At 42.0% G+C, this 129311-nt stretch overlaps 3 protein-coding genes across 7 annotated transcripts in view; 2 read left to right on the top strand and 1 right to left on the bottom strand.

Moving 5' to 3' along the window:
• The first annotated feature begins 9057 nt into the window (after positions 1 to 9057).
• LOC106584765 (CD81 antigen) lies at positions 9058 to 26529 on the top strand. 3 transcript variants are annotated; one of them, XR_006761552.1, is made up of 9 exons: positions 9058 to 9252; positions 11675 to 11789; positions 17161 to 17258; positions 20049 to 20123; positions 22038 to 22151; positions 22490 to 22591; positions 24473 to 24556; positions 24630 to 25116; positions 25216 to 26529. XR_006761552.1 is itself a non-coding variant. In XM_014170313.2 (8 exons), the coding sequence occupies exons 1-8, from the start codon at positions 9187 to 9189 to the stop codon at positions 24693 to 24695; spliced, it is 720 nt and encodes a 239-aa protein (XP_014025788.1). In that variant the 5' UTR covers positions 9058 to 9186; the 3' UTR covers positions 24696 to 26529. The 3 variants fall into 3 exon arrangements, 1 of the variants encoding a protein (XP_014025788.1); XR_006761551.1 differs by having other exon boundaries at positions 25150 to 26529; XM_014170313.2 differs by having other exon boundaries at positions 24630 to 26529.
• A 16538-nt stretch (positions 26530 to 43067) lies between these two features.
• On the top strand, positions 43068 to 105653 carry LOC106584766 (plakophilin-3). 3 transcript variants are annotated; one of them, XM_045706500.1, is made up of 17 exons: positions 43068 to 43088; positions 61594 to 61685; positions 65286 to 65456; positions 65615 to 65740; positions 67855 to 68046; positions 68292 to 68549; positions 69144 to 69304; positions 86472 to 86595; positions 88596 to 88800; positions 89086 to 89260; positions 89929 to 90046; positions 90876 to 91040; positions 91351 to 91533; positions 93366 to 93519; positions 93796 to 93991; positions 99772 to 99859; positions 104947 to 105653. In XM_045706500.1, exons 2-17 carry the CDS (start codon positions 61614 to 61616, stop codon positions 104986 to 104988), a joined length of 2430 nt encoding a protein of 809 aa, XP_045562456.1. In that variant the 5' UTR covers positions 43068 to 43088; positions 61594 to 61613; the 3' UTR covers positions 104989 to 105653. The 3 variants fall into 3 exon arrangements, with proteins under 3 accessions (XP_045562456.1, XP_014025789.1, XP_045562457.1); XM_014170314.2 differs by lacking the exon at positions 43068 to 43088 and adding an exon at positions 43596 to 44253; XM_045706501.1 differs by lacking the exons at positions 43068 to 43088; positions 61594 to 61685 and adding an exon at positions 62128 to 62169.
• Positions 105654 to 125868: 20215 nt separating this feature from the next.
• LOC106584768 (anoctamin-9) overlaps positions 125869 to 129311 on the bottom strand; it is a 36498-nt gene continuing 33055 nt past the window's right edge. The window contains exons 21-24 of the mRNA XM_014170315.2: positions 128538 to 128660; positions 128135 to 128228; positions 127823 to 127935; positions 125869 to 126797 (exon numbers count right to left, since the gene is read on the bottom strand). Coding sequence (XP_014025790.1) covers positions 126782 to 126797; positions 127823 to 127935; positions 128135 to 128228; positions 128538 to 128660 — 346 coding nt within the window. The 3' untranslated portion in view covers positions 125869 to 126781. The remainder of the gene's footprint in view (positions 126798 to 127822; positions 127936 to 128134; positions 128229 to 128537; positions 128661 to 129311) is intronic.

The raw sequence follows: 129311 nt of genomic DNA, 5'->3' as shown, positions 1-129311 counted from the left end.
GCCCTGTACATCACTGGGGCCGAGCTCCATGCCATCCAGGATCTCTATACCAGGCGGTGTCAGAGGAAGGCCTTAAGAAATTGTCAAAGACTCCAGCCACCCATGTCATAGACCAGGGGTGGGCATTTACAGTCCTCGAGGGCTTGATTGGTGTCACAGTTTTGCCCCAGCCCCAGCTAACACACCTGACTCCAATAATCACCTTATCATGATTTTCAGTTTAGAATGCAATTTGATTAATCATCTGTGTTTTGCTAGGGATGTAGAAAAAGCGTGTCACCAATCAGGCCCTCGAGGATTGCCCACCCCTGTCGTAGACTGTTCTCTGCTACTGCACAGCAAGTGGTACCGATGCACCAAGTCTGGAAACAGGCTCCTTAACAGCTTTTACTCCCAAGCCATAAGACTGCAGAACAGTTAATAAAATGGCTATTTGGACAATTTACATTGACACCCTTTATTATTATTACAATTGTTTTACATTCTTGCACTGGCTCTATGCACACTCACGCTCTGCTACGTCTGTTTATTAATGTCTCCTGATTGCCTAGTCACTTTTACCCCTACCGACATGTACATACTGTATTACCTCAATTACCCCGTACCCCTGCACATTGACTCAGTACTGGTACTCCTTGTATGTAGCCTTGTTATTTTATTGTGAGGAAATAGCAAGCATTTTTGAAACGGTCTGTTTGAGATCCAAGTTTGATTTTTTTTAATTATTTTTTTTAAGTGTTTTCATCAAGTTAGCTTTGGCCACAAATACGAATATAGGATAAGTCAACATTATTTGGGTATGAGTTAACAGAATATGAACTTTTAAATGTGAGATTTCCCCTGAACAGTTTAAAACTGCAACATTTTCTCAGCCTCATGACAAAATGTGTAGAGTAGCAGGACATGCATTTTAAAACTGCAAAACGTTGTCTTATCCTCATAGTAACATTTGAAAAATAGCATGAATAGTACTTCAGCTGCGTGCCTGAACCACTCATCCACCGCAGGAGCTTCGGTCTGGCCCGGTGTCAGAGCCGGCTGTTAGGGGGTAACACACTGGAAATGAGTCAGCCCAGTGGAGGAGTAATGTAACAAATTCTGAGCGTACTCCACCCAGGGAAGGAATCGGGCCCACTCTCACTGCCAGTCCTGGCAGTGGCTACTCAGGAACCTCCCCAGCTCCTGGTTCATCCTCTCCACCTACCCGTTAGACTGAGGCCTATACCCGGAAGTGAGGCTGACCGTGACCCTGAGCTTCTCCATGAAGGCTTTCCATAACCGTGATGTGAATTGGGGGCCACGGTCGGGCACGATGTCCACCGGAAGGCCATAATGCCGGAAGACCTGCTGGAACACTGCCTCAGCGACCTGGAGAGCAGTAGGGAAACCAGAGAGAGTGATAAAAACGACAGGATTTGGAGAATCTATCCACAACCACCAAACCGTCAGAGGGGAGATCAGTGACAAAATCAATGGATAGATGAGACCAGGGACACGGAGGCACAGGAAGGGATAGGAGTTTCCCTGCTGGAGCGTGCATGGGGAAATTTAGTTTGGGCACAAAGAGAACAGGAGTTGACATAGCGAATAACGTCCTGTGTCAAGGTGGGCCTCCAATACTTTTCAGCGAGAGATTGAATAGTACGGGTGATCCCTGGATGTCCAGCGACAACAGCTTTGTGTGCCCAGTTCAGCAGCCGATCCTTTATCCCTGTGGGGACGTAGATACGCTCAAGATGACAGGTAGTGGATGCGGGTTCCCTCTCCAGAGCCTGGCGAATGCCCACATCTACGTACCAGACCACAGGGGCAACAACTCAAGAGGGGACGGGAAAGCAGGTCTTCCGGCATTCGAGTGACCAGTCCGTGATTCTCATCCTCGACCATGAGATGGTGGAGTTATGGTGTTGAAGCCATGGGAGGCTGAGGATGATCTTGTGAACTGGTGAACTAATGACGAAGAAGGGAATGTTTTCCTGATGAATGGACTCTACGGTGAGGGTGAGTGGTGTGGTGATGTGTGCGATGGTTCCGGATCCTAGTGGCTGATTTTATCAAGGGCTTGGACCAGAAACGGAGAGGAGAGCAGGAAAGAGGTGATGTTCAGAGAGGAGACAAGGTTCTGGTCAATAAAGTTCCTTGCGACACCGGAATCCACTAGCGCTGTAGAAACTGTACATGAGGGACATTCACTGTTTCTCTACCGCCATGGATTCAGGCTCTGATACAGAGTGGTCACTGAGGGAAGGAGAGAAGCGACGAGGGTACCGACGCTCCCAAAGTAGGCCATCGCGATGAGTGCGTCCAAGGAGAGGTTGTTATCGTCTCGACATGCCAGTTCCGTCTGGATCTCCTTGCGCAGTCCACTTTTCAAAAGCGTACAGAGCACCGGCTCATTCCATCCGCTGGATGCTGCTACTGTCTGGAAGGTGAGGGCGTACTCGACAGTGGTCTGATCATCCTGCCGTAGTTGAAATAGGCGCTCACCTCCCTCTCTGCCCTCCAGTGGATGATCGAAGATACCACTGAACAGAGCCTTGAACCCCTCATACGATGCCAGCTCCTCCGCTCCTCTCAGATGGCCAAAGCCCACTCCAACGCCCACCCAGTCAGGAGAGAAATAACCATGGCAACCTTGGACCTATCGGTAGTGGGATCTCCCATCTGGTGCACAAAATAGAGGGAGCACTGGAGTAGGAAGCCATGGCATTTAGATGGGGTTGTTATATTTGTCCGGTAGAGACAAACGGCCATCACTGACCTGGGGTGGACGGACTGAATGGACTGGTGTGCTGGCTCGCTGGGTCGACGGGTGGTAGAGCATCCTCCACTAGTTGAAGGCAACACCTCTCGGGTATGTTCGAGACGTTGAAGAACGCGAAGGACCTCCTCCATAGCCGTCCCCAGTTGCGCCAGCTGGTCTTGGTGCTGACGAAATAGGTATCCCTGTTCGTCAACCGTTTGGGAGATGTCCTGATTCCCTGATGCTTCCATTTGTTGAGGCAGTATTCTGTAACAGAGATGCTGGGAGTCGGAAAGCAAGTGCAGGGGCTGCGTTTAATAATACAATAAACATGGACCGATAAAAACCAAGAGAAGCATCTGGACATGAAACACATAATCCAATACTGCCTAAGGAATAGAACTAAGGGAGTGACAGATATAGTGGAGGTAATCAGTGAAGTGATAGAGTCCAGGTGTGTCTCATGATGAGGCGCAGGTGCACGTAACGATGGTGCCAGCTGTGCGTAATGATGGTAGTCAGAGCCTGTGTTTAGTCGAGCGCCGGAGAGGGAGAGCGGGAGTAGATGTGATAAAATCTTAGAAATAGTTTTCACATACAAACTTGCAGGGATTTGTAGTTTTGCATGATGTCTACTTTGATGCTATTTAGCATTTTCAAATCTGAGAGTAAATAGAGCTGAATATATTGATAAAAGTCACCTTGTCCGAGAGAGATTTACAAGGTTACCAAAACGTCACACCAGTGTAAGCCTACATGAAACAAAGCCCTTATTTTAAGTGTTTCTAAAATCCCCTATTGGAAAAATGAATGGTGGAAAAACGATTGGAACCATTTCCCTGTTTGACCGCTAGGTTTTATGGGTATTGTGACACATCCACTGTGGGGCTCTATTTCTGACACTGCCAGAACGTTGTCGGGAGCCTACAACATTTCACATTTCTTACTGTCAAACGTGATTCATGAATGATAATTCTTCAAGTTTTAGTGGAGAAACATCCATGCAACATTTGCATACCAATCATTTGAACTCAATCCGTTTAGTTGGGAATATATATTTTGATCTTGTTGAGTTAAACCTCACGAAGTAGCTTACAGAGTTGTTTTGAATGATGTACAGTGAGCGGAATTTTAGAGCAAATGGTGATCACAAAGTGTCAATCACCATTCAATCACCATTTGTTTTAGTGTCAATCGAAGCACATATGTTGCCTAGTGGTGCGCTGTACAGTACTTTCCCATTATATTCGGTTCTGTTATGTAGTATACTGTCTTATTAATGAGATCTTGCAGACATTGATTCAGCTTTGATATGGCTCCAATTGGTGGAAAATAAATGCATATTTGTTTACTTGTTGAATACTTGTTTGTAATGGGATAACTAACAACCAACTTTACCAAAAAAGTTTCCAAAAATTGGGCAACTTAGCAGTTTTAACAAAAGTCAACAAAAAATTCCAACCACTATACCCTACCAACCACTATACCCTACCAACCAGCAATACCATGCCAACCACTATACCAAACCAACCACTATACCCTACCAACAACAATACCCTACCAACCACAATACCATACCCTACCAACCACAATACCATACCCTACCAACCACAATAAGATACCCTATCAACCACAATACCATACCCTATCAACCACTATACCCTACCAACCACTATACCCTACCAACCACTCTACCCGTACCAACCACTATACCCTATCAACCACTATACCCTACCAACCACTATACCCTACCTACCACTATACCCTACCAACCACTATACCCTACCAACCACTATGCCCTACCAACCACCATACCCTACCAACAACCATAGCCTACCAACCACTATACCCTACCAACCACTATACCCTACCAACCACTGTACCCTACCAACCACAATACCCTACCAACCACAATACCATACCTTACCAACCACAATACCATACCTTACCAACCACAATACAATACCCTACCAACCACTATACCCTACCAATCACCATACCCTTCCAACCACTATACCAAACCAACCACCATACCCTACCAACCACTATGCCCTACCAACCACTATACTCTACCAACCACCATACCCTACCAACCACTATACCAAACCACCCACCATACCCTACCAACCACTATACCCTACCAACCACAATACTACACCTTACCAACCACAAACCCTACCAACCACAATACCCTACCAACCACTATACCCTACCAACCACCATACCCTACCAACCACCATACCCTACCAACCACTATACCAAACCAACCACCATACCCTGCCAACCACTATACCAAACCAACCACTATACCCTACCAACCACTATACCCTACCAACCACTATACCCTACCAACCACAATACCCTACCAACCACTATACCCTACCAACCACTATACCCTACCTACCACTATACCCTACCAACCACTATACCCTACCTACCAATATACCCTACCAACCACTATACCCTACCAACCACTATACCCTATCTACCAATATACCCAACCTACCACTATACCCTACCTACCACTATACCCTATCTACCACTATACCCTACCAACCACTATACCCTATCTACCAACATACCCTACCAACCACTATACCAAACCAACCACAATACCATACTCTACCAACCACAATACCCTGCCAACCACTATACCCTACCAACCACTATAACCTACCTCCCACTATACCCTACCAACCACCATACCCTACCAACTACCATACCCTACCAACCACCATACCCTACCAACCACTATAACAAACCAACCACTATACCCTACCAACCACTATACCCCACCTACCACTATACCCTACCAACCACTATACCCTACCTACCACTATACCCTACCAACCACTATACCCTACCAACCACTATACCCTACCAACACCTATACCCTACCAACCACTATACCCTACCAACCACAATACAATACCCTACCAACCACAATACCATACCTTACCAACCACAATACCCTACCAACCACTATACCCTACCTACCACTATACCCTACCAACCACCATACCTTACCAACCACAATACCATACCTTACCAACCACTATACCCTACCAACCACTATACCCTACCTACCACTATACCCTACCAACGACTATACCCTACCTACCAATATACCCTACCAACCACTATACCCTACCAACCACTGTACCCTATCTACCAATATACCCTACCTACCACTATACCCTACCTACCACTGTACCCTACCAACCACTATACCCTATCTACCAATATACCCTACCAACCACTATACCAAACCAACCACAATACCATACCCTACCAACCACAATACCCTACCAACCACTATACCCTACCAACCACTATAACCTACCTAACACTATACCCTACCAACCACCATACCCTACCAACCACTATACCAAACCAACCACTATACCCTACCAACCACTATACCATACCTACCACTATACCCTACCAACCACTATACCCTACCTACCACTATACCCTACCAACCACCATACCCTACCAACCACTACACCAAACCAACCACTATACCCTACCAACCACAATACCATACCTTACCAACCACAATACCCTACCAACCACAATACCCTACCAACCACTATACCCTACCAACCACCATACCCTACCAACCACCATGCCCTACCAACCACTATACCAAACCAACCACCATACCCTACCAACCACTATACCAAACCAACCACTATACCCTACCAACCACTATACCCTACCAACCACAATACCCTACCAACCACTCCACCCTACCTACCACTATACCCTACCTACCAATATACCCTACCAACCACTATACCCTACCAACCACAATACCCTACCAACCACTATACCCTACCAACCACCATACCCTACCAACCACCATACCCTACCAACCACTATACCAAACCAACCACCATACCCTACCAACCACTATACCCTACCAACCACTATACCAAACCAACCACTATACCCTACCAACCACAATACCCTACCAACCACTATACCCTACCAACCACTATACCCTACCTACCAATATACCCTACCAACCACTATACCCTACCAACCACTATACCCTATCTACCAATATACCCTACCTACCACTATACCCTACCTACCACTATACCCTACCTACCACTATACCCTACCAACCACTATACCCTATCTACCAATATACCCTACTAACCACTATACCAAACCAACCACAATACCATACCCTACCAACCACAATACTCTACCAACCACTATACCCTACCAACCACTATAACCTACCACCCACCATACCCTACCAACCACCATACCCTACCAACCACTATACCAAACCAACCACTATACCCTACCAACCACTATACCCTACCTACCACTATACCCTACCAACCACTATACCCTACCAACCACTATACCCTACCAACCACAATACAATACCCTACCAACCACAATACCATACCTTACCAACCACAATACCATACTCTACCAACCACTATACCCTACCAACCACTATACCCTACCAACCACCATACCCTACCACCCACTATACCAAACCAAACACCATACCCTACCAACCACTATACCCTACCAACCACTATACCCTACCAACCACAATACCATACCTTACCAACCACAATACCCTACCAACCACTATACCCTACCTACCACTATACCCTACCAACCACCATACCTTACCAACCACTATACCCTACCAACGACTATACCCTACCTACCAATATACTCTACCAACCACTATACCCTACCAACCACTGTACCCTATCTACCAATATACCCTACCTACCACTATACCCTACCTACCACTATACCCTACCTACCACTATACCCTATCTACCACTATACCTTACCAACCACTATACCCTACCAACCACTATACCCTACCTACCACTATACCCTACCAACGACTATACCCTACCTACCAATATACTCTGCCAACCACTGTACCCTGCCAACCACTGTACCCTATCTACCAATATACCCTACCTACCACTATACCCTACCTACCACTATACCCTACCTACCACTATACCCTACCAACCACTATACCCTATCTACCAATATACCCTACCAACCACTATACCAAACCAACCACCATACCATACCCTACCAACCACAATACCCTACCAACCACTATAACCTACCTACCACTATACCCTACCAACCACCATACCCTACCAACCACGATACCAAACCAACCACTATACCCTACCAACCACCATACCCTACCTACCACTATACCCTACCAACCACTATACCCTACCTACCACTATACCCTACCAACCACAATACCCTACCAACCACTATACCCTACCAAGAACTATACCCTACCAACCACTATACCCTACCAACCACAATGCCATACCCTACCAACCACATCACCCTGCTCTACCACCCTCACCACTTGGTGGGCATCACCCTGCTCTACCACCCTCACCACTTGGTGGGCATCACCCTGCTCTACCACCCTCACCACTTGGTGGGCATCATCCTACTCTACCACCCTCACCACTTGGTGGGCATCACCCTTTTCTACCACCCTCACCACTTGGTGGGCATCACCCTGCTCTACCACCGTCACCACTTGGAGGGCATCGTCCTGCTCTACCACCCTCACCACTTGGAGGGCATCACCCTGTTCTACCACGCTCGCCACTTGGAGGGCATCATCCTGCTCTACCACCCTCACCACTTGGAGGGCATCGTCCTGCTCTACCACCCTCACCACTTGGTGGGCATCACCCTGCTCTACCACCCTCACCACTTGGTGGGCATCACCCTTTTCTACCACCCTCACCACTTGGTGGGCATCACCCTACACCACCACCCTCACCACTTGGTGGGCATCACCCTACGCCACCACCCTCACCACTTGGTGGGCATCACCCTGCTCTACCACCCTCACCACTTGGTGGGCATCACCCTGCTCTACCACCCTCACCACTTGGTGGGCATCACCCTGCTCTACCACCCTCACCACTTGGTGGGCATCACCCTGCTCTACCACCCTCACCACTTGGTGGGCATCACCCTGCTCTACCACCCTCACCACTTTGTGGGCATCACCCTGCTCTACCACCCTCACCACTTGGTGGGCATCATCCTACGCTACCACCCTCACCACTTGGTGGGCATCACCCTGCTCTACCACCCTCACCACTTGGTGGGCATCACCCTGCTCTACCACCCTCACCACTTGTTGGGTAGCAACCTGCTCTCCATGTCTCTACCACCTCAGTCTCCAGTCTGGCTTACACACTCATTAGTAGAAGGAGGAGTTTCTCCAGTAGAAGGAGGACAGACCTCGAGTTCTCTGTCACAGATGTTGAGTTGCTATAAAAGAGGAGAATCTCTTAACGGTCCTTCTTCTTAGAATCTTGGACATAATCTTGGTATCACGCGCGTACCTTAATAATTGATTTATCTTTTTAAGAACGGACCTGAACACTCGGAGCATCATGACAGTAGTGGGCTGCACAAAGTGCATTAAATTCATGCTATTTTTCTTTAACTTTGTTTTCTGGGTGAGTTGACACTTTTTTTCTTTAAATCTCGTATTTTAAATGATGTTACTTTATATTGATTATTATCGGCACACTTCTTCAATCAGGTGGTTGATTTAAAAAATGCATCTCGAATGTTACTTTTAGCTCCTAATAGAACTTAAGTAATACTCCAACTGTTGTGATACCAACCTGTCTATTTCAGATCAGCCACAGAGTATCACTGAGGTACTGATGAGCTCCTATTCAATAGTGCTTTCATATAGGTATATCCTATGAGACTATATGACAAACTGTTATATTGTGTGAGGTTCTCTCGTAGGCTAGGCCTATATTTTTCAATGATCCAACTGAAGATTTAACCGTGTGAAAACTGTAGTGGCTCAAAATAGTAAGCCTGTCCTAAAGGAGATACCATACACTTTTCAATAATTCACTTTTCAATTATTCACTTTTCAAATTATTCACTTTTCAATAATTCACTTTTCAAAGAATTCACTTTTCAATAATTCACTTTTCAAATTATTCACTTTTCAATAATTCCCTACACATAACACATACAATCCAACAACAATTGAATTGTAGAATTTATAGATTGATACATAAAAGCCTAGTATTTTACTGTTGCTCACAACAGAAACACGGAGATAGTTTGTGCGTGCGTGCGTGTGTGTTGTGGTAGGGAGCATGCGAGTGTGGCTCTATCCAGTTTTTACCAGATGTGCCAGGCAAGGCAGCACAGAGAAATGGGGAGCAGACCTGCGTGGGTTCAAATAGTACTTGGAATCGTTCCGATACTTTCAGCACTTGCTTCAGTCTGCCTGATGAGCCAGGAGGACTGGGTATGCTTTTTTGTTGTTGTTGAGCTATTCTATTGGTTCCATTGCACCAAATATTCTCAATCAAACATAGTAAGAGTATTTGAAATGTTTTCAATTACCATTTGAACCCAGGTCTGATTTGGAAGATTGGGGGAGGGAACTTTTTTTTAATTGACATTTCCTTTGTTCCTACATGCTTCCTTTTTCAAATGAACTGCAGTAGCTAAGATGCTGTGACTCTGATGGTTTGCTCATGTTTAGCATCAAATTAAGAGTCTCATTCCAAAACTCTATATATCCATTTTCAGAAATGGTATTATTTTGAAGAATTTAGGAAGTAGATTTGGTATGTTTTTTCACTATATAATCATCGCATGGGGTTGTTCAATGAACATGAATTGATTTGAAATATTATCACTTGATGGTTTAATTTCAGAGAGACAAATAATCATGTTTGCAAAAAAGCTATATATCTGCCTCACTCTCAGAGAAATAAGTATACTGCTAGGTTTTACACAGTCAAATGGAACAATTAACTACATTTTCAATAAAGAACTGTACAAATGATATAAATGTATATATATATGTATATATATATATATATATATATATATATATATTTTAAATGAATCAATACATTAATATGAGATCTGTATGTAAAACATTTACATTTGACATTTCTAATTTAGCGGATGCTCTTACCCAGAGTGCCTTACAGTTAGTGCATTGATCTTAAAATAGCTAGGTGAGACAACCCCATATCACAGTCAAATATACAGGATACAAACATTCCATTCCAGCTCAATAATCGATATACAGTATAGTGTTTCGCAAAACATTATTATTTTAATTTTAATACACATCTAAAATCTATGAATAAAACATCTGAGAACAGTAATATTTTTCCACACACATAAACAACCATAAGCAATAATTTCTGACGAAAAAACGACAATGTGAAAAATTGGTGGATACAGCGTCTTGGATATAACTTCCTCAAATGTAGAATTACTTGGTAGTATGTAGTCTACGGTCAAAGTAGGTTTACTTGGTAGTGTTGAGGCTAGAGTGGCTTGTTGGTACCCAGTGTGATTCTGCAAGCATTTTTTTCCCCCACTTGCTTTTTCTTCAACCCTGTTTTAGGGGGAAAAAACTCCTTATCATTAAAAGTCACAAAGCATATCCTGGAACCTAGCTTCTCTGTGATTTACTGTTGTTTTTACTGGTGAGCTGCTAGAATGGCAGTCTCTCTATAACTCTCTTTTCACACTGAGGATTCGTTTTCCTGCTTATTTGGAGAGGACAACAGAGTCTAGAGACACAAGCTAGGTTTTCACCAACACTGACAGATTGGAGAGGATGACTGTTGTCACAAAGTGCTTTACAATAACCCCCCGGCATAGACCCCAAAGAGCATGCAGGAGTACAGCGGAGAAGACAAACTAACAGGAAGACTGTGTAAACTGTCTCTCACTCTCTCTCTGTCTGTCTCTCTCTCTGTCTCTCTCTGTCTCTCTCTGTCTCTCTCTGTCTGTCTCTCTCTCTCTGTCTCTCTGTCTCTCTCTGTCTCTCTCTGTCTGTCTCTGTCTGTCTCTCTGTCTCTGTCTGTCTCTCTCTGACAGTTGGCTGGAGGTGTGATCTTGGGAGTGGCTCTATGGCTTCGTCATGACAACCAGACCAGCAGTCTTCTCATGCAGCAGTTTGAAGATCAGCAGGCTCCCAGCACCTTCTATATCAGTAAGTATCTACAAACCATTTCAATATTGTTGTTGTTTCCAATATCTGTGTGTGAACCCTGGAGTGTGTTGGGTTGTGTGTGTGTGTGTCGTCCCCCCCAGGTCCTGCAGAGTTAAGGTCTACTGAATTATTTCACCCATCACTTACTTCTCTCTCAGCCTCTTCTACCTCGGACCCATAATGTGCACTTAAAAATACACATGGTAATATACAGTACATGGTAAATATACATGGTAAATATACATGGTAAATATACATGGTAAAAACAGTACATGGTAAATATACATGGTAAAAACAGTACATGGTAAATATACATGGTAAAAACAGTACATGGTAAATATATATGGTAACATACAGTACATGATAAATATACATGATAAATATACATGGTAAAAACAGTAAATGGTAAATATACATGGTAAATACAGTACATGGTAAATATACATGGTAAATATACATGGTAATATATAGTACATGGTAAATACATGGTAAATAAACATGGTAATATACAGTACATGGTGAATATACATGGTAATATATAGTACATGGTAAATGTACATGGTAATATACAGTACATGGTGAATATACATGGTAATATATAGTACATGGTAAATGTACATGGTAATATACAGTACATGGTAAATGTACATGGTCTGAACGTTTTCAAAGGTCTGTGTTGGCTTCTTCTATTTTGTTAGTTGTGGTAGTAAAATGTACACTGTACGCCCATTAATTCAAACTTGGGCTTCTCCACTCCCGTACTTACCGCAGCTAAGTGTACAGAGAGGATAAAACTATTTTTATATCAGAGTACAAACCAACCAATCCAGCAGGGCTCACAGATGATTGGAGGGGTACGACGGCAGGGTAGGCCCACCCAAAAGAAACATCAAGAGAGGCTTTCTTCTCTCCTACCCCTCAAACACACGCCCTTGCATAATTCAAATAACCTTGTACATCTGGGCTTGTTATAAATTAGAGTTGAGAGTGGATGTTTTTAGCTTGCCTGGGACACCAAACTGGTGTTTATCTAGGAGAATATATAAATATACACCGACTCCTAGACTCCCTTCCTACCAGACCGGCTGAACTAGTTAGTTATTGCTGCAGGGCAGTGTGTCCGAGCTTTCTCAGACTGTATGTCTTGGGGAAGTCATCTGTAATTGTCCTCTGTCTTTTTTGAAGGTGGACTCTGTAGTTGATTCTGTCAGACTAGTGGGTGGAGAGAGGTTTGAAGAAGTGCCACTGATGATTAAAGCCTTGATGTTGACCTGCTATATGTAGTTAAATATATATATATATATATATATTTGATTGGCAGAATAATTTGAATGTGAGGTTATAGCTATCAACTAGTAATCAAATCATTTACACAACATGCATGGTCACCCGCTCCCTCTCTCAGCAGGGTGTGTGTGTGTGTGTGTGTGTGTGTGTGTGTGTGTGTGTGTGTGTGTGTGTGTGTGTGTGTGTGTGTGTGTGTGTGAGAGAGAGAGAGAGAGACAGACTCCGTGAGCATAGCCTTGTTACTGAGAAAGTCCGCCATAAGCAGAAGACCGGCTATGTGCCCAATGCCCTCAAAATGAGGTGGAACCTGACCTACACTTCCAAACCTCCTGCCAAATGTATGACCACATGAGAGACACACATTTCCCACAGACCCACAAAGAATTTGAAAATAAATCAAACAGTGATAAACTCCCACATCTGTTAGGTGAAATACCACAGTGTGCAGTCATAGCAGAAAAATATGTGGCCCATTGCCATGAGAGAAGGGAAACCAGCGGAGCACAAACAACATTGTAAATATAACCTATATTTATGTGTCTATAGAATAAATGTCTATATATTTTTACAACTTTGGTGAGTGCAATGTTATATCTCTAAACATATGTTTCCCATGACAATAAAGTCCTTTGAATGTAATTGAAAATGAGAGAGAGAGAGAGAGAGAGAGACAGAGAGAGTGAGAGACAGAGAAAAGAGAGAGAGAGACAGAGAGAAAGAGAGGGGAGAGAGAGAGGGAAAGAGAGAGAGAGCGATAGACAGAGAGAGAAAGAGAGCGAGGGAGAAACTGAGAGAGAATGAGAGACAGGGAGACAGAGAGCAAGAGAGAGAGAGACACACACACACAGAGAGAGATACAGGTGAAGTCAGAGGTTTACATACACCTTAGCCAAATACATTTAAACCCAGTTTTTCACAATTCCTGACATTTAATCCTAGTAAAAAAATCCCTGTTTTAGGTCAGTTAGGATCACCACTTTATTTTAAGAATGTGAAATGTCAGAATAATAGTAGAGAGAATGATTTGTTTCAGCTTTTATTTCTTTCATCATATTCCCAGTGGGTCAGAAGTTTACATACACTCAATTAGTATTTGGTAGCATTGCCTTTAAATTGTTTAACTTGGGTCAAACGTTTCGGGTAGCCTTCCACAAGCTTCCCACAATAAGTTGGGTGAATTTTGGCCCATTCCTCCTGTGATTTGACTTATGGCATGGCCAAACAGTTCTATTTTTGTTTCATCAGACCAGAGGACATTTCTCCAAAAGTACGATCTTTGTCACCATGTGCAGTTGCAAACCGTAGTCTGGCTTTTTTATGGTGGTTTTGGAGCAGTGGCTTCTTCCTTGCTGAGCGGCCTTTCAGGTTATGTCGATATAGGACACGTTTTACTGTGGATATAGATACTTTTGTACTTGTTTCCTCCAGCATCTTCACAAGGTCCTTTGCTGTTGTTCTGGGATTGATTTGCACTTTTCGCACCAAAGTACGTTCATCTATAGGAGACAGAACGAGTCTCCTTCCTCAGCGGTATGACGGCTGCGTGGTCCCATGGTGTTTATACTTGCGTACTATTGTTTGTACAGATGAACGTGGCACCTTCAGGCATTTGGAAATTGCTCCCAAGGATGAACCAGACTTGTGGAGGTCTACAATATTTTTTTCTGAAGTCTTGGCTGATTTCTTTTGATTTTCCCATGATGTCAAGCGAAGAGGCACTGAGTTTGAAGGTAGGCCTTGAAATACATCCACAGGTACACCTCCAATTGACTCAAATTATGTCAATTAGCCAACCAGAAGCTTCTAAAGCCATGACATAATTTTCTGGAATTTCCCAAGCTGTTTAAAGGCACAGTCAACTTAGTGAATGTAAACTTCTGACCTACTGGAATTGTGATACAGTGAGTTATAAGTGAAATAATCTGTCTGTAAACAATTGTTGGAAAAATTACCTCTGTCATGCACAAAGTAGATGTCCTAACCGACTTGCCAAAACTATAGTTTGTTAACAAGAAATTTGTGGAGTGGTTGAAAAACGAGTTTTAATGACTCCAACCTAAGTGTATGTAACCTTCCGACTTCAACTGTATATATATATATATATATATATATATATATATATATATATATATAAGAGAGAGAGAGAGAGAGAGAGAGAGAGAGAGAGAGAGAGAGAGAGAGAGAGAGAGAGAGAGAGAGAGAGAGGCAAATAGAATGTAATGTAATGAGGAAGAACCTCATCAGACAAAAATGCAGGAATGTGTCACCATACAAGGCTGTCATTTTCCTTCCTGTCAATAACATAGCTTTCACCTGGTCAGTCTATTTTCATGGAAACAACAGGCGTTCCTATTGTTTTGTACACTCAGTGTAGGGCCTGTCCCCACGCCCTGTCAGAGGTTAAAGGGTGTTGTCATTGTGATGCTCCTTGTCTGGCTCTCAAATGGCACCCTAGTCCCTATGTAGTGCACTACTTTTAACCAGAGCCCTATGGGGGGATAGGGTGCACTACCTTTGACCAGAGCCCTATGGGGGATAGGGTGCACTACTTTTGACCAGAGCCAGGGTGCCATTTGCGACGTACACCTTTATTGCATAGCTGAGTCACTGGTCCCTGGTAGCACACTGCTCTCCACTACAAAAACATTACTGCCTGGAAGAGAAAGAGGGTCTTAGGGTCACTGGGAGGGTGGTGAGAGAGAGATGGAGAGATGGGGGAGAGAGAGAGACACACAGAAAGAGAGAGCGACACAGAGAGAGAGACACAGAGAGAGAGAGAGAGAGAGAGAGAGGGAGAGAGAGAGTCTACCTCTTTAGACTGCTCTGTCAGGGTGGATTCGAAGTTGCCTCAGTTTGTGTGTGTGTGTGTGTGTGTGTGTGTGTGTGTGTGTGTGTGTGTGTGTGTGTGTGTGTGTGTGTGTGTGTGTCCAGGGAAAAGAGACTCAACACTCCAGTGTCTCAGGAAGGCGGTACAATGAAGCTACACACCCTGACTGGTGTGTGTGTAAGTTACCCTGCGGTGAAGGAAGTCAGGTGCTCCTGTTTCCTGGAGTTAGACGGTGCTGGAGGTCAGAGGTTAAAGTTCACTGAGGAAAGTTGTGTTTGTAGGGTTTAATACCGGTAACCAGTGTCGACAGAAGAAACCGTTAGATCCATCTGTATTTTTCTACAGAATTATGTCCGATTGTTTTCGCTGGTATTATGTGCTTTAAATAGCATGTCCAGTTTGAAAGGAAATACCAGGATTACTGGGAAGGCCTTGCAAATTGGTAGATTTTCTTGGAAATATTTAACTCTATCGTTTCTGGGGAGAGGGGAGGGAGGCATGTCCTGCCTGGGTCTGCGTGCATGTGAGTGTGCGCATGCGTGCGTGCGTGCGTGTGTGCGTGCGTGTGTGCGTGCGTACTAACTCCTCCCTTTCAGTCAGAATGGATGTGGGAAGTTGATGTCTTCCTGTTACAGTTACAAGATGTTACAGGATGTTACAGGATGATACAGGATGTTACAGGATGATACAGGATGTTACAGGATGATACAGGATGTTACAGGATGATACAGGATGTTACAGGATGATACAGGATGTTACAGGATGATACAGGATGTTACAGGATGTTACAGGATGATACAGGATGTTACAGGATGTTACAGGATGTTACAGGATGATACAGGATGTTACAGGATGTTACAGGATGATACAGGATGATACAGGATGTTACAGGATGATACAGGATGTTACAGAATGCCCGCTCTGTCTCAGATGGCGTGTCACTGGACAGGGAGCACATCAGGAAAAGACCATGAACTCCATTACAATAGTTGGGTTTTGTGGAGGTTGACTACCATCTGGTGGTGTACACTCACATACAGTTTCCATATCTCACAAACTTGTCCAAACTCTCCTCTCCTCTCCTCTCCTCTCCTCTCCTCTCCTCTCCTCTCCTCTCCTCTCCTCTCCTCTCCTCTCCTCTCCTCTCCTCTCCTCTCCTCTCCTCTCCTCTCCTCTCCTCTCCTCTCCTCTCCTCTCCTCTCCTCTCCTCTCCTCTCCCTCTCCTCTCCCTCTACCTCTCCCTCTCCTCTTCTCTAGGTGTGTACATCCTGATAGCTGTGGGAGCTGTGATGATGTTTGTAGGGTTCCTTGGTTGCTACGGTGCCATCCAGGAATCTCAGTGTCTCCTTGGAACGGTGAGTGAGTGACCACTAGAGGGCAGCAGGACACTGCAAATATGTCAGGGCATCCCTCTAAAGCCCTATTCACATGGGACTAGTATTACTACAGAGCGTTGGTTATGTAATTATTACCCCTTTCTATCAGTCTGTCCTGCAAGCTTGGCAAGTGTTCTCAGCATTTCGGAAGGCCAGCACACCATAAGGGATGAGAACCCCTGTTCCATAATCCTGTTTTACAGTCACAAACATTGTCTTCAGCCAGCCTGTGTTCAATCCTGCTGGGTGCATGATGTACAAAGTTGGGGCACATGATGCATAGCATGTGTAGTGGTGAAGCTGGAAGACAGATCGGGGATCCGGTCATCCGGCCTGCTGAAGCAGGTGGTAACAGAGGTCCCGTCATCCGGCCTGCTGAAGCAGCTATAAACAGAGGTCCGGTCATCCGGCCTGCTGAAGCAGGTGGTAACAGAGGTCCGGTCATCCGGTCTGCTGAAGCAGCTGGTAACAGAGGTCCGGTCATCCGGCCTGCTGAAGCAGCTGGTAACAGAGGTCCGGTCATCCGGCCTGCTGAATCAGGTGGTAACAGAGGTCCGGTCATCCGGCCTGCTGAAGCAGGTGGTAACAGAGGTCCCTTCATCCGGCCTGCTGAAGCAGCTGGTAACAGAGGTCCGGTCATCCGGCCTGCTGAAGCAGCTGGTAACAGAGGTCCCGGTCATCCGGCCTGCTGAAGCAGCTGGTAACAGAGGTCCGGTCATCCGGCCTGCTGAAGCAGCTGGTAACAGAGGTCTCTGAATCCTTTCCAGCAACTTATCAGGCAATTGTGTCCAACAACACACACACTGACCAGTGGAAGGAGGGCCAAGATTGCGTTATCCCTACTCTGAATGTCACCACTGCTGCTGAGGGGGCGGTGCAGGTGGGTGAGGGTATGATGCTGTCTTACAAGACCCCAGAACTGGAGGAATCCACGGCAGTAGGAAGAAAGGCGAGATGTACACTATGTGAAAAGGTGTCGCATGTGTCCTCCCTGGCAGGGGTGAGATCAACGAGGTGGGCTGATTTTGTTTGGACCAATCGCTTTACCAAAAGGCTGCTGGTGGTCTCTATACACACTGCCAATTGATAAAAGGACAGCTGACCTCCAATGGAGGATAATACATGGGGCGATAGCCACCAACAGGCATCTGGTCCACCTGGTTCCTAGTCTTGGGGAGGGTTGTCCTGAGTCTGAGTTTGTAGCTCGTCTTTTTATCCAATGTCCCAGACTGGTGTGGCTGTTTACGCTATTAACCAGCTGGTTCTCTGCCTTGGGGGAGGTCTGGGGGCTGTTTACACTGTTTACCAGCTGGTACTATGCCTTCGGGAGGTCTTGGGGCTGTTTACACCGTTAACCAGCTGGTACTCTGCCTTGGGGGAGGTCTTGGGGCTGTTTACACTGTTAACCATCTGGTACTATGCCTTCTGGGAGGTCTTGGGGCTGTTTACACTGTTAACCATCTGGTACTATGCCTTCTGGGAGGTCTTGGGGCTGTTTACACTGTTAACCAGCTAGTTGTCTGCCTTGGGAGGTCTTGGGGCTGTTTACACTGTTAACCAGCTAGTTGTCTGCCTTGGGAGGTCTTGGGGCTGTTTACACTGTTAACCATCTGGTACTATGCCTTCTGGGAGGTCTTGGGGCTGTTTACACTGTTAACCAGCTAGTTGTCTGCCTTGGGAGGTCTGGGGGCTGTTTACATTGTTAACCAGCTGGTTCTCGCCCTTGGGGGAGGTCTTGGGGCTGTTTATATTGTTAACCAGCTGGTTCTCTGCCCATCTGTTTGTTAATGAAGTATAGTTTGATGATTGAGTTGCCCATCGCAGACTCTTCACCACTCATGTAGCTCAGTTGGTATTGCAGGGCGCTTGAAATGACAGGGTTGTGGAATTGTTGCCAGTGGACCAGTTATGATATTTATGTTTTTTACAAGCATTTCGCTACACCCGCAATAACATCTGTGTCACGACTCCCACCGAAGTCGGCTCCTCTCCTTGTTCGGTTGGCGCTCGGCGGTCGATATCACCGGTCTTCTAGCCATCGCCGCTCCACCTTTCATTTTCCATTTGTTTTGTCTTGTTTTTCCGCACACCTGGTTTACATCCCCTCATTACTCTACGTGTATATAATCCTCTGTTCCCCCCATGTCTGTGTGTATAATTGTTCGTTACGTGTCATGTGTGACGCTTCATGCTGGTTTTTCGCCGGGTCTTGTTTGGAACCCGTGGTATTGTATGCTGTACATTATTTGTGTGACGAGTGCGCTATTCGCTTTTGCCTTTGGCGGGAGTGTCGTTACGCAGTTGCGTCTGACTGTTTTCCTTCTGCCAAATAAAGTGTGCCTGTTCACTCATCTCTGCTCTCCTGCACCTGACTTCAGTTAACCAGTTGCGCACACTCTTGACAATCTGCTAAACATGTGTATGTGACAAATAAAATGTGATTTGATTGGTACATGGGGCCTTCACAGGGGGGTATTGTGCTCTGTCTTGGAGGAGGGAGATCTGGAGTTGTGTTTTTATATCCAGCTGGTACTCTTTAAGCATGACATCTGAGGGCTGAATGGTGATGTGAGGTTCTCTCTCTCTCTCTGCCCATCTCTCAGTAACAAGCCCTCCAGCTCACTCTCTCATGGTCCAATCATTTTTATGTAAAATCAAGTTACATTTTGGCCCTCAGTAAAGTAGAATAATGTAAAGCCCTGAGATTACATTTATACCTAATTATAAAATGTTGGCAAATTAACCTTATTATGTTTCTTTCTCTTTCAGTTCTTTTTCATGTTGGTGTGCCTGTTCGCCTGTGAGGTGGCTGCTGGGATTTGGGGATTCAGTAACCGAGACACAGTAAGACACCAGATCACACCCTAACTCACACAGTAAGACACCAGATCACACCCTAACTCACACAGTAAGACACCAGATCACACCCTAACTCACACAGTAAGACACCAGATCACACCCTAACTCACACAGTAAGACACCAGATCACACCCTAACTCACACAGTAAGACACCAGATCACACCCTAACTCACACAGTCAGACACTAGATCACACCCTAACTCACACAGTAAGACACCAAATCACACCCTAACTAACACAGTCAGACACTAGATCACACCCTAACTCACAGTCAGACACTAGATCACACCCTAACTCACACAGTAAGACACCAGATCACACCCTAACTCACACAGTAAGACACTAGATCACACCCTAACTAACACAGTCAGACACACACCCTAACTCACACAGTAAGACACACACCCTAACTCACACAGTAAGACACTAGATCACACCCTAACTCACACAGTAAGACACCAGATCACACCCTAACTCACACAGTAAGACACCAGATCACACCCTAACTCACACAGTAAGACACCAGATCACACCCTAACTCACACAGTCAGACACTAGATCACACCCTAACTCACACAGTAAGACACCAGATCACACCCTAACTCACACAGTAAGACACCAGATCACACCCTAACTCACACAGTAAGACACCAGATCACACCCTAACTCACACAGTCAGACACTAGATCACACCCTAACTCACACAGTAAGACACACACCCTAACTCACACAGTAAGACACTAGATCACACCCTAACTCACACAGTAAGACACCAGATCACACCCTAACTCACACAGTAAGACACCAGATCACACCCTAACTCACACAGTAAGACACCAGATCACACCCTAACTCACACAGTAAGACACCAGATCACACCCTAACTCACACAGTAAGACACCAGATCACACCCTAACTCACACAGTAAGACACTAGATCACACCCTAACTCATACAGTAAGACACTAGATCACACCCTAACTCACACAGTAAGACACTAGATCACACCCTAACTCACACAGTCAGACACTAGATCACACCCTAACTCACACAGTAAGACACCAGATCACACCCTAACTCACACAGTAAGACACCAGATCACACCCTAACTCACACAGTAAGACACTAGATCACACCCTAACTCACACAGTAAGACACACACCCTAACTCACACAGTAAGACACCAGATCACACCCTAACTCATACAGTAAGACACTAGATCACACCCTAACTCATACAGTAAGACACTAGATCACACCCTAACTCACACAGTAAGACACTAGATCACACCCTAACTCACAGTCAGACACTAGATCACACCCTAACTCACACAGTAAGACACCAGATCACACCCTAACTCACACAGTAAGACACCAGATCACACCCTAACTCACACAGTCAGACACTAGATCACACCCTAACTCACACAGTAAGACACCAGATCACACCCTAACTCACACAGTAAGACACCAGATCACACCCTAACTCACACAGTAAGACACACACCCTAACTCACACAGTAAGACACCAGATCACACCCTAACTCACATAGCTACCAACCCACACCCCCACCCACACACACCCCCATCCACACACACAGACCCCCATCCACACACACAGACCCCATCCACACACACACAGACCCCCATCCACACACACAGACCCCCATCCACACACGCCGACCCCCATCCACACACACCAAACCCCATCCACACACACAGACCCCCATCCACACACACACACAGAGACGCCCATCCACACACACACAGACCCCCATCCACACACACACACAGAGACCCCCATCCACACACACAGACCCCCATCCACACACACAGAGAGAACCCCATCCACACACACACAGACATTGTACAAACTCCTAACTACAGTCTTCTGTTCCAGATCGCCAAGGAGATGATAAACTTTTACGATGCGGCGTACATCAAGTCAGTGGACGTCGTAGACTCTCCCAGCAAAACAGCTGCTATCAAAGTCCTGGAGGTGTTCCACGAGACGGTACGTCATCACGCTCACCATCATCCAGGAAGTCTGTTCACTTGTTATAGTAGTAATCTAGTCATGTGATCATATAGCGGTAGTTTGTTGTTGAAATATATATATCTGTTATTGACGAGGGAAATAGATGCACAGCTGATTTACAGAGTTAATTCAGTGGTTTTTAATGTTTGTTACAATACCTCTATGAAATGTGTTCTCCTCAATGCGATAGTTGTTGTGTGATGGTTCGGTAGCACATGACGGGAGGGCTGGGGGGAGAAAAATGTCCAATCAATTAATCAATCAATCAAGAAATGGCATGACTGATGGGTTGTCTCTACCTGTGTTTTCATTAGCTGGACTGCTGTGGCAAAGGAGATGACTCCCCCTTATTCGTACAAGTAACCGGAGCCCTGTGTCCCAAGAAGAGCCTGGAAGATGCCCTGTTGAAACCTTCGGTACAGTACACCAGTGGTGGTCGGTGCCGTTTAAGATGGAGGACCATAACGTATTTAATGAGCATGGTCTTATTTCTATTACAGCATATTGGTTGACTGTCATTCACACCCCCCTCCAAAAAAAACCCTTTCCAAGCCAAACCTTCATTACATAAACACTAACCACTACAGACAGCCTACTGTACATTGTTGTCACCATATTAGCTAACGCCATAGTCGACATAGCTACTAGAACTAACACGTTAGTAAACCCGATGGCATTTATACATTTATAAAACTAAAAGTTTACCTTTACTTGAAAGAGTTCCAGTGTTGGATAGCCAGCTAGCTAACATAGCATCCTTCTCTGTTTGAGCCGGGGATTTGAGTAGGCTAAACTAGCCAGTTGCAGTCACTTAGCGAAGTAAGTAAAAGTGAAAGAAATACGACAAAATCTCTCTCTCTCTCGCTTCTCCTTCATTTTTAAAGAAATGAATTTGTTCAAAACTGTTCAACTATCTCTCTTTGAGTCAACTATCACCACATTTGGTTTTGCACTGCAGTGCTAGCTAGCTGTAGCTTATGTTTTCAGTAATAGATGAATTCTCTGATCCTTTGATTGGGTGGACAACATGTCAGTTCATGCTGCAAGAGCTCTGATAGGTTGGAGGACATCCTCCAGAAGTTGTCATAATTACTGTGTAAGTCTATGGAAGGGGGTGAGAACCATGAGCCTCCTAGGTTTTGTATTAAGGTTAATGTACCTTAAATCTTTATTTTTTATGTCATTCACTGAGGAGGATCTGTAGTGGTCTGGGTGTAGCTGGTGCAGAGGAGTCAGGCGCAGGACAGCAGAGATGAGTAATAAAAGTAACTTTAATCAAAATTACCAAGTACATGTAGTAATACCAAGCCCACACAAAAGGACCGAAATACATAAAACAAACACGCACAAAAACCATGGGGAAAACAGAGGGTTAAATAATGAACATGTAATTGGGGGATTGAAACCAGGTGTGTAAAACAAAGAAACAAATGGAAAATGAAAAGTGGATCGGCGATGGCTAGAAACCCGGTGACGTCGACCGCCGAACGCCGCCCGAACAAGGAGAGGGACCGACTTCGGCAGAAGTTGTGACAGGATCTTCTCCTTCCTCCCTTGAGGAGCCTCCACTGCAGTACACACACACACATCCATGTAAAATCACATGACAAAATCACATGTGAAAAAACATGTTTTTACCTGTGATTTTTATCATGTGTGGGGTTTTTTCTCGCCAATACTATTAAATGTTCACATGAGGCAGACAGGTGGTTTTCTGCTTTGTAATGGGCTGGATTAGAACCTGGGACTCCAACGGCCCCCCACGGGAGAATCCAACGTCTTCACCATTAGACCAAGAGGGCCAACACTCATTTTGAAGTCGCAAGCAGGGCTACCTCATCACATGACCATGAGCAACCACGATCGACTCATTCATCACGTGACCATGAGCAACAATCACTGACTCATGTCCGCTACACTTTCACATGTGTATTTTCACATTTTAATGTCAACTCAGGCTGTCAAACGATGACTTTTTTTTTTTTAATCAAATTTATCGCAGGATTTTCTGTGATTAATCACACATTCATAATTTGCTCAAATTGAGCTGTAATTTAAGATTTTTTTTATACAGCTAAATTACCTTTTTAGGGAATGGCAGTACAGAATTTGCAATTCCATATGTGTAAACATTGCTACTGCAATATTGTCAACACCACCTTTTCACGTGAGGAGAATAACACAATGTATTATATGAATGAATGCTTCACACAGCACAGTAGTATGCAGGAGGAACAAAACAGCAGTTTAAATGAAGGTCCTGATACCCCCTGGCTCTGTGTTCCCCTCCCACCTAGAACTGTCATCTGAAACTGAAAGATCTGTTCTCTGAGAAGCTCTACCTGATTGGTCTAGTTGCCCTGGCGGTCGCTGTCATCATGGTGAGTAGCGTTACCGTGGAGACGAGCCTGGACAGCTGTTGGATTTCTTTGTTGATGTTGATTTTCATTCTAGATCTTTGAGATGATCTTCACCATGGTTCTCTGCTGTGGGATCCGCAACGCCACCCCAGTGTACTAGAACCACGGAACCCTACTAGAACCACGGAACCATAGAACTAGAGAACCACAGTGGAGGGGCTCAAACGTACAGAAATCCTCTACAGATCGAAGTCAACGAAGGGGATTGAAAATGTTACGTGTTGTAGTTCCTGGTTACTTCTTTTTATATTGCAGAAGTATGTACATTTCTATCAGTATTATAAATAGAGACTAGATTTTATTACAGTATTTTCTATGTTTTAACAATACTCCTAATAAGCATTTCACTACACCCGCAATAACATCTGCTAAATATTGGTATGCGACCAATAAAATTTGATTTGACTGTTTGAGTCTGTCGATGACCAACAGATATTCAGCATCTCTCTAATGCTAAACCTTTTACTACTTTCTTGTTTTCTTTGAGCCTTTTGTATGTTTTCGTGAAGTACTTCTCCAAGGTTTTGTATGTTTTCGTGAAGTACTCCTCCAAGGTTTTGTATGTTTTCGTGAAGTACTTCTCCAAGGTTTTGTATGTTTTCGTGAAGTACTTCTCCAAGGTTTTGTATGTTTTCGTGAAGTACTTCTCCAAGGTTTTGTATGTTTTCGTGAAGTACTTCTCCAAGGTTTTGTATGTTTTCGTGAAGTACTTCTCCAAGGTTTTGTATGTTTTCGTGAAGTACTTCTCCAAGGTTTTGTATGTTTTCGTGAAGTACTTCAAGGTTGAAGAGTTCAGTGGTCTTTTTGTATGGTGTATAAACTGTACACAATCATTGTGTGAGTCCAAAATGGCACCCTGTTCCCTTTATAGTGCACTACTTTTCACCTCAAGGTCCATAGGGCTTCAGTAAAAAGTAGTGCACTACTTTTCCCTCAAGGTCCATAGGGCTTCAGTAAAAAGTTGTGCACTACATTGGGAATTGCCATTTGGGACTAACCCACAGATAGCGTGACAAACAGTGCTTTAGTTGGGACAGTGCTGACTGGTACAGAGTGCCAACATCTCACATTTCCTACAGCTTGAGTACAGTACTGGCACGTCTTATAGAATGTTAACTCTAATATACAGTACACACCTACTCATTCAAGGGTTTTTATTTATTTTTACTGTTTTCTACATTCGAATCCCCGAGCTGACAAGGTATAAATCTGTCGTTCTGCCCCTGAACAAGGAAGTTAACCCACTGTTCCTAGGCCGTCATTGAAAATAAGAATTTGTTCTTAACTGACTTGCCTAGTTAAATAAAGGTAAAATAAATAAAACTGAAGACATTAAAAACTATGAAATAACACATAACAACACAGCTGGTAGAGAGAATGCCAAGAGTGTGCAAAGCTGTTATAAAGGCAAAGGGTGGCAACTTTGAAGAATCTCAAATATAAAATATATTTTGATTTGTTTAACACTTTTTTGGTTACTACACGATTCCATATGTGTTATTTCATAGTTTTGATGTCTTCACTATTATTATATAATGTAGAAAAATAGTTAAAATGATGAAAAACTTTGGAATGAGTTGGTGTGTCCAAACTTTTGATGGGTACAGTATATATATAGGGCCCCATATATATATATATACCGCACAGAACCTTTTCTTATTCAACTTCAAGCACTGCCTGCCTATGAACCACTAATAAAATAGCACCCTATTCCCTATATAGTGCACTACTTTTGACCATAGTTATATGGGGCCCTGGTCAAAAGTAGTGCACTATATACGGAATATGGTGCCAGCCTGTCCTTCCCTCCTCCAAGATAATGGCGCTAACAGGAATGGCCATGTATAGTAAAGCTATATGGATCTAATTCATAATGAAACACAACTAAATTGTGCAAATTTACACTTCTTATAAAAAACTTGTCTTCTTCTCTATGTATTTGTTGTGGTTTGAAGTTTGTTATTTCACTCTTGACCACCAGAGGGCAGAATCATATTGATGGCAGTGCTGGTGCTTCTTGCATGTTCTCTGCCCCTACGATGACCACGAATTTAATTAACTTTCGATCTTTCTACCATTCAGATCAGAGTAATGAGTAAAGATCATTTAAAGTATGTAATAAGTGTCTTATTAAGCAATAAGGGCCGATGGGGTATGGCATATGGCCAATATACCACGGCTAAAGGCTGTTCTTACGCACGATGCAATGCTGGGTGCCTGGATACAGCCCTTAGCCGTGGTATATTAGCCATATATCACAACTCCCCCGAGGTGCCTTATTGCTGTTATAAACTGGTTACCAATGTAATTAGAGCAGTGAATAGTAATTTGTTGTCATTCAGGGCTCAAACCACCCAGTTTATAATATTCAACATACCACGTATTTTAGAACAATTTCCAAGGCCAACCAACATAACTACAAAGTGTGTCACTGCCCTACCAAGCAAAAAGGGTCACTGCCCTACCATGCAAAAAGGGTCACTGCCCTACCAAGCAAAAAGGCAGTCACTGCCCTACCAAGCAAAAAAGGCAGTAACTGCCCTACCAAGCAAAAAGGGTCACTGCCCTACCAAGCAAAAAAGGCAGTAACTGCCTTACCAAGCAAAAAGGGTCACTGCCCAACCAAGCAAAACGTGTCACTGCCCTACCAAGCAAAAAGGCAGTAACTGCCCTACCAAGCAAAACGGAAGTAACTGCCCTACCAAGCAAAACGTGTCACTGCCCTACCAAGCAAGAAGGCAGTAACTGCTCATTTGGTAAAAAATGTAGTTAATGTCATTTCTTTTGCTACATTAATCATGTGGACAAATATCCTGCCTCTATTGTATTGTGTTCAGGAGAAAATGGGGGTCATGTTAGCAGTAACTGCATAAAGTTACTGTGAAACCAAGGTAAATAAAAGCTATTTTTCTCAGTTCCACACTATGAGCAGTTACTGCCGTTTTTCTTGGTAGAGCAGCATAGTTTGTCATTTAATAATCACATGTTTGATTCATCTCTCAGATTTGTTGGTACCCACCTCTATTCTCAATCCTCAATAGGAGTGTCTGCTCAACATCACAAAGTACTGCTAGTCCCAAACCTTGGGAAGGTGTAACAACACCACAAAGTACTGCTAGTCCCAAACCTTGGGGAGGTGTAGCAACACCACAACACCACAAAGTACTGCTAGTCCCAAACCTTGGGGAGGTGTAGCAACACCACAAAGTACTGCTAGTCCCAAACCTTGGGGAGGTGTAGCAACACCACAAAGTACTGCTAGTCCCAAACCTTGGGGAGGTGTAGCAACACCACAAAGTACTGCTAGTCCCAAACCTTAGGAAGGTGTAACAACACCACAACGACACAAAGTACTGCTAGTCCCAAACCTTGGGAAGGTGTAGCAACACCACAAAGTACTGCTAGTCCCAAACCTTGGGAAGGTGTAGCAACGCCACAACATCACAAAGTACTGCTAGTCCCAAACCTTGGGGAGGTGTAGCAACACCACAACACCACAAAGTACTGCTAGTCCCAAACCTTGGGAAGGTGTAGTAACACCACAAAGTACTGCTAGTCCCAAACCTTGGGAAGGTGTAGCAACGCCACAACACCACAAAGTACTGCTAGTCCCAAACCTTGGGGAGGTGTAGCAACACCACAACACCACAAAGTACTGCTAGTCCCAAACCTTGGGGAGGTGTAGTAACACCACAAAGTACTGCTAGTCCCAAACCTTGGGAAGGTGTAGCAACACCACAACACCACAAAGTACTGCTAGTCCCAAACCTTGGGGAGGTGTAGCAACACCCATTAGGTACCAACAGACACAGCTACTCCAGACCCTCTCTGCTCTGCTCCAAACTGTTTAGTATACATGCCCGCATACACACACACACACACACACACACACACACACACACACACACACACACACACACACACACACACACACACACACTCTACCACACACACACACCTCTACCACACACACACAAACACACCTCTACCACACCTCTACCACACACACACACACCTCTACCACACACACACACCTCTAGCACACACACACCTCCACCACACACACACACTTCTACCACACACGCACACACACACACCTCTACCACACACATGCACACACACACACACACACTTCTACCACACAGACACACACACACACACACACACCTCTACCACACACACACACACACACACTTTTACCACACACACACACCTCTACCACACACACACATGCACACACACACACTTCTACCACACAGACACACACACACACACACACACACACACCTTCTACCACACACACACACACCTCTACCACACACACACTTCTACCACACACACCTCTACCACACACACACTTCTACCACACACACACACACACACCTCTACCACACACACACACCTCTACCACACACACACACACATACACTTCTACCACACACACACACACACACACACACACACACACACACACACACACACACACACACACACACACACACACACACACCCTCTCTGTGTCAGTTATTCACTCTCATCAGCCATCAGTTCTACAACCCCAGTTAAATGTCAGGAGCCAACTAATCTCTCATGGACAGATATAGCCATAACATAGCTGGGATTTTTTTGTTCTGGGTTGCAGAGATGACAAGCCAATTTACCACAGGAACTCTAACCATGATTACCCTGAGCATAGAGTAAAAAAACAAACTTGTTTTGGGCTCCCGAGTGTCGCAGCGGCACTGCATCTCAGTGCAAGAGGCGTCACTATAGTACCTGGTTTGAATCCAGGCTGTATCACATCCGGCCGTGATTGGGGAGTCCCATAGGGGAGTAGGCCGTCATTGTAAATACGAATTTGTTCTTAACTGACTTGCCTTAGTTAAATAAAATGTTAAATAAATAAAATAAATACAAATGTGTGTCCTGTAAGCATTCCAGTGGTCGTGGTTAAGTTATGTAGCAGTTATTACCATGTCAACTGGGTGTCTCTCTATGTATTAACACAACTTCAGGCTGTATGGAGGAGAAGCAGTGTAAATATTGACAACACATCTACTGCTGACAACCATCTCAGTAATAATTCAGAACCTTTGATTATTGTTATTATTTGCTCTGCGACTTAATAATTCTGTAACATCAACATATTATGGCGATCAAAAAAACATTATGGCTTGATCTCCTTATATACACGTTATAGCTTTACCTTTTAATATATATGTTATGGCTTTATCTCTTAATATATATGTTATGGCTTTATCTCTTAATATATATGTTATGGCTTTATCTCTTACTATATATGTTATGGCTTTATCTCTTAATATATATGTTATGGCTTTATCTCTTAATATGTTATGGCTTTATCTCTTACTATATATGTTATGGCTTTATCTCTTAATATATATGTTATGGCTTTATCTCTTAATATATATGTTATGGCTTTATCTCTTAATATATATGTTATGGCTTTATCTCTTAATATATATGTTATGGCTTTATCTCTTAATATATATGTTATGGCTTTACCTTTTAATATATATGTTATAGATGTGATAGAGATGATTAAACATACCATCAACAAGTACACAATCTAGTACAAAATTAGTACAAAAACTAGCAACCTTATCTAGAGGTTTAGACCTCGTGGAGTAACAGTTATTGGGCTGACACTCTCAGGGACCCAGGTTCAAGTCCCGATAAGGGCTACCTCCTGAATTCACCACAATACTGTAGGTGGAAAAAGGCACCAGACCCAGAAACTCCCCCTCCCATAATCTCCCTCTGTCACAGATGCTTCCACCCTCCTCTCCTCACCCTCCACCACTCACCTTCCTTGACTCAGTGGGACCATCCACTACAGGGTGACTGAGTCAACACCCCATAGTGGACGGTCTCTCTGAGTCAACACCCCATAGTGGACGGTCTCTCTGAGTCAGAACCCTGTAGTGGACGGTCTCTCTGAGTCAACACCCCATAGTGGACGGTCTCTCTGAGTCAGAACCCTGTAGTGGATGGTCTCTCTGAGTCAGAACCCTGTAGTGGATGGTCTCTCTGAGTCAGAACCCCATAGTGGACGGTCTCTCTGAGTCAGAACCCTGTAGTGGATGGTCTCTCTGAGTCAGAACCCTGTAGTGGATGGTCTCTCTGAGTCAGAACCCCATAGTGGACGGTCTCTCTGAGTCAGAACCCTGTAGTGGATGGTCTCTCTGAGTCAGAACCCCATAGTGGATGGTCTCTCTGAGTCAGAACCCTGTAGTGGACGGTCTCTCTGAGTCAGAACCCTGTAGTGGATGGTCTCTCTGAGTCAGAACCCTGTAGTGGACGGTCTCTCTGAGTCAGAACCCTGTAGTGGATGGTCTCTCTGAGTCAGAACCCTGTAGTGGACGGTCTCTCTGAGTCAGAACCCTGTAGTGGATGGTCTCTCTGAGTCAGAACCCTGTAGTGGACGGTCTCTCTGAGTCAGAACCCTGTAGTGGATGGTCTCTCTGAGTCAGAACCCTGTAGTGGACGGTCTCTCTGAGTCAGAACCCCGTAGTGGATGGTCTCTCTGAGTCAGAACCCTGTAGTGGACGGTCTCTCTGAGTCAGGACCCTGTAGTGGATGGTCTCTCTGAGTCAGAACCCCATAGTGGATGGTCTCTCTGAGTCAGAACCCCATAGTGGACGGTCTCTCTGAGTCAGAACCCCGTAGTGGATGGTCTCTCTGAGTCAGAACCCCATAGTGGATGGTCTCTCTGAGTCAGAACCCTGTAGTGGATGGTCTCTCTGAGTCAGAACCCCGTAGTGGATGGTCTCTCTGAGTCAGAACCCTGTAGTGGATGGTCTCTCTGAGTCAGAACCCTGTAGTGGATGGTCTCTCTGAGTCAGAACCCTGTAGTGGACGGTCTCTCTGAGTCAGAACCCTGTAGTGGATGGTCTCTCTGAGTCAGAACCCCGTAGTGGACGGTCTCTCTGAGTCAGAACCCCATAGTGGATGGTCTCTCTGAGTCAGAACCCTGTAGTGGATGGTCTCTCTGAGTCAGAACCCTGTAGTGGATGGTCTCTCTGAGTCAGGACCCTGTAGTGGATGGTCTCTCTGAGTCAGAACCCTGTAGTGGACGGTCTCTCTGAGTCAGAACCCTGTAGTGGACGGTCTCTCTGAGTCAAAACCCCGTAGTGGATGGTCTCTCTGAGTCAGAACCCGTAGTGGATGGTCTCTCTGAGTCAGAACCCCATAGTGGATGGTCTCTCTGAGTCAGAACCCCATAGTGGATGGTCTCTCTGAGTCAGAACCCTGTAGTGGATGGTCTCTCTGAGTCAGAACCCTGTAGTGGACGGTCTCTCTGAGTCAGAACCCTGTAGTGGACGGTCTCTCTGAGTCAGAACCCTGTAGTGGACGGTCTCTCTGAGTCAGAACCCTGTAGTGGATGGTCTCTCTGAGTCAGAACCCCATAGTGGATGGTCTCTCTGAGTCAGAACCCTGTAGTGGATGGTCTCTCTGAGTCAGAACCCCATAGTGGACGGTCTCTCTGAGTCAGAACCCTGTAGTGGACGGTCTCTCTGAGTCAGAACCCTGTAGTGGATGGTCTCTCTGAGTCAACACCCCATAGTGGATGGTCTCTCTGAGTCAGAACCCTGTAGTGGATGGTCTCTCTGAGTCAGAACCCTGTACTGGATGGTCTCTCTGAGTCAGAACCCTGTAGTGGACGGTCTCTCTGAGTCAGAACCCTGTAGTGGATGGTCTCTCTGAGTCAGAACCCCGTAGTGGATGGTCTCTCTGAGTCAGAACCCTGTAGTGGATGGTCTCTCTGAGTCAGAACCCTGTAGTGGATGGTCTCTCTGAGTCAGAACCCTGTAGTGGACGGTCTCTCTGAGTCAGAACCCTGTAGTGGATGGTCTCTCTGAGTCAGAACCCCGTAGTGGACGGTCTCTCTGAGTCAGAACCCCATAGTGGATGGTCTCTCTGAGTCAGAACCCTGTAGTGGATGGTCTCTCTGAGTCAGAACCCTGTAGTGGATGGTCTCTCTGAGTCAGGACCCTGTAGTGGATGGTCTCTCTGAGTCAGAACCCTGTAGTGGACGGTCTCTCTGAGTCAGAACCCTGTAGTGGACGGTCTCTCTGAGTCAAAACCCCGTAGTGGATGGTCTCTCTGAGTCAGAACCCGTAGTGGATGGTCTCTCTGAGTCAGAACCCCATAGTGGATGGTCTCTCTGAGTCAGAACCCCATAGTGGATGGTCTCTCTGAGTCAGAACCCTGTAGTGGATGGTCTCTCTGAGTCAGAACCCTGTAGTGGACGGTCTCTCTGAGTCAGAACCCTGTAGTGGACGGTCTCTCTGAGTCAGAACCCTGTAGTGGACGGTCTCTCTGAGTCAGAACCCTGTAGTGGATGGTCTCTCTGAGTCAGAACCCCATAGTGGATGGTCTCTCTGAGTCAGAACCCTGTAGTGGATGGTCTCTCTGAGTCAGAACCCCATAGTGGACGGTCTCTCTGAGTCAGAACCCTGTAGTGGACGGTCTCTCTGAGTCAGAACCCTGTAGTGGATGGTCTCTCTGAGTCAACACCCCATAGTGGATGGTCTCTCTGAGTCAGAACCCTGTAGTGGATGGTCTCTCTGAGTCAGAACCCTGTACTGGATGGTCTCTCTGAGTCAGAACCCTGTAGTGGACGGTCTCTCTGAGTCAGAACCCTGTAGTGGATGGTCTCTCTGAGTCAGAACCCTGTAGTGAATGGTCTCTCTGAGTCAGAACCCTGTAGTGGACGGTCTCTCTGAGTCAGAACCCTGTAGTGGACGGTCTCTCTGAGTCAGAACCCTGTAGTGGACGGTCTCTCTGAGTCAAAACCCTGTAGTGGACGGTCTCTCTACTACTGTTCCTCTGAAGTCTGTTCTGGTCTCTAATCATCTGCTAGGAAGAAAACAATTGGCTATACACCTGTTGTAGCCAAATGAATCATAGTTTCTAGACTGATCAATATAATAATGCTTATCAATATGTTATACATGGCTAATGAATGTGTTATAATGTTCTAGGGTTTTAAGGGTTTACCTTGTATTTTTAATATATGAATACTTAGGGTCTCTATTCAATCAGATCCACTTTAGCCGACATCTGCATAGCGATTGTTTTGTCTGAGGTAGAACTGTGTTAGAACTGTCAAATCCACAAGTGGCTCCTGGCCTTATACTTAAATGTATTCCCTCAAATAACATCTGCTAAACACATGTATGTGACCAATAACGTTTGATTTGATAACGATTTTCCTATCATTTCTCTGTAGCCTACACTTTGTCATTCTAAAACGCCGGTGGGATGGGTGTGGCTTCGTGACAATGATCAAGAGCAGCTGCTCACTGATTTGACAGCTCCAACGAAGTTTAACACCTCCGACACGCCAAAACACATCAGCAGAAAGCGGGTGTGTCGGCTAATGCCGGGTTAACGGCTTGATCTGATTGATTCCAGGTCTTTTGTCTATCTGTGATAGATAACTCATTTAAAGCGAAAGAAAACCCGGGGCAAATAAGTCCTCTTAAGACTCCCCAGTCTACGCTACGGCTCCTCAAAGGGAAACCCAGTGGAACTTCGTTGGCGTAGCTCTCCATGGATGGAGGTGCTCTTTTCTCTCTTTCTGGATCTTTCTGTCTGTCTTCATTGTCTTTGTCTGTTCAGTGTGATGAGGATATGGTATAGATTACAAAAAAAACCCATTAAACATGACATGAAACTCTATCCTGGTGTTCAACCTTCCCAAGTTCTCTCACGTCACCCCGCTCCTCCGCTCTCTCCACTGGCTTCCAGTTGAAGCTCGCATCCGCTACAAGACCATGGTGATTGCCTACGGAGCTGTGAAGGGAACGGCACCTCCATACCTTCAGGCTCTGATCAGGCCCTACACCCAAACAAGGGCACTGCGTTCATCCACCACTGGCCAGCTGGCCCCCCTACCTCTGAGGAAGCACAGTTCCCGCTCAGCCCAGTCAAAACTGTTCGCTGCTCTGGCACCCCAATGGTGGAACAAGCTCCCTCACGACGCCAGGACAGCGGAGTCAATCACCACCTTCCGGAGACACCTGAAACCCCACCTCTTCAAGGAATACCTAGGATAGGATAAAGTAATCCTTCTAACCCCCCCCCCCTTAAAAGATTTAGATGCACTATTGTAAAGTGGTTGTTCCACTGGATATCATAAGGTGAATGCACCATTTTGTAAGTCGCTCTGGATAAGAGCGTCTGCTAAATGACTTAAATGTAATAAATGTAAATATATCAGATGTTCCTAATCAGATTTATCTCTTCTTACAGCATCCTTGTGTTCAATGTCAGACGCGCGCACACACACACACACACACACACACACACACACACACACACACACACACACACACACACACACACACACACAGTGCTGGAAAAAGTACCCAATTGTTCTACTTGAGTAAAAGTAAAGCTACCTTAATAGAAAATGACTCAAGTAAAAGTGAAAGTCACCCAGTAAAAAGTAAAAGTATAAATAATTTCAAATTCCTTATATTAAGAAAACCAGATAGCATTATTTTCTTGTTTTTATAAATTTACGGATAGCCAGGGGCAAGATCCAACACTCAAGACATAATTTACAAATGAAGCATGTGTGTTTCGTGAGTCCACCAGATCAGAGGCAGTAGGGATGACCAGGGATGTTCTCTCGATAAGTGTGTGAATTGGACCATTTTCCTGTCCTGCTAAACATTCAAAATGTAAAAAGTATTTTGTTTTCCATTAGGAATGTTGTGAAGTAAAATTTGTCAAAGATATATAAATAGTAAAGTACAGATACCCCCCAAAAACTACTTAGTACCTTCAAGTATGTTTACCTACGTAAGTACTTTATACCACTGTACAAACACACACATACTCTCTTTATCTGTCTGTCTGTAACACACATACACACACTCTCTCTTTATCGGTATATCTGTCACACACATACACACTCTCTTTATCTGTCACACACACACACACACACTCTTTATCTGTATATCTGTCACACACACTCACAAACGCACCCTAATCTCTTTCTCGCTCTCTCTCCCTCTCTCTCTCCTCTCCTTCTCACCGCCTCCACCTTCCTCTCTCTCCATTTTCTCCCTCTCTCACTCAGATGTTATTCTGGTGAATACGGTAGAAACAGGGTCTGAGGAGTTAACGCTTGCTCCATACCAAAGCCAAGCTTGTTGTGAGGGCGGTGACTATGAGGAATCCTCTATAAACATATCATCACTTGTTTTGTGTGTGTGTGTGTGTGTGGGGGGGGCACCAGATAAGATCACTCTCTCACTACAGAGAACCTTACCTGAGACCTACCTGTCCTGATCACCATCCACTAAGACTTAATGGCGATGGTGAGTAAAGAGATCTGACTGCTATTAGCTAGCTAGTGGATGCTATTCGATGGTGAGTAAAGAGATCTGACTGCTATTAGCTAGCTAGTGGATGCTATTCGATGGTGAGTAAAGAGATCTGACTGCTATTAGCTAGCTAGTGGATGCTATTCGATGGTGAGTAAAGAGATCTGACTGCTATTAGCTAGCTAGTGGATGCTATTCGATGGTGAGTAAAGAGATCTGACTGCTATTAGCTAGCTAGTGGATGCTATTCGATGGTGAGTAAAGAGATCTGACTGCTATTAGCTAGCTAGTGGATGCTATTCGATGGTGAGTAAAGAGATCTGACTGCTATTAGCTAGCTAGTGGATGCTATTCGATGGTGAGTAAAGAGATCTGACTGCTATTAGCTAGCTAGTGGATGCTATTCGATGGTGAGTAAAGAGATCTGACTGCTATTAGCTAGCTAGTGGATGCTATTCGATGGTGAGTAAAGAGATCTGACTGCTATTAGCTAGCTAGTGGATGCTATTCGGGGACAAGTGCTGATAACGGGGTTTGTTACTATGAATTTATTTACAGATATTTCCCAAATATTTTAATGTAGAAAAATTTCAGCAGCATCATTGGACTGTTTCTATTCCTAGTGGGGTTGACGAATGCTATTATTGCTGATTGACACACAATGATTGGACTCTGTAGAAGGACATGGACAGTTTCCATGGCGAGATTAAGTTTGTTATTAGGGATAAAATGGATTCAGTGTAGGGTTGCTATGTCAGGGCATTTGGGAGACAGGGGTATTACACTAGGTTACATCCTGCTCCCTAGACCTGCTCTGTTACACTAGGTTACATCCTGCTCTGTTTACTAGGTTACATCCTGCTCCCTAGACCTGCTCTGTTACACTAGGTTACGTCCTGCTCCCTAGACCTGCTCTGTTATACTAGGTTACATCCTGCTCTGTCTACTAGGTAACATCCTGCTTTGTTACACTAGGTTACATCCTGCTCCCTAGTCCTGCTCTGTTACACTAGGTCACATCCTGCTCTGTTATACTAGCTTACATCCTGCTCTGTTACACTAGGTTTCATCCTGCTCTGTTATACTGGGTTTCATCCTGCTCTGTTATACTAGGTTACATCCTGCTCTGTTACACTAGGTTACATCCTGCTCTGTTACACTAGGTTACATCCTGCTCTGTTACACTAGGTTACATCCTGCTCTGTTACACTAGGTTACATCCTGCTCTGTTACACTAGGTTACATCCTGCTCCCTAGACCTGCTCTGTTACACTAGGTTACATCCTGCTCTGTTACACTAGGTTACATCCTGCTCCCTAGACCTGCTCTGTTACACTAGGTTACATCCTGCTCTGTTACACTAGGTTACATCCTGCTCTGTTACACTAGGTTACATCCTGCTCTGTTACACTAGGTTACATCCTGCTCCCTATACCTGCTCTAAACAAAGGAGATCTAATAGGGACCTTGACTTCCTCTGATTCTTAGGGAATGGTTGATCACTACCCTGCTTTGACACACACTGGACCTTAATACATGTTGATCCACTTGAACACATTGAGACGAGAAGATACTGGACCTAACAATGAGCTATGAGTAGTGATAGAGATCATTTCTGTCTTCTAAAAGCAACGTAATTTCTCTACAGGAAATGATCACACACCTGCACCACTGTTGCACATTGATCAGACAGCCTGACAGCCTGTTGCTATGCTAAGATAAATACGCCAGGCACAACAGAGGTGTGTGAGTCAGAGCTTTAATCACAGGGTAGGCCTATACTGCACCACACCTTGTTATGCCACACATGCTCTGATGTCAGACTGCCCACGCTGTGTGATAGGCTCAAATCAATTCAAACTTGGTTTAAAAGTGTATTTGGATCAATATCAGAATATATTACTACATGAAAAAAAAAGTGTTTGAAATTGTAGAAACAAAAGTGTAATCACATATGAATAACCTATTATTAGGCAATTTTTTGTTATTATTGTTCATATTATTGTTATTATTCATAGCAGTATACTGTAAATATGAATAATGTTATTATAATTATTTCTATTCAATCTTAAGTTCTATTGGTCCATCCATCTGGAAATACACATTAGGGGAGAAGACCGGGGCATGTTGTCACATGTGATTGAACTAACATGAAATCTCTCTCTCTCTCTCTCTCTCTCTCTCTCTCTCTCTCTCTCTCTCTCTCTCTCTCTCTCTCTCTGGGAAGAAGAAGAAGGGGGTGTTTGTTTCATAATTAACGGCTCACGGTGTAATTGTAACAACATACAAGAACTCAAGTCCTTTTGTTCACCTGACCTAGAATTCCTCACAATCAAATGCCGACCATATTATCTCCCAAGTGAATTCTCCTTGGTTATTGTCACAGCCGTGTATAACTCCCCTCAAGCCGATACAACGATGGCCCTCAAGAAACTTCACTGGACTCTATGCAAACTGGAAACCATATATCTTGAGGTTGTATTTATTGTAGCTGGGGATTTTCTAAAATAAAATTTGAGAACAAGGCAACCTAAATTCTATCAGCATATTGACTGTAGCAATCGCGCTGGAAAAACACTCGATCACTGCTACTCTAACTTCCGCGATGCATACAAGGCCCTCCCAGCCCTCCTTTTGGCAAATCCGACCACGACTCCATTTTGCTCCTCCCTTCCTATAGGCAGAAACTCAAACAGGATGTACCCGAGATAAGGACTATTCAACGCTGGTCTGACCAATCGGAATCCACGCTTCAAGATTGTTTTGATCACCCGGACTGGGATATGTTCCAGGTAGCCTCAGAGAATAATATTGACGTATATGCTGATTCAGTGAGTGAGTTGATAAGGAAGTGTAGTGGCATACTGTGACTATTAAAACCTACCCTAACCAGAAACCGTGGATAGATGGCGGCATTTGTGCAAAACTGAAAGCGCGAACCACCGCATTTAACCATGTAAAGGTAACTGGGAATATGGCAGAATACAAACAGTGTAGTTATTCCCTCCGCAAGGCAATCAAACAAGAAAAATGTTAGTATAGAGACAAAGTGGAGTCGCAATTCAACGGCTCAGACACGAGACGTATGTGGCAGGGTCTACAGGAAATCACAGACAACAAAAAGAAAACCAGCCACGTCACTGACACCGACGTCTTGCTTCCAGACAAACTAAACACCTTCTTTGCCCGCTTTGAGGATAACACAGTGCCACCGACGCAGCCCGCTACAAAGGACTGTGGGCTCTCCTTCTACATGGCCGACGTGAGTATGACTTTTAAACGTGTTAACCCTTGTAAGGCTGCTGGCCCAGACGGGATCCATAGCCACATCCTCAGAGCACGCGCAGACCAGCTGGCTGGTGTGTTTATGGACATATTCAAGCTCTCCCTATCATAGTCTGCTGTCCCCACATACTTCAAGATGGCCACCATTGTTCCTGTTCCCAAGAAGGCAAAGGTAACTGAACTAAATGACTACCGCCCCGTAGCACTCACCTCCGTCATCATGAAGTGCTTTGAGAGGCTAGTCAAGAATCATATCACCTCCACCTTACCTGCCACCCTAGACCCACTCCAATTTGCTTACCGCCCCAATAGGTCCACAAATGATGCAATCGCCATCACACTGCACACTGCTCTATCCCATAATACCTATGTAAGAATGCTGTTCATTGACTATAGCTCAGCATTCAACACCATAGTACCCCACAAGCTCATCATTAAGCTTGAGGCCCTGGGTCTCGACCCCACCCTGTGCAATTGGGTCCTGGACTTCCTGACGGGCCGCCCCCCAGGTGGTGAAGGTAGGAAACAACACCTCCACTACGCTGGTCCTCAACACAGGGGCCCCACAAGGGTGCATACTCAGCCCCCTCCTGTACTCCCTGTTCACCCATGATTGCGTGGCCACGCACGCCTCCAACTCAATCATCAAGTTTGCGGACGACACAACGACGAGACAGCCTACAGGGAGGAGGTGAGGGCACTCAGAGTGTGGTGTCAGGAAAACAACCTCTCACTCAATGTCAACAAAACAAAGGAGATGATCGTGGACTTCAGGAAACAGCAGAGGGAGCAGCCCCCTATCTACATTGATGGGACAGCAGTGGAGAAGGTGGAACGTTTTAAGTTCCTTGGCGTACACATCACATACAAACTGAAATGGTCCACCCACACAGACAGTGTGGTGAAACCCTCACCAACTTTTACAGATGCACAATTGAGAGAATCCTGTCGGGCTGTATCACCGCATGGTACGGCAACTGCACTGCCCTCAACGGCAAGGCTGTCCAGAGTGTAGTGCGGTCTGCACAACACATCACCGGGGGCAAATTACTTCCCCTCCAGGACACCTACACCACCCGATGTCACAGGAAGGCCAAAAATATCATCAAGGACAACAACCACCAGAGCCACTGCCTGTTCACCCCGCTATCATCCAGAAGGCGAGGTCAGTACAGGTGCATCAAAGCTGGAACCGAGAGACTGAAAAACAGCTTCTATCTCAAGGCCATCAGACTGTTAAAGAGCCATCACTAACACAGAGAGGCTGCTACCAACATACAGACTTGAAATCTGCCCACTTTAATAAATGAATCAGTAGTCACTTAATTAATGCCACTTTAATAATGTTTACATATCTTGCATTACTCATCTCATATATATATATATGTATATATATATATATATATATATATATATATATATATATATATATATATATATATATATATATATGTATATATATATTGGATTTTATACCATCTATTGCATCTTGCCTATGCCGTTCTGTCATTGCTCACCCATATATTTATATGTATATATTCTTATTCCATTCCTTTACTTAAAATTGTGTGTATTAAGAAGTTATTGTGGAATTGTTAGATATTGCTGCAATGTTGGGAACTAGAAGCACAAGCATATGTGACCAATAAAATGTGATTTGATTTGACACACACACAGACAGCTTTTTAAATGATAAATGTTTTGTCAAACAAAAGATTCAGGTTCAGTTCATTTATAAGGACTAACCCTTATAAAGTGTATTTATCTCCAATAAGCAGAGAAATTAGATAACTAGATTATTGCAAGTATATCTAATTTTTTGTTGTTGTTGTTGTTGAGAATATTCTTATTTCAAATAGTATCAGGTGATAAGCATAATGCTTTCGACACTAACAACACATGTTACATTGTTACATGTGGCCCCATACTGTGTGATAACTTGCCCAGCTATGGGGCAAGATGTCACAACTGATCAGAGTGTTTTCTACCAATAATAACTTAAAAGTGGCAATGTGTAACTTTTTGGGCAACCTTGACCAAATTCACATAGAAATGTGTGTTATAGATCTGTCATTCTACTTGAAAGCAAGTCTAAGAAGCGGTAGATCAGTTCTATGTGTGCTATTTCTATGCTTCCTGTTCTTGTTCACTATGGTCTATTTATTGCCTTACCTCCTTACTCCATTTGCACACACTGTACATAGACTTTCTTATTTTTCTACTGTGCTATTGACTGTACGCTTGTTTATTCCATGTGTAGCTCTGTGTTGTTGTTTGTGTCGCACTGCTTTGCTTTATCTTGGCCAGGTCGCAGCTGTAAATGAGAACTTGTTCTCAACTGGCATACCTGGTTAAATAAAGGTGAAATAAAATATAATAACGTTTTGTTTTTGTGTCTTTTACTTATGGTTTTGTACACCAGCTTCAAACAGCTGAAACAACAATATTTTTTGTCTATGGAAAATATATTTCACAGCTGTTTAGATGGTACAATGATTATCTACACTATACTAGCTTATTGTGTCACATAAACTGAAATTAGGCACATGCACCGAATACAACAATACTAGACCTTACAGTGAAATGATCTTTTCATCAATATTTAAATGGTTCTTAATAGATATACCAATGCTGAGAAATCTACACTTAAGTGGTCAAGTGTGACAACATGCCCCCGTCTACATTCAGATTACCTTTACATGCACAGTAATAATTCGATATTAAACTGATTATGGTAGTAGGTAGATTATGCAATAGTCATGTAAACACTTTACTCTTCTTATCTTAATTGGTATAAAGTCTAAATCGAAGTAAGCATTACACGGATTAAAAACACCTGGCTTTCCGAGCAATCTTTCGAATTATTAGGATATGTAAATGCGGACTCTGGGCCAATCGTGCTCCACCTTATCGGACTCCCGATCATGATCGGTTGTGATACACTCCGAGATCGAACCAGGGTCTATAGTGACTCTAACACTGAGATGCAGTGCCTTAGACTGCTGCGCGAGTGAAGTTCGTAACAAATGATTACAGCTTTGTTTATGTCCGAAATCAGAATCAAATATGCTTCCCAAAAATAACATGGTCGCTGCAGTACTTAATGTGAGCCTGCCGGAACAGGATTCGAGTTGCCTCTTCGTTAATTGTCCTGCCCCACGGCTTGATATTCTAAGAGTTGATTCGGGTTGGGTTGGCCGGTGTTTGCGTAACATTGTAACCTTTGTTTGAGACCAATGCATGGCCATGGCTATGTTAGTAGCGCGCCTGTATCTCTCACAGACCTAGAATGAGAGATTCATTTTGTATGATCTGCCTCCCTCTCTCTGCTCTGATAGACATGAGCCTACAACTCTCTTATTTTCAGCGTTGCACTTCCTCATTTATTTGTTTCTAGAATCATAGACGCGCGTAGGGTTCTGGAGGAGCTGCAGCACCCCTGATGAATTGAAATACATTTGCCAAAGTTAACTATAGAATAACTGCTGTTTAGAAATAAATTAAATAATTCAGAATGTCCTACTACACCATGAAAATGCCCATAACTTTGCCACAGAGGATCAACAGCTTCTTTAATTGCTGTGGATTGTGTGTAACCTAATCAAAAGGCATGGCCTACAGTCGGGAACGCGCGGCAAATCTGTCAGTGAACAGCATGCAGGCAAAACAAGCCTTTCGCAATATGTCAAATACAATCGCGAGAAAACACAGGTTTGAAACCAAATGGCTACTGCTGGGGAAAAAATGGTGCTAATCTGTCTGCTACCAAAAATATTTCATCAACTTCCAAATATTGTTTTACATCGCATCGGCCATCCCCGGCGAGTGAGATGCTCATCATTGGGGTGAGTCAGTGAAACTAGAATGCATGTTTAGGACTAGAATTTCCTCTTCATATTGTAGCCTACAATATGTGTCTCCACACACCTAGGCCTAGGTTATTAATGGATTCAGGGTCGTTTTTATTGATCTCAGATTCTCAGTTTGTCAGTGTCAAAGTAGCCTGTCATTTCGATCATTTGTGCGCCATTTAAAAAACGAACTCCAGTCATGTAAAATGATGTAGAATTTCATGAAATGCGTTTAAAAAAAAAAATCCCTTACCAATTTTTTTCCTGGCCCTAGGCTACTAAAATGTTCCCCATGTATAAATGCCTCTACTCTATTGCTCTATGCCACTACCCAAATGCGATGACATGCATGCAATGCTTTATTAAAAATGCTGTTGTGTTGTTTTTCTCATGATTTCCCAGCCCCCCCCCCTCTCCCGCTCACTGTTAGTTCCGGCACCTCCCGATTTACAAATGAAGCGCAGGATCACTGTGCTAGAAACTTTCTTTTGATTGGCGATTTTCTGCATTTATCAGAGTGCCACCAGGTAGCCTTTTTTCAGATGTGTCCATGTAAACAGGATGATTAGGGGAATCGTTCTTCAAGCAAAGCAATAACTACTATATGGATCTAACTATCCACAATAATCGCATTATTGTGTGCATGTAACCGTACTCAATGAGAGTTTATTTTCCTGTGCCAGGTAGCCTATTCTCCCTCACAGACTCCACCCCGTTGTTATTTCAGCATATACTGTATAGTTCTTTACCGACGGAGCAGTCGTTAGAAAACTATCTAACATATGAGCGAGCAACTCAACACCGAATACCGACTATACTGATGACCAAATTAATTATTTCCAGATCAGAATTTGTTTAGACGAGAAACACGCACATTGCGCTCTCGGTTGGAAACCTTGGAACTTTTATATTGCCTTCCGAGTTTCGACAATGAGTTTCGGGGCTCAAGATAAAGTCTTTCTGTCTGCTTTGCAGCCCAATACCGCGGTCAGTACTTACGCGATCCCGTCCGAGATCCAACTCGAGGGGAAAGGGGGCAACCTGTCGGATGAGATGACCCGGGCCAAGCGGGTCCAGCAGCAGGTTGCTATGCGTCTCGCCGAGAAAACCTCGACGCTTTCACGACAGAACGGCTCAGCCACACACTATACCTCCTCAGGTAGGACCTAGCCTCCTATGGCGACATGGTACTCAAATGTACGGTAGGCTACCTACTACATTACCGCGCTCAGAGAGAATTTACTGATCTGATTAGATTTGATACATAAGCAAACTATTGACAGCTCAATCCACCAATCCACCTGTAGCATCTGTCGGTAGAACTGCATTGCAATGTGATGCATTTGCCTCATGGCACAACAAATTGCTTAATACTGTTATATAAATATAACTTTCTTTCTTCAAACATGTATACAACAATGTGTAAAATTATCATAAAGTCTACAAATGTTAAATTTCCCACAATCCTCTAAAAACAGTCATTCTGCAAGTTATTGCAAGAACTTAAAATATTATTTAAAATTAAAATGACTATTTAAAATACTTTTAAATAGAGCAACATACAGGAGTTGGATTTATTCTTAACTTTTTTAGTTAAATTAAATGAACAAATCATGTAAACAACTTGCATGAATTCTTACTAATTATATATATATATTTTTTATTCAATACATTTTTGTCATTTAGCAGATGTTGTTATCCAGAGCAACTTAGAGTAGTGAATGCATACATTTTCTTACTTATTTCCCCCATACTGGTCCCCCGTGGGAATCAAACCCACAACTCTAGTGTTGCAAGCACAATGCTCTACCAACTGAGCCACACAGGACCACCCTAGAATAATTGTTTAGTGTTGTATACAGTGTATAAAAACTACCTGATCCAGTTCTGCCACTCATCTCTCTCCCCTCTCTCTCTTCACCTCCCTTTCTCTCTCCCCCTCTCTCTCTCTCCCCCTCTCTCCCCCTCTCCCTCTCTTCTCTCCCCTCCCCTCTCTCTCCACCTCCCTTTCTCTCTCCCCCTCTCTCTCTCTCCCCCTCTCTCCCCCTCTCCCTCTCTTTCCCCTCCCCTCCCCTCTCTCTCCCCACCACCCTTTCTCTCTCCCCCTCTCTCTCTCCCCCTCTCTCCCCCTCTCCCTCTCTTCTCTCACCCTCTCTCTCCACCTCCCTTTCTCTCTCCCCCTCCCCTCTCTCTCTCTCTCCCCCTCCCCTCTCTCTCTCCCCCCTCTCCCTCCCCTCTCTCCCCCTCTCCCTCTCTTCTCTCCCCCTCCCCCTCTCTCTCTCCCCCCTCTCTCCCTTTCTCTCTTTGCCTCCCCCCTCTCTCCCCCTCCCCTCTCTCTCTCTCCCCCTCCCTTTCTCTCTCTCTCTCCCCCTCCCCTCTCTCTCTCTCTCCCTTTCTCCAACTCCCTTTCTCACTCCCCCTCTCTCTCTCCCCCTCTCTCTCCCCTTCCCCTCTCTTTCTCCCCCTCCCTTTCTCTCTCTCTCTCCATCTCTCTCCCCTCCTTTCTCTCTCTCTCTCTCTCTCTCTCTCTCTCTCTCTCTCTCTCCCCTCTCTCCACCAGCTACCTCAGTCTTTGTATAAGCCTGTATGGAATAGAATCAACTTTATTTTTCCCTTTGTGTTTTGGGTTATAGCAGTGCTTTACCATGAAGTTTTGACACAATGTCATCTTTAGCTGACAGGCTCAAACAAGCATGGCTTTCATAGATCGGTTAGTTAACAATGTCATTATCAGCTATACGCGCACTTAAACAGGGCAGACGCACGGTGTGTTGTTGTTGTTGTGATGCTAAATGGCCAGATAGCTAGCAACAATGACAAGAACCTGCCATGTGGAGAATCGTTAGTGGCTGGTTTCATCTAGTTTTATCTTGGTCTTGTTTTGACTGTTCTCACGTCTTTGCTAATATGACAACAATAAAATAGCTAGCTAACCATCAACTGTTGCAATGTATTTGGGAGACAACAAGTGCTCATTGTCCAAATGTATTTATGTTTTCAATAAACATTGGAGACTAAATATAGTTGACATGTTGTCAACAATCTAAGCCAACCCCGTCGTTTTTTCCCACACTTGCGCACAATTCGGTTTTGTTGTTAAACAAACAACCCGTCTATAAAATTAACTCACTGCCAGCAGAGAGAGAAAGAGAAAGAGAGAGTGAGGAACTGTCGCCAAGGACTAGGGTGAAAGAAATAGCTTCAGTCTAACAAGGCCTAGGACTAGGGTGAAAGAAATAGCTTCAGTCTAACAAGGCCTAGGACTAGGGTGAAAGAAATAGCTTCAGTCTAACAAGGCCTAGGACTAGGGTGAAAGAAATAGCTTCAGTCTAACAAGGCCTAGGACTAGGGTGAAATAAATAGCTTCAGTCTAACAAGGCCTTGAGTGAGAATGAGATAGCTTCAGTCTAACAAGGCCTTGAGTGAGAATGAGATAGCTTCAGTCTAACGAGGCCTAGGACTAGGGTGAAAATAAAGAGCTTCAGTCAGACTTGGTTCAGTCAGACTAGGTTCAATCAGACTTCGTTCAGTGAGACTTGGTTCAGTGAGATTGAGTTACAGGTCTGTCTTAGTCCGCTTTAGAGAGGAGAGGGTTTAATGTATATGTGGTTAATGAGAAGCGGAGAGAACAGGTTTCTATGATTCTTGTCAGGGAAATTACATATCAATGGTCTTTCTTTCTGTCAACACAAAGCAGGCTGGGTGTCTAACTGGTCTTGTTATGTAAGCTCTCTGGGACTGTCAAGGATTAGCTAAGCTGTGGTACTCCCTGGATGTTAAGTTAAAGGTTTCCCTAAAGTCTTCAGAGTTATCCCAGGTGTTAAATTAGCTAAGCTGTGGTACTCCCTGGATGTTAAGTTAAAGGTTTCCTAAAGTCTTCAGAGTTAGCCCAGGTGTTAAATTAGCTAAGCTGTGGTACTCCCTGGATGTTAAGTTAAAGGTTTCCTAAAGTCTTCAGAGTTATCCCAGGTGTTAAATTAGCTAAGCTGTGGTACTCCCTGGATGTTAAGTTAAAGGTTTCTTAAAGTCTTCAGAGTTAGCCCAGGTGTTAAATTAGCTAAGCTGTGGTACTCCCTGGATGTTAAGTTAAAAGTTTCCCTAAAGTCTTCAGAGTTAGCCCAGGTGTTAAATTAGCTAAGCTGTGGTACTCCCTGGATGTTAAGTTAAAAGTTTCCTAAAGTCTTCAGAGTTAGCCCAGGTGTTAAATGACGGTGTTCAGTAGTCAGTGACAGTGTTAGCACCAGGTTGCTACCAGGAGAGACTGAACATTATTTTGATGATGACAAAGAGCATATTTTCATCAGAATCATTAAGCATATGCTCTTGAGTGGCGCAGCGGTCTAAGGCACTGCATCTCAGTGCAAGAGGTATCACTACAGTCCCATAGGGCGGCGCACAATTGGCCCAGCGTCGCCCGGGGTAGGCCGTCATTGTAAATAAGAATTTGCCTAGTTAAATAAAGGTTAAATACATTTGTTTAAAAAAAATGTGGACTTGTTCATCCATTTAGAAAAAGAACAAGCAGAATAAAGTCAGTAATTTGCAAGCCACTGCTGAGGTCACAGCCCTTTTGAGGATTGTGTTCCACGATATAATGTAACCAGTTGATATTACGGTTTCAATAAATTGCACTTGCTTTTTTATTGACTTTAATATATATGTGGCAATTTAGCAACTATGATTTGTTATCTATAATGGTTATGAGAAATTATACATTATTGTGCACTTTTGACATAGGCCTATAGATAGATGTGCATGTATATATATTTCCAATGCCTTATGTTATAAAAAAAAATTTTTCCATTTGAGTACTCGATTATTCAACCCCCAAAAATAGGTGAGTACTCAAACAGTTTAAAAATGTCAAATGCCCATACCTAATGTTGACTCACTGATCCAAACCTCTCACTTCATGAGGTTTACAGTACATTGCCTTCAGAAAGTATTCACCCCAACACACACACATTTTGTTGTGTTACAACCTGAATTTAAAATTGATTAAATTGGGATGATGTGTCTCTGATCTACACACAATTCCCCATAATGTCAAAGTGGAATTATGTTTTTAGAAATGTTTACAAATTTATTAAAAATGAAAAGCTGAAAAATCTTGCGTCAATAAGTATTCAACCCTTTTGTTATGGCAAGCCTAAATACATTCAGGAGTACAATGTGCTTAACAAGTCACATAATAAGTTGCATGGACTCACTCTGTGTGAAATAATAATAGTGTTTAACATGATTTTTAAATGACTACCCCATCTCTGTACCCCAACGCCTCGCAAAGAAGGACAGTTATTGATAGATGGGTAAAGATTTTTTTAAAAGCAGACATTGAATGTCCGTTTGAGCATGCTGAAGTTATTAATTACACTTTGGATGGTGTATCAATACACTCAGTCACTACAAAGATACAGGTGTCCTTCCTAACTTAGCTGCTGGAAAGGAAGGAAATCGCTCAGGGATTTCACCATGAGGCCAGTGGTGATTTTAAAGCATTTACAGTTTAATGGCTGTGATCGTAGAAAACTGAGGATGGATCAACAATGTTGTACTTTCTCTACAATACTAACATGAATGACAGAGTGAAAAGGAGGAAGCCTTTACAGAATAAAACTATTCCAAAACATGCATCCTGTTTGCAATAAGGCACAATAGTAATAGTGCAATTTGTTTTTGTCTAAGTTAACTTTTGTTCTGAATACAAGGCGTTATGTTTGGGGCAAATCCAACACAACACATCACTGAGTACCACTCTTCATATTTTCAAGCAGAGTGGTGGCTGCATCATGTTATGGGTATGCTTGTCATCGACAAGGACTAGGGAGTTTTTTTAGGATAAGAAGAAATGGAATAGAGCTAAGCACAGGCAAAAATCCTAGAAGAAAACCTGGTTTAGTCTGCTTTCCAACAGACACTGGGAGACAAATTCACCTTTCAGCAAGACAATAACCTAAAGCACAAGACCAAAATATACACTGGAGTTACTTACCAAGACGTCATTGAATGTTCATGATTGGCCTAGTTACAGTTTTGACTTAAATTGGCTTGAAAATCTATGGCAAGACTTGAAGAATTTAATAAAGAATAATGTGCAAATATTGTACAATCCAGGTGTGCAAAGCTCTTAGATACTTACCCAGAAAAACTCACATATGAAATCGCTGACAAAGGTGATTCTAACATGTTTTGAGGGGTGTGAATACTTATGTAAATGAGATATTTCTGTGTTTCATTTTCAATACATTTGCAAAAACATTTCTAAAAACATGTTTTCATTTGGTCATTATGGTGTATTGTGTGTGTAGATGGGTGAGGAAAAAAATATATTTAATAAATGTTGAATTCAGGCTGTAACACAACAAATGTTGAATAAGTCAAGGGGTGTATCCTCTAGGCAGCCAGAGACACATACCTGAGAGGAACAGTACAACATGTCTTCTTCTATCTAGGTCAACTGAGTGCAAACTGAACATACAAACACAGTAGCTCTCCCAATTCATGTTTAAAGCAGGACTACGTTGAAATAGATAAAGGGTTGCACTTAGACAAATTGCTAACTACACTAACTACAGTGGCGGCCGGTGCCGTTTTAGGATGAGGGAGAGCGATAAAGTTGTTTATGAGCGTGGCCTTATTTCTATTACAGCATAGATTGAATCCCCGAGCTGACAAGGTACAAAATCTGTCGTTCTGCCCCTGAACAAGGCAGTTAACCCACTGTTCCTAGGCCATCATTGAAAATAAGACTTTGTTCTTAACTGACTTGCCAAGTTAAATAAAGGTAAAAACAAAAAACAAAGCCCTAAGCTTAACCATTCGGAATTAATGCCTAAATTGTTAATCTTGCATTTTTCAGTGTTATTTGCCTCGAAGCGAGCATAGAAGTAGTTTAGCTCGTCTGGTAGGCTCGTGTCACTGGGCAGCTCTCGGCTGTGCTTCCCTTTTGTAGTCTGTAATAGTTTGCAAGCCCTGCCACATCCGACGAGCGTCGGAGCTGGTGTAGTACGATTCGATCTTAGTTCTTTACAAATCTTTTCCGAGATGTGAGATAATTAACTTAATATCTGTAGTATCATATAGCTTTGGAATCGTTACATTACATACTGTAGCAGGCTCAAGGGTGTGGGGTTTCCATGTCACGAAGTTCAATAACAAAACAGGCACCAGTAGCACAATTAGAATGCAGATGGGGAGTTAATTAGGGGTTTTTAGACACGGGGAAAGAAGGGGGAATTCACAGATAAATCTTCCTGAGGGGATTGCACCTTTATTGAAATTCCGCTTTACATGAATGACTAACTATTACTCTGCAGGGAGAAATGTAATGGCTGCAAATAGAGGATACAAATAAACATACCATAATACATACTTATTTGTAACATATTCATAACATTTGATCAATAATACGAAATATTGTGATGTATTGATGACATTATTAACAGAGAATTAACATATCATTGATTTGGAAAAGGACACAATGAAAATTGATACTTCAATTCACGTTTGTAAGCCTGTAGGCCTAGACAGCAGCCTGATCTCTGGAAATAGACTCCCAATTTCGGATGTTTGAAAAGGTCCTTAGGACGTGGATATATATCTTCATTGAATGAATCAAATGAATTCAATGAATCAAATGTATTAAATGTTTGGCCAGCACTGGGTGTGAATTCATGATGCTCGGAGTGGGAGCACATTGCTTAGATTACTGCACCACCAAAGTTTATAATGCTGTAGCAAGCCATGAGAATACTCAATGATATTTGATGGTAAGAGTGCATTGTATTTAATTATTTTAATTATTTTGTTGGTTTTAAGCCTTACCCTAGTGGTTAGAGCGTTGGACTAGTAACCGTAAAGGTTGCAAGATCAAATCCCTCGACCTGACAAGGTACAAAATCTGTCGTTCTGCCCCTGAACAAGGCTGTTAAGCCACTGTTCCTAGGCCGTCATTGTAAATAAGAATTTGTTCTTAACTGACTTGCCTAGTTAAATAAAGGTATAAAAAAACAAAGCACTAAGCTTAACCATTCGGAATTAATGCCAAAACTGTTAATCTTTAAGTTTACCTTGTAACCACGCGGAATTAATGCGGCAAAAAAATTGACTTTCGGCCATAATATGTCGAATTTCGAAGGGAAACTTTGAGATCTTGTTGTAGACAGACCAGGTATGAGGTGCCTGTTGAGTGACAATTAGTGTTTGCATGTTGTCAGCAGGGTTAGGCCCGAGACCTTGGGGTGCTGTCTCTCTGTCTTTCTCTCTCAATTTCACGCCTCTCACGCTTTCCCTCTCGCTTTCTGGCCTCATTCTCCACCAACCAGTTTGTTGCCTGTTCCCTGAGGCTCTGACTTAGCCAAGTATGAAGCTCACACACCCCTCCCTCCAGCCTACCTGCCTGGGAACACACAAACGCGTGCACACACACACACCCACAAGTGCAGTCTTGTAGTCTTTAACTTTGTACTGTCAAATCAAATTGTATTAGTCACATGCGCCGAATACAAGAGGTGAAATGCTTACAGTGAAATGCTTACTTACAAGCCCCTAACCAACAATGCAGTTTAAATACGAATAAGAATAAGAAATAAAAGGAACAAGTAATTAAAGAGCAGCAGTAAAATAACAATAGCAGGGCTACATACAGGGGGTACCGGTACAGAGTCAATGTGTCGGGGAACCGGTTAGTCGAGGTAATTGCGGTAATATGTACATGTAGGTAGAGTTATTAAAGTGACTATGCATAGATAATAACAAAGAGTAGCAGCGGTGTAAAAGAGGGGTGGGGGGCAATGCAAAGTAGCCATTTAATTAGATGTCCAGGAGTCTTATGGCTTGTGGGTAAAAGCTGTTTAGAGTCCTCTTGGACCTAGACTTGGCACTCTGATATCGCTTGCCGTGCGGTAGGAGAGATTACAGTCTATGACTAGGGTGGCTGGAGTCTTTCACAATTTTTAGGGCTTTCTCTGACACCGCCTTGTATAGAGGTCCTGGATGGCAGGAAGCTTGGCCCCAGTGATGTACTGGGCCGTACGCAGGCAGTAATGCAACCAGTCAGGATGCTCTTGATGGTGCAGCTGTAGAACCTTTTGAGGATCTGAGGACCCATGCCAAATCTTTTCAGTCTCCTGAGGGGGAATAGGTTTTGTTGCGCCCTCTTCACGACTGTCTTGGTGTGCTTGGACTGTGTTAGTTTGTTGTTGATGTGGATACCAAGGAACTTGAAGTACTCAACTTGCTCCACTGCAGCCCCGTCGATGAGAATGGGGGCGTGCTCGGTCATCCTTTTCCTGTAGTCCACAACATCTCCTTGATCTTGATCATGTTGAGAGAGAGGTTGTTGTCCTGGTAAAACACGGCCAGGTCTCTAACCTCCTTCCTATAGGCTGTCTCGTTGTTTTCGGTGATCAGGCCTACCACTGTTGTGTCATCTGCAAACTTAATGACGGTGTTGAAGTCATGCCTGGCCATGCAGTCATGAGTGAACAGGGAGTACAGGAGGGGACTGAACACGCACCCCTGAGGGGCCCCTGTGTTGAGGATCAGCATGGCGGATGTGTTGTTACCTACCCTTACCACCTGGGGGTGGCCCGTCAGGAAGTCCAGGATCCAGTTGCAGAGGGAGGTGTTTAGTCCAAGGGTCCTTAGCTTATTGATGAGCTTTGAGGGCATTATGGTGTTGATCACTGAGCTGTAGTCAATGAATAGCATTCACACATAGGTGTTCCTTTTGTGCAGGTGGGAAAGGGCAGTGTGGAGAGCAATAGAGATTGCATCATCTGTGGATCTGTTGGGGGCGGTATGCAAATTGGAGTGGGTCTAGGGTTTCTGGGATAATGGTGTTGATGTGAGCCATTACCAGCCTTTCAAAGCTCTTCATGGCTACAGACGTGAGTGCTACGGGTCGGTAGTCATTTAGGCAGGTTACCTTAGTGTTCTTCGGGCACAGGGACTATGGTGATCTGCTTAAAACATTTTGGTATTACAGACTCGGACAGGGAGAGGCTGACAATGTCAGTGAAGACGAACAGTAACAGTTTACGTCCTGGTAATCCGTCTGGCCCTGCGGCCTTGTGAATGTTGACCTGTTTTAAGGTCTTACTCACATCGGCTGCGGAGAGTGTGATCACACAGTCGTCCGGAACAGCTAGTACTCTCATGCATTTTTCAGTGTTATTTGCCTCGAAGCGAGCATAGAAGTAGTTTAGCTTAGGCTCGTGTCACTGGGCAGCTCTCGGCTGTGCTTCCCTTTGTAGTCTGTAATGGTTTGCAAGCCCTGCCACATCCGACGAGCGTCGGAGCTGGTGTAGTACGATTCGATCTTAGTTCTTTACAAATCTTTTCCGAAATGTGAGATAATTAACTAATATCTGTAGTATCATATAGCTCTGGAATCGTTACATTACATACTGTAGCAGGTTCAAGGGTGTGGGGTTTCCATGTCACCAAGTTCAATAACAAAACAGGCACCAGTAGCACAATTAGAATGCAGATGGGGAGTTTATTAGGGGGTTTTATACTTGGGGAAACAAGGGGGAATTCATCAATCACCTCACAGTCCACAAGCCATTCACTTTGTCCATTCCGTTTTCCAGGTGTAATCCTCACACTCGGGTTCTCGTCCAATCTGGTCTGGTACACAAGGGAGGTAGTCTGACAGTCCAGGTCGCAACGGGTAATCACACCGATATTGTTCTCGCTTTCTCACTCTTCATACCACTCTTGGTTCTCTCCCACTCTGCCCCTTTGTGCAGGCTGCTTCCTCCTTTATCCGCAAGCACTCCCTGGCGTAACCAACCACAGCCTTTCCTCGTTGGGGCAGGAAGTCCATATAAGGCCCGGGGTTGGAGCCAGATACCTCCCCTCAATAACCACTCGCCTCACCGTCTACCATAGTACTTTTGAGAAAAATAGCCAAGTTTCTCGACTCATTCCCTGACTTTGAGAAGGGATTGCGTGACAATTAGTTAATCAACTGCGTGACGCAGCATGATAACGTGAACGCGATTGGTCGGCAGTCTGCTAAGTGGGGCGTTATACGTTCCTCCATTCACTGTCTAATAAGATCCCTATCTCCTTTCTCTAACATCTCTGGCAACGGCATCATGCAATGCACCCTGGACTGAAGAGGCAGACAAATAAGAGAATTGTGGTGGGCCCTCTGTTAAACTACACATTTCTTCGAAGTAGGAATATCGCATAAAATATATGATCAATGTCTCATTGGATAGAAGACATCTTCCAGAGTTATGACATCAGCCAGTATTGAAATCTGACATGTATGATCGACGTTTTAACGATCTAAACGTCGTATTCCTATTAACTTCCAGTGTAGAGAGAGACTTTATCACTGTGGTACGTTAATACAGGATGGATTTCTGCCTGCTTGAACGCCAATAACTCAGATACACATGAAATGACCCAAGGAATCGATAGAACATCAACTCAGAGATGCACACAAACAATAACATCGAAAATGGGTGAATATTTACTTCAATTAATACCTAAACTTTACCGTCGAAAACCTGTGGACAGGGATGGTGGATGGGCGTTAACTCTGCGATCTGGCTCTGAGCCTCGCGGGTTCAATCCCAGTTTTAGGCACTAGTTTGGAATCAGAAGTCAATTTCACCATTTTCTGTGAGATCTTGTTGAATATTTGTTCACACCAGGTAAATGAAGGATCTGTTACGACCAGTCGATGGCCATGACTCCCCTTTAATCTAAGCAGTCATGTCACAGCATGTGAAAAATGTACATGTAATCACATAGTTCTTTTCTGCTGAGCTCCCTCCCTGGTTCTCACAAACATATTCCATATTTCCTCAGGACAGGATGTAATACCAGTCTATATATGAAGCGTTTATGTCCTAAACTCTATATCCACCATTTTTTTTTCATATTTTTTTTTCCCATTAGAAACGATTGCTTATTTTTATTTATTTATTTTCTTTAACCTTTATTTAACTAGGCAAGTCAGTATGGGGGCCTTCAAGTGTGTGTGTAACATTTTACTGTTCTCAGATAGATTAATTCATAGATTTTATGTGTATGAAAATGTTTTTTGTTGTTGCAAAAATGCTATATATCGATTATTGAGCTGGAATGGAATGTTTGTATCCTGTATATTTGACTGTGATATGGGGTTGTCTCACCTAGCTATTTTAAGATCAATGCACTAACTGTAAGGCACTCTGGGTAAGAGCATCCGCTAAATTAGAAATGTCAAATGGAAATGTTTTACATACAGATCTCATATTAATGTATTTAATTATTATTCTTAGATGTTTTTATAAATAATTTTGATGTCATAAATGTATCATTTGTATAGTTGTTTATTAAAAATGTATTTATTTTGTTCCATTTAACTGTAAAACCTAGCAGTACTACTTATTTCTCTGACAGTGAGGCGGATATACATCATTTTACAAAATAAAACGGATTATTTGTCTCTCTGAAATGAAACCATCAAGTGACAGATTTAAAAAAAACATGAACAATAACAATTGGATGTTATAGAACAATAACAATATGTATGTTATAGAACAATAACAATAACAATATGTATGTTATAGAACAATAACAATAACAATATGTATGTTATAGAACAATAACAATAACAATATGTATGTTATAGAACAATAACAATATGTATGTTATAGAACAATAACAATATGTATGTTATAGAACAATAACAATATGTATGTTATAGAACAATAACAATATGTATGTTATAGAACAATAACAATATGTATGTTATAGAACAATAACAATATGTATGTTATAGAACAATAACAATATGTATGTTATAGAACAATAACAATATGTATGTTATAGAACAATAACAATATGTATGTTATAGAACAATAACAATAAACTGTATTTATTGAACATTAACAATAGTAATATTCTGTATTTATTGAACATTTCTATTGAGCGGTGTAGTTTTACATACAGTATTTGTAGTATGCATATTGCACAACCTGTTGAGACAGAAACTTTCATTTGGCCTTGTTAACTAGTTTCAGTGAAGCCAGATAACTGTGTCAACCACCTGTTGCGTGTCTCTCTCTGTGTGTGTGTGTGTGTGTGTGTGTGTGTGTGTGTGTGTGTGTGTGTGTGTGTGTGTGTCTGTGTGGTTGTGTGTGTGTGTGTGTCCAGCCTCGTCCAGCTAGTAAAGCCAGATAACTGTGTCAGTGTGTGTGTGTCTGTGTGTGTGTGTCTGTGTGTGTGTGTGTGTGTCCAGCCTCGTCCAGCTAGTAAAGCCAGATAACTGTGTCAGTGTGTGTGTGTGTGTGTGTGTGTGTGTGTGTGTGTGTGTGTGTGTGTGTGTGTGTGTGTGTGTGTGTGTGTCTGTGTGTGTGTCTGTGTGTGTGTGTGTGTGTGTCCAGTCTCGTACAGCTAGTAAAGCCAGATGTGTGTGTCTGTGTGTGTGTCTGTGTGTGTGTGTGTGTCCAGTCTCGTACAGCTAGTAAAGCCAGATAACTGTGTCAGTGTGTGTGTGTCAGTGTGTGTGTGTCTGTGTGTGTGTGTGTGTGTGTCTGTGTGTGTCTGTGTGTGTGTCCAGTCTCGTCCAGCTAGTAAAGCCAGATAACTGTGTCAGTGAACTGCAGAGGTCAGTCAGTCTGTTCTGCAACTTCTTCTGACTTAGCCTGTCACTAACACATGACTCTGTAATTACACACACACACACACACACACACACACACACACACACACACACACACACACACACACACACACACACACACACACACACACACACACACACACACACACACACACACACACCACCCTAAGATCACTGCTCTTTATGCCTCTCAGTGCTTTACTTATGCAGAAACGTTTAATTAGTCACTGTTTCTCTTCCCCGAGGATGCTGGGTTGGTTCCAAATAGTATTTATTTAGTTTTAAGTATTTTATCTGTGCTTTATTTGATGTTATCTGGAGTAATACGACCAGTGGAGTAGCCCCGTTGCAGATCTTGACCCTCCGGCGCTACAAGCTTGCTCAATCAAACGCTCAAGGTGTTAGAAAGAAAACAAATACTAATTGCTCCCAGGTCAGGTGGGTGCCTGTAAACTACTACGTCATACAGCAATAACACAGATACACATGAAAACAGGAAATGACCCAGAGGATTGATAGAACATCAACTCAGAGATGCACAAAAAAAAACTATATAACATTCAAAAATGGGTGAATATTTATTTTAACCATTCGGAATGAATGCTTAAACTTAAGTGTCAAAAAGACGTGGATAGGGATGGTGGATGGGCATTAACTCTGCGATCCGGCTCTGAGGCTCGCGGGTTCAATCCCAGTTTTAGGCACTAGTTTGGATTCAGAAGTCAATTTCACCATTTTCTGTGAGATCTTGTTGAATATTTGTTCACACCAGGTAAATGAAGGATCTGTTACGACCAGTCGATGGCCATGACTCCCCTTTAATCTAAGCAGTCATGTCACAGCATGTGAAAAATGTACATGTAATCACATAGTTCTTTTCTGCTGAGCTCCCTCCCTGGTTCTCACAAACATATTCCATATTTCCTCAGGACAGGATGTAATACCAATCTATATATGAAGCGTTTATTTCTCTTCCCCGAGGATGCTGGGTTGGTTCCAAATAGTATTTATTTAGTTTTAAGTATTTTATCTGTGCTTTATTTGATGTTATCTGGAGTAATACGACCAGTGGAGTAGCCCCGTTGCAGATCTTGACCCTCCGGCGCTACAAGCTTGCTCAATCAAACGCTCAAGGTGTTAGAAAGAAAACAAATACTAATTGCTCCCAGGTCAGGTGGGTGCCTGTAAACTACTATATACATGGTAAACAGTTGTTGTCCTTCTACCTATAGTAGACGGTAACTAAGGAGGTCAAAATAGCAGATCATATGTTTTGGTGTGTGTGTGTGTGTGTGTGTGTGTGTGTGTGTGTGTGTGTGTGTGTGTGTGTGTGTGTGTGTGTGTGTGTGTGTATGTGTGTGTGTGTGTGTGTAAACAGGAACATGAGTTGTTGGTCATGTATTATGTATGGATAAGGCCTAGTTAGTTAGTTTACAACACTAACTCTGGATGAGCGTCATCTTTGTAGCACCCAATGTTATTATGACAAGAGATTCCCTTATCTCTGCTCTGTATTATCTCTGCTCTCTGTACTATCTCTGCTCTGTATTATCTCTGCTCTCTGTATTATCTCTGCTCTCTGTACTATCTCTACTCTGTACTATCTTTGCTCTCTGTATTATCTCTAATCTGTATTATCTCTACTCTGTATTATCTCTACTCTCTGTATTATCTCTACTCTCTGTATTATCTCTACTCTACACCATCTCTACTCTATACTATCGCTGCTCTCTGTACTATCTTTGCTCTCTGTATTATCTCTGCTCTGTACTATCTTTTCTCTGTGCTATATCTGCTCTGTACTATCTCTACTCTATACTATCTCTGCCCTCTATACTATCTCTGCTCTGTGCTATCTCTGCCCTCTGTACTAATTATCAAAGACTCCAGCCACCCTAGTCATAGACTGTTCTCTCTGCTACCGCACGGCAAGCGGTACCAGAGCACCAAGTCTAGGTCCAAGAGGCTTCTAAACAGCTTCTACCCCCAAGCCATAAGACTCCTGAACACCTAATCAAATGGCTACCCAGACTATTCACATTGCCCCCCCTCCTCCACATCACTGCCACTCTATTGTCATCTATGCATAGTCACTTTAATTAACTCTACCTACATGTACATACTACCTCAACTAACCGGTGCCCCCGCACATTGACTCTGTACCGGCACCTCCCTGTATATATTGTTATTTTATACTGCTCCTCTTTAATTATTTGTTACTTTTATCTCTTATCCTTATTTTTTTGGAAACTGTACTGTTGGTTAAGGGCTTGTAAGTAAGCATTTCACTATAAGGTCTACACCTGTTGTACTCGGTGCATTTGACTAATAACATTTGATTTGATCTCTGCCCTCTGTACTATCTCTGCCCTCTGTACTATCTCTGCCCTCTGTACTATCTCTACTCTGTACTATCTCTGCCCTCTGTACTATCTCTACTCTGTACTATCTCTGCCCTCTGTACTATCTCTGCCCTCTGTACTATCTCTACTCTGTACTACCTCTGCCCTCTGTACTATCTCTGCCCTCTGTACTATCTCTACTCTGTACTATCTCTACTCTGTACTATCTCTGCCCTCTGTACTATCTCTACTCTGTACTATTCATATTGCTTTACTATCTCTACTCTGTACTATCTCTGCTCTCTGTACTATCTCTGCCCTCTGTACTATCTCTACTCTGTACTATCTCTGCCCTCTGTACTATCTCTACTCTGTACTATCTCTGCCCTCTGTACTATCTCTGCCCTCTGTACTATCTCTACTCTGTACTACCTCTGCCCTCTGTACTATCTCTGCCCTCTGTACTATCTCTACTCTGTACTATTCATATTGCTTTACTATCTCTACTCTGTACTATCTCTGCCCTCTGTACTATCTCTGCCCTCTGTACTATCTCTACTCTGTACTATCTCTGCCCTCTGTACTATCTCTACTCTGTACTATCTCTGCCCTCTGTACTATCTCTACTCTGTACTATCTCTGCCCTCTGTACTATCTCTGCCCTCTGTACTATCTCTGCCCTCTGTACTATCTCTACTCTCTGTACTATCTCTTCCCTCTGTACTATCTCTACTCTGTACTATCTCTGCCCTCTGTACTATCTCTACTCTGTACTATTCATATTGCTTTATTATCTCTACTCTGTACAATCTCTACTCTTTACAATCTCTACTCTGTACTATCTCTACTCTGTACTATCTCTGCCCTCTGTACAATCTTTACTCTGTACTATCTCTGCCCTCTGTACTATCTCTGCCCTCTGTACTATCTCTACTCTGTACTACCTCTGCCCTCTGTACTATCTCTGCCCTCTGTACTATCTCTACTCTGTACTATTCATATTGCTTTACTATCTCTACTCTGTACTATCTCTGCCCTCTGTACTATCTCTGCCCTCTGTACTATCTCTACTCTGTACTATCTCTGCCCTCTGTACTATCTCTACTCTGTACTATCTCTGCCCTCTGTACAATCTCTACTCTGTACTATCTCTGCCCTCTGTACTATCTCTACTCTGTACTATCTCTGCCCTCTGTACAATCTTTACTCTGTACTATCTCTACTCTCTGTTGTTTCATGTCCCATATCATTAAACTAGTTATACCAATGTCATGTCCCATATCATTAAACTAGTTATACCAATGTCATGTCCCATATCATTAAACTAGTTATACCAATGTCATGTCCCATATCATTAAACTAGTTATACCAATGTCATGTCCCATATCATTAAACTAGTTATACCAATGTCATGTCCCATATCTTTAAACTAGTTATGTCAATATCGTATCGATGTTTAATTTAGGTGTGGTGGTGAAAAACACAAGGTCTCATAGTTTTGGTTTGATGTTTCAGGTCCTTCCTTAGTGTTGTCTTTAAATTGGATCAGTTTTTGGTGGGCTGATTCAGGTCCTTCCTTAGTGTTGTCTTTAAATTGGATCAGTTTTTGGTGGGCTGATTCAGGTCCTTCCTTAGTGTTGTCTTTAAATTGGATCAGTTTTTTGGTGGGCTGATTCAGGTCCTTCCTTAGTGTTGTCTTTAAATTGGATCAGTTTTTGGTGGGCTGATTCAGGTCCTTCCTTAGTGTTGTCTTTAAATTGGATCAGTTTTTGGTGGGCTGATTCAGGTCCTTCCTTAGTGTTGTCTTTAAATTGGATCAGTTTTTGGTGGGCTGATTCAGGTCCTTTCTTAGTGTTGTCTTTAAATTGGATCAGTTTTTGGTGGGCTGATTCAGGTCCTTCCTTAGTGTTGTCTTTAAATTGGATCAGTTTTTGGTGGGCTGATTCAGGTCCTTCCTTAGTGTTGTCTTTAAATTGGATCAGTTTTTGGTGGGCTGATTCAGGTCCTTCCTTAGTGTTGTCTTTAAATTGGATCAGTTTTTGGTGGGCTGATTCAGGTCCTTCCTTAGTGTTGTCTTTAAATTGGATCAGTTTTTGGTGGGCTGATTCAGGTCCTTCCTTAGTGTTGTCTTTAAATTGGATCAGTTTTTGGTGGGCTGATTCAGGTCCTTTCATAGTGTTGTCTTTAAATTGGATCAGTTTTTGGTGGGCTGATTCAGGTCCTTCCTTAGTGTTGTCTTTAAATTGGATCAGTTTTTGGTGGGCTGATTCAGGTCCTTCCTTAGTGTTGTCTTTAAATTGGATCAGTTTTTGGTGGGCTGATTCAGGTCCTTCCTTAGTGTTGTCTTTAAATTGGATCAGTTTTTGGTGGGCTGATTCAGGTCCTTCCTTAGTGTTGTCTTTAAATTGGATCAGTTTTTGGTGGGCTGATTCAGGTCCTTCCTTAGTGTTGTCTTTAAATTGGATCAGTTTTTGGTGGGCTGATTCAGGACATTTTCTGATTTCCCCTCTCTCTTTTTGTTTTGTAGAACACGGCGGTTCTTCAACAATGAAGTACCAGACCTTCAACCCAGGGTTCAGCTCTAAGTCCTACGTCTACACAGCCTCCAGACCTGTCATGGTGAGTGGTAGTCCTACGTCTACACAGCCTCCACACCTGTCATGGTGAGTGGTAGTCCTACGTCTACACAGCCTCCAGACCTGTCATGGTGAGTGGTAGTTCTACATCTACACAGCCTCCACACCTGTCATGGTGAGTGGTAGTCCTACATCTACACAGCCTCCACACCTGTCATGGTGAGTGGTAGTCCTACATCTACACAGCCTCCACACCTGTCATGGTGAGTGGTAGTCCTACATCTACACAGCCTCCACACCTGTCATGGTGAGTGGTAGTCCTACATCTACACAGCCTCCACACCTGTCATGGTGAGTGGTAGTCCTACATCTACACAGCCTCCACACCTGTCATGGTGAGTGGTAGTCCTACATCTACACAGCCTGCACACCTGTCATGGTGAGTGGTAGTCCTACATGTACACAGCCTCCACACCTGTCATGGTGAGTGGTAGTCCTACATGTACACAGCCTCCAGACCTGTCATGGTGAGTGGTAGTCCTACATCTACACAGCCTCCACACCTGTCATGGTGAGTGGTAGTCCTACATCTACACAGCCTCCACACCTGTCATGGTGAGTGGTAGTCCTACATCTACACGCCTCCACACCTGTCATGGTGAGTGGTAGTCCTACATCTACACAGCCTGCATACCTGTCATGGTGAGTGGTAGTCCTACATCTACACAGCCTCCACACCTGTCATGGTGAGTGGTAGTTCTACATCTACACAGCCTCCACACCTGTCATGGTGAGCTCTACTCAGTTTTAGGGACCAGGTATTATAAAGATATTATAAATGTATTATAAACAATATCAGCCTACATACAGTATTTTCTTAGGAATATATTGCATCCATTAAACATCCAATGGTTTCTGAGAACCACATAATATGTTCAGCAGATGGTTAAAGAGCCCTGCAGACTTACGTGTTGTTGCCAATAAAGAGATATTATAGACCATATCTGTCTACGTGAAAATATGCAGCTTAAGCTCTGTGTCTGCTCTCTGCAGCTCCCTGTAAATACAGTCAGCTATCAACACAGTGGGATGGTTTCACAGTGCAGTGTTGCCAGAGCCATTGAGCTAGGTCTTCTTTGGGCGCTCTGGAAGTGTGGTATTTCACAGCAGCGCTCTACCAATCTCTCCAGGACCTAAAGTCCACCCTCCAGATTCCTCCACATCTCACAGTCATAATGTTTCCACCCTCCAGATTCCGCCACATCTCACAGTCAGAATGTTTCCATCTCACGTTAGCATAGCAGATATCATTAGACTATGACACCATTACACAATGACATTGTTGAATGAACTTGCCATTGATACATTCATTCATTTAATTAATTTAATATTTTACCAGATGTATATTATGTTTTAGATTCAGCAAATATACAGTACACACCAGTGGAGGCTGTGAGGGGAGGACGGCTCATAATAATGGCTGGATTGAAACAAATGGAATGGCATCAAACACCTGGAAACCATGGAAACCGTGTGTTTGATGTATTTAAAACCATTCCACTAATTCCGCTCCAGCCATTACCACGAGCCTGTCCTCCCTAATTAAGGTCCCACCAACCTCCTGTGGTACATAGGGGGGGCAGCATAGCCTAGTGGTTAGAGTGTTGGACTTGTAACTGAAAGGTTGCAAGTTCGAATCCCCGAGCTGACAAGGTAAAAATCTGTCATTCTGCGCCTGAACAAGGCAGTTAACCCACTGTTCCTAGGCCATAATTGTAAAATAAGAATTTGTTGTTAACTGACTTGCCTAGTAAAATAAAGAAATACAGTAGAATATATACAGTAAGTAAATGATTCACACGGTAATGGCAACAACATAAAGAACTATTTTATAGTGGCCTTGTTGACTGAAAAAAAAAAATAATCTAAGCTCAACAATTTCCCCATGACTTTTACAATTAGCTTTGCACAATGTAGGTACACAGAAATGTTACTTGTGTCAACACTAGTCCATAGACATGAACCACTCCCTTTTTATGACAGTGACTCACAGCGTTTACAGTATCTGCTGAAGGTAGATCTGGAAAGGTCAGAGTTTGTTGTCCCTGCTAATAGAGGCGGAGTCATAGAGGCGGGGTCATAGAGGCGGAGTCATAGAGGCGGAGTCATAGAGGCGGAGTCATAGAGGCGGGGTCATAGAGGCGGGGTCATAGTGATTAGCATTAGCAGTAGACATTTAGCGATAGAACCACAGTAATTTGTCATTCTCAACATACAGGATAGAAATATACCTCTGGCCTTTGAAAAACCAAATACGTTTTTTTCTGGTAACAGATAACATGCTGTATGTGGTTTCTGAAAAAGAATTAGCTCATTCTAAGAATCCATTGAGTCTGAGTTAGGGAGGGTTTCCTCCCAAGGTCGAGAGAGAAGGCCCTGTTGTTCACTCCAACCGCTAACAAGATACTGGTATCATGTCAACAACACTGATGTAATGGTGAAGTTCATCTCCTGGAAGCTTAGCCAAATATGGTCTAGCAGTTTACTGAGATATGTCCTAGAGTTTTCTCCCGGGATCCTGGCATGTCTCCGCTTGTCTTTATCAGTTAAACATGTCATCCTGATCTCTCGTCATTATTGATCACCCCCCAGGCCTTTGTTTTTGATCACCCCCCCAGGCCTTTATTATTGATCACCCCCCCAGGCCTTTATTATTGATCACACCCCCCAGGTCTTTATTATTGATCACCCCCCCAGGCCTTTATTATTGATCACCCCCCCAGGCCTTTATTATTGATCACCCCAGGCCTTCATTATTGATCACCCCCCAGGACTTCATTATTGATCACCCCACCAGGTCTACATTATTGATCACCCACCAGGCCTTCATTACTGATCACCCCCAGGCCACCCCACCCACCAGGCCTTCATTATTGATCACCCCCAGGACTTCATTATTGATCACCCACCCAGGCCTTTATTATTGATCACCACCCAGGCCTTTATTATTGATCACCCACCAAGCCTTCATTATTGATCACCCACCAGGCCTTCATTATTGATCACCCCCAGGCCTTCATTATTGATCACCCCCAGGCCTTCATTATTGATCACCCCCAGGCCTTCATTATTGATCACCACCCAGGCCTTTATTATTGATCACCCCCAGGACTTCATTATTGATCACCCCCCCAGGCCTTTATTATTGATCACCCACCAAGCCTTCATTATTGATCACCCCCAGGCCTTCATTATTGATCACCCACCAGGCCTTCATTATTGATCACCCCCAGGCCTTCATTATTGATCACCCCCAGGCCTTCATTATTGATCACCCACCAGGCCTTCATTATTGATCACCACCCAGGCCTTTATTATTGATCACCCACCAAGCCTTCATTATTGATCACCCACCAAGCCTTCATTATTGATCACCCCCCAGGCCTTCATTATTGATTCACCCTGCCTTTCATCCTGCCGTAGTGCCCTTGAGCAAGGGGGGGGTTTACAGTCTGTGTCTTGGGGGCTGGTTAAAAGCAATAAAGACTCATTTCCATGGACTTTAATGAAAATGTACAATACAATATTTTTTCAACTTCTCCTCCTATCCCCCCCCCCTCCTCCTCTTCCTCCTCTGTCCCAGGCACCCAGGATGTCTCACTACTCTGGTGGTTTCTCCTCCCGCTCGGCGATGGACCTGAGTGGTGGTCAGAGGCTCAGCATGGGGGGAGGAGGAGGAGGAGGAGGAGGAGGGTACCGGTACCGCGATAACATGAGCCTGAGTGGGGGCTACCAGGGGGGAGGGGGCTACCAGGTACCACGTTAATGAGTTACTGTATTCTTCGACTACCATACAAATCCTTTTGAACATCTGAAGCAAGGCACCGTTATTTTTTCTTTGGGGGGTGGGGGGGGGGGGCATATGTTAATACTGTATGTGTACCAGTGTGCTGATTAACTCTGTTCTACCAGGTTGGAGGAGGAGGGGCCATGAGGCAACAGATGTCCACCGTGAACCGGGCGATGAGCCGTGACACCGGCCCAGACCTAGAGACCATGTCCCTGCGTTCCGTTAGGCTCCAGAACATGCCCGCTCAGGTATCTTTAGATACACTATATTATGTGTTCTGTGTGTATTGTGTCAATGTCAACGGAAGGTTTTTCTTTCAAGTGCTGTATATCTGTATTGATGTTGATGTCCTCTGTCTGTATTGATGTTGATGTCCTCTGTCTGTATTGATGTTGATGTCCTCTGTCTGTATTGATGTTGATGTCCTCTGTCTGTATTGATGTTGATGTCCTCTGTCTGTATTGATGTTGATGTCCTCTGTCTGTATTGATGTTGATGTTCTGTCTGTATTGATGTTCATGTTCTGTCTGTATTGATGTTCATGTTTTCTGTCTATTGAAGTTGATGTTTTCTGTCTGTATTGATGTGGTATTGATGTTCATGTGTTCTGTCTGTATTGATGTTGATGTTTTCTGTCTGTATTGATGTGGTATTGATGTTGATGGCCTCTGTCTATATTATTGTTGATGTTCTGTCTGTATTGATGTGGTATTGATGTTGATGTTCTGTCTGTATTGATGTTGATGTTGTCTGTCTGTATTGATGTGGTATTGATGTTGATGTTCTGTCTGTATTGATGTTCTGTTTGTATTGATGTTGATTTTGTCTGTCTGTATTGATGTGGTATTGGTGTTGATGTTCTGTCTGTATTGTTGTTGATGTTCTGTCTGTATTGTTGTTGATGTTGTCTGTCTGTATTGATGTGGTGTTGATGTTGATGTCCTCTGTCTGTATTGATGTTGTCTGTCTGTATTGATGTGGTATTGATGTTGATGTTCTGTCTGTATTGTTGTTGATGTTCTGTCTGTATTGATGTTGTCTGTCTGTATTGATTTGATGTTGATGTTCTGTCTGTATTGTTGTTGATGTTCTGTCTGTATTGATGTTTATGTTGTCTGTCTGTATTGATGTTGATGTTCTGTCTGTCTGTATTGATGTTGATGTTCTGTCTGTCTGTATTGATGTTCTGTCTGTATTGATGTTGATGTTCTGTCTGTATTGATGTTGATGTTCTGTCTGTCTGTATTGATGTTGATGTTCTGTCTGTATTGATGTTGATGTTCTGTCTGTATTGACGTTGATGTTGTCTGTCTGTATTGACATTGATGTTCTGTCTGTCTGTATTGATGTTCTGTCTGCATTGATGTTGATGTTCTGTCTGTATTGATGTTGATGTTCTGTCTGTCTGTATTGATGTTGATGTTCTGTCTGTATTGATGTTGATGTTCTGTCTGTATTGACGTTGATGTTGTCTGTCTGTATTGATGTTGATGTTCTGTCTGTATTGATGTTGATGTTCTGTCTGTCTGTATTGATGTTGATGTTCTGTCTGTATTGATGTTGATGTTCTGTCTGTATTGACGTTGATGTTGTCTGTCTGTATTGACATTGATGTTCTGTCTGTCTGTATTGATGTTCTGTCTGTATTGATGTTGATGTTCTGTCTGTATTGATGTTGATGTTCTGTCTGTCTGTATTGATGTTGATGTTCTGTCTGTATTGATGTTGATGTTGTCTGTCTGTATTGACGTTGATGTTCTGTCTGTCTGTATTGATGTTCTGTCTGTATTGATGTTGATGTTCTGTCTGTATTGATGTTGATGTTCTGTCTGTCTGTATTGATGTTGATGTTCTGTCTGTATTGATGTTGATGTTCTGTCTGTATTGATGTTGATGTTCTGTCTGTCTGTATTGATGTTGATGTTCTGTCTGTATTGATGTTGATGTTCTGTCTGTCTGTATTGATGTTGATGTTCTGTCTGTATTGATGTTGATGTTCTGTCTGTATTGACGTTGATGTTGTCTGTCTGTATTGACATTGATGTTCTGTCTGTCTGTATTGATGTTCTGTCTGTATTGATGTTGATGTTCTGTCTGTATTGATGTTGATGTTCTGTCTGTCTGTATTGATGTTGATGTTCTGTCTGTATTGATGTTGATGTTCTGTCTGTCTGTATTGATGTTGATGTTCTGTCTGTATTGATGTTGATGTTCTGTCTGTATTGACGTTGATGTTGTCTGTCTGTATTGACATTGATGTTCTGTCTGTCTGTATTGATGTTCTGTCTGCATTGATGTTGATGTTCTGTCTGTATTGATGTGGTAGTTTTCTGATTCTGACTCGTTCTGAATCATGTTTCAGCCATCCCCAGTGGCAGCCTGGGTGGATGCGGATGGCAGTGATGTGGTCAGCCTCGTCTCGGACCATGATGCCACATTCAACCGCCAGCAGTCTGTCTACAGCACCGTCAATGGAGGAGCCTACAGCTCTGGGACCCAGATGAGACAGGCAGGAGGAGGAGGGTCCATGGCCTACCAAGCCCCCATGAGGATGGTTGGTGGAGCCCTACCGAAAGTTTCACACAAGATTAACACATTCCATTTGCAATTCTTATATGTTCCATGGCATGTGAAAATGAGTTATGTACTTCAAATACATTTTAAATGTATTTAGGAACAAATAATGCACTGCGTCCAAACTAGCTTTTCAGGTGTTTGTGAAAGCAAATATGTTCATTTAATTTGCGTTACAATATAATTCTTATTATATTTTTTAATGGACATTTACATTTCTGGTAGGGGGGAGAGGAGATGATGATGGTCCAGCAGCAGCATTCCTTTAAAGGGCCAGCGTACCGCACCATCAGCAGGATCAACAACAGGAACAACAGGATGTCCGTGGGCTCCATGTCTGGGGCTTCTACCCTGCCCCCTGGGGGAAGTAGCTACGGCGGTGGAGGGGGAAGCTTCGTCATGTCCAGGGCTTCCACCCTCCCCCAAGGGGGGAGCAGCTACGGCGGTGGAGGAGGCGGTGGAGGAGGATTCATGATGGGTCAGGTGAGGATTGCGATGCGATATGTTTATTGCCTTTTTGCATGGACATTTGTTATGTGAGGTCAGAAAGCAAAACAGAATACAACAACTCTGAGAAGTGAGGGGACACACATTCGTTTTTTTTTTATTTAACCTTTATTTAACTAGGCAAGTCAGTTAAGAACAAGTTCTTATTTTACAATGACAGCCTACACCGGCCAAATCTTAACCCGGACGACGCTGGGCCAATTGTGCGCCGCCCTACGGGACTCCCAATCACGGCCGGTTGTGATACAGCCTGGAATCGAACCAGGGTCTGTAGTGACACCTGTAGCACTGAGATGCAGTGCCTTAGACTGCTGCGCCACTCGGGAGGGTCCACATAGTCACATAGCCCCATGATGGACAAGGGCTAATCTGAGAGGATTCTCAGCATCTAGTCCTATATTGCTATTTTACCTGCCTTGATTCTAAATGTATGTTGTTTTTTTATGTCGTGGTAGTTAAAATTTTTCTTTTTATTATAATTTTTTTGCCTAAGTAGAGCTTTGGTATAATGAAAAGCGCTACACAATTGAAAATGTATGATTATAATTGAATATAATGCATTGTTGTTAGATGTCGTCTGGGTCTCAGGGGAATCTGATGATGATGCAGCAGCACAGACAGACCACTCTGCCCAGGACCATGTCTATCAAGAGCATGCACAGTGTTGGGAAGGGCATGGATATCTACGACGGGCAGATGGACATGACAGGCAGCATGGGAAACCTCAGCAGGTAAGGAGTGGATACTAGGGTTAAATATCGCGAACCCGGTTACTGAGACTTAACGACCAAAAAAACACTCCCTTTTTCCCGGGATAAATAGCTGTGAGAAAACCGGTAAATTATAATAATAAATTATTCATATGAACAGCATGGCGTGAAATGGAACTGTTAAATGATATGAGATGTCTAAATCTGGCTGCTCTACGGCCTCTGCATGATGAATCCTCAACGCTCAGGGTAGGGACAGGCAGCCCGTCTCAGGGTGGGGACAGGCATCCCATCTCAGGGTGGGGACATACAGCCCATCTCAGGGTGGGGACAGACAGCCCGTCTCAGGGTGGGGACAGGCAGCCCGTCTCAGGGTGGGGACAGGCAGCCCGTCTCAGGGTGGGGACAGGCAGCCCATCTCAGGGTGGGGACAGACAGCCCATCTCAGGGTGGGGACAGGCATCCCATCTCAGGGTGGGGACATACAGCCCATCTCAGGGTGGGGACAGACAGCCCGTCTCAGGGTGGGGACAGGCAGCCCGTCTCAGGGTGGGGACAGGCAGCCCGTCTCAGGGTGGGGACAGGCAGCCCGTCTCAGGGTGGGGACAGACAGCCCATCTCAGGGTGGGGACAGACAGCCCATCTCAGGGTGGGGACAGGCGCCCATCTCAGGGTGGGGACAGGCGCCCATCTCAGGGTGGGGACAGACGGCCATCTCAGGGTGGGGACAGACGGCCCATCTCAGGGTGGGGACAGACGGCCCATCTCAGGGTGGGGACAGACGGCCCATCTCAGGGTGGGGACAGACGGCCCATCTCAGGGTGGGGACAGACAGCCCATCTCAGGGTGGGGACAGACAGCCCATCTCAGGGTGGGGACAGACAGCCCATCTCAGATTGGAGAGTAGTTCACAACGCATGTAGACCTGTCATCTCATCATGGTAACTTTTTTTCTTGTGACAGGTAGGCCTGAATTTGTGGCAGCATAGCCTATGCTACAGTAATATAAATACTGAATACGTCACCTTTCTATTTTTTTAATTGTAAAGATTTTCTATTTATTTCATTGCAGCTGCAGAGTTTTAAAACACTCCTATATCTTTGATTTAAATCAGTGCACGAGCGAGCACTCTCTCGCAGTCTTTCTCTCTCTCTCCATCAACTCAAATTGTATCCAAAATAGATAATGCTGTTCTATATTGAGATATAGGCCTATATATAGATGTCCTAGCCTACCTCTTTCAGGTAATAAATTCAATGCAGTATTAGCCTTATATATAGATAATTAATGATGGGTTATGTATAATAAGCTACTAATTTATAGCCTCTGTCTCTTGCACAATACACAAGCGTGTAACGGCTGTCTGTAAGAGGGAACCAAGGTGCAGCAGAGGATGTGTTCATCATTAGAATTTTAATTCAACAAACAAGAGAACACTACAAAATGAACAAAAACGACAGCAAACAGTCCTGTTAGGAAAATACTCAAAACAGAAACAATTACCCACAAAACCCAAAGGAAAAACATGCTCCTTATGTGTGACTCCCAATCAGCAGCAACGAGCTTCAGCTGTGCCTGATTGGGAGCCACACACACACGGCCCAAAACAAAGAAATACCAAAACATAGAAAAACGAACATAGAACGCCCACCCAATGTAACACCCTGGCCTAACCAAAATAAAGAACAAAAAACCCCTCTCTATGGCCAGGGCGTTACAAAGCACCTGTGCTCCGCTGGCCTCTCTCCTTAGAAAACGCTCCTTAGCTCTTGGAGTCCCATGCAGGAAAAGATAGACTAGAATAGCTTGCTGGACATCATTTATTTTAGCATTTCTTATACCAATAGACTATTTGAAGAGGGGGACACACTCTTGTTTGCTGAATGTTCAAATACCGCAGCCAATAGGACTTAGAAAGAAGAGCGAATGCGTGATGGTGGTAGACTATAGCAGTTATTAATTCAGACCCATAACCATTCAGATGGTGGTAGACTATAACTGTTATTAATTCAGACCCATAACCATTCAGATGGTGGTAGACTATAACAGTTATTAATTCAGACCCATAACCATTCAGACCCATAACCATTCAGATGGTGGTAGACTATAACAGTTATTAATTCAGACCCATAACCATTCAGATGGTGGTAGACTATAGCAGTTATTAATTCAGACCCATAACCATTCAGATGGTGGTAGACTATAGCAGTTATTAATTCAGACCCATAACCATTCAGATGGTGGTAGGCTATAGCAGTTATTAATTCAGACCCATAACCATTCAGATGGTGGTAGATTATAGCAGTTATTAATTCAGACCCATAACCATTCAGATGGTGGTAGACTATAACTGTTATTAATTCAGACCCATAACCATTCAGATGGTGGTAGACTATAGCAGTTATTAATTCAGACCCATAACCATTCAGATGGTGGTAGACTATAGCAGTTATTAATTCAGACCCATAACCATTCAGATGGTGGTAGACTATAACAGTTATTAATTCAGACCCATAACCATTCAGATGGTGGTAGACTATAGCAGTTATTAATTCAGACCCATAACCATTCAGACCCATAACCATTCAGATAGTGGTAGACTATAGCAGTTATTAATTCAGACCCATAACCATTCAGATGGTGGTAGACTATAACAGTTATTAATTCAGACCCATAACCATTCAGACCAATAACCATTCAGATGGTAGTAGACTATAACAGTTATTAATTCAGACCCATAACCATTCAGACCAATAACCATTCAGATGGTGGTAGACTATAGCAGTTATTAATTCAGACCCATAACCATTCAGATGGTGGTAGACTATAGCAGTTATTAATTCAGACCCATAACCATTCAGATGGTGGTAGACTATAGCAGTTATTAATTCAGACCCATAACCATTCAGATGGTGGTAGACTATAACAGTTATTAATTCAGACCCATAACCATTCAGATGGTGTTAGACTATAACAGTTATTAATTCAGACCCATAACCATTCAGATGGTGGTAGACTATAACAGTTATTAATTCAGACCCATAACCATTCAGACCCATAACCATTCAGATGGTGGTAGACTATAGCAGTTATTAATTCAGACCCATAACCATTCAGATGGTGGTAGACTATAGCAGTTATTTATTCAGACCCATAACCATTCAGATGGTGGTAGACTATAACTGTTATTAATTCAGACCCATAACCATTCAGATGGTGGTAGACTATAACTGTTATTAATTCAGACCCATAACCATTCAGATGGTGGTAGACTATAGCAGTTATTAATTCAGACCCATAACCATTCAGATGGTGGTAGACTATAACAGTTATTAATTCAGACCCATAACCATTCAGATGGTGGTAGACTACAGCAGTTATTAATTCAGACCCATAACCATTCAGATGGTGGTAGACTATAGCAGTTATTAATTCAGACCCATAACCATTCAGATGGTGGTAGACTATAGCAGTTATTAATTCAGACCCATAACCATTCAGATGGTGGTAGACTATAGCAGTTATTAATTCAGACCCATAACCATTCAGATGGTGGTAGACTATAACAGTTATTAATTCAGACCCATAACCATTCAGATGGTGGTAGACTACAGCAGTTATTAATTCAGACCCATAACCATTCAGATGGTGGTAGACTATAACAGTTATTTATTCAGACCCATAACCATTCAGATGGTGGTAGACTATAGCAGTTATTAATTCAGACCCATAACCATTCAGACCCATAACCATTCAGATGGTGGTAGACTATAACAGTTATTAATTCAGACCCATAACCATTCAGATGGTGGTAGACTACAGCAGTTATTAATTCAGACAAATAACCATTCAGATGGTGGTAGACTATAACAGTTATTAATTCAGACCCATAACCATTCAGATGGTGGTAGACTATAACAGTTATTAATTCAGACCCATAACCATTCAGACCCATAACCATTCAGATGGTGGTAGACTATAACAGTTATTGATTCAGACCCATAACCATTCAGATGGTGGTAGACTATAGCAGTTATTAATTCAGACCCATAACCATTCAGATGGTGGTAGACTATAACAGTTATTAATTCAGACCCATAACCATTCAGATGGTGGTAGACTATAGCAGTTATTAATTCAGACCCATAACCATTCAGATGGTGGTAGACTATAGCAGTTATTAATTCAGACCCATAACCATTCAGATGTTGGTAGACTATAACAGTTATTAATTCAGACCCATAACCATTCAGATGGTGGTAGACTATAGCAGTTATTAATTCAGACCCATAACCATTCAGATGGTGGTAGACTATAGCAGTTATTAATTCAGACCCATAACCATTCAGATGGTGGTAGACTATAGCAGTTATTAATTCAGACCCATAACCATTCAGATGGTGGTAGACTATAGCAGTTATTAATTCAGACCCATAACCATTCAGATGGTGGTAGACTATAGCAGTTATTAATTCAGACCCATAACCATTCAGATGGTGGTAGACTACAGCAGTTATTTATTCAGACCCATAACCATTCAGATGGTGGTAGACTATAACAGTTATTAATTCAGACCCATAACCATTCAGATGGTGGTAGACTATAACAGTTATTAATTCAGACCCATAACCATTCAGATGGTGGTAGACTATAACAGTTATTAATTCAGACCCATAACCATTCAGATGGTGGTAGACTATAGTAGTTATTAATTCAGACCCATAACCATTCAGATGGTGGTAGACTATAGCAGTTATTAATTCAGACCCATAACCATTCAGATGGTGGTAGAATATCGCAGTTATTGATTCCGACTCTTAACCTTTCAATTTTCGTGAAAAGAAGTGAAAGTCTTCTGCAATTAATTTTAGTTGTATATTATTCAAATATGTCATTAGAATGAGGATGATGAGGAACTGTTGAAAGCGAGGAAGGAAAGAAGCAACTACGGAGAGAGAAAGAGGAGGTAGGCTAATAACTTTATGGGAAATATTATGTAAGGTATACGGTATATGCGTCAGCCTACTAATTATACAAATAGGCCCTATTATATTTCCAAATTAAAATCACATTTGCTAGCCTATACTTGTAACTTTGTAGGCCGCATGCATGTGTTGCACCAGAATCACATGTTCTCTTCGGCTTTATCATGGTTTGAACGATGTGAGATATTCCAGTCCATATAACACAGTATAATACAATACTGTACAGTAATACAATTTTCACTAAAAGAGATTAGCCTACTGGAGCTAATTCATTTATTTACCCAAGAGAGCATATAGCTAGATACACCTATGGGTTTTTATGTGTTTCTGTCGTGTGTAATGTGCAGTAGTCTATATCATATATGTATTGGATAACGCCACAATCATTTGGACTTTTTTTTTTGGTCTTGGGCTCATTAAATGTTGTTAATCTAGGGCTCATAAAATGTATTTAATATATGTCTAATCAGGCTCAGGTAGCATTAGGCCTGAATTTTACCATTATATATGCTTTATAATGCTTTGGATTGACACTTCTGGTTTTGGCGGGAAATACCGAGTTACCCGGGAGAAAAGTGATTTATTCTTGGGTTGGAAAATGTGTAAAATACAGGGAAAATATTCAACCCTACTAGATACACAATAGTATTATAAACCAGGTAGTTTGGATCCTGGATGCTGATTGGCTGAAACAGCATTTCAGCCATGTGTATATCAGACAATATACCACAGGTATGAGGCAAGAATACTTGTTTCCTGTTCTATTTATGTTGATAACTAGTTTATAATAGCAATAAGGCATCTCGGGGGTTCGTGGTATATGGCCATGATAAACTGGGTGGTTCGAGCCCTGAATGCTGATTGGTTGACAGCCGTGATATATCAGACCGTATACCAAGGGTATGACAAAACATACATTTTTACTGCTCTAATTACGTTGGTAACCAGTTTATAATAGAAATAAGGCACCTCGGGGGTTTGTGGTTTATGGCCAATATACCACGGCTAAGGGCTGTATCCAGGCACTCCGCGATGCGTCATGCTTAAGAACAGCTCTTAGCCGTGGTATATTAGCCAATATACCACACCCCCTCGGGCCTTATTGCTTAAATATAATACTGTACCAATATATGCCACTTAGCAGACACTATCATGCAAACACAGAGACTTGCAGTGCAGTGAGTGCATACAACATCTACATACGACCTCAGCACTCCCATACTCTAGTCAGGGTAGGAAGTGTGGATATAATAAAGCTATTTACAGGGAAGTGAGTTTGTCCCCTGCGTGAATAGGGCCATGTTCTTACCAACTGAGCCATACAGGACAATCTGTTGTGACATGGTGCGTGTAGCACTGGATGGAAACGCATAACCTCTAAACACATGTTTTGTAAGCACTACCTACCATGATCGGGATTGTTATTTTGGGATTATGCCTGAATAAGAAAGTCGTTCGTTTCTCAAGTTAACTCCCAATCTCACCCACACGGGCTAAACTCACCACTAATACACAGTTATATCTGATACTTCTTAAATGTAGCGGTTAGGAATGTCAGCGAGGTTTAAAGTCTCAGATGATACAGTATGGTTAACACTTCCTCTCCAATCCCGGGTGTAATACTACTGAACAAGTTGAAATATAGTATGAACGTTCTTACCCCACGTTCCTTTTAGAATCTGGTCAATCACAATACACAAGCCTCAGGGAAAGCAGATTTTGTTTTATGTGTGCATTAGAATGTGTGCATTAGAATGTGTGCGTTAGAATGTGTGCGTTAGAATGTGTGCGTTAGAATGTGTGCGTTAGAATGTGTGCGTTAGAATGTGTGCGTTAGAATGTGTGCGTTAGAATGTGTGCATTAGAATGTGTGCATTAAAATGTGTGCGTTGGAATGTGTGCATTAGAATGTGTGAATTAAAATGTGTGACATTTGGGTTGGTATTTGTCTTGAAGCAAGGGTGAACATGTTATTATAATGACTATATAAAACTACAAAGTGAACCTGCTCCATCCGTCAGAAAGAGCAGGTCAGACCCATAACCATTCAGATGGTGGTAGACTATAACAGTTATTAATTCAGACCCATAACCATTCAGACCCATAACCATTCAGATGGTGGTAGACTATAACAGTTATTAATTCAGACCCATAACCATTCAGATGGTGGTAGACTATAACAGTTATTAATTCAGACCCATAACCATTCAGATGGTGGTAGACTATAACAGTTATTAATTCAGACCCATAACCATTCAGATGGTGGTAGACTATAACAGTTATTAATTCAGACCCATAACCATTCAGATGGTGGTAGACTATAGCAGTTATTAATTCAGACCCATAACCATTCAGATGGTGGTAGACTATAGCAGTTATTAATTCAGACCCATAACCATTCAGATGGTGGTAGACTATAGCAGTTATTAATTCAGACCCATAACCATTCAGATGGTGGTAGACTATAACAGTTATTAATTCAGACCCATAACCATTCAGATGGTGGTAGACTATAGCAGTTATTAATTCAGACCCATAACCATTCAGATGGTGGTAGACTATAGCAGTTATTAATTCAGACCCATAACCAATCAGATGGTGGTAGACTATAGCAGTTATTAATTCAGACCCATAACCATTCAGATGGTGGTAGACTATAGCAGTTATTAATTCAGACCAATAACCATTCAGATGGTGGTAGACTATAGCAGTTATTAATTCAGACCCATAACCATTCAGATGGTGGTAGACTATAACAGTTATTAATTCAGACCCATAACCATTCAGATGGTGGTAGACTATAACAGTTATTAATTCAGACCCATAACCATTCAGATGGTGGTAGACTATAACAGTTATTAATTCAGACCCATAACCATTCAGATGGTGGTAGACTATAACAGTTATTAATTCAGACCCATAACCATTCAGATGGTGGTAGACTATAACAGTTATTAATTCAGACGCATAACCATTCAGATGGTGGTAGACTATAACAGTTATTAATTCAGACCCATAACCATTCAGATGGTGGTAGACTATAACAGTTATTAATTCAGACCCATTACCATTCAGATGGTGGTAAACTATAACAGTTATTAATTCAGACCCATAACCATTCAGATGGTGGTAGACTATAACAGTTATTAATTCAGACCCATAACCATTCAGATGGTGGTAGACTATAGCAGTTATTAATTCAGACCCATAACCATTCAGATGGTGGTAGACTATAACAGTTATTAATTCAGACCCATAACCATTCAGATGGTGGTAGACTATAGCAGTTATTAATTCAGACCCATAACCATTCAGATGGTGGTAGACTATAGCAGTTATTAATTCAGACCCATAACCATTCAGATGGTGGTAGACTATAACAGTTATTAATTCAGACCCATAACCATTCAGATGGTGGTAGACTATAGCAGTTATTAATTCAGACCCATAACCATTCAGATGGTGGTAGACTATAGCAGTTATTAATTCAGACCCATAACCATTCAGATGGTGGTAGACTATAGCAGTTATTAATTCAGACCCATAACCATTCAGATGGTGGTAGACTATAACAGTTATTAATTCAGACCCATAACCATTCAGATGGTGGTAGACTATAGCAGTTATTAATTCAGACCCTTAACCATTCAGATGGTGGTAGACTATAGCAGTTATTAATTCAGACCCATAACCATTCAGATGGTGGTAGACTATAGCAGTTATTAATTCAGACCCATAACCATTCAGATGGTGGTAGACTATAGCAGTTATTAATTCAGACCCATAACCATTCAGATGGTGGTAGACTATAACTGTTATTAATTCAGACCCATAACCATTCAGATGGTGGTAGACTATAACAGTTATTAATTCAGACCCATAACCATTCAGATGGTGGTAGACTATAACAGTTATTAATTCAGACCCATAACCATTCAGATGGTGGTAGACTATAGCAGTTATTAATTCAGACCCATAACCATTCAGATGGTGGTAGACTATAACAGTTATTAATTCAGACCCATAACCATTCAGATGGTGGTAGACTATAGCAGTTATTAATTCAGACCCATAACCATTCAGATGGTGGTAGACTATAGCAGTTATTAATTCAGACCCATAACCATTCAGATGGTGGTAGACTATAACAGTTATTAATTCAGACCCATAACCATTCAGATGGTGGTAGACTATAGCAGTTATTAATTCAGACCCATAACCATTCAGATGGTGGTAGACTATAGCAGTTATTAATTCAGACCCATAACCATTCAGATGGTGGTAGACTATAGCAGTTATTAATTCAGACCCATAACCATTCAGATGGTGGTAGACTATAACAGTTATTAATTCAGACCCATAACCATTCAGATGGTGGTAGACTATAGCAGTTATTAATTCAGACCCATAACCATTCAGATGGTGGTAGACTATAGCAGTTATTAATTCAGACCCATAACCATTCAGATGGTGGTAGACTATAGCAGTTATTAATTCAGACCCATAACCATTCAGATGGTGGTAGACTATAGCAGTTATTAATTCAGACCCATAACCATTCAGATGGTGGTAGACTATAACAGTTATTAATTCAGACCCATAACCATTCAGATGGTGGTAGACTATAGCAGTTATTAATTCAGACCCATAACCATTCAGATGGTGGTAGACTATAGCAGTTATTAATTCAGACCCATAACCATTCAGATGGTGGTAGACTATAGCAGTTATTAATTCAGACCCATAACCATTCAGACCCATAACCATTCAGATGGTGGTAGACTATAACAGTTATTAATTCAGACCCATAACCATTCAGACGGTGGTAGACTATAACAGTTATTAATTCAGACCCATAACCATTCAGATGGTGGTAGACTATAGCAGTTATTAATTCAGACCCATAACCATTCAGATGGTGGTAGACTATAGCAGTTATTAATTCAGACCCATAACCATTCAGATGGTGGTAGACTATAGCAGTTATTAATTCAGACCCATAACCATTCAGACGGTGGTAGACTATAGCAGTTATTAATTCAGACCCATAACCATTCAGATGGTGGTAGACTATAACAGTTATTAATTCAGACCCATAACCATTCAGATGGTGGTAGACTATAGCAGTTATTAATTCAGACCCATAACCATTCAGATGGTGGTAGACTATAGCAGTTATTAATTCAGACCCATAACCATTCAGATGGTGGTAGACTATAGCAGTTATTAATTCAGACCCATAACCATTCAGATGGTGGTAGACTATAACAGTTATTAATTCAGACCCATAACCATTCAGATGGTGGTAGACTATAGCAGTTATTAATTCAGACCCATAACCATTCAGATGGTGGTAGACTATAGCAGTTATTAATTCAGACCCATAACCATTCAGATGGTGGTAGACTATAGCAGTTATTAATTCAGACCCATAACCATTCAGATGGTGGTAGGCTATAGCAGTTATTAATTCAGACCCATAACCATTCAGATGGTGGTAGACTATAGCAGTTATTAATTCAGACCCATAACCATTCAGATGGTGGTAGACTATAACTGTTATTAATTCAGACCCATAACCATTCAGATGGTGGTAGACTATAGCAGTTATTAATTCAGACCCATAACCATTCAGATGGTGGTAGACTATAGCAGTTATTAATTCAGACCCATAACCATTCAGATTGTGGTAGACTATAGCAGTTATTAATTCAGACCCATAACCATTCAGATGGTGGTAGACTATAGTAGTTATTAATTCAGACCCAAAACCATTCAGATGGTGGTAGACTATAGCAGTTATTAATTCAGACCCATAACCATTCAGATGGTGGTAGACTATAACAGTTATTAATTCAGACCCATAACCATTCAGATGGTGGTAGACTATAGCAGTTATTAATTCAGACCCATAACCATTCAGATGGTGGTAGACTATAGCAGTTATTAATTCCGACCCATAACCATTCAGATGGTGGTAGACTATAACAGTTATTAATTCAGACCCATAACCATTCAGACCCATAACCATTCAGATGGTGGTAGACTATAGCAGTTATTAATTCAGACCCATAACCATTCAGATGGTGGTAGACTATAACAGTTATTAATTCAGACCCATAACCATTCAGATGGTGGTAGACTATAGCAGTTATTAATTCAGACCCATAACCATTCAGATGGTGGTAGACTATAGCAGTTATTAATTCAGACCCATAACCATTCAGATGGTGGTAGACTATAACAGTTATTAATTCAGACCCATAACCATTCAGATGGTGGTAGACTATAGCAGTTATTAATTCAGACCCATAACCATTCAGATGGTGGTAGACTATAGCAGTTATTAATTCAGACCCATAACCATTCAGATGGTGGTAGACTATAGCAGTTATTAATTCAGACCCATAACCATTCAGATGGTGGTAGGCTATAGCAGTTATTAATTCAGACCCATAACCATTCAGATGGTGGTAGACTATAGCAGTTATTAATTCAGACCCATAACCATTCAGATGGTGGTAGACTATAACTGTTATTAATTCAGACCCATAACCATTCAGATGGTGGTAGACTATAGCAGTTATTAATTCAGACCCATAACCATTCAGATGGTGGTAGACTATAGCAGTTATTAATTCAGACCCATAACCATTCAGATTGTGGTAGACTATAGCAGTTATTAATTCAGACCCATAACCATTCAGATGGTGGTAGACTATAGTAGTTATTAATTCAGACCCAAAACCATTCAGATGCTGGTAGACTATAGCAGTTATTAATTCAGACTCATAACCATTCAGATGGTGGTAGACTATAACAGTTATTAATTCAGACCCATAACCATTCAGATGGTGGTAGACTATAGCAGTTATTAATTCAGACCCATAACCATTCAGATGGTGGTAGACTATAGCAGTTATTAATTCCGACCCATAACCATTCAGATGGTGGTAGACTATAACAGTTATTAATTCAGACCCATAACCATTCAGACCCATAACCATTCAGATGGTGGTAGACTATAGCAGTTATTAATTCAGACCCATAACCATTCAGATGGTGGTAGACTATAACAGTTATTAATTCAGACCCATAACCATTCAGATGGTGGTAGACTATAGCAGTTATTAATTCAGACCCATAACCATTCAGATGGTGGTAGACTATAGCAGTTATTAATTCAGACCCATAACCATTCAGATGGTGGTAGACTATAACAGTTATTAATTCAGACCCATAACCATTCAGACCCATAACCATTCAAATGGTGGTAGACTATAGCAGTTATTAATTCAGACCCATAACCATTCAGATGGTGGTAGACTATAACAGTTATTAATTCAGACCCATAACCATTCAGATGGTGGTAGACTATAGCAGTTATTAATTCAGACCCATAACCATTCAGATGGTGGTAGACTATAGCAGTTATTAATTCAGACCCATAACCATTCAGATGGTGGTAGACTATAGCAGTTATTAATTCAGACCCATAACCATTCAGACCCATAACCATTCAGATGGTGGTAGACTATAACAGTTATTAATTCAGACCCATAACCATTCAGATGTTGGTAGACTATAACAGTTATTAATTCAGACCCATAACCATTCAGATGGTGGTAGACTATAGCAGTTATTAATTCAGACCCATAACCATTCAGATGGTGGTAGACTATAGCAGTTATTAATTCAGACCCATAACCATTCAGATGGTGGTAGACTATAGCAGTTATTAATTCAGACCCATAACCATTCAGATGGTGGTAGACTATAGCAGTTATTAATTCAGACCCATAACCATTCAGATGGTGGTAGACTATAGCAGTTATTAATTCAGACCCATAACCATTCAGATGGTGGTAGACTATAGCAGTTATTAATTCAGACCCATAACCATTCAGACCCATAACCATTCAGATGGTGGTAGACTATAACAGTTATTAATTCAGACCCATAACCATTCAGATGGTGGTAGACTATAGCAGTTATTAATTCAGACCCATAACCATTCAGATGGTGGTAGACTATAGCAGTTATTAATTCAGACCCATAACCATTCAGATGGTGGTAGACTATAACAGTTATTAATTCAGACCCATAACCATTCAGACCCATAACCATTCAAATGGTGGTAGACTATAGCAGTTATTAATTCAGACCCATAACCATTCAGATGGTGGTAGACTATAACAGTTATTAATTCAGACCCATAACCATTCAGATGGTGGTAGACTATAGCAGTTATTAATTCAGACCCATAACCATTCAGATGGTGGTAGACTATAGCAGTTATTAATTCAGACCCATAACCATTCAGATGGTGGTAGACTATAGCAGTTATTAATTCAGACCCATAACCATTCAGACCCATAACCATTCAGATGGTGGTAGACTATAACAGTTATTAATTCAGACCCATAACCATTCAGATGTTGGTAGACTATAACAGTTATTAATTCAGACCCATAACCATTCAGATGGTGGTAGACTATAGCAGTTATTAATTCAGACCCATAACCATTCAGATGGTGGTAGACTATAGCAGTTATTAATTCAGACCCATAACCATTCAGATGGTGGTAGACTATAGCAGTTATTAATTCAGACCCATAACCATTCAGATGGTGGTAGACTATAGCAGTTATTAATTCAGACCCATAACCATTCAGATGGTGGTAGACTATAGCAGTTATTAATTCAGACCCATAACCATTCAGATGGTGGTAGACTATAGCAGTTATTAATTCAGACCCATAACCATTCAGACCCATAACCATTCAGATGGTGGTAGACTATAACAGTTATTAATTCAGACCCATAACCATTCAGATGGTGGTAGACTATAGCAGTTATTAATTCAGACCCATAACCATTCAGATGGTGGTAGACTATAGCAGTTATTAATTCAGACCCATAACCATTCAGATGGTGGTAGACTATAACAGTTATTAATTCAGACCCATAACCATTCAGATGGTGGTAGACTATAGCAGTTATTAATTCAGACCCATAACCATTCAGATGGTGGTAGACTATAGCAGTTATTAATTCAGACCCATAACCATTCAGATGGTGGTAGACTATAGCAGTTATTAATTCAGACCCATAACCATTCAGATGGTGGTAGACTATAACAGTTATTAATTCAGACCCATAACCATTCAGATGGTGGTAGACTATAGCAGTTATTAATTCAGACCCATAACCATTCAGATGGTGGTAGACTATAGCAGTTATTAATTCAGACCCATAACCATTCAGATGGTGGTAGACTATAGCAGTTATTAATTCAGACCCATAACCATTCAGATGGTGGTAGGCTATAGCAGTTATTAATTCAGACCCATAACCATTCAGATGGTGGTAGACTATAGCAGTTATTAATTCAGACCCATAACCATTCAGATGGTGGTAGACTATAACTGTTATTAATTCAGACCCATAACCATTCAGATGGTGGTAGACTATAGCAGTTATTAATTCAGACCCATAACCATTCAGATGGTGGTAGACTATAGCAGTTATTAATTCAGACCCATAACCATTCAGATTGTGGTAGACTATAGCAGTTATTAATTCAGACCCATAACCATTCAGATGGTGGTAGACTATATTAGTTATTAATTCAGACCCAAAACCATTCAGATGGTGGTAGACTATAGCAGTTATTAATTCAGACCCATAACCATTCAGATGGTGGTAGACTATAACAGTTATTAATTCAGACCCATAACCATTCAGATGGTGGTAGACTATAGCAGTTATTAATTCAGACCCATAACCATTCAGATGGTGGTAGACTATAGCAGTTATTAATTCAGACCCATAACCATTCAGATGGTGGTAGACTATAACAGTTATTAATTCAGACCCATAACCATTCAGACCCATAACCATTCAAATGGTGGTAGACTATAGCAGTTATTAATTCAGACCCATAACCATTCAGATGGTGGTAGACTATAACAGTTATTAATTCAGACCATTACCATTCAGATGGTGGTAGACTATAACAGTTATTAATTCAGACCCATAACCATTCAGATGGTGGTAGACTATAGCAGTTATTAATTTAGACCCATAACCATTCAGATGGTGGTAGACTATAACAGTTATTAATTCAGACCCATAACCATTCAGATGGTGGTAGACTATAGCAGTTATTAATTCAGACCCATAACCATTCAGATGGTGGTAGACTATAGCAGTTATTAATTCAGACCCATAACCATTCAGATGGTGGTAGACTATAGCAGTTATTAATTCAGACCCATAACCATTCAGATGGTGGTAGACTATTGCAGTTATTAATTCAGACCCATAACCATTCAGACCCATAACCATTCAGATGGTGGTAGACTATAACAGTTATTAATTCTGTCATTGGGACAGTGGTGGTGAGGACTGACAGTGCTGGTGAGGACTGACAGTGGGACAGTGGTGGTGAGGACTGACAGTGGTGGTGAGGACTGGCAGCGGGACAGTGGTGGTGAGGACTGACAGTGGGACAGTGGTGGTGAGGACTGACAGTGGTGGTGAGGACTGACAGTGGTGGTGAGGACTGGCAGTGAGACAGTGGTGGTGAGGACTGGCAGTGGGACAGTGGTGGTGAGGACTGGCAGTGGTGGTGAGGACTGACAGTGGGACAGTGGTGGTGAGGACTGACAGTGGTGGTGAGGACTGACAGTGGTGGTGAGGACTGGCAGTGGTGGTGAGGACTGACAGTGGGACAGTGGTGGTGAGGACTGACAGTGCTGGTGAGGACTGACAGTGGGACATTGGTGGTGAGGACTGACAGCGGGACAGTGGTGGTGAGGACTGACAGCGTGACAGTGCTGGTGAGGACTGACAGCGGGACAGTGCTGGTGAGGACTGACAGTGGGACAGTGATGACAGGGCCGTCATAGATCTTTGAGAGAGAAAAGGCTCATTGTGGGCTGTTTTTCTCGATAAGGGACCTGACTGCTCCGTTGGGAATGGATGCTCTCACGCACCAGTGACCTCAGACCCTCCTTTACACGTTTCCCCTGTGGACCTGATTCATCCCACGCTGGAGAGGGTGTGGCTGGAGGGCTTGTAGATTCATGTGGCTCCATGTTGTCCCAAACAACCTCGGTTAGTCGAGGACCCGTGGCGTCTCCCATTGCACAGGGACCTGTTGTCCTAGGTGCGTGGGCAGGTCTGGCACCCATTGTGTGTTTACATTGTGCGGTGCAGGGGTGTGTGACCAACGTTTTTGTCTGTTTTGCTATTCTGGCTCGTGATAGAGCACTTTCAAAGCAGCGTCTCTGTGATGATTACAAATGTCTCTTTCCCAAGAGCTGTATATTCTGAGCTGGCTGCTACATGGCCCCGTAGTGGCAGGACTGGTTTGGGTGTGGCACCAGAGGACTTTCATCAGGTTTCACATTTCACACACAAACAGCCGGCACCTAGCTGTTAGCACAGCAGATGGAAAAACCACAGTGTGTTACCTTTAGCTTAGTTACCATTCACACAGGCACAGGGTTATACCATGGGAGTGAAACCTGTGAGTCATGTTGGCCTGACTGGTCAGCTGGACTGGCAGTATATTATCTCATTTTGCCTAATCGTGCACCAGGGTTTGGGGTCAACTCCATTTGAATTCCAGCTAATTTGAGAAAAGTAAATCAAATTCTAATTCCAAATGTTCCTCATTGAAAAGCATTGAAGATGAATTGGAATTGGAATTTCAGTGTAGTTCTGGAATTGACTGGAATTGAAATGGAACTGACCACAACACACCTAGAGGGACAGTTTCCCTGAGACAAGACTAAAAAGCTATTTCAATGGTGATTCTCAATTGATTAGCTTTTGCTTTTCATTCCAGGACTAGGCTTAGCTTTATCTGTTATCGAAACTAAAACTAGACAGTCAGGAAGCATAGAAAATTCCAAAAGCAATTTTTACTGCGAGGAAACAGTCAATAACTGAAACATAACCGAATGCGGCCCTCAGTGAAGACCAAATGCAGCCTGCTGGGAAAAATGACTTTGACACCGCTGCTATAGTGTGTTATCACCAAGAAATCCCCCATCATTCATAATCTATTATTTGTCTAAGTCTCTCTAACCTGTCCAGGGGCTGGCTTACTGTAAAGCACTTTGTGTCAACTGGGCTTTACAGATACAGGTACGTTTGATTGGTTGATTGGTTGATCTTTCTGATTGTACAGGATCAATAACATGGACATGGCTACGGCGGTGAGGTACCTGGCAGAGGGGGATGCTGAGTTGCAGGTTCTGGGAGCAGCTTTTATCCAACATGAGTGTTACAACGACACTGAGGCCAAGAAAGAGGTACTAAAGGGAGTTCCTCTTCATTCTGCAGTCACATCTCTGTTTCTCTGGTACTTCCTTATGATATTTTCAATGTCAAATATGCATCCCATTCGGTGTGCGTATGTTCATTAACATAATATAAGGAACAATAGAAGTGAAGTTGCTAGTTGCATAAGAACTATTGCGTATCATCACATTGACTGACGTGCTCCAGGTGTATCAACACATTGACTGACGTGCTCCAGGTATATCATCACATTGACTGACGTGCTCCAGGTATATCAACACATTGACTGACGTGCTCCAGGTATATCAACACATTGACTGACGTGCTCCAGGTATATCATCACATTGACTGACGTGCTCCAGGTATATCATCACATTGACTGACGTGCTCCAGGTGTATCATCACATTGACTGACGTGCTCCAGGTGTATCAACACATTGACTGACGTGCTCCAGGTATATCAACACATTGACTGACGTGCTCCAGGTGTAACACATTGACTGACGTGCTCCAGGTGTATCAACACATTGACTGACGTGCTCCAGGTATATCAACACATTGACTGACGTGCTCCAGGTGTATCAACACACTGACTAACGTGCTCCAGGTGTAACACATTGACTGACGTGCTCCAGGTATATCAACACACTGACTGACGTGCTCCAGGTATATCAACACATTGACTGACGTGCTCCAGGTATATCAACACATTGACTGACGTGCTCCAGGTATATCAACACATTGACTGACGTGCTCCAGGTATATCAACACATTGACTGACGTGCTCCAGGTATATCAACACATTGGCTGACGTGCTCCAGGTGTATCAACACATTGGCTGACGTGCTCCAGGGGTAACACATTGACTGACGTGCTCCAGGTGTATCAACACATTGGCTGACGTGCTCCAGGTATATCAACACATTGGCTGACGTGCTCCAGGTGTAACACATTGACTGACGTGCTCCAGGTGTATCAACACATTGGCTGACGTGCTCCAGGTATATCAACACATTGGCTGACGTGCTCCAGGTGTAACACATTGACTGACGTGCTCCAGGTATATCAACACACTGACTGACGTGCTCCAGGTATATCAACACACTGACTGACGTGCTCCAGGTATATCAACACACTGACTGACGTGCTCCAGGTATATCAACACATTGACTGACGTGCTCCAGGTGTATCAACACATTGACTGACGTGCTCCAGGTATATCAACACATTGACTGACGTGCTCCAGGTATATCAACACATTGACTGACGTGCTCCAGGTATATCAACACACTGACTGACGTGCTCCAGGTGTATCAACACATTGGCTGACGTGCTCCAGGTATATCAACACATTGGCTGACGTGCTCCAGGTATATCAACACATTGGCTGACGTGCTCCAGGTATATCAACACATTGACTGACGTGCTCCAGGTGTATCAACACATTGACTGACGTGCTCCAGGTATATCAACACACTGACATGCTCCGGTTGTGCCAACTGTCAATCTTGGCCTAGGTGCTTAACATTAAAAGCCTCAACTTTGATTTAATGTCATAGTTCAGCAGACATGAATGTGATCTAAGTAATTCTAAAAGAATGTTGTCTTGTTGAAGTGACGGACACCATTTTGTTTCAAGCAGGTGTGAAGTATTTTGTCACAGACAGGTAGCTTGTAGGTGCTTGTCGGTGCCACACATATTTTTTCATCTGTGGTTCTGTGAAAGAGCAGGAACAGAGATTTATGTGTGTGGTCTTGTTGCCGGGTAACAGGGTTTGCTCAGCAGTCCAAGCACAGATGCTAGATTCTAAATCAAGCTCTAGGTCCTGTAAATCTGAAAATATTGGACAGCTTTAAGCAATATGGCAGTTACGTCACCTTGCCTTTTGATATCTGTCTATTCATTTCAGATATACAGGTTTGCCTAGGGAATAGGGGCTAGGCTAGGGATCACTTTTGGATTCAGAATGAGTCTAAACCTTACAGAGTTGTTCTTCCCTCCAATCACTAGGTGTACCGCTGTAAGGGCATTCCTGAGCTGGTGAGGCTGTTCAACAGTGAGAACCAGGAGGTGGCTCGCTACGCCACGGGCGCCACGAGGAACCTCATCTACGAGAACATGGACAACAAGGTGGCCCTTATCGAGGGGGGAGGGATCCCACAACTCATAGAGGCTCTGAAGGTGAATGACGACGAGCTACGCAAGAACATCACAGGTATGACGTTTTACATGTTAGTCCTTTAGCAGAGACTCTTATCCAGAGAGACTTACATTCATCTGAAGGTAGCTAGGTAAGACAACCACATATCACAGTTATAGTAAGTAAAACTTTCTTGAGAGACAAAGTACTCTGTACAATGTAGGGCTCTATGCTGACATGTGCTCTTAAGTATAATTTTTGGGGAGAACAGAAAGAAATTTAGGAGCACAATGAATAATAGTAGAGGTAATGATACGAATTGCAAAAAATTCAAGGTTTGATCATTGGGTTTTCTGTCAGGTATTCTGTGGAACCTGTCATCCAAAGACAACCTGAAGGAGAAACTAGCCAAGGAGACGCTAGGTGAGCTCACAGAGAGGATCCTGATCCCGCTCTCAGGAAGTGGAGACTCTGAGGTCATCCAGCAGAGCCCCTCTGAGGTTGACATCTTCTACAACACCACCGGATGTCTCAGGTATAGTACACTATAGGATAGCACAGTATATTATAGTACAATATAGTACACTATAGGATAGCACAGTACATTATAGTACAATATAGTACACTATAGGATAGCACAGTACACTATTGTACACTATAGGATAGTACAGTACATTATAATACAATATAGTATAGTACAGTATAGTACACTATAGGATAGTACAGTACACTATAGTACACTATAGGAAAGTACAGTACACAATAGTACACTATAGGATAGTACAGTACACTATAGTACAATATAGTACACTATAGGATAGTACAGTACACTATAGTACAATATAGTACAGTATTGTATAGTACAGTATAGTACACTATAGTACAAAATAGTACACTATTGTACAATATACTACACTATAGGATAGTACAGTACACTATAGAATAGTATAGTACAACCTTCTTCTTCTCCTTCCAGCTCCTCCTCTGTCTAAGGACACTGTTGTCACATGCACTAGCTCTTTGACCCACGTCAGCTCATTGACACATCAGCTCTTTGACCCACGTCAGCTCTTTGACCCACGTCAGCTCTTTGACCCACATCAGCTCTTTGACCCACGTCAGCTCTTTGATAAATGTCAGTTCTTTGTACTCTGATTTATGTTTGCCTATCCCGTCTCTAACCTCTCACCCTGCTGTCCCCAGGAACCTGAGCTCAGTGAATGAGAAGACCAGACGGCAGATGCGGGAGACCAACGGTCTGGTGGATGCCCTGGTAGGATACATCCAGGCCTCGATACAGGACGGCAAGGTGGAGGAAAAGGTGAGATGAGCTGCGTAGTGGACTGGAGTACAGATAGTGGACTGGAGTGCAGATAGTGGACTGGAGTGCAGATAGTGGACTGGAGTGCAGATAGTGGACTGGAGTACAGATAGTGGACTGGAGTACAGATAGTGGACTGGAGTACAGATAGTGGACTGGAGTACAGATAGTGGACTGGAGTGCAGATAGTGGACTGGAGTGCAAATAGTGGACTGGAGTGCAGATAGTGGACGGATTGCAGATAGTGGACGGATTGAAGATAGTGGACTGGAGTACAGATAGTGGACTGGAGTACAGATAGTGGACTGGAGTGCAGATACTGGACTGGACTGCAGATACTGGACTGGACTGCAGATAGTGGACTGGAGTGCAGATACTGGACTGGAGTACAGATAGTGGACTGGATTGCAGATAGTGGACTGGATTGCAGATAGTGGACTGGAGTACAGATACTGGACTGGATTGCAGATAGTGGACTGGATTGCAGATAGTGGACTGGATTGCAGATAGTGGACTGGAGTACAGATACTGGACTGGATTGCAGATAGTGGACTGGATTGCAGATAGTGGACTGGATTGCAGGTAGTGGACTGGAGTACAGATAGGAAAGTTACTTAGCCGTGTGGTATTTGCAGAACAATTGTCACAATGCGTAACTGTACCTTCAGTGTTTTTCTTTGATCAAGTGTTGAACGTGTCGTCATGGGAATTAAATAAATACTCAACATTCTATGGTACATTTGTTCATGTGAAAGCCTCACATTTTGGACTATTAAATATTGATATTAAAACATATTAAAACATACTCAACTTGTGTGCTTGTGTCCAGGGAGTGGAGAATGCAGTGTGTGTTATGAGGAACCTCTCCTATCAGCTGTACAGTGAGATGCCGCCCTCGGCCATGCTACGTCTGGAAGGACCAACCAGAGGCCAGGACACCAGCAGGAGTGAAGCCATTGGTTGCTTCACACCTCAGAGCAAGAAAGTAAAAAATGTATGTATCACAGTGTCAATCTTCTTCTTCTTCTTCTTCTGTCAGTTTAGCAGTTGAACCGTATTCTTGATGGTCTTCAGAATGACCCTGTCTGTGTGTAGTCCCGTGTAGCTCAGTTGGTAGAGCATGGTGTTTGCAACGCCAGTGTTGTGGGTTCGATTCCCACGGTGACCAGTACGGGAAAAAACATTTTTTATGAAATGTATGCATTCACTACTGTAAGTCGCTCTGGATAAGAGCGTCTGCTAAATGACTAAAATGTAAATGGAACTCCTGTATCACATTGACCCCTGACCTTCTCCTTTTACAGAAGATGAACCAGGACCTGGTTACATTCACCGAGGTGGCCCGCGTGCCCAAGGGTCTGGAGTGGCTGTGGCACCCCCAGGTGGTGGGGTTGTATAACCGCGTGCTGCAGGGCTGTGAGTTCAACTTCACCACCCGCGAGGCTGCAGCCGGGGCGCTGCAGAACATCACAGCTGGAGACAAGAGAGTGAGTTGATAATTCCCACTGCCAATGGTCCTTCTCTCGTCACCATCTCACACCTCACGACCCATCATCCCCTGGCGGTGCCAGATAGACTATGGAGTCATCTCACCTCACCACCCGTCCCCTGGCGGTGCCAGATAGACTATGGAGTCATTTCTCCTCACCACCCATCCCCTGGCGGTGTCAGATAGACTATGTGGTCATCTCACCTCACCACCCGTCCCCTGGCGGTGTCAGATAGACTATGGAGTCATCTCACCTCACCACCCATCCCCTGGCGGTGCCAGATAGACTATGGAGTCATTTCACCTCACCACCCGTCTCCTGGCGGTGCCAGATAGACTATGTGGTCATCTCACCTCACCACCCATCCCCTGGCGGTGTCAGATAGACTATGGAGTCATCTCACCTCACCACCCATCCCCTGGCGGTGTCAGATAGACTATGGAGTCATCTCACCTCACCACCCATCCCCTGGTGGTGCCAGATAGACTATGGAGTCATCTCACCACCCATCCCCTGGCGGTGTCAGATAGACTATGGAGCCATCTCACCACCCATCCCCTGGCGGTGCCAGATAGACTATGGAGTCATCTCACCTCACCACCCGTCCCCTGGCGGTGCCAGATAGACTATGGAGTCATTTCACCTCACCACCCATCCCCTGGCGGTGCCAGATAGACTATGTGGTCATTTCACCTCACCACCCGTTCCCTGGCGGTGCCAGATAGACTATGTGGTCATCTCACCTCACCACCCGTCCCCTTGCGGTGTCAGATAGACTATGTGGTCATCTCACCTCACCACTCATCCCCTGGCGGTGCCAGATAGACTATGTGGTCATCTCACCTCACCACCCGTCCCCTGGCGGTGCCAGATAGACTATGGAGTCATCTCACCTCACCACCCGTCCCCTGGCGGTGCCAGATAGACTATGGAGTCATTTCTCCTCACCACCCATCCCTTGGCGGTGTCAGATAGACTATGGAGTCATCTCACCTCACCACCCATCCCCTGGCAGTGCCAGATAGACTATGGAGTCATTTCACCTCACCACCCGTCCCCTGGCGGTGCCAGATAGACTATGTGGTCATCTCACCTCACCACCCGTCCCCTGGCGGTGTCAGATAGACTATGGAGTCATCTCACCTCACCACCCGTCCCCTGGCGGTGTCAGATAGACTATGGAGTCATCTCACCTCACCACCCGTCCCCTGGCAGTGCCAGATAGACTATGGAGTCATCTCACCACCCATCCCCTGGCGGTGTAAGATAGACTATGGAGTCATCTCACCACCCATCCCCTGGCGGTGCCAGATAGACTATGTGGTCATCTCACCTCACCACCCGTCCCCTGGCGGTGCCAGATAGACTATGTGGTCATCTCACCTCAATCCCCTGGCGGTGCCAGATAGACTATGTGGTCATCTCACCTCACCACCCGTCCCCTGGCGGTGCCAGATAGACTATGGATTCATCTCACCTCACCCCCCATCTCCTGGCGGTGCCAGATAGACTAGGGGATCATAAACAGGCTCCTCAAACTATCCATGAAGCCTCTGTGACTAGGCCACTGATATGTGCTCTAGGGTCAGGTTTTTTAAGGGACTTGGACACCTGACTCACATCACTCACATCAGTGAACTCTATAGCTCACTCAGCATTCATAGAACGACGACAGTTTCTCTCAAGCTGGGGGTACTAGAACCCCTGTGGGTACCTTGCCTTTCTACAGGGTGTAATTGACTCATAAGAAAATAAGCCTAATGATCAGTTGCACAAAAAGGTTTGAGAAATACTAATGCAGAATGACCTTTCTCTCTTTTCCTCCTCAGTGGGCGGGGGTGCTGAGTCGTGTGGCTCTCGAGCAAGAGAGGATGCTTCCTGTGATGTTGGACAAACTGAGGACCAATAATGACCTGGAGCTGCGATCCCTCACAGGTTTCCTCAGAAACCTGTCACGCCATGCCAAGGACAAGAACGCCATGGGTCAGTAACCATGACCCTTTTATCAAATCCTTGATTGCCTCGGAACCTCATCCTCCAATAAACTTTTAGAGAAAGGCGAGCAATTCAACGATGTCAATGTGAGATGTGCATGGAAGATTTGTGTTATTAACAAACGGAGGATAACCCATCGATTTCATGCTAGAGCAAGGACCAAACACAAGAAGACTAACAGAGCCATGTCCATCTATTTCAGGGGTGGATTTGACTGCCGTGTGGGATGAATTAAATTAGATCAACCCTTTTTTCTCCCTCTAGCAACCAAGACAGTGAACAACCTGGTGGACAAGCTCCCTGTTGACGGTCAGCAGAAGGAGCCGTCCAGCGACGTGGTGGTCAACATCTGTGGAGCGTTGAACAACATGGTGACCTGCAGCGCCGTTGCAGCCCGGGACATCACTTTCTTTGACGGGCTGCAAAAACTGGTGGCCATCAAGAACTCCAACGACAGCAGGTACGGGATAAGGATAAATATTGATAGCAGTGTTTCTTGCTGGTGGGTCGTTCCACTGATTCCGTGCCTTTTTTTGAGAAGTGTAATGTTTGACTTCACCTCATGTTAACATTCTGTCATGAAGAGCACATAAAAAACATGTTTCCCCATCTCAAGAGGTTAAAAAAAAAAGACTATAGTAAGTGCCTATTAAGTGCCAAATAAAGTAACAGGGTTGACAGTAACAGGGTTGACCCTAACAGGGTTGACCATACAAGGGTTGACCAGAACAGGGTTGACATACATTTACATTTAAGTCATTTAGCAGACGCTCTGGGGGGGGGTTAGAAGGATTACTTAATCCTATCCCAGGTATTCCTTAAAGAGGTGGGGTTTCAGGTGTCTCCAGAAGGTGGTGATTGACTCCGCTGTATTGTGTGTTGACCAGAACAGGGTTGAAGATTTCTTCTTAAATCAGCCATAAATACCATTGTGATAGGGGCAATGGAAGCTTGTTGTGTGCAACAGGGAGTAGCAATTGAATGCAAGCTTCACAAAGAAAATTGTCATCGCTAAAACATTTCTAGCCTGTCTATGTGTTGGGTAACGGGGTTGACGTGTTACGCTCGACCCGCTTAGTTTTCCACCACAAAACACCAGAAAATGTTTTTTTAAAAGAGTAGAGCCAGCGCATTTGCTTTTACACTGATTTAACTATTAGATGCTCAAGTTTTCTTTAGAATGATTTTTTTTTAAAGGAATAGTTTCACCATATTAAAACGAGAGTGTATTACACTCGTACCTGTAAACGGGTTAGAAAATGGCAGATTTTGGCACTGATAAGCACCTAAATTGGAACGCAGTGGCTGTACAGTAACATGCCACACATACCCTCACAGTCCCACCTCTGCACCGTTGAGAGCATCTTGGCTGGCTGCATCACTACTTGGTGTGGCAAAAGCACCACCCTCGACCGCAAAGCACTACAAAGGGTGGTGTGGACAGCACCCTTTGACCTGGGACCGAGCTCCCTGCCATCCAAGACCTCTATATCAGGTGGTATCAGAGGAAGCCCCGACGAAATTTCCAAAGATTCCAGCCACCCTCCGGCAAACGGTACCGGAGCATTGGCTCTCGGACCAACAGGCTCCGAGACAGCTTCTACCTCCAAGCCATAAGATTGCTAAATAGCCATACGACTGCTAAATAGTTCCTTAATGGTTACCCAGACTTCTGCACTGTCTCTATGCACACTCACAAGATTATATATACTTGCCTTCAGAAAGTGTTCATACCCCTTGACTTATTCCACATTTTGTTGTGTTACAGCCTGAATTCAAAATGTATTGAACACAATACCCCATAATGACATCACAATACCCCATAATGACATCACAATACCCCATAATGAGTAGTATTCACACCCCTGAGTCAATACATGTTAGAATCACCTTTGACAGCGATTACAGCTGTGTGTCTTTCTGGGTAAGTCTCTAAGAGCTTTGCACACCTGGATTGTGCAAGATTTGCACTTTATTTATTTTTTAATTCATCAAGTTGGTTGTTGATCATTGCTAGTCAGCCATTTTCAAGTCTTGCCATAGATTTTCAAGCCGATTTTAAGTCCAAAACTGTAACTAGGAAACTCAGGAACGTTCAATGTCGTCTTGGTAAGCAACTCCACTTTTTTTACCCATCTACCAATTGGTGCCCTTCTTTGCGAGGCTTTGAAAAACCTCCCTGGTCTGTGTGATTGAATCTGTGTTTGAAATTCACTGCTCGACTGAGGGACCGTACAGATAATTGTATGTGTGGGGTACAGAGATGAGGTAGTCATTCAAAAATCATGTTAAACACTATTATTGCACACAGAGTGAGTCCATGCAACTTATTATGTGACTTATTAAGCGAATGTTTACTCCTGAACTTATTTAGGCTTGCCATAACAATGGGGTTGAATACTTATTGACTCAAGACATTTCAGCTTTTCATTTTTAAATCATTTTTAAAAATTCCACTTTTGGGGGTATTGTGTTAAATCTTCATTTAATCCATTTTAAATTCAGGCTGTAACAATAACAACATTTGTAAAATGTCATAGGTGTGAATACTTTCTGAAGGCACTGTACACATTCACACACACATTCACACACACACATCCACACACACTATTATTTGTATGATCATTGTTTTTACTATGCATCGTTGGAAAGGGCTCCTAAGCAAGCACTTCACTGTTAAGTCTACACCTGTTGTATTCAGCGCATGTGACAAAATACAATTTTATTTCATTTGATGCTATTCCTGACATCAGAGCTCTGGCTCTGTGCTTCACGGTGCTGTATGGGGTTTTGACTGACAGCCGTTCTGAACTTGAGCACCTCGCAACAACAAGTTGTCCCCCATCCCTCCTGCTAATTGGGTAGATTTTGCACATTTGTTGTTGTCTGACTGAGGGGAAATGCTGTAAATTAAGACGACTCTGTGTATTTTGAAAGATGAGACGTTGACGATTAATAATAAATACCGCTTTGATGTCATACAAGCAAGCCAAACACCTGAGTCCCAAATATGCACTTCACATTTCCAAATCAGAAAACTGATGTCATATACAGTACAGTGCCAACGTTTATGATCACCATGTCTGATGTAGAAGATCACATGGGGTCATAACCTAGGTTGTTCTGAACAGAATGAGCCTATGTTTGTCTATTGTGAAGACAACACGCGCCTGAGTGCACTCATGACTCCTCGTGACCTTGGGACTAGGGAGTCATGAGACTCGAAGGTTCTATCTCTGCAAAGCATAGTTCTTGTCACGTCCTGGCCAGTATAAGGTTAATTGTTTTTGTAGTTTGGTCAGGACGTGGCAGAGGGTATTTGTTTTATGTGGTTCGGGGTGGTGTGTTTGTGTAAAGGGTGTTTGATTTAGTATTTCCGGGTTTTTGGTGGATGGTCTATGTGTTTGTATTCTATGATTAGTCTAGTGTGTGTGTTTCTATGTTTGGTTAATTGGGGTTGGGACTCTCAGTTGAAGGCAGGTGTTGTCTATCTGCCTTTGATTGAGAGTCCCATATATTAGGGTGTGTTTGTGTGTGTGATTTGTGGGTGATTGTTCTGTGTTGAGCTTTATGCTTTGCAGACTGTCAGTTTATCGTTCGTTTTCTTGTTTGTTGTTTTTGTATTCGTGTTGATTTAATTAAATGTTCAAAATGAACAACTGCACACCTGCTGCGTATTGGTCTACCTTTTCTGATGACGATTTCGCATTATCGTCAGAAGACGAAGATACTTGTGACAGTTCTGAGATATTGAGCAGCAAAGTTTTCACATCTCAGATCTCACAACTGTTCTGTAGTGAATTCTTCTTTATAACCCATTATAGTCTTCACCTTAAAGGTAGCTAAAGAGTGCAGAGTATTGAAATCCTGAGTCATTTGTAAATGTGTGGTTTTTAAGGAGGATGCAGTCGCAGGTCGAACGGTATGTCTCTGAAATGTTGATCTGGGTTCATTTCTGAATTAGACATGTTTAGTTTTTAAGAAAACTGTAACTATTTGAATACATACATGATAGAATAACAGTATTTTACCAATAAAGAGTCAGAGCACATCATCAAATACTTTAAGAATTGTATTATGATCATCAGACTAATTACTGTCATCATTGAACAACGATGTGACGACAATCATTTACTTTAAGATTTCTGATGGTGTTTTTTATTTATTTTTGCTTGTGTGCCATTGCTGCTGGCTAGACTAGCCTAGACCATATTTTGAGGAAGATGGCAAAGACGTGTTCTGATTGGTCCGTCTGTATTTGTTCAGGCTTGTGATTGGATTGCAAATATAACCTTGAAGTGCCAAAGTTCAAAATGGTTTCATGCAGATAGATCTTTGTAGTTTTTAATTATTTTCTTCACTTAAGATGTACTTAAAAAAAAAAATCTAACTCCACAGACATAAGAAAAACCATGTAAAGGTCAATTATATGTGACAAACTCTTTTTTTTTTTTTACAAAGATGTCAGAGAGAATCATATTGTCCCAAGGTATTGTCCTTTCTGTGTGCACCAAAATGATGATGTGTTTCTCTGAATTGCCTTGTTAAGCCTAACACTGTAGGATTGTATTTTAGAGAAGGTAGAACTTTAGAAGGTAGAACTTTAGAAGGTAGAACTTAGCTAGTTACCTTAGCAATAGAACAGCCTTTCAAATGATGCTCACCTGACCCAGATTGAGATTTATAACGGACCGTTTGTTGTTGTTTGGTTTGCGTGAACAACAACAGTAATTGTGTGATGGCGGGGATGCAGGTTTGCTTTCCAAAACAACAATAAGTGTGCTTGCTCTAGTTCCTCAACGGCACCTTGTCATTTTTTTCTGTCTTATGTTGCACCCACCCCACATTTTCCAGCAATTACAGCGAATCTCAATCCAACTGCTAGTTCATAACCTGGTCTTCATGTTGTCTCTCTTATAGCCCTGCTAGTTCATAACCTGGTCTTCATGTTGTCTCTCTTATAACCCTGCTAGTTCATAACCTGGTCTTCATGTTGTCTCTCTTATAGCCCTGCTAGTTCATAACCTGGTCTTCATGTTGTCTCTCTTATAGCCCTGCTAGTTCATAACCTGGTCTTCATGTTGTCTCTCTTATAGCCCTGCTAGTTCATAACCTGGTCTTCATGTTGTCTCTCTTATAACCCTGCTAGTTCATAACCTGGTCTTCATGTTGTCTCTCTTATAGCCCTGCTAGTTCATAACCTGGTCTTCATGTTGTCTCTCTTATAGCCCTGCTAGTTCATAACCTGGTCTTCATGTTGTCTCTCTTATAGCCCTGCTAGTTCATAACCTGGTCTTCATGTTGTCTCTCTTATAACCCTGCTAGTTCATAACCTGGTCTTCATGTTGTCTCTCTTATAGCCCTGCTAGTTCATAACCTGGTCTTCATGTTGTCTCTCTTATAACCCTGCTAGTTCATAACCTGGTCTTCATGTTGTCTCTCTTATAGCCCTGCTAGTTCATAACCTGGTCTTCATGTTGTCTCTCTTATAGCCCTGCTAGTTCATAACCTGGTCTTCATGTTGTCTCTCTTATAGCCCTGCTAGTTCATAACCTGGTCTTCATGTTGTCTCTCTTATAACCCTGCTAGTTCATAACCTGGTCTTCATGTTGTCTCTCTTATAACCCTGCTAGTTCATAACCTGGTCTTCATGTTGTCTCTCTTATAACCCTGCTAGTTCATAACCTGGTCTTCATGTTGTCTCTCTTATAGCCCTGCTAGTTCATAACCTGGTCTTCATGTTGTCTCTCTTATAGCCCTGCTAGTTCATAACCTGGTCTTCATGTTGTCTCTCTTATAACCCTGCTAGTTCATAACCTGGTCTTCATGTTGTCTCTCTTATAACCCTGCTAGTTCATAACCTGGTCTTCATGTTGTCTCTCTTATAACCCTGCTAGTTCATAACCTGGTCTTCATGTTGTCTCTCTTATAACCCTGCTAGTTCATAACCTGGTCTTCATGTTGTCTCTCTTATAACCCTGCTAGTTCATAACCTGGTCTTCATGTTGTCTCTCTTATAGCCCTGCTAGTTCATAACCTGGTCTTCATGTTGTCTCTCTTATAGCCCTGCTAGTTCATAACCTGGTCTTCATGTTGTCTCTCTTATAGCCCTGCTAGTTCATAACCTGGTCTTCATGTTGTCTCTCTTATAACCCTGCTAGTTCATAACCTGGTCTTCATGTTGTCTCTCTTATAGCCCTGCTAGTTCATAACCTGGTCTTCATGTTGTCTCTCTTATAGCCCGGGGAAGCTGAAAGCAGCCAAAGCAGCAGCCACAGTCCTCTGCAACATGTTCCAATACAAGAAGCTGCACAAGGACTACAAACAGGTGAGAAACACCCCTAAAGAATGGTAGAGAGGAGGATCGTAGACTACTGGAGAATGGTAGTGAGGAGGATCGTAGACTACTGGAGAATGGTAGTGAGGAGGATCGTAGACTACTGGAGAATGGTAGAGAGGAGGGTCGTAGACTACTGGAGAATGGTAGAGAGGAGGGTCGTAGACTACTGGAGAATGGTAGAGAGGAGGGTCGTAGACTACTGGAGAATGGTAGAGAGGAGGGTCGTAGACTACTGGAGAATGGTAGAGAGGAGGGTCGTAGACTACTGGAGAATGGTAGAGAGGAGGGTCGTAGACTACTGGAGAATGGTAGAGAGGAGGGTCGTAGACTACTGGAGAATGGTAGAGAGGAGGGTCGTAGACTACTCTCTCAAAGTCTAGATGGTGTGTATCATAGACTTTATAAAAATAACTGTGAATACAATATGAGGAACCCAAATTCCTGTGGACATTGGTTAATAATGAGTAGGGAGGGGATTCCCTGTAAAATTCATCTCCTTTTCCTGTTGCTCTACTTTCGACTACAGTAGCTGTCTGCTGTCTCCCCTTGTCTGGTAGAGAATCAGAGCTTTTTATCTGTCATTCACGTGCATGCATGCATGTACACACACACACACACACGTTGTAAAGTAAATTATCAGTGCTTAGATATACAGCTGGGAAACTCTCACCTAATCGTTCACCTCAAAGTGAATGGATGACTGTAGAACCCAACCCTCATTCCTGTGTGTGCGCAAATGTGCATGTGTGCGTCTGTCTCTGTGTGCGTGTGTGTGAGTGCATAGGAGCACATGTTTGTGTGTGCATGTGACGTTGTTTTGCATTCCGTTAACCAGCCTTGAGGATAGGGAGGTTTCAAACAAAACAGTTAGGCAGCAGGTAACCTAGTGGTTAGAGTGTTGGGACAGTCACCGAGAGGTACGAATACCTGAGCCCCACCAGGTGAACATGTGTCCTTGTGCCCTTGAGCACTTAAGGCACTTAACCCTAATTTGCTCCAGGGGCGCTGTACTACTATGACTGACCCTGTAAAACAACACATTACACTGAACCTAGTTGTTTTTGTTCCTACTTAATGTAATCTGTATGCTCACACACAGTAATATAGAAATATCTGCCATTTTATTTTTGTATTTTATTTTTATTTTACCTTTATTTAACTAGGCAAGTCAGTTAAGAACAAAGTCTTATTTTCAATGACGGCCTAGGAACAGTGGGTTAACTGCCTTGTTGAGGGGCAGACTCTTTTATCCGAAGCGACATACATGCGTAGATTTTATGTATGGGTGGCCCCAGCGGGAATCAAACCCACGAAATATGCTTCTGTAAACGCCACGCACTACCGATTTGGTACACACACACACACACACACACACACACACACACTTAGGGAGAGGCTTGCTGGAATGATTGCTGTTTTAGATTGTGGTTAGCCCTACCTAAAGGGTGCAGCTCTCTCTATCTAAAGTGATTTCCTGGTGAACAAGTCCCAACACACCCAAAATATCTACCTCCCTCTACAGTACCTGCATGCTTCTTCTCCACGGAATGTTTTTTTCAGTACAACTATTTGAACAGTTTGTCATAAAAGAAACAATTCCAAACATGTTCCACATGTCCAAATACAAGTTCAACTGTCACGTGGAATAAATTCCTTGGGACTGAGTTCTGTTAGAACATCTCTTGTAGGTTGTTACACCTTTTGGACATTAGACAGCAACATGAGTTACTGTACAGGCTGTGTGTGTCAAGCTCAAAGGTCATATGCAATGCATTTTTTGCTTGACACAGTTACTTTCCTTTTCTGAGGTTCAATGTTCACACACACAGTATGTTAGCCTGGTCCCAGAGCAGGATGTTAGCCTGGTCCTAGATCAGTATGTTAACCTGGTCTCAGATCAGTATGTTAACCTGTTCCCAGATCAGTATGTTAGCCTGGTCCCAGATCAGGATGTTAGCCTGGTCCCAGATCAGGATATTAGCCTGGTCCCAGATCAGTATGTTAGTATATTAGCCTGTTCCCAGATCAGGATGTTAGCCTGGTCCCAGAGCAGGATGTTAGCCTGGTCCTAGATCAGTATGTTAACCTGGTCTCAGATCAGTATGTTAACCTGGTCCCAGATCAGGATGTTAGCCTGGTCTCAGATCAGGATGTTAGCCTGGTCCTAGATCAGTATGTTAACCTGTTCCCAGATCAGTATGTTAGCCTGGTCCCAGATCAGGATATTAGCCTGGTCCCAGATCAGTATGTTAGTATATTAGCCTGTTCCCAGATCAGGATGTTAGCCTGGTCCCAGATCAGGATGTTAGCCTGGTCCCAGATCAGGATGTTAGCCTGGTCCCAGATCAGGATGTTTTTCCCACATTTATTTGTCTTAATACTATATGAACAAAATGTGAAATATTTATTTTTGATAGGCCAGTGGTTAAAAGCGTTGGGCCAGTAAATTTAAGGTTGCTGGTTTGAATCCCCAAGGCGACTAGGTGAAAAATCTGTCAATGTGCCCTTGAGCAAGGCACTTAACCCTAATTGCTCTTGTAAGCTGCACTGGATGACAGCGTCTGCTAAAATATGTAAAGGTACAAAATATGTATTTTTCTTCAGTGCAACTAACTGGATTTACACTACTGGTCAAAAGTTTTAATAATAATAAAAAAAATCATTTTTAACTATTTTCTACATTGTAGAATAATAGTGAAGACATCAAAACATATGGAATCATGTAGTAACCAAAAAAGTGTTAAAAAAAAATCTAAATATATTTGAGATTCTTCAGAAGTAGCCACCCTTTGCCTTGATGACAACATTCTCTCTACCAGCTTCACTTGGAATGCTTTTTCAACAGTCTTGAAGGAGTTCCCACATATGCTGAGCACTTGTTGGCTGCTTTTCCTTCACTGTGCGGTCCAACTCATCCGAAACCATCTCAATTTGGTTGAGGTCGGGGGATTGTGGAGGCCAGGTCATCTGATGCAACACTTCACTCTCATTCTTGGTAAAAATAGCCCTTACACAGCCTGGAGGTGTGTTGGGTCATTGTCCTAATGAAAAACAATTGATAGTCCCACTAAGCACAAACCAGATGGGATGGGATATCACTACAGAATGCTGTGGTAGCTATGCTGGTTGAGTGTGCCATGAATTCTCAATATATCACTGACAGTGTCATCAGCAAAGCATCCCCACACCATAACACTTCCTCCTCCATGCTTTACGGTGGGAAATACACATGCGGAGATCATCCATTCACCCACACTGAGACTCACAAAGACACGGCGTTTGGAACCAAAAATCTCCAATTTGGACTCCAGACCAAAGGACAGATTTCCACCAGTCTAATGTCCATTGCTCGTGTTTCTTGGCCCAAGCAAGTCTCTTCTTCTTATTGTTGTCCTTTAGTAGTGGTTTCTTTGCAGCAATTAGACTATGAAGGCCTGATTCACACAAATCAAATCAAATGTATTTATATAGCCCTTCTTACATCAGCTGATATCTCAAAGTGCTGTACAGAAACACAGCCTAAAACCCCAAACAGCAAGCAATGCAGGTATAGAAGCACACAGTCTCCTCTGAACAGTTGATGTTGAGATGTGTCTGTTACTTGAACTCTGTGAAGCATTTATTTGGGCTGCAATTTCTGAGGCTGGTAACTCCAATGAACTTATCCTCTGCAGCAGAGGTAACTCTGGGTCTTCCTTTCCAGTGGCGGTTCTCATGAGAGCCAGTTTCATCATAGCAATTGATGGTTTTTGCGACTGCACAAAGTTCTTGAAATGTTCCCTATTTACTGACCTTCATGTCTTAAAGTAATGATGGACTGTAATTTCTCTTTCTTTATTTGAGCTGTTCTTGCCATAATATGGACGTGGTCTTTTACCAAGTAGGCTATCTTCTGTATATCACCCCTACCTTGTCACAACACAACTGATTGGCTCAAACGCATTAAGAAGGAAAGAAATTCCACAAATTAACTTTTAACAAGGCACACCTGTTAATTGAAATACATTCCAGGTGAATACCTCATGAAGCTGGTTGAGAGAATGCCAAGAGTGTGCAAAGCTGTCATCAAGGCAAAGGGTGGCAATTTGAAGAATCTGAAATCTAAAATATATTTTTATTTATTTAACCCTTTTTTGGTTACTACATGATTCCATATGTGCTATTTCATTGTTTTGATGTCTTCACTATTATTCTACAATGCAGAAAATAGTAAAAATAAAGAAAAACCCTTGAATGAGTAGGTGTTCTAAAACGTTTGACCGGTGGTGTATGTCAACACTGTCAGACACCAACAAGTGTTTAAAGGCCTTGATTGTTTTATTCTAACATGAGATTATTCAAATATGTAATACAATGTTTTATAGCACTATTAAAAACATTTTGACATGTTTTTCTAGATTTAGAACATAAAACAACATTTATAAAGCAAACATTATCCCTTAGGCCTAGCACAGAATATACTTCCATTGTTTGATGTTGTAAAACAGTGACAAAAAATATTTTTTCTGATTATTCACAAAATAATCGATCTTAAAGGAAAAGTCCACCCAAAAACTATAATTTGGTATTTGTTTCATTAGTCCTTTGTTGGCATAGTTCCAAAATGTTTTGTTTGTCAGCAATCAAGTTTTCAAGATATGTAACTTTCAAAATACAGAAATTGTCCCCATACTGTATAATACATTTTGCTGTGTTTTGCAACAATGGACTAATGAAACAAATACCAAAAGAGAGTTTTTAGGTCTTTGTTTTCCTCTGAGGACGGTTAGTCAGTGATTGAGTTAACAACAAATACTCAACACAGACCTCAAATTTTTGCCTCTAAAAATTAAAGTTCAATACAAACATTTGTCAAATATGGAAAATGAAAACATAAAAATTCTATCAGATCTTTCAGCACTCTGTCAGAGTTAATGTTTTACATAGTTGACAAAAATTACATTTTTTATTAATTCAAGGGGTATACACAGTTGTCATTGTCATTCTGGACTAACAGATCTGGGACAAAGCTAACAGTTTAATACATACTTTGATATATGCCCTGACAAAATGTCTCTCATGTTTGTGTTTTACAGAAAGGGTTCACACGACCAGACTTTGCAGACATGACAATCTAAAAAAAGGAACAGATACAATGTCTCTCGCTCTCCTTCTACCAAGCGGCTGGAAACGTATCTGAACACTTCAGTGGTCAAAGACTGGTCTGTACAACTGAAAACATTGCTCCTTGGGCTACTTCCTACTTACGCACACATGGAGTTGGATGAACTATACTACAGTGCAAGTGACAACAAAGACGGAACCTGTTTAGGGATGACCTTAATGGTGGACTATGATGATAACGGACCCCCTTTTCCTTATGCGCTTGAATACCGTATGTATTCAATGCTATATGTTGAATGTAATGTATGTATTCAATGCTATATGTTGAATTTAATATATGTATTCAATGCTATATGTTGAATTTAATATATATTCAATGCAATATGTTGAATTTAATATGATAGTTATTCAATGCTATATGTTAAATTCTATATATATTCAATGCAATATGTTGAATTTAATATGATAGTTATTCAATGCTATATGTTGAATGCTGTATGTTCTATATGGTGGACAAATAACTTCTTTGTGTCCATCATTAGACTATGAGACCATTCTTATCTCCATTTACAATATGAAAAAATAATCAACAACTATTTTTACAATGTGCTTTTTAACTGTTAACTGCAGGTCGAATACATCTGCATCATTTGTAACTAATAAAGCTGACGTCAATGAAGGAGTTTTGTTATTGAGTATGAGAATAGAAAATAGATGTTCTTCTAAGGTTTCACGTCAACCAGGGTCAGGACGTTTTATTGAACAAACAATACATTGGACATGCATTAAATGCATTATGAAAATCTCTAGGCCTTAGCTTTTTCCTGGTCAGGTCATGTGTTCAGGAAAAACTTCTGCTCTTTCAAAACAGGATGAAGCAGCATTTGTGCTCCATGCAGAAGACTGAAAGTGGCCGTGTTTTGAGAGCATCAATTCTGACAGACTGACTGATCTACAAATCAACTTGCTTCCTAAATAACTGCACTATGGGGCCGATGGATAAGAGCTATTAATAAGAGCTATGGATAAGAGCTATTGTTAAGAGCTATTGATAAGAGGTAAATGAATAAGCTGTTTGGATAAGTGGATTGTAAATATAAAAGACAATTGTTTTAGATCTATTTTACCTTCTGATCCCTGGAGACAAATGTCAAACCAGTCACATGGCAGCAAACTGAAGCATATCAACATATCACCTTTTCTACAGTGAAGTTTATGAAATGCTGGTATTATAACTTGCAGATATGAAATGTGGAGACCCAAACCAGAGGCTTCTGTAGCTATGATTAGTGAGGATTATTAGGGTAGATTTCAGTGGAGGCTCCTCAGAGTAGGACCATCCTCATCAGTGAATTGCAGATGTTTGTTTTTTTGCGAAACAAAAAAAGAAGTAGCCTTTTTAGATAAAACTATTCTAAATATATTCACGTCACCAAATAATTGATTAAAACACACTGTTTTGCAATGAAGGCCTCAGCAGCACTCTGTAGGGTAGCACCATGGTGTAGCTGGAGGACAGCTAGCTTCAGTCCTCCTCTGGGGACATTGACTTCAATACAAAACCTAGGAGGCTCATGGTTCTCACCCTCTTCCATAGACTTAGACAGTAATTATGACAACTTCCGGAGGACGTCCTTCAACCTATCAGAGCTCTTGCAGGATGAACTGACATGTTGTCCACCCAATCAAAGGATCAAAGAACGATTCTAGTCCTGAAAGCATAAGCTACAGCTAGCTAGCACTGCAGTGCAAAAAATGTAGTGATAGTTGACTCAAAGACAGAGAAAGACAATAGTTGAACAGTTTTGAACAAATTCATTTTTTTTTAAATGATGGCGAAGTAAGAGGGAGTGAAAGCTAGTTACATTTAATATTTTTTTTGTTAGCGAATCTAGCTAGCTAGTTTAGCCTACTCAAACACCTGGCTCAAACAGAGAGGGATGCTATGTTGCCTAGCTGGCTATCCAACACTGGAACTCATCCAAGTCAAGGTAAGCTTTTGGTTTTATTCATTTATTGCCACAGGGGCCTGTCGGTGTAACTGCTAAACTGCTTGCTGACTGTACACTATGAAAGTGAACTGTGTTTACGTGTGATCAGGGGTGTATTCATTCCGCTGATTCTGTTGAAAAACATTTCTTAAACGGAAGCAAATGGAACGAAACGGGGATAAACATACCTGAATTTGTCCAATAGAAACTCTCGTTTGCAACTGTTGGACTAATGATTACACCCTAGATCAGCTAGATGCAGGCGAGAGTGTGCAAGGTGGTGTTGAATGTGTCAATGTCTGTCACCTTGATTACTAATATGTCTCTCGGCCTGTGCACCTATGTTGTAAACTTTCATTCGTAGTCTAGGTTGTAGCAACCTCATGATGAGTATAGGGAACATTAGAGTATCATGTAGTAGACCAAACCTATTGATGTTACTTTGAACTGGGTGAATGGAATATGAATGACACTCATCCAACGTGCTGTAATAGAAATAAGGCCACGCTCATTAAAAAAATAGTAGTACTCCATCTTAAACGTCACCGGACGCCACTGGTTAATGTATAGACTACTATATAGACTACTGTTCAACTCCTATCGCACACTTTCCTCACCTTTCAATATAACATGGATTTAACAATTGAATAGGGCAACTTTCAGGATGAATCAGATATTTTGTGGGTAAAGGCATTGCAAACCTGTTTTTATTATTCATAAATACTTTCCTAACCCCTAAATAATATACAAGATCAGAGTAAATCCACCAATAAACGTGTTTTTCTTTCATTGATCCTTTTTCTGAACCCGTTCTCTTGATATATATAGACTGTCGAAAAATTTTGAATTATAGGTTTATCGTTTTTTAAACGGATGGCTTTTAGATACATGTACTGAAAACCCTATTGAATGAAAACTCCACAAGAAAAATCTGTTGGCAAAATCTGTTTTCAATGGTTGAGTTCAATTTATTCAGTGTGAACTGCGACTGAGTAGGACTGTTGCTTTAAAACACTACCTGTGAGTTCTCAGCCCTGTCCTTGTCTGCATACTAGCTGGTTCTCAGAGAGGATGGAATATTATAGATATAAGGGTTAGTCCAGTAGGTTGGGCTAGATATAAGGCTTAGTCTAGTAGGTAGGGCCAGATATAAGGGTTAGTCCAGTAGGTAGGGCCAGATATAAGGGTTAGTCCAGTAGGTAGGGCCAGATATAAGGGTTAGTCCAGTAGGTTGGGCCAGATATAAGGGTTAGTCCAGTAGGTTGGGCCAGATATAACGGTTAGTCCAGTAGGTTGGGCCAGTTATAAGGGTTAGTCTAGTAGGTTGGGCTAGATATAAGGGTTAGTCTAGTAGGTTATAGAACGCTAGGAGAGAAGAGGACATTGAGACCCTAATATCTGGCCCAACCTACTGGACTAACCCTTATATCTGGCCCAAACTAACGGACTAACCCTTATATCTGGCCCAAACTAACGGACTAACCCTTATATCTGGCCCAACCTACTGGACTAACCCTTATATCTGGCCCAACCAAATGGACTAACCCTTATATCTAGCCCAACCTACTGGACTAACCCTTATATCTAGCCCAACCAAATGGACTAACCCTTATATCTAGCCCAACCAAATGGACTAACCCTTATATCTGGCCCAACCTACTGGACTAACCCTTATATCTGGCCCAAACTAACGGACTAACCCTTATATCTGGCCCAAACTTCTAGACTAACCCTTATATCTAGCCCAACCAAATGGACTAACCCTTATATCTAGCCCAACCAAATGGACTAACCCTTATATCTGGCCCAACCTACTGGACTAACCCTTATATCTGGCCCAAACTAACGGACTAACCCTTATATCTGGCCCAAACTTCTAGACTAACCCTTATATCTAGCCCAACCAAATGGACTAACCCTTATATCTAGCCCAACCAAATGGACTAACCCTTATATCTGGCCCAAACTAACGGACTAACCCTTATATCTGGCCCAACCTACTAGACTAACCCTAATATCTGGCCCAACCTACTGGACTTACCCTTATATCTGGCCCAAACTAACGGACTAACCCTTATATCTGGCCCAACCTACTGGACTAACCCTTATATCTGGCCCAACCTACTGGACTAACCCTTATATCTGGCCCAACCAAATGGACTAACCCTTATATCTGGCCCAACCAAATGGACTAACCCTTATATCTGGCCCAACCAAATGGACTAACCCTTATATCTGGCCCAACCAAATGGACTTACCCTTATATCTGGCCCAACCAAATGGACTAACCCTTATATCTGGCCCAAACTAACGGACTAACCCTTATATCTGGCCCAACCTACTGGACTTACCCTTATATCTGAACCAACCTACTGGACTAACCCTTATATCTGAACCAACCTACTGGACTAACCCTTATATCTGAACCAACCTACTGGACTAATCCTTATATCTGAACCAACCTACTGGACTAATCCTTATTTCTGGCCCAACCTAATTGACTAACCCTTATATCTGTCCCAACCTACTGGACTAACCCTTATATCTGGCCCTACCTACTGCCAACCCTTATATCTGGCCCACCACACCTTCTCCCCTGTACCCTACCTCCTTACACCCTCTCCCTTGTACCCTACCTCCTTATATCTGGCACTACCTACATTACCACAACCCTAATATCACTCCTCCTATCACTTCCTCCACCCACCAATAAAGGCCCAACCTACCTTCCTATGCAGAAACGTGTATCTGGCCCGCCCTCCTTCCTTCCTTTTTAAGGATCATTATAGCAGACTAGGAGAGGAGAGGACATTGAGATTCTAATTATGATAAGAACGTTTTTTGGGGGGGGGTTTTATCGATTCAGGTCTGCAGTTCACCTGCCCTCTGCTGGTGAGAGAAAAGTTGTTTCTGGAGAAAGAAGATCAGAGAATTATGGGTAGAAAAATATAAAGTGGGCTGGAGAATAAGTTGTATGTAATGTAAACACCAGTAAATAAATACCCCATACAGGAGGGATTAGCTTTTGGCTTTAATATTTCAATCGATTTTTTTTAACACGAATATGAAATCATATTGAAAGTATTTACACATCGAATTTAAACCATAAATCACAGAATACACTAAGTGAATTTCTCATAATCTTCAACCATCTTTTTCACATACAGTACTATACACATACAGTACTATACACATACAGTACTGTATAGTGATCTTAGATATGGCCTATAATAGCATGTGCAGTTGTATACACAAGGTCCTTCAAAACAATTAATATAAATGATAATTGGACAAGAAAAACCCTCGCTCGCCTTTAAAAATACGTTGTTTTATTAGACAAGTTTAAAAGATTGACGTTTCGGTCCTTCAATGGGCTTTTTTAAAATATATAATCTCAAAGAGAATGGGCAAGTTTATATAGGGCATGGGGAAGACAATTAAGGACAAAACTGTCTTCAGCTGGTGGTGCTAATGAGAGACAGTGTGGTAGCCTATACAGGTTGTTACTCGGTGTGCTGTGATCAATATCTCCACCTGGTGTTGAAATACAGGAGTGAATCCCATAAACAACAATTGGACAACTGGACAAGCTTTTTTCAACTGCAGTACGTGGAATTGATATACAACTACTACTACAGTATACAATACATGTTGAATATGTTGGGTTTTGAAATATATAACAGGGCTAAGCAAAACTAGGGATAACAACAACAAAAACATTAAAAGCTTAGGCAAAGAGGTCTAACAACAGTTAGTGAGCTTGTGAAAACTTTATTTATCTAGGCACTTCAGTTTTAAGAACAAATTCTTATTTACAATGATGGCCTAGTAAGCTCCCTCCATGTGTAAACAAGAAGTGCAAATAGGGGTGGGGTGGGGTGGGGGGTGTTGTCACTGAACAAACAAAGGGATGGGGCCCTTCACAAAAGCATCTCTTCTCTAGATTAAAACCTCTTAAGGATCCGCCCCTTTTTTTAAAAATTTTCGCCTAAAATGACACACCCAAATCTAACTGCCTGTAGCTCAGGACCTAAAACAAGGGTATGCATATTATTGATACCATTTGAAAGTTTTGAAGTTTGTGGAAATGTGAAAGGAATGTAGGAGAATAACACATTAGATCTGGTAAAAGATAATACAAAGCAAAAAAAACGTTTTTTTTGCTTTTTTTTGTACCATCCTCTTTGAAATCCAAGAGAAAGGCCATAATCTATTATTCCAGCCCAGTGGCAATTTAGATTTTGGCCACTAGAAGAAAATACGTTTTAGAGTGATCCAATGAACCATTGCATTTCTGTTCAAAATGTTGTATCAAGACTGCCCAAATGTGCCTAATTGGTTTATTAGTAACTTTTCAAGTTCAAAACTGTGCACTCCTCAAACAATAGTATGGTATTCTTTCACTGTAATTGCTACTGTAAATTGGAGACTGCAGTTAGATTAACAAGAATTTAAGCTTTCTGCCAATATCAGATATGTCTATGTCCTGGGAAATGTTCTTGTTACTTACCACTTCATGCTAATCGCATTAGCCTATGTTCGCTCAACCATCCCGTGGACGGGACACCGATCCTGATGAAGTTTTAAGACCTCTGGGGACTAAAGTATCTAAGGAATGGATCCAGAACGTCTCTCTGGACTTTTCGGTGTTTGTCAACATAGCCACCGCGTTTGTCACGTCCTGGCCAGTATAAGGGTTAATTAGTATTGTAGTTTGGTCAGGACGTGGCAGAGGGTATTCGTTTTATGTGGTTCGGGGTGGTGTGTTTGTTAAAAGGGTGTTTGATTTAGTATTTCCGGGTTTTGGTTTATGTTTAGGTATTTCTTTGTTTAGTCTAGTGTGTCTGGTTCTATGTTGAGTTAATTGGGGTTGGACTTCCAATTGAAGGCAGCTGTTTGGTGTTGCCTTTGATTGGAAGTCCTATATTAGTTGGGTGTGTTTGTCTTGTATTTTGTGGGAGATTGTTCTGTGTTGAGCCTGTGCTTTGCAGACTGGTTGTTGTTGTGGTTGTGGTTGTTGTTGTTGTTGTTGTTGTTGTTGTTGTTGTTTGGTCGTTCGTTCGTTCTAGTGTTTTGTTATTTTGGTATTCATTTTGAAAATAAATAAACGTCAAGATGAGCCTGCACTTACCTGCTGCGTTTTGGTCCACCATTTCCCACGCCAAGCGTGACAGCGTTTGGTTTTACTGACTTGTTCTATTCCAAAACAAAACAGGTCGACTGGGCTGGTGGAGTCAGCAGTTGAAAGGCACTACGGTGCTCACACATTCTACTGCGTAACTCCCTTGAAGTTTCTCCTGGGTAAAATAAGCCACACGGCCAACGAATCACATAGATCACATTGCGAGAATTACAACGGATGGTACTTTTTAATGTTTCAACCTTATCTGGGGGTGTGAGAAACTCTTCATACGTTTAAGTGTACTGGCATTGAGTACAATTGCCACACTTGTAGTTGCCGGGGGGGGCGCTGTGGTCTTGTTTGCGCCTCGGCTGATGTCAGATCGGACAATACTGTCTTCAATGTTTTTACCTGAAATAATAATTTCAATCAAACTTTAGATAGAAAATGAAAAATGAAAAATATAAAATATGCATAAATTGAATAAATCTGTGATACAACTCTTAAATTATCCAAAGAACAAGATTACTCATATTTTACAAATGTAACACTTCCTAAAATGTGGAAATATACACTATGAAGTAACAGATACTGTTGGTGAGAGAATATAACTGCATTTCATAGACTAAACACAAAACAACATGATGAATTAAAGTGTTTCCTTCTGAAGAGTAGGGCTTCTTCTTCTTCTTCAGATGTCGTCCTCTGTGGCCAGTCAGTAGAAGTCATTTCGAGCTCCATAGTTGTGTAATCCCAGGTCCGAGACATCTATATCTGACGGTGTTTGGCTCAGTCATGGGGTGCAGAGGTAGAGGGGAAGATAGGTAGCACAACAGCTCTGGACGTCAAGGCCTTGTTGACAGGGAGAGGCAGCCCTGGACCACAGAAGGGGAAGGTTAAAGTCCAAGTGAACCCTCAATTTTACCAACCGTGCTGTCACAGCTGATTATTCTAGCTAGACAAGCACTTACCTATATCATTCATGTGGACACTGTGCATGAATACAAACTATTCACTTTTGTTGTCCACTACATTACACTATCTATCCCAATCCAATACGCTTTAGGTCCAAGGACACAATGCCAGGCAGCCCCATGTCTCCTGCAGGGTCTAGGTCAGGGCAACAGTCCAGGTAGTCTGGGTTTAGGGTGAGCATGGGGTCCTTATCATCCTGGAAGAGGGTCTGGGTAGTAAGGGTTAGTCATGGGGTAGTATATACTAACTACTATATACTAACTACTACATACTAACTACTAAATAATACTAAATACTACAGTACTACTACACACTAACTATTATATACTTACTATTATATACTAATTACTACATACTACAGTACTACTACATACTACAGTTCTACTATATACTAACTACTACATACTAACTACTAAATAATACTACATACTACAGTACTACTACACACTAACTATTATATACTAACTATTATATACTAATTACTACATACTACAGTACTACTACCTACTAACTACTACATACTACAGTACTACTACATACTACAGTTCTACTATATACTAACTACTACATATTACAGTTCAAATATATACTACAGTACTACTACATACTACAGTTCTACTATATACTACAGTTCTACTACATACTAACTACTACAAACCACAGTTCTACTACATAATAATTACTACATACTACAGTTCTACTATTTACTAACTACTACATGATACAGTTCTACTATATACTACAGTACTACTACATACTACAGTTCTACTATATAATAATTACTACATACTACAGTTCTACTATATACTAACTACTACATACCACAGTTCTACTATATACTAACTACTACATACTACAGTTTTACTACATATTACAATACTACTACATACTAACTATTACATGTTAACTACTACATACTACAGTACTACTACATACTAACTACTATGTACTAACTACTATATACTAACTACTAATATAAACTAACTACTACATACTAACTACTATATGCTAACTACTACATGCTAACTACTACATACTACAGTTTTACTATATACTACAGTACTTCTATATACTAACTACTACATACTACAGTTCTACTATATACTAACTACTACATACTACAGTTCTACTATATACTACAGTACTACTACAGTTCTACTTTATACTAACAACTACATACCACAGTTCTACTATATACTACAGTACTACCACATACTACAGTTCTACTATACACTAACTACTACATACTACAGTACTACTGTATACTAACTACTAAATACTACTGTACTACTGTATACTAACTACTACATACTACAGTTCTACTATATACTAACTACTACATATTACAGTACTACTACATATTACAGTACTACTATATACTAACTATTACATGTTAACTACAGTACTACTACATACTAACTACTATATACTAACGACTATATACTAACTACTATATACTAACTACTATATACTAACTACTACATACTAACTATTATATACTAACTACTACCTACTAACTACTATATACTAACTACTACATAGTCACTACTACATAGTAACTACTACATACTAACTACTACATACTAACTACTATATAGCCTACATAGTAACTACTATATAGTAACTACCACATAGTAACTGCTTCATAGTAACTGCTACATAGTCTACATAGTAACTACTACATAGTCTACATAGTAACTACTACATAGTAACTACTACGTAGTCTACATAGTAACTGCTACATAGTCTACATAGTAACTACTGCATAGTAACTGCTATGTAGTCTACATAGTAACTGCTACATAGTCTACATAGTAACTACTACATAGTCTACATAGTAACTGCTACATAGTCTACATAGTAACTCCTACATTGTCTACATAGTAACTGCTACATAGTCTACATAGTAACTACTACATAGTAACTACGACGTAGTCTACATTATAACCGCTACATTTACATTTACATTTACATTTACATTTTAGTCATTTAGCAGACGCTCTTATCCAGAGCGACTTACAGTGGTGAATGCATACATTTCATACATTTTTTTTTTATTTTTTTTTTCTGTGCTGGCCCCCCGTGGGAATCGAACCCACAACCCTGGTGTTGCAAACACCATGCTCTACCAACTGAGCTACAGGGAAGGCTACATAGTCTACATAGTAACTACTACATAGTAACTACTACATAGTAACTACTACATAGTCTACATAGTAACTGCTACGTAGTCTACATAGAAACTACTACATAGTAACTGCTACGTAGTCTACACAGTGACTACTCCATAGTCTACATAGTAACTACTACGTAGTCTACATAGTAACTACTACGTAGTCTACATAGTAACTCCTGCATAGTCTACATAGTAACTCCTGCATAGTCTACATAGTAACTCCTGCATAGTCTACATAGTAACTGCTACGTAGTCTACACAGTGACTACTCCATAGTCTACATAGTAACTACTACGTAGTCTACATAGTAACTACTACGTAGTCTACATAGTACCTACTACATAGTCTACATAGTACCTGCTACATAGTCTACATAGTAACTAAGGAATTAGTACCGGGATTTCAGTCCTGGCCCGCAACAGGTAACCCTCATTGACTCTTGTTTTAAGTCATGTCCTCATTTGAGGCATAGGGCTTAAGGAACAGTCCTGGGAAATGTTGTATCTATACCAAACAGAGAATTATCTACTGAACATAGCATGGTTATTTTAGAAACTCCGTCTGATCTGAAATCCTGCAGCTGCGACTTTGAGCTGATTGATGTAAATGCTAGAAGTTTGATTTAGAAAATGTATTTTATTGTAACTCTGTCTTCTCAAACCAACGTGGACATTCTGATTATTATGGAATTTTGGTTAAAGAAGTCTATGCCGAATTCGGATGTGTATCTGACTGGTTATAATGGTTTTAGATCTGTCACTAGTGGAAATGTATCGCCCTCCCTCAGCTCTACCTTGTGCTCTAAATCTGAATTATTAAATCTGAGTTACTATGCTAAATCTGAATGATTAAATCTACTTTACTATGCTAAATCTGAAGTATTAAATCTGAGTTACTATGCTAAATCTGAATTATTAAATCTACTTTACTATGCTAAATCTGAAGTATTAAATCTGAGTTACTATGCTAAATCTGAATTTTTAAATCTGAGTTACTATGCTAAATCTGAATTATTAAATCTGAGTTACTATGCTAAATCTGAATTATTAAATCTGAGTTACTATGCTAAATCTGAATTATTAAATCTACTTTACTATGCTAAATCTGAATTATTAAATCTACTTTACTATGCTAAATCTGAATTATTAAATCTGTTACTATGCTAAATCTGAATTATTAATATTGGGTGATTTTAATCTGCATTTGTTGATGCCAGTTTCAGATAGGCTGAAAGATATTTGTAATGAGCTAAATCTAACTATAACTATAACTAAACCAATACGCCCCAACTTCAAACACGCTTAAAAATCTAACTATACTGCCACTGGAATCTTTGCTATTGTGCTCAGTGAACCTTGTCTCATTTCCTGCATAAGAAATGCTAAACTACCTAAATCCCGCCCACACATTATTACAAATAAACATTTTAGGAATTTGAATGAGCAACATTTCATGTCTGATCTGCGGGTTGTGTGACTTGGAGGGTGTGTCCTCTATCGCTGACTCGGATCAGGCTCTAACCTTGTTTTACTTCTCTATTTAACACTGTTGCAGATAATCATGCTCCATATAAAAAAACTAAGAGTAAAGGATAGATCAAACACTGGAAAATGACAGAAAATAAATGTAGCTTGGGCTAAGATTGACTGATACTACGTCTGACTGGCAGTCCTTCTAACATTTGAGAAATAGATGTCTATCTCTGGTTATACCAGTAGAGGGAGTGCTTTATTCACCTCCAAACAGACTGTAGGGAACAATGCACTCCCAGATACACATTCTCTATTTTAATTTCAACCATTTTATATCTATATGATGTACTAAGTGCCTTGCTAAAAATCATGTTAAAAAATCCACAGGGCCTGATTCTCCTGATCCCTTATTACTGCAGCTCTCTGCCCCACTTATTGCAGAATCATTAACCTAGATTTTTTTCACTTGACAGTTGTTTCTGGTGTTATCTCTAAGTCCGGGAAAGTGGCACATGTCCTCCCCCTACAGAGATCCTTTTGACTTATATAACTACCGTCCAATGTCCTGTATCTTGAAGAACACTCTTATCTGTACTCTTATCTCCACCGAGCACAGCCAGAAGAGGACAGGCCACCCCTCAGAGCCTGCTTCCTCTCTAGGTTTCTTCCTAGGTTCCTGCTTTTCTAGGGAATTTTTCCTAGCCACCGTGTCTTTACATCTGCATTGCTTGCTCTCTGGGGGTTTCTGTATAAAAAGGGCTCTATCAAAACATTTGATTGATTGATTGAACGTCCAAGTTATCTTGCCTTTCCAAAGTTTTAGAATCTCTCAGCGAATAACTTTTCTAACTTCTCATTCTATTGTTAATAATGTGCACCAGTCTGTTTTTAGACATGGACAGAAGAGTTTCAGCAGCTACACTTGTTTGCATTGATCCCCTTTTATTTTATTGTGATTGTTTTGCACTGACTCTCTTGCACAGGCTCAATGTAAACTCACTGGACTCTAACCACACACTCACACATACTACACTGACACTCCAGCACACAGACACACACACACACACACACACACACATACACACACACACACACACACCCAGGCATATTGACGACCCACACCTACAGGTGAAGTCGGAAGTTTACATACACTTTAGCCAAATACATTTAAACTCAGTATTTCACAATTCCTGACATTTAATCCTAGTAAAAATTCCATGTCTTAGGTCAATTAGGATCAACACTTTATTTTAAGAATGTGAAATGTCAGAATAATAGTAGAGAGAATTATTTATTTCAGATTTTATTTCTTTCATCACATTCCCAGTGGGTCAGAAGTTTACATACACTCAATTAGTATTTGCTAGCATTGCCTTTAAATTGTTGAACTTGGGTTAAACGTTTCAGGTAGCCTTCCACAAGCTTCCCAAAATAAGTTGGGTGAATATTGGCCCATTCCTCCTGACAGAGCTGGTGTAACTGAGTCAGGTTTGTAGGCCTCCATACTCGCACATGCTTTTTCAGTTCTGCCCACAAATGTTCTATAGGATTGAGGTCAGGGCTTTGTGATGGCCACTCCAATACCTTGACTTTATTGTCCTTAAGCCATTTTGCCACAACTTTGGAAGTATGCTTGAGGTCATTGTCCATTTGGAAGACCCATATGCGGCCAAGCTTGAGATGATGCTTCAATATATCCACATAATTTTCCTTCCTCGTGATGCCATCTATTTTTTGAAGCGCACCAGTCCCTCCTGCAGCAAAGCACCCCCACGATATGATGCTGCCACTCTCGTGCTTCACGGTTGGGATGGTGTTCTTCGGCTTGCAAGCCTCCCCCTTTTTCATCCAAACATAACATTTACATTTACATTTACGTCATTTAGCAGACGCTCTTATCCAGAGCGACTTACAAATTGGTGCATTCACCTTATGATATCATAACGATGGTCATTATGGCCAAACAGTTCTATTTTTGTTTCATCAGAGAAGAGGACATTTCTCCAAAAAGTATGATCTTTGTCCCCATGTGCAGTTGCAAACCCTAGTCTGGCTTTTTTATGGCGGTTTTGGAGCAGTGGCTTGTTCCTTGCTGAGCGGCCTTTCGGGTTATGCCGATATTGGACTCATTTTACTGTGGATATAGATACTTTTGTACCCGTTTCCTCTAGCATCTTCACAAGGTCCTTTGCTGTTGTTCTGGGGTTGATTTGCACTTTTCGCGCCAAAGTACGTTCATCTATAGGAGACAGAACTCGTCTCCTTCCTGAGCGGTATGACGGCTGCGTAGTCCCATGGTGTTTATACTTGTGTACTATTGTTTGTACAGATGAACGTGGTACCTTCAGGCGTTTGGAAATTGCTCCCAAGAATGATCCAGAGTTGTGGAGGTCTACAATATTTTTTTCTGAAGTCTTGGCTGATTTCTTTTGATATTCCCATGATGTCAAGCAAAGATGCACTGAGTTTGAAGGTAGGCCTTGAAATACAGGTACACCTCCAATTGACTCAAATGATATCAATTAGCCTATCAGAAGCTTCTAAAGCCATGACATCCTTTTCTGGAATTTTCTAAGCTGTTTAAAGGCACAGTCAACTTAGTGTATGTAAACTTCTGACCCACTGGAATTGTGATACAGTGAATTATAAGTGAAATAATCTGTCTGTAAACAATTGTTGGAAAAATGACTTGTGTCATGCACAAAGTAGATGTCCTAACCGACTTGCCAAAACTATAGTTTGTTAACAAGAAATTTGTGGAGTGGTTGAAAAATGAGTTTTAATGACTCCAACCTAAGTGTACGTAAACGTCCGACTTCCAACTGTACATACATTCACATTCCTTCATGCTCTTCATATACACTGCTGGTAACCTCTGTTTATTATTTATGCATAGTCACTTTACCCCTTCCTACATGTACATATTACCTCAATTACCTCAACTAACCTGTACCCCTGAACATTGACTTGGTACCGGTACCCCCTGTATATAGTCTCGTTATTGTTATTTTATTGTGTTACTATTTTTCCTTTAGTTTATTTAGCACATTTTTCTTACAAACTTTTTAAAAACTCTGCATTGTTGGTTAAAGGCTTGTAAGCATTTCACGGTAAGGTCTACACCTGCACCAGGGAGGTCTCAGCCGGCTCATCAGGCTCTCACTCCTCAACCGGTTCGTCAGGTTTCTGCGCCTCAGTGGAGGCAACCGGTCATGTCGGTGCGCTGTTGGCATTTCTTGTTGTGTTCGTGTATTTATTAAATGTCTTCACTTCCTGAACTTGCTTCCCGACTCTCAGTGTACATCCTTAGATTTTCTTAGTCACTTTCACACAGATATCATATTAAAAACTTCAAACATTTCTCTCCATCCTATGGCAAAATGTGTAGAATTGTAGTAAGTTTTGTTGTAAAATTGCTAAATCTTCTCTCTGCCCCATGGCAAAATGTGTGGATTTGCAACACACTTCCTTTAAAACGGCAACATTTTCTCTCCGCCCCATTGCAAATGTGTAGATTTGCAAGACATTTTTACTCTCCACTCTCAAGAGGGGGCCTCTAAAACGTTTTGCTCGCAAGGTGGGGGAAACAAAATGTTGCTTAGGGCCCCCAAAAGGCTAGGGCCGGCTCTGACTATGTGTGGATGTGGGTACATGGCCGCTGATGAGATCAGACTTTTTGTGGCCCTCACACCGATCAAAGTTGCCCATCCCTGTTCTAGATGATGTCTTAAATTGCTTAGATCATAAAAACCATTGGCTCAAACATTACAACAAAATCTATGGGCTAAAAAAAACCTAGCTAAAAAAACGTTAGCTGACATGGGCTAATTGATCTGGACATTTCTGATAAGTTATAAATAGCTCTCTGGGGCCTCCCAGGTGGCGTAGTGGTCTAAGACACTACATCGCAGTGCTAGCTGTGTCACCAAAGATTCTGGGTTCGAGTCCGTACGGGAGTTGCAGCGATGAGACAAGACTGTAACTACTACCAATTGGATACCATAAAATTGGGGAGAAAAAAGGGGTAAAAATAAATAAAAAATAAATAGCTCTCTAAGAGTCTAAGATCTGCAATGACATGACAAGACAAGAGGAAAACTGATGATGCACTACCCAATTTAGAAATTGCACCCTGTGCATTCTACTATTACAATTTTCAAGAGTTTGTTTAAAGAAAAAGGTTTTTTTATTTTAAAAAATGGGGGGGGGATTTCTGTGGTCAACCGTTTAGCTATTGGCATACGGCTGGGAAAACCAGAAAATGTTGGTCCATAAGTTCCTTGTCTTTCTACTGAAAGATTTGTCATTCTACTGCCTGTTTTGAACAATTCTAAAAGTTGAACCGATAAAAGCATAAGAGTTGGTCTATAACAGGCCTATAACATTTTATTGTTTTCTAGCCTGTTAAAAGTGTTAAGATTAACTGGTCCTGCATATCCTGCCATAAAGGGCAACAACAGATCCATTTAGCATCAGTATAAATCTATACTCTCTGTTTATTATCAATGCATAGTCACTAACTCTACCTACATGTACATATTACCTCAATTACCTCGACTAACCGGTGCCCCCGCACATTGACTCTGTACCGGTACCCCCCTGTATATAGTCTCGCTATTGTTATTTTACTGTTGCTCTTTAATTATTTGTTACTTACACTTATTTTTTTCTTAAAACTGCATTGTTGGTTAAGGGCTTGTAAGTAAGCATTTCACTGTAAGGTTCTACACCTATTGTATTCGGTGCATGTGACTAATAAAGTTTGATTTGAATGGTAAACACAGCAGGACAAATACAGTACAAACATACCCAGAGCTCAAAGAGATGTCTCTTTCTCTCTTTCCCTCTCTTCAATGACCAGTTTGTCAACATATTAACTTTTGGTAATGACTAGTCTGCAGTGAAACCTGCCCTGGGGAAACTAGTTAAACCTCTCATAGTGAAACATGCCCTGGGGCAACTAGTTAAACCTCTGATCGCTGAGTAACCAAACACTTTCGTCTCCTATTTGTCATCAACAGCCTGTGCAGATCACTGTAGGCTAAACTATCATTCTGAATGCATAGACCTTTTAATAAAAATGTATAATTTTGCTGGAGACTATTCTGGCGCAACACTGGTAAAGTTTCATCAGACTGAAACTTTACCACCTGAAAACATAATATATATTTTCCGTATTACAAGTTGTAATTATTTTTAAATTAAAATATGCAAATGAGGCAAACCCTCCTTAAATATGCGCTAATTTTCATATTACGAGAATCCGTTTTTACAGCACATTGCTTCAAGGTAGAATGTTTGTTTTATTGTATTGTGATGACACTTAATGGTCATACTTTAACAGAACAGTTTATCAAAATATTGTCATTTTGCATATATTTACAGATAAGATTACACTTAAATCGAAACGACACAAGATATCAAAAAAAGCCTCTGTATTAGTCTGACTGTAAGACCTAAGAACCTGTGTGTGGAATAATGTGACTGTACGTCCTTTGAAGACTGGGAAAATTGAATTGGCGCACTGGGAACATGTCATATTGATAAAATGGCAGATAAAGATTGGCTAATGCAATTAAAATGTACTTTCCATAAATATGACAATTTATGTCACATTATGAATTAACAGCCCAATGACACTTTAGGCCTAACTGACAGTCTAATTGTATATTTATGTTTTCCTATCCCTCTGTTTATTCACTTTTGCTGGAGAAAGGAAATAAATATTATTTATACACAGCAAGTCACCTGACAATAATGGGCTACTCTCCCTTTTTATTTACCTGTCACTCTCCTGTCTTGTCTCTGATATGAGCTGAGACGCAAGGAAGGAATCCTTAGGACTTTGCTTATTTGAATAACCAAGTCTAAGTTTGTGGGCTAGAAGAAAATGTATAAAAATAAATAAATAAACAGGAAAACCTTATTTAGATAAGTATTCAGCCCCTTTGATATGAGACTCAAAATTGAGCTCAGGTGCTTCCTGTTTCCATTGATCATCCTTGAGATGTTTCTACGACTTGACTGGAGTCCACCTGTGGTAAATTCAATTGATTGGACATGATTTGGAAAGGCACGACAGTCTATAAAAGGTCCCACAGTTGACAGTGCATGTCAAAGCAAAAACCAAGCCATGCGGTCGAAGGAATTGTCTGTAGAGCTCCAAGACAGGATTGTGTCGAGGCACAGATCTGGGGAAGGGTACCAAAAAATGTCTGCAGCATTGAAGGTCCCCAAGAACACAGTGCCCTCCATCATTTTTAAATGGAAGAAGCCATCCGGCAAAACTGAGCAATCGAGGGAAAAGGGCAATGGTCAGGGAGGTGACCAAGAACCCGATGGTCACTCTGACAGAGCTCCAGAGTTCCTCTGTTGAGATGGGAGAACCTTCCAGAAGGAGAACCATCTCTGCAGCACTCCACCAATCAGGCCTTTATGGTAGAGGGGCCAGACAAAAGCCACTCTTCAGTAAAAGGTCCATGACCGCCCGCTTGGAGTTTGCCAAAAGGCACCTAAAGGACTCTGAGACTATGAGAATCAAGATTACAATATTGAACTCTTTGGGCTGAATACCAAGCGTCACATCTGGAGGAAACCTGGCACCATCCCTACGGCGAAGCATGGTGGTGGCAGCATCATGCTGTGGGGATGTTTTTCAGTGGCAGAGACTGGGAGACTAGTTAGGATCAAGGCAAAGATGAATGGAGCAAAGTACAGAAAGATACTTGACAAAACCTGATCCAGAACGCTCAGGACCTCAGACTGGGAAAAAAGGTTCACCTTCCAACAGGACAACGACCCTAAGCACACAGCCAAGACAACGCAGGAGTGGCTTCGGGGACAAGTCTCTGAATGTCCTTCAGTGGCCCAGCCAGAGCATGGATTTGAACCCAATCGAACATCTCTGGAGAGACCTAAAAATAGCTATGCAGCAAAACTCCCCATCCAACCTGGCAAAACTTGAGAGGATCTGCAGAGAAGAATGGGAGAAACTCAACCAATTACAGGTGTGCCAAGCTTGTAGCGTCATACCCAAGAAGACTCGTGGCTGTAGTCACTGGCAAAGGTGCTTCAACAAAGTACTGAGTAAAGGGTCTGAATACTTATGTAAATGTGATATTTACGTAGTTTATTTTTTATAAATGTGCAAAAATGTTTAAAAACCAGTTTTTGCTCTGTCATTATGGGGTATTGTGTGTAGATTGATGAGGGGACAAAACAATTTAATCAATTTTAGAATAAGGCTGTAATGTAACAAAATGTGGAAAAACACAAGGGGTTTGAATACTACCAAAAGGCACTGTATATAGCAAGATCTCCCATGGAACACTCCAGCAGTCTGGAAGAAGTGTAAACACTCCTAAACGCATCACGATCACCTTCACAGTGTGCACATTCTATCATGACACAATTACAGAATCCCTGGTTGGTGGGGTCTATGGGGATTTTCAGTCCAGTGTTTACCTCAATCAGCCTGACTAACCGGTGTCTGCATGTAGCCTCGCTACTTTTATAGCCTTGCTACTGTATATAGCCTGTCTTTTTACTGTTGTTTTATTTCTTTACCTTCCTATTGTTCATCTAATACCTTTTTTGCACTATTGGTTAGAGCCTGTAAGTAAGCATTTCACTGTAAGGTCTACACCTGTTGTATTCGGCGCACGTGACAAATAAACTTTGATTTGATTTGAGACACTTAGGGCAAATCAAATCATGTACAAGTTGGTTTATTTGTGACATGTTGGAATAAAAGCCACTGCTAGCTCGCTGCTAAATGTCATCTTCATCTCAACCAATTTACGTCTTGGCTCGCCGACTACGTCCTTTTCCTCCTCTACCTGTACAGTACTGTCTGGGAGATGTATGTGTGCTGTCTGGGTACTGTATGCGTGCTGTCTGGGTACTGTATGTGTGCTGTCTGGGTACTGTATGTGTGCTGTCTGGGTACTGTATGCGTGCTGTCTGGGTACTCTATGCGTGCTGTCTGGGTACTGTATGTGTGCTGTCTGGGTACTGTATGTGTGCTGTCTGGGTACTGTATGCGTGCTGTCTGGGTACTGTATGTGTGCTGTCTGGGTACTGTATGTGTGCTGTCTGGGTACTGTATGCGTGCTGTCTGGGTACTGTATGCGTGCTGTCTGGGTACTGTATGCGTGCTGTCTGGGTACTGTATGCGTGCTGTCTGGGTACTGTATGTGTGCTGTCTGGGTACTGTATGTGTGCTGTCTGGGTACTCTATGTGTACTGTATGTGTGCTGTCTGGGTACTGTATGTGTGCTGTCTGGGTACTGTATGTGTGCTGTCTGGGTACTGTATGTGTGCTGTCTGGGTACTGTATGTGTACTGTATGTGTGCTGTCTGGGTACTGTATGTGTGCTGTCTGGGTACTGTATGTGTGCTGTCTGGGTACTGTATGTGTGCTGTCTGGGTACTGTATGTGTGCTGTCTGGGTACTGTATGTGTGCTGTCTGGGTACTGTATGTGTGCTGTCTGGGTATGTGCCAGAATGTTGACTTAGTCAGCGTTCTCTTTTCTTCTCATTCCGTGCTTTCAGTAACAAGGCACGCGTTAGGATGAAATAATATATCATCCGGCTCTAGTGGATTAATAATCAAATTATAATTAAATAACTCCAACGTTTGAATTTCGGTCCAGCTGCTAGAATTACTTGCGGATCCTGTACGTGTTGTCACGTGACGTCTCCCCTTTTAGCGGGTTGGCATTTACTGTCATGAATGTTGTTCTGGAGGCAGCTCTGCAGAGTAGTCACTAGCTGGCACAGTCACAAAGTCATAAAATCTGATTATAAATGTTGTTCTGGAGGCAGAGTAGTCACTAGCTGGCACAGTCACAAAGTGATAAAATCTGATTATAAATGTTGTTCTGGAGGCAGAGTAGTCAATAGCTGGCACAGTCACAAAGTCATAAACCTAACTTTAACCCTAACATTTACCACAATGTTAACCCTAATTACTAACCCTAACCTTATATTAAGACCAAAAAGCAACAACATTTTTTCATTATTTTTTAGGATCAGCCGATTGCCAACAGCAGATTCGTGACAATAAAAGTCAACCTGCACCTGTTTGCGTAAACTTTCAGAAGTACTGTAGGCTATCTGCTGACCTTTTACAACAGTCCTCGTAATGAACGCTGAGTCTGAACAGGCTTTTTAATTAGAACAATTATCAAGTTACATTGACCAGAAGTGATGAATATACTGTATAAAACAAAAAGGTAATGTGACTGAGTTTCCATTTCCTTAACATGACTCAGCCCCCCATCCATCCAGGTACAAAGTGATGTTTTATTTAACATGTTTATTTTATCCATTATTTAACTAGGCAAGTCAGTTAAGAACAAATTCTTATTTACAATGACAGCCGGGGTTAACTGCCTTGTTCAGGGGCAGAATGACATATTTGTTGTACCTTGTCAGCTCAGCGATTTGATCTAGTAACCTCTCAGTTACTGGCCCAACACTCTAACCACTACGGTGTCTCTTTTGTTAAGTTAAAGTGAACGTGTTATGTCTCATAACATGAATCATATCTCAGTGCTTATAATAATATATTACATTTCCTGTCCACAGTTGATAAACATAAGTATCTCACTATAACTTAACATAACATACCACTATGTTGCATACCATGCCACAACATGCCTGTACTGAATGGTAAACAAGATGATTTAACAGCAACAACAACAAAAATACAAAAAAAAAATAGTGCAACTTCATGAAATACAAAAAAAAAAAAAAAACATCTACAAGTGTTGTCTGTTTACATTAAGACAATATTTTATATATATTTTTCTCTCTTATAAGAAACAATAACTATATCTAGGGTCAGAAGTCACATGGCCAGCACTCTGACATCATCTGACACAAAAACAACAAATACAAACCAATAAAACACAGGCGATAAGCGCTCCCTTTCTCTCTCTCTCTACACACAAACATGTCCTCCATAGTGCTGGTAATCAGTCACATCTGAATGGATACTGTGTCCATGTGTTTTTCAGACGTCACTATGTCAACATCAGAATGCTCCAAACACTGTGGCGATGTCGTCATACCTCCGATGAGCTGTAAGAACCACAAGCACATTCTTTCATTTTGAACAACATAGGAGGGAAATAGACATTTAGCGATAACATAATGCTGAATTTGACAAAAGGTTATATAGGGTAAGACTTCCTATATAAATATCCTCTTCAGAATGCATTATAAGCACATTTATAAGGCCTCATAAGGTATACATAGTGTATTAAAATGCTCTATATAGGCACTAATAGATACATAATTCCTTAGTATAACAATTTAAAACTCTAAATACATTAAAACTTCTATTTACTGACCTTGCAGGTTATTTTTTGTTACCACATATGGCTATATGTCTACAGTATCAGATTACCTGAGTTTAGGGCTCCAAAGCTACAGGTAATTTACCAAAGTTACCGGAATCTTCTGTCATTTTGATAATTAACAGAAAATATATGTCAATCTATCGTAACTTTGGTCATTTAAATAACTTTTAGAAAATGTATTAAAATGTGCTATTCATTTTTTTTTTTATATCTATCTATGTCCATATTGTCCATGAGTTTCTAGTAGATAGACCATATGGTTCGAGAGAAAATAGCCTATTTAATAAAAATAAAAAACTACATATAATCAACAATGCCATTATTTTCAATTCACTTTAAAACTCTTCCAACTATTCACTTTTTTCACAACCAGTTTGACGCCAAAGCATTGACAACAAATACATATTGACAGTTAAATGAATGTGTACAAACATAAAGGATGTTTCATGCTGAAACCCTCATATTGAAACAACAATGTTATTATATTTAGGGTAATGTTTTACAGCTTTGTCATTCTATTTTTTATTTTAAAATCATCTTATTAAATTATTTTATATATTTTACATGTGATAAGGCAACACAGAGGGCCAGAGACAATTACAGACACCTGTGATAATCTGAAGTACTCAAAAGGATGTCTTGTGATAGATTACATAAAATCCTTGAAAGATACCATAATTATGGTAGTTTACTGGTAAACTTTGAACGTTTCCAGTAATATTCCCCCTCCCTTTGAAACCTTACCTGAGCTCTTCCTTCAACCTGTTGAGTTTATCAAAGAGCCTTTGATTCTTGACATCCAAGGGAACGCTGGGAACAAACCAGGCTGTGACGAACTTACATATGACCACCACATGCTGTACACACAGAGATTATGAGGACAGGGATGGAAGAAAACATAAATATTTAGTTAATAATACGCAATTGAAAATAATAGATTTTACAAATGTCTACGTATCAACTATCAAATAAATGGCAAAGTTACTTCGCTCAATTTTACTGAGTCAAGACAAGAAATGGTCTACAAATTAGTTGAAATAAATATTTCTATCTTACCTCAAATAGGATGACAAAAGCAAAGCGCACGGCTAAAATGAGCCAGAACTGAGGAGTCAAGCTGTAGTCTTCATTACTTCTATAATCTTTATAACTGGTGACAGAGAGAGAAAACGCAGACATTAAAATATCAAATCAATGACTAAGAGGAGAATCCTTGGAGGGATCAATGGAATGAACCAAGGACAAGTACTAAATATATGCAAACGAATAAAAATACATTATTTAAAAATGATCATTCATTTCCTAGTATAAAGGCACAACTCATTCATGTTTCTTTTCTTTCCTTGTTTCAATCAATTCCAGAAATAATACTGATACTTCCTCTGGACTATCCCTGTTTTAAAAATGGACAACATGGACATCATTTCTGGCTGATTAAGGGCTGGTAAGGGGTATGAACCTGCAGTAGGAGACATTCTGTCCACTAGGCGTCACCATCTGGTCCGGTGAGAACTCATTATAGATTCTCTGGTCGTTCATGTACACTGTGGACAGGCTGTTGTTGATGTAGCCGGCCATGCAACTATAGGACAAAGAGAACATACAGGAAGAAATACTGTCACTATTAGCAAACATGTAGCCTGAAGGGCTCACACAACTGGCAACATGTACACCTTTATTTAACTTGGCATGTCAGTTAAGAACAAATTCTTATTTACAATTACGGCCTACCAAAAGGCAAAAGTCCTCCTGCGGGGACATGGGATTAAAAATACAAAATAAAATAAAAATATAGGGACAAAACACACATCACGACAAGAGATACAACACTACATAGAGAGATCTAAAACAACAACATAACAAGGCAGCAACACATGACAATCAAATCAAATCAATCAAATGTATTTATAAAGCCCTTCGTACATCAGCTGATATCTCAAAGTGCTGTACAGAAACCCAGCCTAAAACCCCAAACAGCAAGCAAAGCATGTGAAAGAAGCACGGTGGCTAGCACCACAACATGACACAACATGACAACAACATGGTAGCAACACAACATGACAACAACATGGTAGCAACACAACATGACAACAACATGGTAGCAACACAACATGGTAGAAACACAACATGGTAGAAACACAACATGACAACAACATGGTAGCAACACAACATGACAACAACATGGTAGCAACACAACATGACAACAACATGGTAGCAACACAACATGACAACA

The sequence above is a fragment of the Salmo salar genome, chromosome ssa23 (genome assembly GCF_905237065.1).
Source record: "Salmo salar chromosome ssa23, Ssal_v3.1, whole genome shotgun sequence".
Classification (NCBI taxonomy): domain Eukaryota; kingdom Metazoa; phylum Chordata; class Actinopteri; order Salmoniformes; family Salmonidae; genus Salmo; species Salmo salar.
This window is presented reverse-complemented; position numbering and strand designations above follow the sequence as displayed.

Coding starts and splice junctions, on each gene's coding strand:
- LOC106584765 (XM_014170313.2), top strand. CDS start 9,187: ATGACAGTAGTGGGCTGCACAAAGTGCATTAAATTCATGCTATTTTTC. Junction 9,253..11,674: donor TCTTTAACTTTGTTTTCTGG/GTGAGTTGACAC, acceptor TCTCTCTGACAG/TTGGCTGGAGGTGTGATCTT. Junction 22,592..24,472: donor ATGCCCTGTTGAAACCTTCG/GTACAGTACACC, acceptor CCTCCCACCTAG/AACTGTCATCTGAAACTGAA.
- LOC106584766 (XM_014170314.2), top strand. CDS start 44,025: ATGAGTTTCGGGGCTCAAGATAAAGTCTTTCTGTCTGCTTTGCAGCCC. Junction 44,254..61,593: donor CACACACTATACCTCCTCAG/GTAGGACCTAGC, acceptor TTTGTTTTGTAG/AACACGGCGGTTCTTCAACA. Junction 99,860..104,946: donor TGCACAAGGACTACAAACAG/GTGAGAAACACC, acceptor TGTGTTTTACAG/AAAGGGTTCACACGACCAGA.